This window comes from Rutilus rutilus, assembly GCF_951802725.1.
Source record: "Rutilus rutilus genome assembly, chromosome: 25".
Taxonomy (NCBI): Eukaryota; Metazoa; Chordata; class Actinopteri; order Cypriniformes; family Leuciscidae; genus Rutilus; species Rutilus rutilus.
This window is the reverse complement of record NC_140229.1, coordinates 16,832,936-16,954,831: the sequence shown is the minus strand read 5'-3', so window position 1 is coordinate 16,954,831 and position 121,896 is coordinate 16,832,936. Positions and strand designations below refer to the sequence as shown.

Here is a 121,896-nt window from a genome sequence, read left to right as displayed (position 1 = left end):
GTTTAATCCTGCATAGCCTATATGAGCTATCCTGTTGAATAGGCACGGCAACTATTTAACATAGCATATTCAACATAACATAGTTACAGGCTAACTACAGCGTGCATGACACAGTAATTACTTAGCACTGAGCAGGCTATGCTTGAGAAAACAGTTTGTGAATAGGCTACTACAAATGATGGCTGTGAAAGAGACTGTGAACGCATTGAATAGGATATGTTTAGTTGGTGAATAGCATATTACACAGTGGCGATAACGTTAAGCGCACTAGAATAAAATATAATATTTAGAAGTAAACAGTGTAGCTGACTTACAGATTCAGTTAACATCCACAAATGAATAAGCGCGATGATTCAGGGAGCAGGCTACACAGTGAACTCCGAGAAAATGCTACGCTTGAGCAAATTCAACATCACATAGTTACAGGCTAACTTCAGCGTGCATGACACAGTAATAACTTGGCATTGAGACCAGGCTATGCTTGAGCAAACAGTTTGTGAATAGGCTACTACAAATGATGGCCGTGATGGTGAATAGCATAGACTACTATTAAACAGTAGCGGTAACGTTAAGTGCACCAGAATGAAATATAATATTCAGAAGTAAACAGCATAGCTGACCTACAGATTCAGTTAACATCCACAAAAATGATGGTTGTGAAAGAGATGGTGAACATCTGACTTACAGATTCAGTTAACATCTACAAATGAATAAGCACGACGATTCAGGGAGCAGCCTACACAGTGAACTCCGAAAAAAGGCTACGCTTGAGCAAACAGTTTGTGAATAGGCTACTACAAATGATGGCCATGAATAAAATATAATATTCAGAAGTAAACAGTGTAGCTGACTTAATGTTTAGCTGACAGAGTGTTTATGTCAGAATGTTTATTTTTAAACCACAACCTTCTAAACATCATCAATGTGTGCTTCTTTTACAGATATAATTAACAATATCTTTTGCATTTCCAATCCAAACAATGTCAAACTTGGCACTGCACTTACATGCAAGCAAGACACCTGTCAAGTTTGAAACCCATCGGACTAACGGTTCAAGAGATATGTGAATAACAGACACATACCCACACAGACAGATGTGCCTGAGATGGATAGATGGATAGATGGATAGATGGATAGATGGATAGATGGATAGATGGATAGATGGATAGATGGATAGATGGATAGATGGATAGATGGATAGATGGATAGATGGATAGATGGATAGATGGATAGATGGATAGATATGGATGGATATGGATGGATGACTCCCTAGATGTTACTTGATGCAACAACACTTTTTTTTTCTTTTTTTTTCTGCAAGGGTTTCCTAGGATAAAAGTAATGGATTGATATTCCAGAACAACTTGGCATTCTTACTGGACGTCGGCCATCTTGGTTTGGAGGGAAGAAATTCCTCATACCTAGGTATAGGATGATGCACTAAAGTCCACTATAGAGGTTGATATGCAACTATGACTACACTGTAAAAAATGTTACTGGTATTTACTTAAAAAAATTATGGTAACAATATTACACATAATATTTTTGAGTAGTTAAAGCTTGATTTCATTCATGGAATCTACCTGAATAAATCATGTAAAATGCCCTAATTTATTTAGTCTATGACATAATGAATTACAATTTTTTAGTGAAATGTGCTTTTTTATTTGAAGTATTTTTTATTCTCAAGTGAATGGATATGACCTGTTTATATTTAACTTTGAGATATATTGTTTTATAAAAAGACTGTATGCTGCTAGGACAGTACAGAATCAAACTTGCTACCGCACTATCACTAGCAGAGTTATTGCTACATATATGTAACAATATGCTTCAGAATATTTAAAAAATGCAGTTATTCACAACCTAACCATAAGCCCTACTCTTCTGCACAATGGTAACGATCAAAACTTTAACATAATAGAAACTCTTTCAAATGTCAAACATACCTGAACATTAAACATTAACAGATGTTTCCCTTTACTCAAAAACAAATGAAATAACACTTAATTTCAAGATTTACTCTCCATTTCCAGCCATGTGCAAAGCATGCTGGGAACAAACAATGGCGTCTCTAAATAAAACCGCATAAATGAGCTAATTCTCTTAAAATAAATAGGTAGCCCCTTTTCCTTAATTTTATGAGGTTTATCAGTTCCTCAATTCAAGCCTTAAAATTGTGTATGTTTCCTTAAAAAAAATAGGAAAATGCATCTCTTGGTTTTATTAGTGAAATGTTCTCAATATTTTCTAGTAAACACTGAACCACAATTTTCTTAATGAAATATACATAATATTTTTAATGATCACCTCAATTTTTTTAATGAAAATTACAAGACTCATGATTCATTTTTTACAGTGTACATTTCAGAGCAAGTCCCTAACACACAAACACACCTCTCCAGAGACATGAAATTGAAAGTCCCGGAAAATGATCAATAATTTACTGTATAACACAAGTGAAAGATAAAAAAAGTCCCACAATAATGGCAAATGGGAAAAGCAAACTTGATGGGAAGCGATACACATTTCTTTTCTTATACACATTTATCAAGCCATAACTGAATCCAAGTTGTTGTTCTTTATGTTCTGTTCAGAGTAAAATTAAAAAAGTAAGATTGTCTTAGTTTAAGCTTAAGACAAAAACACAAAAGTTAAAAAAAAATTCTACCAATGATTGTCTCAAATATACAGCAGTATATTTTTTTCCATAAAGATTCCATATAGATGCGTCACCCTTTTTGAGATGATCACACACACAATTGTCATGATATTATGCATATTAGAAACGGACTACCTGACATTAAAGATATGACAATACAGACATTTACAAAATTTATTACATTTCTTTCTGTTTCATCAAATTACATCAGGGATTTACATAAAATCATCATTATTAAAAATAAGCCTCCTATAAAACATATCAATAAATTACCAAATCAATTAATGATATATTATATATTATATAATTATGAAAGAATTTCCTTATGAATTTTTTTTTTTTTTTTTTTTTTGTAGTAGTATATTGGCTACACACACACAGTAGAACTACTTCAAAAGACATTCGTGAGTTCGTTTGCCCAAAAAGCTAAAGTAAAATGATTTGGCTTGCTGTCTGCAGTGGAGGGGCTCGAGGAAGCAGCTTCAACTTGAGATAGGCTAGCTAAACTCGCAATTCAGATTTTTTTTTTTTTCCTCGCAATTGTAAGTTTAGATCCTCGATCACATTTCTTCTCAGAAATGTGAGATATAAACGCGCAATTGCGAGTTATAAAGTCCAATTATTATTATTTTTCTTTTAGGCCTATGCTATATCTCACAATTTTGATTTTAGCCTATAACTCACTATTGCTTATGATCCGGCAGTTATTTAGGAACTTCACTTATAAATTCCTGGCACCAACAAGAGTGATTTGTAGATCTCGTGTCTTCATCTCTCGTGACATTTGACACCAAACGCATGCTCTGCAGAATGTGGCCATCAGGCAGTCATTACACATATCACCCTGCAAATGAACATTTGTAATATAGCCGTTATGTCTTTATAAGTCTACATCACTAGTATTACACTCATTTTTAAATCATTTGTGCATATGGCAAATTGCCACAATTAGAAAAAAATAACATTCTTTGTCCTGATATTTATGGGGAAAAAAAAGAATGAAAAAAAAAGAAAAAAAAAAAGAATGAGAAACATTCAATTTCTCAGTTGAATATAGGCTAGGCCTACTACTAATTGGCACCTGACTGAATGCAGGCTACGTCAGTGTGGTTTTAATATTTTCACTTGTTACACAATAGCTATAGAAAATATATGATGGTATTGAAATTTGAGTTTGGAATTTACAAAAATTGTTCTAGTTAAAGACAAGTTTAAACTAGCCTATATGTGTTTAAACTGCTATAGGAATTAAACATTTGTGTGACTGCACTTTTGGCTGGGATTTAGTATGTGACAACTAGCCTTGGTCTCCCCTAAATGTAACTAAAGTAAATTCGATAGAAAAGTGATTCTCACCTTAATACCATAACGCTGGCGCATTGACACCCTCGTGGACATGGTTATGGGTGGGACGCACCCGCAGAAGTCCAGCAGGGGGAGACATAAGCACTCACCGTATTTCTTGGCTGTTATGCACGTGTAACACGAGAAACACCAGAAAGCAAAGCAGCCTGTTTACAGAAAGGGAGGTCATAACATTTATTAGCCTACAATACATTACATCATGTTGTAGCCTAGGATAAAGATATGAGCAGATAAATCAAAACATAAGTTCATTCTGCAGGATGCTTCAGTGGAACGGTCTCTGTAACTTTAAGATGGTTCTGATCTATGACCACACCGAGTGAAGGAAACTACACTAAGAAAGTCGGTTACACATTTTAAGGTTACGTAGTTACATTGTACTTACTCAAATAAGTACAGAGTAATATTAATTAACTAGACTACACAGCCTACTTACTATAAAGTTACAGTATAGGGTTAGTTACTTGTAATTGTATTACTATAGACTAGTAAGTAGTAGTAATGTGCAACTACGTCACCTTAAAATAAAGTGTTACCAGAATGTGAGTCACATGTTTGGAATCACATGAGGGCGAGTAAATAATGATAGTGTTTTCATTTTGGGGTGAACTTTCCCTTTAATTCCACTACATTACTAACTGTATGTAACTTTGCAACTACTTGTCAACTAACTTTTATTTGAGTTAAACAGTCTGCTTATATCTGCTAACACTTTATTTTGATGGTCCCCCATGTCAACTTAAATCCCAACACCCTAACAGTATACTGATTCTCTAATGAGAGTTAGTTGGCATGTAGTTGCAAAGCTACTTATAGTTAGTAGAATGTCTAAAGTGGACCATAGAATTAAAGTGTAACCTTTGTATTTTATTCCAAACTTTACTTACATTCAGACATGTCATCAAAGCAGTCACAGATTTCTGATCCCCACTGATCAGAATGACTAGAGATCATAACAGGCTGTGGCTGCATGACTACCATGGAGTTGGACATGCTTACAACTACAAATGTACAACAGGTAGAGAAGTATGATATGATTTAGGTATCACACACCAATGAGAGTGAGTGAGTGAGACAGCATTTATAAACCTTTGTTCATGTTAGTTAATAAAAACGCTCATGTTAGTTCACAGTGCATTAACTAATGTTAACAGATACAACTTTTAAACTTAAAAATGTATTAGTAAATCGTCCCCTTGGAATTATAAGGTTCTATCTGCGTTCTGAGCAGTTTTAAGATATTGAGCTTTTTCTAAATAAAAAGTTCCAAAATGTACACAACTTAAAAAACAACATCACATAATGTAAAGAAGTGGTCACAGAATAAGAATATGTGAATAACTAAATTGACAAAAATGTCAGATAGAACCTTATAATCCCAAGGGGACGAAATGTTAACATTAACATTATCTAGGATTTATAAATGCTGTGAACTAATGCAGTCAAATAATGTTAACAAAGGAAACCTTACTGTAAGGCGTTTACATAATATTTTAGTATATTGTTAATTTACTACATAAGTACACCCTTATTTTAATTTTATATTGTATATATCTTAATTTTTTAAACAGATATAAGATATTGTCTTGATATAAAAGATCTAATTAAAAGTGATTACGGTTTTATGTGGCATTCATAAAGGCACTGACACAGTGAAAACTATTCAAATCCTAAAACAAAAGGGTAAATAATCATCGTAAAAATGCAGATGAGAGTAATGAAGAGATTCTCTGAGTCTGCATATCTCTGTAGAAAAACTACACTCACCTGTGTTGGCAGGTCCAGCGTGATGGAAAGTATCTGCTGTTTCTGATCACAATCGTGCCTTTTTACTGAGTGGGTATAAAAAAAAAAAAGGTAAAAAAAAAAAAAAAAAAAGGTCATCACATTGGCTCTAAAGGAAAACCTCCTTAACCTGTTTGACCCGTTCACAGCAGCATCCTTTTAGCATTACACTTAAAAAAATAGGCTACAGAAAACAGGGTGGAGTACAATACTGCATTGCTCCATTGCAAATGAAGAATCCAGACATGCTTAATGCATGAACATATACCATAAGGAATGAAACTTGCAACATCATCATTGAAACCACATAATAAACACAGCTTCAGAGAGTAAGTGTTATGATTCCAACCTGTGTTCCTCTGTCATGTGTGTTTCTAGATTCTTATGTTATTTCCTGTCTTGCTTCATGTTTTGCTGTTCTTTGTAGGTTTAATGTTGATTAGTCTCCCCAGGTGTTTCTTATTAGCCATACCCCCTTGTTATCTTGTTAAGCTTGTCTGCCTGTGTATATATAGCCCTTTGTTTCGCTTATTCTCTGTCAGTCACTGAATGTACATTCTCTGGTTCAGTGTGGTTCCTCCTGTTCCCACAGTTACTTTGTTTTTGCACTTTAATAAATCTAAACCTGCATGTGGATCTGCTTCCCAGCCTGTCTCAAATGTTACAGTAAGATAGAAATATATCCAGACACAAAATAATCATTAAATATTTTCAAATGTTATGACTTTAAATTCAAAGATAGTCACTGGGGAGAAATAGCCAAGCAACATCTCTAACAGGACAAAACCTGAAGACTTCCTCATTGATATTCGTTCTCATTCAGAGTTTTCGTCAGATGACAGGCTTCTGAACTGTCTCTGCTGAAGTAAAGGAATCCTGTTAGCAGTAGCATCCATTAAACATTTCCCATAAGTGCCTCTCGCTCATCAAAAATGCAATATATTAAGATCGGACCTGCTGAAACTCATATCTTGACATCATGCAGAAATGTTCAAATGACGATGAGAGTCATTGCACAACTTTTAACAGAGACTGTCCATCAGCATGATGTGGCTTTTGGAGTTTCTATGGAGTCATAAGGAAATATCTGAAGCATTTGGCAAGTTACATAGTTTATATGGAGGTATGCCAACAAATAATCCTCGCTTATCTTCTTCCTTATAAGTTTTTTTTTATTCAATCCATTTGTCTTTTTCATTCTGGCATTACTGTACCTTTCCCATGATGCAGCATCTTTAGTTGTTTCATATTCACATTTATTTATTTAGCAGACGCTTTTATTCAAAGCAACTTGAATTGAGGAATAAAACAAGCGATTCATCTAATGAGGCAATAAACACGAGAAGTGCTATCACAAAGTTTCAGCCATCGTTCAGGAAAGTAAACTAGAATAGGGAGGGTTAGAATTAAGGAACGGTGAGAGCATAAGTGAAGGAATAGTGAAATGGATTTTTTTATTATTATTCAGCAGGCTGCAGTTAAGTGCTCACGGAAGAGGTGAGTTTTCAGCTGTTTCTTGAAAATTGTCAGGGATTCGGCTGTCCGGATAGGGTTTGGAAGATCATTCCACCAGCAAGGAACATTGAATAAAAACATTCTTGAGAGTGATTTTGTGCCTGATGGTAACGCAAGGTGCGGTACACTTACAGACCGGAGGCTCCTTGAGGGCACGACTCGTAATAGAGAGTGGAGGTAGGAGGGTGTAGCCTGTGGCCGTCCAGTAGGCAAGCACCAATGTCTTGAACTTGTGAGCCAATGCAGAGAGATAAGCAGCGATGAGATGTGGGCTCTTTTGGGTACGTTGAAGTCCAGTTGAGCCGCTGCACTCTGGATCATTTGTAGGGTTTCATTGCACATGATGGAAGTCCAGCGAGAACAGGATTGCACAAGGGCCTGGACAAGAAGTTGCATTGCATGCTCAGTTAGGAAGGTCCTGATCTTCCTGAAGTTATACAGTACAAACTTGCATGATCTTGCTATAGTAATGTGGTCTTTGAAGGTCAGCTGATTATTAAAGATTACCCCAAAATTCCTGGCCAATCCAACTTGATTGGATTATTGTTGATAAACCTAGCTGGATGGTAAAGTTGTACTGGACTGACAGGGTGGCTGTGAAAACGAGAAGCTCAGTCTTTGCTTGGTTGAGTTGTAGTAATATATTTTCATCCATGCCGAGATGTCCGCCAGGTAGTCTGAGAACCGTGCAGATAATGTGAGATAATCTGGTTGAAGTGAAAAGTGTGTCATCAGCATAGCAACGATAAGAGAAATCATGTGCCTGTATAATGGGTCCCAGTATACTATGCACTACATTATAATGTAGTGCATATGGAGAAGAGGAGAGGTCCAAGAACTAATCCCTGGGGTACCCCAGTGACCTGATGATGTGTTTTGAATACCTTCCCTCCCCCAGGGAGTCATTGCACAACTTTTAACAGAGACTGTTCATCTGCAAGATGTGGCTTTTGTTTTCAGTGCTTTTAGAGTTTCTATGGAGTCATAAGGAAATATCTGAAGTGATTGGCAGGTTACATAGTTTATATGTAGATTTTCAAAGGTATGTCAACAAATAATCCTCAAAATCATGTGCCTGTATAATGGGGTCCCAGTGATGCAGTGCATATGGAGAAGAGGAGAGGTCCAAGAACTAATCCCTGGGGTACCCCAGTGACCTGATGATGTGTTTTGAATACCTTCCCTCCCCAGGCAACCGTGAACGACCAACCTGTGAGGTAAGATTCAAACCAGTGGAGTTCCAGTAATGCCCAGAGATGAGTGGGTGGACAGAAGGATCTGATGATTAACAGTGTTGAAAGTTCCAGGTGAATCTAGAACTGATGATTTTGAATGAAAACTAATGATTTGGAATCAGCTCTTGCAATCCGCAGAGCTTTCGTATCCAACAGCAAGGCAGTCTCGATTGAGTGATCGCTTTTACATCTTGACTGGTAATCGTCCAGCAGGTTGTTCTGTTAAAAGAAAAGATGATGGTTGAAAACAGCTTGTTCAAGTGCTTTTGCTATGAATGGGAGGAGAGAGACAGGTCTATAAATTTCTACAAGTGAAGTGTTTAATATAGGAATTTTAAGCAGTGGGGATACCCGAGCATACTTGAATGCAGTGGGGAAAATGCCTGAGTTATGTGTGTTGATGATGTGTGTAAGTGATGGCAGAAGTGTGGGAGAAATGGCTTGTAGGAGGGGTGATGGGATGGGGTCTATTGGGCAGGGGGTTGGGTGGCTGGAGATGAGAAGCTTATAGAATTCTTCTTCTGAGAGAGAAGAGAAGGATTGAGAGGATATTGTTATCTGTGAGTGTGGTTGGTTTGAGTTCCTGGGTGTGTGATGCTGAGAACTGACTGCTGATGGTTGTAGTTTTGAATGTGAAGTAGTAAGCAAAGTTATCAGCTGTTAAAGAGATGGTAAGTAAGAGGTTGCAAAGGGGGGCAGAGGAGGGAATCGAATGTTTTGAAAAATGTGTCAAAAGTACTGTTGATCTTGTGAAAATATTACATTTTTGCAGTGTGAACCTGAAAGCAAAGATTACTTACTGAGGTCGGCTGAATCTTTTGATTTGTGCCATTTTCTTTCAGCTGCCTTGAGCTTGGTCCGGTGCTCACAGAGAACATCGGATAAACATGGGATTTGAAGGAGTAGCACATGCTGGCCTGGAGGAGCCAGGACAGATTTAGTCTAGACAGGAGTGGAAAATAAATTGTTTTTGGTCTTATTAATATCTAGTGATGAGAATTTGGTGGGGGAGGGAAGAGAGGATGACACGACAGAGGAAAGGTGTGAGGGAGAAATGGAGCATAGGTCTGAATTAGACTAGCAGGGGGTTGGTTATACGAAAAAAGGAAGCGTAAATTAAAAGTGATAAGGAAGTGATCAGAAATGTGCAGAGCTTTAAACAAAATGTTTTCTGTGACAGTTGCGTGTATAGATGAGGTCAAACTGGTTGCCTCATTTATGAGTACCTGGTGGTGAGCCATTGAAGATCGAAAGAGGCTAGAGAGGGGAAATCTGCAGTATAAGGCTTCTCCGTGTGGATGTGGAAGTCTCCGAAGACTATTGGCTGCCATCCTCAGGGAATGAGGACAGCAGCACATCCAGCTCTTCTAGAAAGTTGCCCAGCTGACCTGGAGGGCAAAAAAAATGACGAATATGGAGTTTTTCTGGGAGTTTTGAATGTATTTACTGAAAGCATTAATTAAAGATGCAGAGGATGAGCTCTTTCCCCTTCAGTAATCTCAGAGACAGATTGTGATTGAAGATGAGCAGGCCTACAACTTTCTCTACGGATTTATTAGTTTGGTTCCAGGATTAAAGTCGGTACATTGTAAGCTGGAGTACAGCTGGGCAGTATACAAGAGTTATGACATAAGGGGGTGTTGGAATTGGGATATCCTGACTTATCACGAAATGCTCTTCCAAAGACATACATAGTCAAATTGGAATACTGGAATTTAGTCCTGAAGGGTCCTAATGTGCAATTTCTCATAGAATTCCAGCAAGAGGGTTGTGTGTGTGTGTGTGTGTATATATATATATATATATATATATATATATATATGCCTATATATGAATTTGTCTAATAAAATAATATTTTAATATATGTATTTAATATAAACATTTAGAAATAACAGTTTGTATACTATAAGAACATATATGGTGAGAGATATGCTTCTGTTTATATTTTATTTCTTCATAAAGACAGTGAGAGGAGACAGAAAGGTGAGAAGAGTAAGATTCACAACATTCTGTTACTATTTATGTGGTTATGATCCCAATGATAATCTTTGTAGTATCATAAAAAAAAAAACTTGTGATATTTTGTGAGGTTGCAGGGGCAGTCCCTCCGACGTTCTTCAGTGGAACTAAAGAGAAGATATTTTGAAGAACGTTAGTAGCCTAACCAAACAAACCTGATTTCCATATGGTCAAGTAAGGCTATGACTTCCATTGAATGGTCAAACGCACACACACACATACACACACTATAGAGACTAAAAAAGACAATGTAAGAAAATAGTTTTACTCAAGAGGAAGAAAGTCATACATTTTTGGAAAGACATGAAGGCAAATTATAGGGGGGGGGGGGGGGGGGGGGGGGGTGAATTAAGGACTTATTTAAAGTGATGCGTTATTGTAATTGAGGTTTCTTATTAACTCCACTTTAATTTATTGGTATGTGATGTGAATGACTAATGTGACTGTCAGAGAGTACAGCTTTACGCCATCCGGTCCGCTGCATCGTTTGACTGGAGGATCACACAGAACACAAAGACGATCATTACCGAGGGATGCTGGTCAAGAGCAGTTGAATTCTGCAGTTTTCCGCCTGAATAACGAAGTGGAATGAAACACTAGCTCACTGCAGAGACAACGACAAACGTATCCTCGCTAAGTCAGTTTCGTCGTCCTATATACTCTGAATGCTGTACTGTTGCGGTGGAAGGGAGAAGGAGGAGAAGGAGCACACGGGCGCGGAAGAGGCGTTGATGAGCAGCGGGGAAGCGGACACAGTCACCGCTGGAAACCGGGAAGAAACTCCGGATGCAGGGATGTTTGACACAGCGGATATGCCCGAGCTCCTGCCGCCCTTGGAGCAACTTCAACCCAGTCCCATTGACTCGGTGTGTCAGATGAAACATTTGCGGGATGAGTTCAGCAGGGACTGCTTGAGCCCCGAATCCCCCCAGTTTAGGTTAGGCCAGAGGGCCCCCAAACTCGGACAGATTGGACGGTCAAAGAGAGGTGAGTATGTTTCTGTTCCATTTAGTTAGATATGGATACTTTATGATTTATCACCCCATCTTTAGGATGGTCACTCCACGAAATGAGTGCCTTTTCCTTTTGTAAAGGTGATTTTTATATATTGAGATTTATTTTAGGAAGATCTAGGAAGTGTTAAAAGTAGTCAATTGCATTGAGACTGTCAAGCTAAATTATTTTTTTGTTGGGATAATGATGATAGACCTACATAAAAAAAAAAAAAACTGATGACAGTTTTATTGCTTATTTAAGCCTTGTGCTCAAGGTCATGATATTACAATGTGTTTATTGAAAATAAAAATGTAATGCTGATATTTCTACAAACATCCAGTTGTTAATAATCAGCTATTTACTATACAAAATCAAGGTAACAGTTTTATATTGCACTCGTGCTAAAGGTCATGCCACTGACTACAAGATGTTTATAAGGAAGATAATGTTGATATTTCTTCAAATACAATTTGCAAAAGTAATTTAGGCCTATTTCAAATTCAAAGAGATGATAATTCAAAATTGCCACTCCCTGACAAATTATATAAATATATAATAACATGATTTTTTTTTTTTTAAGTGTCAGTTTACACTGGTTCATGAGAGACACAAAAGGCAATTTTTATGAAATGATCTATTTTATGGAATATTTATATATATATTAACTGATTATACACTGTACACACTGTAACTGCGAATTTTCGCCTCTGTTTAAAGTAGGATGTGAATTTTATTTCATAGTGGTTATAGAGGACGAAGACCTGGATGACGTCATCAACAATAACAACAACAACAACAATGGACCACTACCTGTCCCTCTCAGCAATGAGCCATCCTGAGCCTCCCCAGATTCTTAATATTTTGGACCAGCTATTCGTGAAATGCTTCCTTCTGCCACAGGGCAGTCGGGGCGCTTTCAGCAGGAGAAAAGACAGACACCTCTCCCAGTATCAGATTCACACGAGATCCGCATGCGTTTCAGCTGTAGTTTAGTCGCATGGCAGCAGCTGTCAGCATACAACAGGCCAACACAGGTTATTTGTTGCGTAGTAGCTTCTTAGATCAGAGCTCTCTGTGTGACACTTGTGCCTCCCAGAGGGAGAAATGTGTGTATGTAGACTGATCAACATATTTCAGACCAAAGGTAAAGACCAGCCACTGTAGACCACTCTGTCCAGATTTGTGCTGTTAAAAAGATGTTGTCCTTCACTTTATTTATTCAAACAGTTGGCGAGAAGAATAGCACAGTGTTCTTGTATACTCAGTTTGTCTCTTAAAACCAGGAAATGTTGGAAATATATGCTGCTTCCTTGAGTTGTGGTTTTCAACCTTTTATTTATTCAACCTTATTCAAAGCACCCACATGTACACTACAAGATATTTCAAAGCTTGTTTTTCTTATTAACATAAACTATCTACAGGTTATAATAATATGCTTAATTTCCAGTGGTTTCAGAACTAAACTTATTTAAGTTAGATTACTTTTAACTTTTTTTAATTCTTTTAATTAATTTTTTCTTATTTTGTACATAATGTAATTTTGCCCGCCCTGGTTGAGAATCACTTTCCTAAAGGCTTTTGCATCTCTAGCTGCTTTACATGCTTTTATGCCTTATGAAACATTGCATGTTGCATCAGTTATCACTTTAAAAAGCTATGCACTTGCCTGATTAGTACCATGATAAATTATTTTTATGCATTTTTGATCAACTATGTAATAAGTTGATTCGATCAGTTGGCTGAATGATTCTGTGGCACGTATGAAGAATTTATATTGTTTTATGTGTTGCTTGCATTGTATTTCAGCACTGGATAAAGGGACATGCAAAAAAGAATAAATGTGTAAATCAGTTTGACATAATAAACGACAAGTGTATAAAGCTGAGCTCGTTTTTGTGAGTCAGTGTCAAGCTGTTCCATTTTTGGCCACTAGATGGCAACAAACCCTAAGAAATAAACAGCTCTGCGTTTGTCATTTGTTAGCTTTTCCTACTGCTGCTTTTTTCTTAAAACCATTTATTGGCATTAGACTACGACGTATACTTGCAAACTGCCTCAAAATCTACAAGTTTAATGTCTAGAAACTGAACTAGAAGGTGGGTTACGTTTTTAAGAAATTTCAAACCTTTTCTGGATGCAATGAGGTTCCATATCGTTTTAAGTTGGCGCCACTTATCACCCAAACCACGTCTGCTATCAAACTGACTTTTTGATATTTTGTGGTAAATCTTGACAGCATTTCTATTTTTAAATGTTTCATCAAAGACTATATGGTTTCATCCTATAAAAATTAAAATTCAAAAGTGGTAGGCTATGTACGTAGTTTCCTCGGGCAAACGCGATTTGTGTTGTCAAGCGTCTACCAGTGGCTATAATTTTGTTATCTTGTTACTGACTCGTTTATAACTTAAACCACGCGGTATAATAACTATATAGTCCAACTTATGTGTATGAAGAATAAGACTACCAACCTTTTATTTTGACTTTCTTTAGGGACCCGTCGTGTTTTTTTTTCGCGTTTGACCGACGAGGAGATTGTTAGGAGCTTATTAACTTAACTTATCTCTTGAGTGGCAGTATGAGCACAACAACCAAACAAGGAGGAAAAGTACCTTACATTTTGTCCCACATAATTCCCTTTGTAAACAAGTTTTATGTATCATGTTACTTCCTTTATTACAACCAATGATAGGATATTCGTGAAATACAAATGGCTCGATCCAGTAGGCTAATTGTTACCCACAGAACAATGTAACGTTACTGTCCGACTTCACTGATTCCACCGGGTGACCCATTTTCCATTCACTCATATTCTCCCATTACAGGATAATTTACATTAAGACACGTCTGCAGCGATAGCCAGAACATGCAAATAATGCCGAAACAGAAACCAGAGGACCACGTGACTCACCAAGACTCGACTGAGGTATTTGCAAATCACTAATATAGGTTAACTGCCACATATATTATTAGACACATACAAAGAACATGACAATGGACAGGTCTTGTTTAAAAAATTTATTTACATAAAATTTGTAACAAACTTAAAACAGTCAAAAACTTTTTTTAAAGTTAAATATTTGCATAAGTTGGTCACAAATATACACGTGACCTAAATTTACCTTAACTCCTAAACAGACTTGAGGCCAACCCATCTCAAGTGGTCCAAGCACAAAGACCAAAGGAAAGAAATGTGGACAGATAGAAAAACACGTAATTCATGTGACCTCTAGTCTAGTTTGTAACCAGCTGTGATCAAACTGAACTTATCTACAGCCTTTTTGTCCTGACCAGTAAGCGGTGTGAATATACAAGAAAGGAGTATAAAAACATTTTGTAACATTGGCTTTATAAATGTGCACATGCAACAAGGAGGACACTGAGGAGCTAAAGCACAAAAGATTAAGTTTCACTTTGCATATATAAGAGCCATTTCTTTGATAAATAAAAAAAAGATCATGTTGCTCAGTAAAAGAAACCGACCAATCTGCAAACCTGTAAAATATGAAGTTTAGTGCCTTGCCTTCTTTATCTTTACCATTATCTAAACAAAGTCATGCTTATGTTTTTCACCTACAATTTCATGCAAGCACCATCAGTATAACACTACTTTACATAAACGAGTTATCTTATACTTGTTCAGTTACTTCCTTTCTAAAAAATAATAAAAATTCAATAAAAAAAAAAAACCAACTTCCTCAGAGGATGTTGATTTGTATAAAATGAAGTATTATTTGTAAAGGGATAGTCCGATGACACAGGGACAAGCAAAGTGAACTAGAAATTTGTTTATGCCTTAGTTCTTTAAAAAAAAACAAAAAACATTAAATGCAAGTTGTTCTCATGCCCCTCAGTGTCTGGCACAATTCTTTAGATGACGTACACAGCAAGCAAGGTGGATGACGACAAAGCTTTACAGCAGTGATGGAGTGTAACTGAGCGGTACGAGTGATGATTTGTCCCTGAGCATGTCACCCTCTTTCATGTTCACTAAACATGGCAGTCTTATGAATCGAGGAACACACTGGGGAAGAACCCCCCCCCCTTTCCAAACTCACATCAGCAACAGGATTCGTAAATAGAAAGAAAAAAGTCTTGGTGCTTATCAAAAGAAAGGAAAACAGAAGTGACCTTTTTTTCTGAGGTGGGCTGCTGTATCGAGCACGAGTAAAAGTTGCCCGAGAACACTGATCTGAGCGGTTTGTTCTATTCTAAAGTCAACCACAATAAAAGAAATTATAATCATAACAGATCTCAGATCAGCGGACTAGGGAAACTTCTACTCGCGCTCCATGATTCGTTATGGACTTCTTCAGCTTGAGAAAAACTGATGCAGCTCAAACGTACTCCTTGCTGCTGCTGGGGGGTCTGGAGGACTTGGGGTACTTGGGAGAGGGTTTACCCTTTGGGCAGGAGGCAGCCAACATGCCTCCACCCATTATGTCCAGGAACGCACCTGCCCAGGCGATGAAAATGGCTGCACCAAACTCATACCTACAGAAATAGAGGATTATATTATGAGCTGTGAATTCCCTTCTCAGTAGGCTACTGAATAAGAAACTATAAAACAAGGTGAAGCACATGGAAAAATGCCTATACTTTTCTTGTGGTTGGCAGCCACAGTTAAACTTACTTTGTATTGACAGGTGTGAAGGGGTTGTAGAAGTCTCGGACGATTTGACTTGTAAACCAACCACAGGCAACAATGCTACAGAGGGCTGAGGAATGGAAGAGAAGCGATAAATTAGTTACTTATGAAGAAGAAAAATTCCAAACAACACAGTATTTGTTTTTGACACAGTATCTGCCCACTGACTGGGGAATGAACATTTTCTGCATGTCATCTGTCAAAGTCATATTCACAGCAATGCGAAACCAAAACTGTGAAGATAGATATTTCAAACCTGGAAAGAGTTCCTTTAACCTTGACATGTAAAAAATGCATTTTTATTACTTATATTTAACTGCATATTTCAGCAATTCTTTTCGGGCTACATGTACTTTTCTAGTTCACAGAAACTCTGTTTTTGTCACTGTTGTAGTTTAATTACATAACATTAATGTATTTATATTAGAGTGACCGTACCTGCAACAATGAGGATTATCCCGCCTGTCATGGCAATGCGGGACTTTTTGACCCTGTCATCACCACCACAGTTAGTGCACTTCATGCCCATGCTGGCCACACCCAGTCCCGCTACTGTGAATAGGATCGCTACAATCATCAGGGCACGAGTTGCCTGGAGAGCACCTGAAAGAGGGGGAGGGTAGAGGAAGAAAGAGATTATATTTTGGTCTCGACATGTACATTCATGACAGTGACATTCATACTACCCACACCATTAAAAAAAAAAAAAAAAGCTGATTTTAAACATTTACTTTGTTTATCATAGTTAAAGTCAGTTCAGCACACAAGAAGTGGGCCAATAGTGAATCAAAAAGATTATGAACAGACTAAAGGGTTTTGAAATGGCCCGATTGTTTTTTTTCCTCTCTGACTGACGAGAAAAGCCCTTCCCCCACTACACCTGCAGTTAGGTGCAACAAAGACCGGTTCCAACCGGAAGCCTCCTTTGAGAGAAGATTGTACACATATGTGGGCAGCGATTTGCCCTTTAGATACAGAGAAGGAACAGGTTTAACCAGTCATGGGAACTTGGGTTTCACTGCAACAATCCATTTAGTTTTGCTTTATGGGCATGGCTTTCAAAAGCATAACACATCCTTTTAGTATCAAGCCAAATAATTAAGAAAATCTCAAGTTATTAGGAAGAACGGTTTATTAGGAGCTCGTCACCTGAAGTAAAATTCATATTAAAATCTTACAAGATGTACAAAATGGCTGCTGGCCATTACGTCACCTTGCCGGGTTTTTCCTCACTTTGGTTGTGCCCTGTTAAATCTCATGGTTCATCCCTAATAGCAATACTACAATATGTGTTGTAACTTGTACTTATGCGTGCATAAAATGAAACCAACTCACTGATAAGAGTTTTATTTAAGCTACATCAAAATACTGATTTGGTAATTGGCTAAATGACTGAAGTATATACTGTATAGCTATAAACACAAATGGCAGAAGCGAGCCAGATGACTCCTTTAAATCGGTCTCAGATGTGGGGAGTAAGGAGGGGATGAAATAAGGTAAACATCACAGACCCCTCTGTTTTTCTAAAAAGACTCTTTGAGTTTAAATAGCTTCATTGTCGGTTTAGGTGATTGACAAAGGAGAGCTCATTTGGTTGTTTTAATAAGCTGTTGGCAAAATATGTGAGCCATTTAAAGACAATGCCTGACTCCACCACCCAACACAGGAGCACTGTTTCCGCAAGTGGAGGAAGGGTGGGAGTCACACCCGTGTAATCATTACTTTGAGTAAAAGCGTAACCCAACCGTATCACCCAACACTAAACTAGCATTGTCCCAGTCGGAATGTTCACTCAAAAAATGGGGTTATCATTATTTATCCTCAAGTTGCTCCAAAACTGTACTAGTTTCTTTCTTCTGTTGAACACAAAAGAAGATATGTTGAAGAATGTTGGACAGTTGAAGGCACCCATTGACTTCCATAGTATTTTTTTTTCCTACTATGGAAGTCAATGGCTACTGCAACTGTCTGGTTACCAACATTCTTTAAAATATCTTTTGTGTTCAACGGTAGAAAGAAATTCATACAGTTTTGGAACAATTTGAGGGTAAGTAATGACAAAACCCCATTTTTTGGGTGAAGTCATGGGTGAACTATACCTTTAAAACCATATTTTGTTTATTGACCAACTGAATGCAATGCATAATCTCCTGTTTTGACTACTTTGGCTTTAAAACTTTAACTGTTCCAACATTCCTGAAGGACAGCTGCCCTTTTTACGCTTTGAGCTTCCTTTGACCCAAAACGAATGGATAGGCTACATAAAACTCCTTGTATAACAAAAGATAAAATCAAAACAAATATCATTATCTAACACCAAGCTCTGCAAGAATGTGAGAGATACTCATCAAACAGATTTGTATGACATCAAACGCCACTAGCCAAAATGAAATTTCTGAGGGAAGGTATGGCACAACAGGTGAGTGTCCTTGCTGTGGTAACACGAGACGAGTTGCTATAGGGCGTGGCAACGACAAACAATTTGGGTGCTAGCTTTCATGAACGGATAAAGACAAACATCACAACGGTTTTAAATACGACTTGCTCCTTATATTTGACAGATAAAATAATAATAACCAAAAGTTTTGTATGTTATCGACAATGTTTAAAAGTTTTGATTTTATTATTTGCTCTGCTAACATAGCTGTATGACACGAAACAAATAAATTATATCAGTAAGCTGGCACCCTTCGACGCCAGAACACTCGTATCATTATCATCACAGCGTGAAGAAAACATCATTATGCCAGTACGCGCATGCGCTTTCTCAGGTACAGCATTTCAGCAAAGCAAATGCTTAGTTTAAAACCATAACTAGAAGGCTATTCTAAAAATAGACACCCAGTGGTGTTGTTGTCGTCAATAATATAGCTTTTGAAAAAACTTACAGGTGGTTTGCACTTACCATCGAGTTGTAGGATGGAGTCGTACACCTTGCACTGGATTTGTCCGGTGCTCTGAGATGCGCACGACATCCAAAGGCCTTGATACATCGCAATCGCTGTGATTATATTATCTCCAACGTAGGCAGACATCTTCCATTGAGGCAAGATTGTGCCAACAATGAGCCCAATCAAACCCAGAACAGATAGAGCAAATCCCAGGAGCTGCATTCCTTTATTCGCCATCTTCTCACGATGAATTAAAAAAGATTAACTAGTCTGAAACTATATCTCTTTGATATCTGGAAGCAAAAGTTCAGGTGGGTTTCTGTAGTCCTCCTACTTTGAATGGGTTAAATTCACAAAAATGTGTTCGAAATGTTTTTAAAAATCCGCGTAGAGCCGTTGTGGATGCCCTGACTCAGTCACCTGTTGCGTGAAGCAGCACCTGCTTGAATATGAAAGGAGCTGCTGATTTGAGCTTTAAGAGTCCCGTCCTCTTTATGGGCGGAGACATTTTGAGTTTCGTCTAGGTTAGGTTCAGTTTTTTTGCCCATGTTAAATTTGTAGAGGTCGGGGGTTTCGTGAATCATGACGACACCGTATCGAAGTATGACAAATCACAGCTTGTCATACTTTCATCGTTTGTTGATGTAGAATGTTTATATCAGCTCGTCTCTGACCTGAATGTCAAAATGCCTCGTTCAAATCAATGGATATAAGACTTTGTTTAAACCCTTCTCCAAATAATATGGGCTACATTATGCAGTTTATTTATAGGCTATAATTTTAGTAGGCTATACTTGTCAAGTGTTTGGAAACATTAGGCTACGTTTTATTTACTGTTTTTGAAAGTAGTCTCTTAATCTCACCAAGGCTGTATTTATTTGATCAAACATACAGTAAAAACAGTAAAACTGTGAAATATCATTACAATTTAAATTAACTGGTTTCTGTTGTAATATCTTTTAAAATGTAATTTATTCCTGTGATGGCATTGCTCCAGTCTTCAATGTCATGATCCTTCAGATGTCGATAATTTCTTATTATTATCAGTGGGAAATCATGATACACTGCCACTCAAAAGTTTGCGGCAAGTACGATTTTTAAAACCTTTTTTTAAAAGAAAGTCATATTTTTATTTAGCAAAGGCACATTCAAAAAAAAAAAAAAAAAAAAAAGGACAGACATTTATAAAATTAATAAATATTACAAAAAAGTTGTTCTTTTGAACTTTCTATTCATCAAATAATCCCCCAAAAAATAACAGTTTCCACAAGAAGATTAAGCAGCCCAACTGTGTTTAACATTAATAAGTAGAAATGTTTCTTGAGCACCAAATCAGCATATTAGAATGATTTCTGAAGGATAATTGAAGACTGGAGTAATGATGCTGAATATTCAGCTTTGACATCACAGGAATAAATTACATTTTAAATATACATTTTATATATTTATACATATACTAAATAGATTGGGGTCGGTTCGATTTTTGTATGTTTTTAAAATAAATTATAAGATTAATTGGATATTTTGAACGGTAGCTTTGTTGACATTTTTCTGTTTGGGATTCAGTGTTCAAACAAATTATTGTGTTACTGAGTCATACTTCTGAAGGATGACATTGTTACAACCGAAGTGCCAAACACAGTGAAATGTCATGACAATCTTAGACCAGCTAATTGATTGAGGAATTATTTTTAGACTTCAATTGACATAAACGAGTGAGGATTAGGAGCTACATAAAGGAAACTCACAGACTGCATGTCACAATGTTTATAGGAAATGCACCTAAATACCATGTTTGTAAATTAGCATATTGACACAGACACAATATTGTTTGGGAGCATATAGCTGTACCTTGCACTGGGGTTTTAAACGTATTGATTTTTTTTTTTTTTTTTTTTTACTTTAGCAAATATATGTTTGTACTAAGTCAAAGCAAATTATAAAAAATAAAAAAAATCTACAGAAATTAACTACAGAAGTTAACCTACTAACAGAGTAATGTTAATGTATAAACATGAAGAGAAACATTTTTCATATTTCAATTGATTTTAAGCAGATTAAAAAAGAAATAATGTCCCCCAAATTTTTTCTTTTTTATATACATTTGTTTTGCCATGAAACTGTATGTGGGCGTTCTGGTCCCCGTACTCAGGCCTGCCCAAAACACGTTTCAACTTTTCAAACTGTTGTTTCATAAACAGATTCTTTTCAGTGTTGTTCTGACATGTATTATAAAAAGCCAAACTGTTTAGGTTCTTACTAACCACTCTGTATAGTTCCTTAGAAATGTACTCTTCAAATAGTTTTCAGCTGAGTTATTGCGCTTAAGGATATTGTTCCATTGCTGTTTATTTTGCCACATTATCACAAACATACACGGAAAGAGAAAAGGCGTGTCTTTTCTTTAGACATCATACGAATTATGATGTCACAGCAGGTTTCAGTCTGTAAGATAGATATGATTCACACGCGAAGTGTGCATGTGTCACTTCCTAGTTTATGTGAAACTTCACTTAAGTGTTATTTGCCTCTGCTCTCATGGGGGGAAGGGTTTAACGTATCGGTACTGGTCAAACAGGTTCTACCGTTAACCACACAACATCAACCCTGGGCATTTCCTGCAAATATAAGCTGAAGATACATACATATAAAGATCTCTGCTTTGTATTTCCCTCCACACACGCAATCCACAAGAAGATCTAGATCTAGATACTATCTTATGCTCTGGTGAGACATTTCACACACTCTACCAGTCACCGTCTCAGAGAGCATGAGAAACTCGGAAGTTTATTTCTGACATTGTGTGCAAATGCAAACCTCCTATAAATATCATCCTCATGGCAGTATAAGAATCATCTTTTTTTTCCCTCAGCTCTTTTTCCTGAGCAGAGATTTGAATGTCACCTATATGTTTTTGGGTGGTGGGGGAAAGGTGTAAGGGGGGTTTGATTAGACCCACCCCTATAATTGTTTAGAGTTCCAAGTCAAGTAATTCAAACTGTCAACTGATAGTGATTCATAGCCGGGAGTAAATGGGACCGAGAAGCTCGTAATTCTGACAACTACTGTTTTGTTCTCATGGTAATGTTATCATGTATTGCTTTATATAGTTTAATTAGCTCTGGGGTGTTTGTATACATATGTATCTTGTAGCATGTGGTATTATTATCACTTTGATCTTACCCACAGTTCCTATGGAGACGAGTTTCATGGAAACTCTTTCTCTCTGTCTGCTCATATACACGCAGTTTCTACTTTCTACCGCCCCCTGTTGGAAATATCCCGCCATACTAGTGTTCAGTTCAGCCACTAGGAGCAGTCGTGGCCTTTCATTGTAGCTTCAGTCCAGGGTCTGAGAGTTCTGACATTTGTTTTGTTCTTCCCTTTATCGGTGTAATGGATGCTTAACATCACCTGTCTCAGAAGACACTTCCTGTTTCTCTCTTTGTTCTTCCTTATTGGTGATAACAACAATGTCCATTTACATCCTAATGAGAACATGAAGGTGAGATGGAGAGAATGAGGGAATAAAGGACAGGAGGGAATGTGTGGGAATGAGATAAAAGTGAAATCAATGGCGATGTTACCTGGGCCTCACAGGGAAGGATAATGGAGGACATTGGCATAAATAATAAGTGTGTGTTATCTACAAATAGTCAAATCTACATGCACTATTTCATTTCAAATTATGACCACAACCATTTAAATTACATTTAGTTTGTCTCTCTTTTGCTTTATTGACAGCAGCACTTGAGCTGGATATTAATTTCAAAATTATCCTATTATTTCTCGTTCAGATTATTTTAATATGACCTATTCATAACCCAGTAGTTTTTTAACCCAGTGGATATAAATCTCAATTTTACCATAAAGTAGGTATGGATTTTTTTTCAGGAAGGTGATTGTGACCCTGGATAATAATAATAACCATTTTGGAGAAATTACAATAAATACAACAAAACTATAATCAAAATAAGCAATTGCTTGGAACGCATTTCTATGAACACTATTCAGACAGTCTGAGCAAATGAAGTTTTATGTGTATTGATTTATATCTGAGGTAATATAATATTCTTGGTAACACTTGCATTTGTTAACATTAGTTAATATATTAACAAACATGAACTAACCATAAGCAAATACATACTGTATTTTGTAAATAAAATAAAAAATACAGCTGTTCATTGTTTGTTCATGTTTCTTCACAGTGCATTAACTAATGTTAACAGATACAGCTGGTAAATAATGTATTATGTTGAAATTAACATTAACAATGATTAATAAATTCTGTAGAAGTGCAGTTCATTATTAGTTCATGTTAGCTAATGTAGTTAACTAATGAAACCTTATTGTAAAGTGTTGCAATATTTTTCATTGAGGATGTTTGAAGCATGTCATGAAGTTGTACTTTTTGTGGTCATGTCATGTTAATATAACCAAATTAAATATCAACCTTATGTTAACTATTAAAGGAACATAAGGATTAAAGTGACAAGTAGGCTCACATCCTTTCAGAATCAAGGTTGCTGACTCAGGCTTCGTTTGCATTGTGCATGCAGCGTCTCCTTCATCCACTAGAGAGCAGTATAAAACAAGTCTTAAAATGCTGCAGTCTCATACTCCGAAGACCTTGACGATCAGTTTAAGTGGTACAATCAGGAGGGAGTCAGGAGATGTGCTCAGGAGGCCTCAGGGCAGAGCTAAAGGCCTCAGGGAAGAGTTCAAATAGTGTGTACGATGTCAGGTTTGGATGCACGCAGCATACAGAGTGAGAAGCTTTGAGAAGATGCCATGTTGGATCAAAATCATTCAAGAGATCATAGAGGCTTGTAAGGGAACACAAGTATGAAATGTGTCTGTGTGCGTGTATTTGCTTTCTAAGTGTGTATATGTGCATGTAAGACTTGTTTCTGCATGCATTATTCTTGCAGCGTATATATATATATATATGTGTGTGTGTGTGTGTGTGTGTGTAGGGTGAGATAAGGAAGGGAAGCCCCGGTCTAAACGCTCTGCCCAGATGGCAAATGTAATGAGGAGCAGCATGCAGAGGTGCGTTCTCTGACCCTGCCACCCTCGCTATCCTCTTCCCTTCCCCTGGGAGACGTCCATGAATAATGCATGGTTCAATTATTGCTTCTAACATGTTGCTGTATTTCCTCCAGAGCACTGTGAACACAGGCGAGATTGCAGCGGGGTGCCCTGCAATCTGCTTTTATGTGGTCAGTTGAAAGATTTACCATTAGAATTTACCCATTGAAAAAAAAAAAAAAAAAAAAAAAAATCTACCGAACATTTATCACCCTTGACAGATTTGTGCATTACTGTTGTGGTTTACCTTTATCGAGGGTTGCAGAGGTTTGCCGCAGGTGAGGGTCTGATACAACCATGACTCATTGCCTCTCTGATGCTTTCAAATTCAGCCTGGGGACTCAGAAACAGTTCTGGCACGCTTGTGTTATCGGGTGTGTAAAAAAAACGTATTTGTGGCGTGATTTCGTTTATTTTTTTCTGCTGCCAGTATCTTATGGAAGCCCAAGATGGCATCAATAATGTATTTCAGCCTTCTTTTTGTGTTTTCTTGTAAACAAAGTTTTATCGTATTCTCGTTCTGTTTTTCTTGGTCTGGACCCAGACAGCAACATAGTGTCGGCCCAGATCCGGCGCACATCTGGGAAGAGGGCTGGATCTGTGCCGACACTATGTTGCTGTCTTGGTCCAGAGTCAGACCAAGAAAAACAGAACGAGAATACGATAAAACAAAATTGTAAACAATTCCCCCTCTGGGGAGGTAGCAATTTCTAAGTACAGTATTTTATTTCTTTTTTTAGGTTTTTAGGTTGATCATTGACTTACTCAAGTTGAAATAGCTCTATTATGTCTGTTAGTGATGAGTGGCCTTCTCATTCACTAACAATTTCTAACATTTTGCGTAGTTATGAGTGCAGAAAAAACAAGCACAATTTCTAGCGGATTCTACGGAGCCCCGCACATGACATGCAAGAAAAAAAGTAAATCGTGCGAACGATTTACTATTTTGTTCCCTCGATTTACTACTCCGTTCCCTCGATTTACTAATTCGTTCTCTCGATTTATAAATCGTGTGCACTATTTACTATTTCGTTCCTTTGATTTGCTAAATCGTGCGCACGATTTACTAATTCGTTCCCTTGATTTAAAAAAAAAATGATGCGTACGATTTCGAGGAAAATCTCGAAGGAACCAGCGGCGAGTTAGACTTCTGGGTTCTGACGTCATACCTGCACCACTCTATTGATGGATCGGAATGAGGGAGCTGCTCACAGACAGTATTTTGCATAAGGCGTGCCCAAACTATGTCCATGTTAGGGCTTGCTGCTGTACAACATAACCTGTCTCCCCCGCCGCTCCCTCTCTCTCGAGCACACTAGCCTGAGAGCATGTGCAGAAAGACCTTCGGAAAAAGTGTGCCATTCTCAAAACCGGTTAAAACTAGGGGTGTAACGGTTCAAATCACTCACGGTTTGGTTTTTATCTTGGTTTTTGGGTCACGGTTTTTGGTACGGTTCTGTATGTGTAATGTTCAGGGTAAGGACTACCGTCAAATAAAAATAAAGAAAATAAGAACAAATAATCCAAATACAAGCAACAGTAGAAATAAATACAATATAGAGCAAAGAAACAAAAAGTTTTAAGAGCAGTAAGTGATTTGTTTGATTAACTTTAAAAACAGACAGCAGGAATATTAGGCTGCTGTCATTTTAAGACTCTATGCCCAGAACCAAAATACTGATTCTGATCCTCATGCATTGTCTTTCTCGACTGTTTACATTCATTTAAGACATACTGTCTATGTTTACTTGGATACTTACCAAGACAGGCAGGTTGGCATAATTTTTGTGTGAATTTGTCCGTTCAAGCACAATCAATATTTGCGCGCTGTCTGAGAAACAGCTGCCCGTGTGCGCGCTTCAGATGAGTGCACACACAAATCTGCACTTCGCTCGCACTCTATCAACGGCGCAATGACTGGTCATATTAGAGCATACAGCACTCCTATTGAACAAAGTTTACAAAGAGTGACTGTTTTGTCCTTCGTTTTTTGATTCTCGCTGTTGTATAACGTATTGGGAGTGTGAAGGGTGTGAAGTTACATTCAACCTATTTTAAGGCATGAAGAAATTATTTTCACACGTTTAAGTCATTTTGGTGAGCAAAGATGATTAACAAAATGTGCAAACTTACTGATGAATGATTATAGAATGATGTTTAACAAACAGTTTTGAACATTTGATGAGATTGGGACCACAAGAAAACAAGACAAAAAAACTTCAATTGTGTTTTCTAAAACTTTCAACAGTTTTTTGCATCTCCCTTCATCCTGTAGAGAAATGATCACTGTGCAACCATCTTTTATGATGTATGCCATACATTTAAAGTCTTCACTCTTTGATTGTTTAACCCAAATGCTGTCATTATCTCAGATAAGCAATCTGCCTTCGAAATATTTCTGAATATTCACGCAGCAGGAGTCCTGATCTAGAATTAGTTTCTAGGATTACTTTTAGTTAAACAGCAGAGGGATCTGAATTACGTTTCGCCCTCCCACGCTGAAATTCAGACCCTGTTCTGCATGTAATTTCCTCATATTAATCCATCAACTGCCAGCTAATCCTCAAATGAAGAAGCTTGTTTTAAGAGTTTGTTGGGTCTGTAAAGGCGTTCAAGACAATTATCTCAGCTTGCTTGAAGGGTCTGGAAGATGATCTACGATTGTATAACGAGTCTGCATGCAAGAGCGAGAGTGGGCTGTGGTTTATATATCACCCTGCGGTATTAATTCGGTTCTAATTAACAGACTTCCTGTAATGCAGTGACATAATGCAGATGTTCGTAGGTGGCCAGTGAGACGATTAGTCAAGGTCTGGTGACATAGAAAAGGGGAAAGTTTAAAAAAATACTGCGCAGAGCGAGTGTTTCATGTGAGTTTTGTCCGTGTGCAGTGTGCCAATTCTAAGTGAAGGGAGCAGAGGTTGTCTGTCACCTGTCACCTGACTGCTCACCTGTGAGTACCTGCAGCTGTCTGTGCCATCTGTTTCCTACATGCCTGAGATGTTATGCATGGTAATGTTCTAAAACCAGGGGCACATATTTTACACAACATCACAAGTCCATCACACATCTTACAATAATACAAATATAACTGTTTATTCAATAATATGTAGTAATAAGACACACCTCTCCCTCCTCCCAGCCCAGAGATGTATAATTGCTCTAGAAACGTACACAGGATGGCAAGTTGGAGGTCAGGAGAGGGTGCTAAGGAGATCCTGTGCTCTGTAACAGGGAGTCCTTTCCTAGTATTTCCGAAGTGGGATGCATGCAATAGAGTCTTAGTTCTCTCCCAGGTGTGTCGGCTTTCAAGAGCAGCACGTCCGCCATGCTGGTTAGGGACGCAGGGGATGGCCAGCTGACCCCGGCTGTTAGTCTATGGTCAGCTTTCTTCGAGTCTCCGCGTAGGTCTCCATGCTGTTTCATAGGGCAGGTGTGTGTAGCTCCGCCTCCATTGGCTGTCAGCCAATCAGCCTGTTCCTGCATTCACTGCGTAAGATCGAGTGCGGGGCTTATGCAGGAAGCCATGTTCCGTTCGGCAGTTACTGCCACACTCAGGCAAACCCTGGCTAGTGGAAGACTTTGCTTTTTGGAAGACGAGAAGATAGGGGAGAAAAGGATTGGCTTGTTTTCTTCTGCATTTCATTTGGAAGACCTGATTAGAAAAGGTGCGTTGGCTTTCAGGGTTCAGGTTTTTTTTTTATTTTTTTTTTATGTGTGGGTGAAGAGGTCTCGAAAAGTCCAATTAGTTAGTCTGTTAACGACACAGCTTTAAAATGAAAAAGGAGAAAATAATAAATAAAAACAAGTTTGCACAAGGGAAAATATGTCAGAAAAAGCAAAACAAGGTTCATACATATTTTCCACTAAATATAAAAGCAAATTTCAAGGAAGTACCCATCAGTTCTTCAAAATTACATTTTTCACTGTGGGTGAAATGACCTTTAGTTGCTTCAGTCAATATCACAATTTAATAAAAACAAATACAAAAAGAAACTTAAATCTGTACATGTCCACAGTCCATATGGCTCACAGCAATTTTGGCAAGACCAGGCAGTCCATCTTCCCAAAAGCACCCATTTTACAGTACTGTCATCATTTTTTGATTGCATTTAATATTACTTTTTAATCACTCTTTGATTTATATACACATATTTTTCTCCTTTACTCCTCTGAGATAGATAGTATGAAATCAATTATTCGTCACAAAAATACAGCATGAAAACTTTAGAAGTGTTCCCTTGATCGTCTCACTGTCTTTGCATGCTTTAATTGAGGGCAAATGAAACAGAGGGTGGACTCAATGCGTCCTTGAGAACTTGCCCTGATTTAAAAGAGAGAGCGAGAGTCAGGAGAGATCTGAGACCATAATACTAGCCGCTTCACAGCAAAACCAGGTCTGGACAGAAGAACGAGAGCGAGATCAAGCGGGCAAGGCCCATTTGACAAAACCAAAATTGGGTTTACGATCTGAATGTCACTTTATCTCCATGTTGTATCCTCCTCCGCTGCTTTCTCGCCGACTGGAAGTCCCAAACACACGGACAAAAAAACCCCCTCTCAGTTCATCATCTGCTAATGTCCTCGGGTTCCTCGGTTGCACAGGGAAATTATTGCTCACAGCTCTGGGCTATTGCTCTCCAGTTTGGGTTTTATTGAGTCAATCGATCGTTACTTCGCTCTATCTATCTATCTCTCTCTCTCTCTCTCTCTCTCTCTCTCTCTCTCACACACACACACACAGAGCTGGAGGGAAGGTTAATAGCCACTGGACACACAGGAGAGGGTTTGGGGAGATTGCTCAGGAAATGGAGCATGACTTTGGAGCACACATGAGGGGGCGTGTGTGCGCCGCATTCGTCCTTGTGTTCTCAACGTCTCCGTCGGGCCAGGTAACTACATCACAAGCGCGAGCACAAATGTTCCCTTCCCCCAATCCTCAAAGGAATCTGTTCCTCACCTTCCGCTCAATCAGCAAGAGTTCATTCAGTGTCTAATTCACAGAACAGGATCTTGCCCTCATCATTAGCACCAAAGCACAAGCTCTCCTCCAAGAATCCAACTTAATAATCTTCTGGTTTTGCTCCTCATAATCTAATGCCTCTAAAGTGTCTTTCTCTTCCTCTCTAACTTCAATCACTGAGCCGCCCTCAGGACTTTCACTCTCTCGTAGCCAGCGAATCGTCTTCATCCCAAACCTCATCTCGCATAACCAAACTTTCTTCAGACTTTCTCATGCTACACATTACAATTTCTTTTAAAGGAATGTTCCAGGTTCAATACAAGTTAAACTCAATCCACTGCACTTGTGGCATAATGTTGATTAACACTCCTTGGGACAAACTGGGTTACAGTGAGGCACTTACAATGAAAGTGAACGAACGTAAATGCTAACATGCTCACTGATTTAATAGAATGGCCACAAGACATAAAAATGTTCATGTTAACATGATTTCATCATCATAAAAAAATGCCACTTAAATGCTTTTGATATAAAAGTATATGAAAATGAAACAGCTGTAAATCCTTTAAAAATTTGCCCTATTCACTTCCAGTAAGTGCATCATTGTTACCCAATTTTATGCCTTTTTTTTATTTTTAAGAAAATTTGTTTAAATACACTTTGGTTGTAATCAACACAATGTCCAAATGCTGTTAATTAAGCTGAACTTGTATTGAACCTGGAATATTCCTTTAACTTGGCCAACTTTTATTCAGACACATACGCGTACCATGCTTCAACATGCTAAAAACGTTCTGCAACATGCACAAACCCTCACTGACATCCGCTATACATTCTTCTGACTTCCTGTTTCATTTACCTAAATATTTTCTCTTCGATTTAATATTATTACTCATAGTTTCATTCATTGTATTTTAACTACTTTCTTTGCTGGCCAGTTGTTCAGGACACAGCTCATTTGTGTTTGAATGGTCATCTCAATTCAAACACATATACGAATCAACAAATTACCTTTTTTTTTTTTTTTACACGGAACAACAGCAAAACCAAACTTGTGAACCTGTCACATCTGTAGCCACTCAGGTCGCACATTCGCACCAGTTGCTGTTGGCCCACAAATGATTGATGTCATAATCACAGAGCTGGTCTCTTCCCTTCTGAAGGACAAAAGGGCACCATCTGTAAGATGGTTGACCAACTCTTTACTCAAACACACACATTGCAAACAATTTACGGAGTGTGGTGTGTGTGGACTGGGAAGATGCCTGTGGAATTACAAAGAGGTCCTGGATGTCGCAGCACTTCCTCTTGGTTATGTGTCAATTATGAAACCTGGAGAAGGTCATCAGTCAACATCTCCAGGCAGATTAAAAATCCCAGACACGACCGAACCATTAAAATGATCAACTGTGTGAGCCAATGTGTTTACACATGTGTGCCCAGACTGCCACACACACAAATAAACAATGGAAGCAGATGTTCATTTCGCATCATTCTGTCTCTTTCACACTTTAATAGACACGTCTAACCGCACACAATCACTGCGTCATTGATCGGCTCGCCACAATTTAAATTTGCATATTACAATTTCTCATCCGAACTGCTTGAACGAGCCGAACGTTCTCGAGAAAAGGAGTAAATAATTCAAGCAATCATGGCTGGACTCCATGTAATCCCCTGTACGAATCCCATCAAAGAGCTATCAAACAACTGCCCCGAATAATCTGCACTCGTTTGCCAATGATATGGATGCTGATCCGAGCTCACTGGCCATTAAACATTAATAGAGTCCTCACAAGAGAATTTACTTGTTTTTTCCTTTTTTGGATCTTACAAGGTGTAGCCACAATTAAACCAAAAACAGATGCGTTTGGGTTGTGGATTCAATCTTAGCTCATTATCATCGTCATCAGGTTGTGTTTGAGAATATCAGTGGAAGGAATTGGAACTACAGGGTTTTGTTTAATTTTAAAAGCTGCCCGATCACATATTCCGGACGATACCATTGGTTTCCCTGGCAGCGGCCCAGAAGAAATCAATCTACACCTGCAGACCAATAGAACTGGATCCTCCTTGAATGGTCCAATAAAACAAATTTTACTGCACTCCTTCCTATAGTTCTGATTGGCACAGAGCAGCCGTTGGCAAAGTGATGGCAGGAAAAAATTAACCAGCGAGGGTCTCATCTGCTGGAATCATTATGATGATATTACATAATAACCTCTCTCCCTCGCGCTCTCGTTCTCACACCCAAACTCTTCGTTCAAACAAAAAGAAACCGCAGGGAAAGAAGTCATTTGAATTCTTCAGTTAGAATATGTATTGTTAGCATTTTTTGTCAGCATGTGGGGGCACAGAAACATGTTTTTCAGGGGATTATAGAATCATATGGTGGGTCAGGTGTCATGCCGGGTCAGTGGAAATATATACGAGCTGGTTCGACCGAGAGAGGCAAGGATTCTCCTCTCATTGCCAGGGGCTGCTGTCTGATCTCGCCCCATTCAAAATCAAGCAGCCGCTCATATAGCTCTTCCTGCCCCTATTGCATGAAGGAAAATGGAGTTCTCAGTGTCACTGAAGTCCTTCACCCTCCCTGTGTGCACCCCCTGTGCTATGAAGCATCAGCTCTGGGCGCCTCTTTCCTGCCGTTCTTGTGGGAGGGGGAGTCTGAAGTCTTTACGGTTTTGCGAGGAGGACTCTGCTCTGCTACAAGCTGATGCAGTGAAGGTTCCTTGTACATGGCCACTGAGGGAACGAGAAGAACAAAGACACACTGATGTTATTTAAAGCAACAACAGAGGAACTAAAATAACTTTGTCATAAATAGTTGCACTATTCATGAAACTGGAAAATGTATAGCTTCAAGAGTCTGCAACTGAAAAACCCATACTGATTGACCAATAATCTGAATATTGGGAGAGCCGTTAGCTGGTGCAAGCTAGTAATTATCTGGTCTAAACTAGTACAAAATGGATATTAGCTGGTCTATGCTGATGCAAGCTGGTTATTAACTGATTTAAGATGGTTATTGACTGGTTTAATCTGGTGCAAATTGGTTATTAAATGGCGTAAAGTGGATATTATCTGGTCTAAACATGCAAGCTGGTTATTATCTGGTCTAAGCTAGTATAAACTGGATATAAGCTGCTATGCTGGTGTAAACTATTAGATGGTCCAAACAGGTTATTAACTAATCTAAACTGGTTGTTAATCTGGTGCAATATGGCTATTAGCTGATCTAAAATATCCATTGACTGTTGCAAGCTGCTTACTAGTTGGTCTATGCTGGTTATTATCTGGTCTAAGCTAGTGCAAACTGATTATTAGCTGATCTACGATAGTGAAAGCAGGTTATTAGCTGGTCCAAGCAGGTTATTAACTGCTCTAAACTGGTTATTGGCTGGTTTAAGATGGTGCAAGCTGGTTATAAGTTCATCCAAAATGGTCATTAGCTGGTGCATTCTGGGAATGTGGTCTATTTGGTCTAAGCTGGTCTTTAGCTGGTGTATCTGTATTAGCTGGTCGTAGCTGGTTATTAGCTGGTTCAATCAGGTTACTGCTGTAAAATTGTTAGTGGCTGGTTTAATCTGATGCAAGCTGGTTATAACTTGCATTTATGCTAGTGCAAACTTGTCCAAGCAGGTCATTAAGTGCTCTAAGATGTTTACTTGCTGGTTTAATCTGGTGCAAGATGGTTATTAGCTGGTGTAAAGTGTTTTTTAGCTAGTCCAAGGTGGCCATTATATGATAGAGCAAGTTGGATATTAGTCATTAGTCAGTGTAAGCAGGTTATTAGCTTGTCCAGGTTGATTATAAGCTGTTTGAACAGCAACCATGTTTAACCACCTTAGCTGGTTAAGCCACCTTGCTGGTCCAAAATGGTCTAAAATGGTCTACTAGCATATAAACCTGCTTGGACCAAGTTTAAACCCCTAGTAGAATGTTCTAAAGCACAGTTACCACTTTAGGCTAGATTTACCATCATAAAATGTCTCAAGTTTATTTAAAACCTGATCTGACCTTCAATGACTTTAGGTAGGAAGTGCGCAGCCGCTTTGGTCTTCTTCACGCGGTTGCCCTTCATTACTTGGCCGTCCCGGTTGATGCCGATGTACCACGAGCGTCCCGACTGGCTTTGGCGGTACAGCATGGAGGAGTACGTCACATAGTAGTTCTCAAACACACTCTCTTTGAATTTGCACTCTGGGTTGAAATGCTCCTGCCAAAGAATGAAAAACACAAATATGCTAATAAGCACAGAGTTCTGAAATGCATGCACAGATGTGTGTGAACACAAAAAGATGACAAAGTTAGCATGCTGAGAACAGAAATAACAATGCCATATTTTTGATTGGTCAGGCTGCGTCTATATAGGGGTAGGGGAAATCTCATCATGGTGTTTTTCTGAAAGCAATGTTCTCCAGAGAGCAGGATGTAGATTATACTACTCAACAACTGCATTCATTTGCATGACTGATGAACTTTACACTGTCCCCAAAGGTACTCTGAGAGTGGAAAAGCGGTGAGCTCCACTCAACATACGTACCGGAATGCTAATGTAAACATACAAACTTGAAAGCAGAACCCACAAATCTACAGATACTCAAAATGTCACGGCCTGAGATGAAGAAAAACACACTCCGCTTTCAACCTAAAACTTTAATTTAGCACGTTCCGAGCATAACCTCGCTGTTCCCATTCATCTCCCTTTCGCTAAGAGCCCTTCCCACCAATACAAGCTGCTGTAGCCGGGTGACTGTAACTAGGAGCGACATGTATACATCTCTCTTAGTCTTCGTCAGGGTCCTTGCCCTGTCAGAGAGCAGACCCAATCAGCAGGATTGATTTACTGAGGGTAGCCAAGCAGAAACGGCTGACTGAAGACTTTCGGCAAGCCACCGGAGACTGAGAGATTTGGACCGGGTGAGGGAAAGAGAAACAGAGAAGATGCTGGGGTCTGGAAGGGGATGAAAGGGTTACAGGGAGTTTTTCTTCCCCAATATTAAGCAGCTTGAGTGAAAACTAGCGAATACAACCACATTTCTGCCTGTCTGCTTTTAGTCTATGCAACGCTCAGGATTTTTTTTCTTAGACTTGTCTTCATCAGCTCTCTCGTTCTTTTTCTTTCACTCATTTTATCCAACCCACCCTCCCTCCCTTCCTCCTGGCCTATGCATCAAACTAAGCAGCTTTTGCCTCACGTATTTGTTGTCCTCCGAATCTCACAGACGGAGGAGATCAATAGATGATCAGCCTTATGGAATACTAATTACAATCTAATCGTGTGAATCGAGTTACCATGGCCACCGTGAAGGACATCAACACCCCCCACCTCACATTTTCAAGTTCAGGCTTCCAATATATGACCCTGAAAGTTGACCTTTGACCTATTACACAACATGAATCACAGCATAGCTTGTGGTGGAACAATCTAAAGACATTAAGAACTTGATCTCCATCCTCCGACTCCATCTACCAGGAGTTGATCTAAAGTCAACCTAAAGGCCTGTTCACACCGGGACGAATTTCGCGCGCGATATTCGCCGACGTTTAACGCCTCATGACTAAACAAAGGGCGCCAATGTGAGTGTGCACACCGACGCGAAAAACGCCACGCGTAAAAGCGTCATTTTTAAAAAAACGCCTCGGGTTCGTTTTTTTGGTTTGACGCGCCGCGTCAAAAACTATCCGACCAATGAGATTGGCGCTTTTGCTCACGTGTCTGGAGCTTCTGAAGTTACAGTAAAACACAACTTGGGGGCGCTCAAACACAAAACGGTCTTGCCGAGCACACATACAGGCGAAGAAGATAGCGTCTACACTGCTGGGAAGAAATAAGACGAGGAAGATGCAAGGCAAGATGAATGTAGAGCTGCTGGCCTCGTTGGTGTCTGAACATAAAGAACTATATGACAAACGCGACTACAAAAATCTTGATAAAAGAGAACTGTTATGGAGTGGTATTGCAGAGCAAATGGGCCTTGATGGTGAGTTTCATTTTACTTAATTGTCTTTCATGTACATAGGCTTGTAACTTTTTCCCACGAACGTTTGACAATCGCGCCATCTAATGTCAGGGAATGAATTTGCATGTTCACTCGGCTCATCGTCAGCGAAAATCGCTTGGGTGTGAACACAAAAAACGCGTTGAAAAACGCTGGCGAATAACGCGCGCCGATATTCGTCCCGGTGTGTAAGGCCCTTAAGTTAGTGTTTTTTTTTTTTTTTTGATGCCAAAAACCTCCATAGGACGACCCCCTTCCTAAAATATAAATTCAGCTCCACATTTTCACAAATAAACATTCATTAACACAGTATGAGAAATTAATTGTGATATTATAAAGACAACAAATTAAATAAGGGTCAAAACTGGCTTTTATATTTTCATTGATTAAGCAAAATGTTATTATTAATTTTCTCTAAAAATAATTACTTTTTATTTAGCATATCTGAGATGAACATTATACATACAGTATATAAATATAATAATTCTATAATCAAAAATAATTCTAAAATCTATATGAAATCTAAATGATTACAAATATGACTAAAATCTAAAAACTACTAAAAACTAGTGCTGTCAATGCAATTATCATCACGACTAATCTCATGATTTCTGAGCAGTCTTTGGAAAGGATTGGCATTAAATCGTAATATTATCAGATTTAGAAAATAAATTATTTATTCAATGTTTCATTGATATCTTAAGTGCACATTTAGATCCATTTTGTAAAATCGTATTTTCTCAAACTTTTCAGAGTTTCCCTAGCACCCCTTGCGCCCCCTGGACCCCAGGTTTAAATCCCCTGACCTAGATGACCAGCTCCTATCTGTGCGTGGGAGAGTTTGCATTGCCATGATTACGGGCTCAATAAATAAAAAGCTAATCCTTTCGCTCTGACTCTTGAACGAGTTAGACATGCTCCTTCAGCTTGCGTGTCCTGCTGGAATGGGTTGGAATGACATGTGGAGAAAAAGGTAATCTCCAGCGTGCGTGTGGAGAATCCTGATGACGATGCCGAGATCTTTATTATGCAGAGCAGCACTCTGACCTTCCCCTCGCCCCACCCTCTCTCCTCCCCTTCTCCTCCTCCTTCGCTGCCTCCCCCCATTTCTCTCCTTTTGTATGCAAGTGTCTGATTGAATCTGTTCTACTTGGTCATAAAAAAAAAAGATTCAAAATCTGAAAGTATGCCTCCCCTCTGTAAATTCTCTGATGCCGTCAGTTTGACAGCTTGGGCGGAACATCCTTAACCACTTAAAGCTAGAGATTGTGAGGCGGTGCCCTAAAAATCAAGCTCCACCCTTAATTTTTTCCTCATTTTACTATTCTATTTTACAATAAGTCACAATACTAAAGTAAAGTCGGTCGCAAATTCCAGTTCACGCGGACTTTAACAATGAGAAGTTTGTACCACTCTTGGCTACAAAGAAATGAATATGATATGGAATTTTCGAAGCATACACAGACACTGTCACATGTTGTGACAATTTATTCTATTATAAAAATATGAAATCGCATTTATAATCTCTGAAGAATTTCTTAACTTTTCAAATACGTGTACTTTAAGCTTATGACAAAGCAAACTATAAAAAATTAAATGATGATGGTGACAGATTTGTAATACAAATATGTAATTTACATTTTTTTTGTCCAAAATATATTTAAATAATATTATAAATTATTATGAATGTCAAACAAAAGGATTTTGCATCACACCATTGGATCATAATAAAACCAATAGCATCCTTGATATATGTGTTAAATGCCTAATATCTAAAATGACAAATATATTAAAGTCCTCGTGAACCGAAAGTTGCAAACGACTTTACATTGTGACGTATTTCCAAGTGAAACAGAATACTGAACAGAGGGCAGGGTTTTACTTTAGCACTCCTCCTCTCCATCTCTGCTCATAGCAGACTAACGGTTTGAGGGGAGTGGTTAGCGTTTTCAACCCAAGCCGTCAAACTGACGTCATCAGAAAACGAACGCCATTCCAGACCTAAAGTAACTTTTCGAATTAAAATTGGTAAGTCTATGGACTAATTTATGCTGACACATGGCAAAGTATTTGTGTATGAATGACAATTAAACGGGCTTAAATCAAGAAGGCTTTGTATGACTTACACCATATGACATCAAAATTGACCATGAACTTGTAAATAAATAAAAAAATTCACCTTATAATGTCCTTCAGACTCAGCAATATTGTGTGTGTGTGTGTGTAATGCACCAATATGAAGCATTTGATACCGATACCGATAATTATTTATGTTTGGAAGCCAATAACCGATATAATGGCTGATAAATCTAAATCCAATAATTTTTGAGAGCCTGGTTACAAAAACAAAAAAAGTTTCACCATTTAAAGCTGTCCCAAGCACACAATTATAATGTTCTCATGACAGACTTGCGCTGCACATGTTGCACTTATCTGTATTTTTCTATTTGAAGTGATTCCAATCATATTTCAAAGAATTCAAAGGCATGGTGAACGGCATCTGTGTCTCAGCTGAAGGAAATAATCTATTATTTATCGGATTTAATATATCGGCCAAATTTTCTTATCGGGCCGATAACATTAAAAATGAACATATATCGGCTGATACGTGCATATATTTGACTACAGATTGCTATGGTACTGACTTAGAAATGTACTGTAGGCCTATAATGTTGCTTGACATTTTTAAGCTTAAAAATTATGAATAATTACAATTTTAAAGTGTGAACTACCCATACTAGCAAACATGCAGACTCAGCAAAACATGCACCCACACACTCCGCCACACAGCCACCACGGGACCTGAGCTATGACGTCCCAATCCAAGACGTTCTGCAAGCTTCTTCTCACAGCTCTTGGTTCAGAGAGCATGAAATTGACAGACGGAGGATGTGGGATCCGACTGCTGTGCTGTTTCTATCTCTCATCGAAGTGGAGTTAATGACCTTGTTACTGCCACATGGCAAACTCAGAAACGCTTTACTCGAGGGCAGTTTACAGCGCCCGCTCAAGTGCTACAAAGAGCAATCTGCAATGTTCCACAAGGCCTGTTGCACCTTTAACGCCAAACACAACAATAACTAAAAGAGGATGAAAAATTTAACAGTGACGTAAAACTGCCAATGACAAGAAACACATACATGACAGCACTTTTTAAAATCACTTTAATGCCCGTAAGAGACAATCTTACAAGCTTTAAAAGTTTTGCAACAGAGCAGCCTTGAAATTTTCTTGGATTTTTGAGACCAACGTGACGTGACCTCTGTGTCCATTAGATTCTCGGCAGGAAGTTCTGGAAACGTAACACAATGCTGGAGACACGGTTGAATAATTGATATCAATTATGCTATTTCAAAGACACATGCATTATTCAGTGAAACTTTGTATTAGTCCCAAATCCATGACTACAGCTAAAGGCGTTACACTGAGACAGGAAGTAGACAGAGAAATATGCCCTTCATCTCAAGATCATGCGAAACACACAAAACAAGCGTCTCGGCCACAAAGGAACACTGGGAAACCAAAGTTACAACTCAAGCTATAAATGAGTGCTATACTTCCTGAGAGTGGAGAAGGCCTATGGCACTGGCAGAACGGAAAAAGAAAGAGAGGAACTGGATGAATTATATGCACGCTGTAAAAAAAAAAAAGTGTTGTATTTGCAAAATATTTGCTTTTAGTGTCTTATTTAGTCTGAAAATACAGGAACTCTTAAATGGCCTTCAATAGAGTGCTGCAGTGATGATGTAATTTTGTAGGCCAACCCGTAAGTTAGCATCACCCCGATTCCCTTGAGAAAAAGCCAATAGGATTTTTCCATCGGCTTTTGGAATATTGCATAAAATAAGCTCTCTAACCAACAAAAAGTGAATGATCCTTACACATTTTGTTCACTTTTATGAACAAAAGTAAAAAAGCTAATTGTAGGCTATAAACTACACCACTGTCGCAACGTTTTATTTTAAAACATTTTCCCTGAAAGTTGTAGTTATGATAGCTTGCTAGAGCATGATTATAAACACAACGAGGCTGTGAAAGCGGACTAGTGAGTAGATGAGTTTACCTGTTCAGCTGATGACGTTTAATGTCCACGACAATCTCTGTAGTCCCATTTAGCCACTTGTTAGCAACCGCCTTTTACAAGACGAGTAAACGCTTTAAAAAACAAAATCACAATTAAGGGGGGTATTACTCTGTATATTATGTTGTAGAATATAACACGAAAATATCTTGAGCTTGTGTTAACAACGGACCTAATTTCAAGCATTTAACCAAAAACCCATTGACTGGGATGGTGGAACCGGAAGTGCTCAAATGAAAGCCCATTTCCAGGTTTTGGTTAACAAAACTACATCATCCCTGCAGCACTCTATAGAGAAAGATTGTAGGCTGCGTCTCAATCAGCACCCTAATTCAGTAGACTGATCAGGGAGTCGGCCATTTTAAGGGCTGTCGCAAAATCCTTCCAGTTCACCGAAACGTTCATTCCCTAAAAGTCCCACAATGCACCGTGGAAACCAGGGAGCATCGATGTGCACTATGTTCTCTTAACGGAAGTTGTTCTTAAAAAATTAGTACAAAACTAATGTAAAAAATAATGAAATAAAGATATCAGTTCTGTTGTTATTCATAAATACCCTTAGGAATGTTGGGTTAGGGTGGGTGAGCCAGGGTCCTTATGTCTCTGTGTCTGACTATACCAGTGTCTGAGTTCATATACACGATTTACTGGTTCATGGCCTAGGAAGTGTGGGAGTTGATTGAGACGCACCCGTAGATAGGTGTAGTAACAGTATTCACCAGTAGGGGCTCACTGGATCATGCTAACCAAGCTAAACCCAGACACTTTAGTTTCCACACCGGATATGATGCTGTCTGACCGAAAGTGGCCCCTACAGTGCAGTAATCTCTGTCTGTATGTCATTTGGGGCCAGTCTCGTCCGTGATCATCTCTCAACATAAAGCTCCTTAATGGGGCTTACATTTCATGAGCGAGTGTGTGTTTTTTCTTCTTCTACCCAATATGTTTATGCATCAGTTAATCCTTGCGCTTGAATGCATGTGTGTACATATGTGTAATGTGTCTTCCCACAGCATTCACTGTAGTTAGTTTGTGTGTTCGGCAGATGTTCAGTGACATACAACATTACATAAGTCTATAAAGCATGCAGAGCTACATTAGGAAACATCAATGGATGGATGAAACGAATGCAGGCGAGGCCACAATCAATTTACGCTCTTGGCATTTATCTTTGTTTTGTGTGATGAATTGAGGGTCCCTGTCAATAAGAATTATGTTATGGAATGCAAGATGGCATCTCCTGTTTTAATGAACGATCTGGAACAGGGCTGTCGTTGGGGGGACAACCAGGAAGTATTACTAATGAGCATGTGGCAAAGAAAATGGATCTCTTTTTTTATTCATATGCAAAGTGTGGAGCACACGTACATTTACAATATCAAAGTACAGACAGCATCTAAAATATAAACACTTCAAATGTTTACAAATCTATTAAGGTTCAACGATTAATCGAATAGGTTGTTTATATTGTATTTGTGATAAATTAGGTTAATTAAATATGTTTAACACCACCACATTGACTTGTTAACCCATTTACCTACTTTGACTTAGTGTTTTCATTTTGTTGTGTGATGTCGAAAGATCTATCGGAACTGTTGTGACACCAATGACTCGTCTGTACTGAGTGAAACGCATTCGCTTTCCTGAATATTTAGAATAGAAATACTATTCTTTCTGCAGTATATAGTATGCAATTTGCATGCACATATTGCTAGGATGAACTAGATTTTCCAAAATGTGCAGTATAAAACACAGCATGAGATTGCAGTGCACTCGACTTGACCCTTTAATTTCCAGTGTGATGAATGAACTGTTAAACAAATCAGCTGTTAGTGACTCGTTATTTGACTGCCACTGAGTACAGGCTGAGTAAAAATACAAAATATCCATTTTAACACAGGACATCTTTTGAACTACAGTTGATTACCATGGATTGAAAGTGTTCATGCTCAGCATTTTGAAGTCTTTAAGTGGCCTCCTCAGTCCCCTGACCTTAAAGCCATTGAAACCCTTTGGGAAATTATAAACCTGATTTGTGATAAGTCAAGCAGGTCTTCCAATGAAGCTCAACTTTTAAGGATGATTTTAAATAAGTTTAGCATGGCTCATACGCAATGTTTAGTGAGTCCATACCCAGAAGAATGTCTGCTGTAACTGTAATAAAAATAAATAAAGGGAGAACCAACAAAATATTAATAAGGGATTACATTGTAGTCAATGTATGCTTTAATTCCACATTCACTCAGGAATTTCAGCTCCAACCAGTTGTCAGAGGACATGGAAAGCTTAGTGTGTCTAATATGTACATACATGAAATATAGTATATTAGTGTCTATCAACACATTCTAATATACCTACGAATACTGAGATCACCTTGTGCAAAGACAAAGGCCACAGAGTAATAAGATACTCAATTGAAGCTAGGGTTCATAAGGGGGCTTATGGGAAATGGAGGCAGCTTAAAATGCCGCAGAGGGTTTATGGGGATGAACAGCTACAATCTGCAGTTCATTACCTGCAAGGGGGAAGGAGAAGATTACTGAATCACTTACACTTCTGTCTCTCTCTCTCTTTCTCCGTCCCTCGTCGACTTGTGAGGGAACGCTGGGAATGAGGTGTGTTTGAAAGCAATTGCATGTGTTCTAGTTTGGATTCATATCGGTATGTCTCTGGCTTTTCATTTACCTTTACAAACCACATGTCTCTCTTTTGAGTCTGCGGTGTGATGGGTGTGATTGCATCTCAGTGACAGAAGCATTCGGAATCTCAATACCATCTGTAGAGGAGAGAGTCTATAGAAACCATTTGTCAAACCTGAGATGAAGGCACCACAACAGACACTATACACATCTTGTCTGCGGTCACACAAATCACACACCCACCCACACATGCACCTATTGTGCTCAGACAATGCCATTATACTGCAAGTTATCTGGTAGAAACTTAGTTTGAAGCAAGTAGTTTTAAATCGAAGCCCGTGTCGTCTGAATAATGGCTGATCGTGGCAACAGGCCCATAACTATTTCTGTCAGGAACCTTACAACTGTGTCAGCGCCTCCCACTCCTCATATCTTTCTCATGTTCTCTTTCTCACCCTCTCTCGCTCAGCCCAGGAGGGTTTTTCCAGAGCATACTGTCTATAAAATGGGTCAGGACGGGACAAGGCTCTATTTTTATCAGAAAATCATTTTCATAACTCCACAACAGGTATCTCACAGACCTTGATGCCCATATAACCGTAGACCAATAGCGAGGAGGTTCCCTCAGTAGTCCGTTCCCCATCGCTCTCCAGGGCTACACAGCTGCTGCCTGGATAGTTCAAGACGCAGAACAATGAAGGCTGCTGGAAAGCTTTCAGCTCAGTGTTGGAAGTTGATGAAATAGTAGAAATGCAAGCTCAGTCATATTTTACTCATCCTCATGTTATTCCAATATAGATTAATATATCATCATATGGGTTAGATTGTGCTTCTTTTTCTTTTTGGAGATTGACAGTTACCATCCGCATTAGTCTATAAGAGAAGCTCACATTCTGTAAAATATCCTCTTTTGTGTTCAGTGGAAGAAAGAAAATATAATATGTATAATGATGATGACAGAATATTGGCCCTGTTCTTGACCAATGAATTTCCACTCTTAAAAAGAAAGGTTATTTATTGGGATCTATGGTTCCAGAAAAAAACCTTTATCATCCATGGAAACTTTTCATTGCACAAGTTCTTTAACATGGAAAAAGACTGTTTAGATAATTTATTGAAATGTTCTTCACACTAAGAACTTTTGAAAGGTTCTTTGGGGAATGCAAAATGGTTCTTTATTCAACCTTTATTTCAATTTTTGTAGGATTCTAAAAAGAATTTTTATTTAGACTGTTATGGCTAATTAATTATTAATACTATTTTTTGAACCGTTTAATTTTTGCTCAGCACAAAGCCGGAATGTTTCTTTTTCATTAAACAGAACAAATTGAACAAATTAAAGTTAAATCTATTCTAATTACATTAGGGGAAGAAAATAACCATCATAGACAATTTTCATCAGTCTTCCAAAATGTTATTTTGCCAGTTAAGAGTATAATTAATTTAAAGTAAGGTTACATTATTCACCATAAAACATCTGTTCCTTACATATGGCGTCAAAAGACAAAACTGTAAAAGGAGAGTACTTTGATATAGCCATGAAAAATCGAACTCACAGCATTTTTATTTGATGGATGTGCCATATTCAAAAGTAAATGACAATGGAATGTTGTCATAAATGCACATTTGGTGAATTTTAACCTTTTAAATCATTCAGCTGAATTGCCTCTTCCAGATTTGACGGTGCATTTTAAACCTTAATGGTCATTACAGGCTTTGCACCAAATGCTGCATGAGTACATGAAGAATGTCTGCCCAAATGGATGTATGAAATCCATTATGTGGCAGAAGAGCACAATCCCTGAGGCAGCTCGTCTAATTTACGTGGGCTTATTACAATGAGATACTTATAGAGCTTGACAATATAGTGGCATATTATGAATGACCTTCTCTTTAGCTGCAGTGAGGAGGGGAGGGGAGGGGAGGGGAGAGGAGGGGAGGGGAATGGGAGCATGCGGAAGAGAAAAATGCTCCGGGGACTGAGGTGTTTCCCCATTGGCTGTGTCCTCCGAGTTTCTGAGCCTCTCTCACACATTTGTCAGTTCCGTTACACACGCTTTCTCCAAGTCGATGGTTATCAAACACACACTTGCACTCGCATTTAAACCCTCACATATGCTTAAAAAAAAAAAATCTTATGCACACACAGACGCAATGGTGATATCACAAAACCCAGTATGATTTCCTGCATCTAGATGCCAGTTAAGCAGCATGCATTGTAAACATTCCCAAATTAATCTGCTTACGTAACCCCTTTGACATTGATTAAAATACACAGAATTCAATGTAATGATCTCTGATTCGACTGCAAGCAAAAATAAGGTTTGTTTGACTGCCAAAGACTGAAATAGGGCAACTACAGGACAAATTCAGATGGTTACAGTAGCACGGAAAGGACAAATCTGTTAAGGATGAGTCCAAATGAAAGGAGTCGGTGAAAAGGACAGTGACAGGATAGACGGACCAGACCTAAGACATAAAAAAGGGGAGGAGGGACAGTCTTAGGATAGCAACACAGGGCAGAATGTCCCAAGGCTTGCAGCGCATCGGTAAGCTACACAGGCTCTGAATTAGAGTCAGTTGCCTTTGAACCAAATGCAGCTCTCCACTTCTGAGAAGAAAATCCCCTCATTTCTCAGTTCACAGAGAGGCAGGAGACAAAAGCTCTCTCATCCCCGCATTCTAATCGGCAGCTCTGGGATGCACACTCACACACTCATATACTCAGCTTAACAAACACACACTCAATGTCTCTCTCTCTCTGAGAGCCGTCTCATCACGCTCTCTGTTCTCTTTATCCTGCTCTGGCCGTGACAGTCTAAATATCTGCTCCACCTTGCCTGCTAATGCTGCTGCTTTCCATTCTACTCCACCTCAAGCACAATTTGGGTAATTGGACACACTGCATGGGCTAATCCTTTGTTATTGTTTTTATTTTTATGGGAAAGATTGACCTTTGAGAGCAGTGACAGCACATATCCAATCTGACTATAGTGTATCTAGTACATTTAAAACAGGATTTGAAATGTTTCCAGAACCACAAGAGATTTCAGATATCCTGTTGTTGCTTTTCAAGTGAGATTAATCTTTTTAAAGTGTATTGTGGCTAAATGCACTACCATTAAAAAAAAATTTGGGCAAAGTAATTTATTATTTATTATTTTTTTAATGCAAATTAACCATTTAATTCAGCAAAGATGCGTTAATAAACATTTAAAAAGTGACGGTAAAGACATTTATAACGTTACAAAAGATTTCCATTATAAATAAATGCTGTTCTTTTTATTTACCTTCTAATTTATGAATTTTAGATTTATCAAAGAACCCTGAAATATTTTATTTTATATTGATATCATTTAAAATGTATTTTATATTACATTTAATATAAAAATATTTATATTTTTATCATGTTTTCCACAAAAATACTTAGCAGCAGCTGTTTTTTCAACATTGATAATAATAAGAAATATTTCTTGAGCCCCAAATCAGCATATTATAATGATTTCTGAAGGATCATGTGACACTGAAGTAATGATGCTGAAAATTCAGCTTTGCCATCACAACAATTAATTATAAAATATATAAAATATTAATATATATTATTAATATATTCCACAATATTTTTGTTTTTACTGTTGGTGTGCATTAGACTTCTTTAAAAAAAATTTTTTTTTTTAAATACAGACCTTAGGCTTTTGAACGGTAGTCTATCTATACAGAACTGCATATTGAACCATTTTATTTGGTGTTGTGATATTAGAGCTCCTAAATCCCCCAAAAATAAACCATAAAATAATAATTGGATCAGTCATGAAGATTCTGGTGCCCTGGGGTGCCCAATTCGGCCACTGGAAGGCTGCCTCAAACCTAATCCAACACACCAACCTGACCCTTCTAGTCTTCCTGAAGACCTTGATTACCTTAGGTGTGTTTCATTAGTATTAGATGTATACTCTGTAGGATGGTGGTCCCGGAGGAACAGAAGTTCAGCACCACGGATAGCAACCTGGGAATTCAGCACCATGGAGAGAGTCCAAAATCTTCAACGCAAGGCCCAGAATTTATACTTTCACGCCATAAACTAAGCCTGACGTTTTCAGCACCAAGAAAAGTGTCCACATCATCCTAATTACGCCATCTTTCACATCAGTTTATTTGGCCAAACTCTTTTATATGAGGAGAGTAATTAAAATGTCTGCATAATTATTTACCTCTCTAAAAGCTGCATGTCGTCAATTATCTGTGAATCATTATTGTGGAGACACATGGAGGGCACCTGCATAATTATTCTAATTATGATAATCATCAATCCTTAAAAGAGCATTCAGTCACTTACAGAGGTGTAGAGATATCCCTCGCTGTTCATGCCCAGGTAGAAACCAGTCTTCGCTCCCTGAATCGCCACTATCCGCAGACCCACAGGAATCAAGTTGAACTGTGCTGTGGGACGAAATAAAGAAGAATTCATACTCCGAAAAATAGATACAATACTTGATGAAGAATAGCAAACAGTGTCAGAGAGAATGGAATACTCAGGTTGAAAACTGTATGGTTGTCAATCAAACTGTCTTTTCCTGTCTAAGTGGGCTGTTCTTGGGAAGAATAAGCTGCAATGACAACCAGACCTTTTCCTTGAGTCAAATGTCTGGCTTTACAAGACTAGAGACAACGTAACATAGGATGAAACAGGATAGCAGAGATGAAGACGAGAAAGACACAGAAGAGAGGATGTAAAACTGTCAGGGATGGCAAAGATAATGGCATGAGGAGGGGGAAGGTATCCAGTAGGGACTATCTGTCCTACGTCTGTTGTCCTTGATAGAAAGATGGATTGTATTTGATATGGATGATTCAAGGAACATCACTGCTTCTGAGAGATAGCAGAAGATAAAAAACATGCTAAATACATGGCAATGAGAGGGAGGGAAAGACAGAGAGATATTCCCTCACAGACTAAGGTCAATATTTCTGCAATTAGTCTTCAGTGAGATTTTCCTGCCAGAGTTTGACAGATGTATGACAGTATGTAATTGCTGTCGGACATTATTGTAACGATTTAGCACCATCAAATTCACCTCATAGGGCGTGAAGTGTTTAGGATTCATGTCAGACCACCCTGTCACAACGTTCATGGGACGCTGCAGTAGTAAGGTTATTTAATATGTGCGACAGTCATTTCAATAGACAAGCGTGGCATGTAAGCTAGTCCTTGACAACCCAGACAGGAATGTGCTACACTAGCGCACCCTGACAACTGCCATCCCAATAAAATACTTCTCAATCCGTTACACACATACACACACACACACAAAACTCACATAGAGCTACATAAGGCACAAGAGCTCATGACACATCGCATTCTCTCTCCTTACTGTCTATTTCCCTTCTAGAACAGCATGTTATGGTGACTCAACATAAAAAAAAGATTGTGCCATTGAGACCTCAGGTTGAACCTGTACAGAAGAATTAAAGGGATAGTTTACCAAAAACCAGAAAATTCTGTCATTTATTACTCACCCTCATGCCGTTCCAAACCCGTAAGACTTTCGTTCTTCTTCGGAACACAAAGGAAGTTCTTTTTGATGAAATCTGAGAGCTTTCTTTCCCTCCGTTGACAGCTACGCAACTACCACTTTGACGCTCCAAAAAGTTCATAAAGAGATCGTAAAAATAATCCATATAAATTGAGCAGTTTAGTCCAATTTTTTTTGAAGAGACATGATCACTTTATATGATAAACAGACTTAATTTAGGCTTTTATTCACATTTAAACTAACATCTGCATCCGCCATCCATTCCTCCAACCGCCAGAGGGAGCCATCGCCTGAGTACTGACTACTGCCTGTTCTTCTTGCATCACTTCCTTTTCTTATCTGTTATAAGCCATGATGTTTGTTCATCATGTTGTGAAGTATTGCCAGGTTACCCTGGCGTTACTGAGCATTTCTGTTTTTGTCACTTGTATGTTTCTCTGCCTGTTCTTGACTACGGTTTTTGGATTACGGACTTTGATCCGTTTGCTGTTTGGACTAATGCTACTGTTAATCGAACCTGTGCATGCTCACTGACCATGCTTCCGGTCTTGAACCTTATATTGTTTGTGTCACAGTGTTTAATAACTGACTCAACCGAGTCAGACATCGTAACACATTGATCAGTGGACATAAACAGAAGCTCAACCGAACCTTATTGACGCACAAGAACAAACCTTTTTGGTTCTTGCTGAAGCTCAAACATGATGTGTAGGACACGAGAATAAACCTCATTAGTACTTGCGAAAGCTCAAACGTGCAGCGTAACACGAGAATGAACCTCATTGGTTCTTGCTGAAGCTCAAACATGCAGCGTAACACGAGAATGAACCTCATTGGTTCTTGCTGAAGCTCAAACGTGCTGCGTAACACGAGAATGAACCTCATTGGTTCTTGCTGAAGCTCAAACGTGCTGCGTAACACGAGAATGAACCTCATTGGATCTTGCTGAAGCTCAAACGTGCTGCGTAACACGAGAATGAACCTCATTGGTTCTTGCTGAAGCTCAAACGTGCTGCGTAACACGAGAATGAACCTCATTGGATCTTGCTGAAGCTCAAACGTGCTGCGTAACACGAGAATGAACCTCATTGGTTCTTGCTGAAGCTCAAACGTGCTGCGTAACACGAGAATGAACCTCATTGGATCTTGCTGAAGCTCAAACGTGCTGCGTAACACGAGAATGAAACTCATTAGTTCTTGCTGAAGCTCAAACTTGCTGCGTAACACGACAATGAACCTCATTGGTCCTTGCTGAAGCTCAAACGTGCTGCGTAACACGAGAATGAAACTCATTTCTTGCTGAAGCTCAAACGTGCTGCGTAACACGAGAATGAACCTCAGGTTCTCGCACATCAAGCGAACATGCTTGAGTTTCCGTTTACCATAACTGATGTATGAGTTGATGAATGTTTATATGTCAATAAAAGCCTAAATTCAATCTGTTCATCATATAAAGTGACAGTGTCTCCTCAGAAAATTTAGACTAAACCTCTCAATTCATATGGATGAGGTTTCGATCTCTTTATGAACTTTTTTCAGCATCAAAGTGGTAGTTGCGTAGCTGTCTATGGAGAGTACAGAGAGCTCTCAGATTTCATCAAAAGGATTCATTTGTGTTTTGAAGATGAACAAAAGACTTAAGGGTATGGAACGACATGAGGGTGAGTACTTAATTACAGAATTTTTGGGTGAACTATCCCTTTAACTTCCAGAAATGGAATACTAAGATCTCAGGTTAATAAATATTCTTCAGTGGTTCTATGCAAAAAACTTAATGTGTGTCCGCGTCCATACTGAATTAATTGCTGAATTAATCACCTTCAGTTTGCTGTTTGGACTGCTGCTACTGTTAATCGAACCTGTGCATGCTCACTGACCACACTTCCTGTCTTGAATCTTTTATTGTTTGTGTCACGTGTTTAATAAACACAGCATATGGATTCAGCTACTCAACAGAGTCAGACATTGTAACATAAACATTGATCAGTGGACATAAACAGATGCTCAACCGAACCTTCTTGATGCGCAAGAACAAACCTCTTTGGTTCTTGCTGAAGATCAAACATGATGTGTAAGACACGAGAATGAACCTCAATGGTAGTTGTGGAAGCTCAAACTTGCTGCGTAACTCTCGGGAATGAGCCTTATTGTTCTTGCGGAAGCTCAAACGTGCAGCGTAACACGAGAATGAACCTCATTGGTTCTTGCTGAAGCTCAAACGTGCTGCGTAACACGAGAATGAAACACTTTGGTTCTTGCAGAAGCTCAAACATGCAGCGTAACTCGAGACTGAACCTCATTGGTTCTTGCTGAAGCTCAAACGTGCTGCGTAACACGAGAATGAACCTCTGATGTATGAGTTGATGAATGTTTATACGTCAATAAAAGCCTAAATTCAAACTGTTCATCATATAAAGCGACCGTGTCTCTTCAGAAAATTTGGACTAAACCACTCAATTCATATGGATGAGTTTTCGATCTCTTTAACTTTTTTGCAGCATCATCAAAGTGGTAGTTGCGTAGCTGTCTATGGAGAGTACAGAGAGCTCTCAGATTTCATCAAAAGTATTCATTTGTGTTTTGAAGATGGACAAAAGACTTAAGGGTATGGAACGACATGAGGGTGAGTACTTAATTACAGAATTTTTGGGTGAACTATCCCTTTAACTTCCAGAAATGGAATACTAAGATCTCAGGTTAATAAATATTCTTCAGTGGTTCTATGCAAAAAACTTAAGGTGTGTCCGCGTCCATACTGAATTCATTTCTGGAGTTGCTGAACTACAGGGCAAATCACCTGACTTCCTCTGTCTGCACTCCCACTGGTAGCCATTGCATTGCATAACTGCTCATTTACATAAAATAAAACTCAGCTCAACTTGCATTGCCAATATTTGCTTGTGAGCCTCAAAAAGGCAACACTAATTAAAAATGAATGACTTCTGAGCAACCATTTAACCATTAATTTAAACCAAAATTAAAATTCTATTTTACTTTATTCTAAATTAATGACAAATAAAACATTAAAAACTAAATCAAATTTTTAAAATGCTACAAGTAAATGTGGGCATCCCAACGTGTACAGTATGAAAAATAGGTATTCATTCTGAAATTTTCGAAGGTACTATACGGTTATCCGGACCACACGTGACCACAACCGCTCTTGGTTGGTCGTAACCCCAGTGACGGGTAGGTTTAGGGGCGGGGTTGGGGTAGGTCATCACATGTGGTCCGGATAACCGTGTAGTACCTTTTCTAAAGATTATACACGCTTGGGAAAAATAGGTTCTAGAACAGGGGTGTCCAAATGGGCCACTGTCCTGCATAGCTCCAACTTGCCTCAACACACCAACCTGGAAGTTTCTAGTATGCCTAGTAAGACCTTGATTAGCTGGTTCAGGTGTGTTTAATCGGGGTTAGAGCTCAACTCTGCAGGACAGTGGCCCTCCAGGAGGAGGATTGGACACCCCTGTTCTAGAACCTTAGAGGGTTCTGTCAGGCCCTTCATATATAGAACCTTTCCCATCATGGGATCATTTTAAGACTATGAATTAAACAGCTCGTAAACATACTGTATCGCTAGAAAATATGGAAATAACCTGTTAAAAATTGAAGTGTAGTGTAATCATTTATGGAAATAACCTGTTAAAAGTTTAAGTATTGTGTAATCATTTAAGGCATTTCTTTATATGATTATATTAGCTGATAATCAATATGAGAAATATATATTGTACATCCCTAGACAGAACATATACACTGTTATGTTTAAGGTGTGTGATATTGACAACAATTATAAATTGTTTTATTTTTATTTAGTTAATAATCATAATTTTAATCATAATTGTGTTTTTGTGAAGTTGCATCTGATGGTATTTAGATGTATTTACACAGACTATTTAATGCAGAGGTGGCATAAGCCTATTTACACTGAAATTACAAGTGCATTAATAGTACTGATATTTTTTTAATATTGAATATTACATATTGAAATATGGAATTATAAAAAAAAAAAGAAGCTTTTTCCCTGGCATTGATGGAAATGTCCATAATTTGTGAGAAAATGCTTACATACCATTGATGGAATTTTCTGGCTTTCCGTGTTTTCACTGTTAAATGGTAGGGGGTGCTATTACACATCTTCTGATAGAGTACTGAATCTCCTGATCAAAAGATTTGCGAAGAAGATGCAGAAACGAGCGATATATGTAATCATATGCATATGTAAAATAACGCAATCACCAGCATTCAACAGCAAATAAATTAAAACTGCCTAATGTTACCGAATAAAATGTCGACCCAGGATGAGCTATAGGAATGTGCAAGCATTAGGGGTATTGATGGACTCGATCTGCTCCATACATTTTTTTATCATTGTTCTGAATCCAATCTGGATGTAGTCTTTGACAAAAACGTGATTTTCTCAGCTTTTTGTTCAAAATGTTGCTTTTTTTATGAAACCTACCCACATTCAAGTGTTGGGGAAAAAAGAATGCATGAAGCTAGAATAAAATGCTTTTGTTGTTGTTGTTTAAAAGCAGAGCGTTTCTTTTGATATATTGCATGTTCAGATATTCATACAACAAAACAGTGGCGTAACGAGCCAACACCGGGCCCTTAAGCAGGATTATCAAGGCAGGCCCCCCTACTACAACACGTGATGACGCTACGCGCACAAAAAAAAAAAAAAAAAAAACTGCTGGTGACGGCGCACCATAATAACACATTGTTACTGTTACTGCTATATACACATAGGCCTAGGTCCAAATACATAAAAAAAGATGCTCGCTTACATTATAGCTGCATTTTTCAGGCTTTCCTCTGTGCGAAGTTGTCGATCATATTCTTAACATATCATATCCTACCAACGGTCGCTTCAGATGCTTTACCCTTCTTATACTGTCTATGTGCTTTACTCGCTTCACTCTCTTGCTCCACCTCAATCTCGATCTCCCCCTGTGTCATCTTTTTAAAGAAGCTTCCTATTTTCCTATTGCTATTTTTGTTAATTTATTAATTAATTTATCAAATTCCTCTTTTCGTTTGCGCTTTTGAAAGCCACTTTTGTGTTTAAAATTTGACGACTCCATATCTGTCTCAAGTTCAACGTTTTTTACTGTTTTGCACGCAATCACCCGGGGATTCCCCAGTCCCAATTCGAAACAAATTACACCAAATTCTTCATTGTTCGTTTCAAACATTTATTTAATGATCAGTCAAATATGTTGTTGTCATTATTTATTCAAATCAATTCGCAAAAATTTAAAATGCGATCAGACTAAGTAGTAAAATGCGATAGGGGGACCCGGCTGTCAATCAATATCTTCCAGAAACGCGGGCGGGCCCCTGATTGGTCCAGGCCCGTAAGCAACCGCTTACCCTGCTTACCGATAGTTACGCCTGTGCAACAAAATATTCTGGGGGCCATGACATTTTTGTGAAAATGATCAACAACAAAAAAAAAAACCCCGCTGGCAGTGGCTGGCAATTACCTGTCTTAATGACTGAGTCATTGAATAATTTATTCAAACGATTAGTTCAAAACAGCTTATTCATTCAGAAAGGAAGTAAGTGACTTGCTGCATCCAAATTCGAATACTTCAGTAAGGAAAAAGAGTAGCATTCTTAATACATAATATTTGAAAACCAGTAGGCGAAAAAAATGGATGACCTACTTGAGATTCTGAATTTGATGTAAACTACTTTACTATCCTGTGAGGCCATGGGAGAGGATTTATAGCGGTGTCCTAATTCAGAGGCTGCATCCTTCAAAGGCCGAATGCATCACAGCGGTGCGAAGAAGGCTCCTTCGAACGTGACCAACAAATGCGTCCTTTTCCTGTGCCGCGAAGGATAGAACGAGTGGATCCTTCGCACCCAAGCCTATCCCAAGATTCATAGTGGCCAATGACTGGATTTTTCTTTTAGAGAAAATGCCAGATTACACTTTTAAATGTAAGTATTGCTGGGATTCAACTTGAATATTCAAAACACACTTTAAATCTGTTCAAATATTGACATATCTTACCAATTATGTGATTTTATAGATAGTTTATACTCTTTATTATGTACATAAATGGACTATAAATGGAAAATATTTAGACAGGTTGTGAATTGGGACATTCAGTTCTGAATTGGGACATAGCTTATGAATGGCAGTGAAGCGACGCAACTGACACTGGTAGGTCACGTGACAGTAACAACATGGCGATGTAGTACGTGCAAATTTCGGGCGGGGCGCTTGTCGGAAGTTTAAAATCATTGGTTCCCGTAAGCCAATCACATAACGTTTGGTTATGGCGTGTGTTATGCGCATGCTCAGCCGCATCTAACTTCCACTGTAAACACATGTAGTATGATGCGAAAACAAAACCATCAAGCAAAATACCGGAGTGAACATGGCTGTGAACAACTTTTGCAGATTATGTGAAGTAAATCTACGCATCCACGGTACAATCAGTGTCTACGTCACGGCTCTCAGCCCGCCCTCTGTTCGTTGATTGGCCGGCTGTTTTCAGGCCGGAGAAAACGGAAAGCTATTACGCTGTCTCAGACTGAATACAGAAGCGAAATGAAATTGAGCGGAAGTAGGAAGTCTGACGTAGTCAGGCTAAGAAGCAGGGCAGTGGAACGGAAAAAAATGGCGAAGTATAGAAATGTGTTTTCCAAAAGTTTAACTTATTTTAACTTAAGCGCTGTGTCGATCATGACACGCTTCAAATGATGCAAGCACAACGGTCAAACATGTCCGTCTAATGCATAGAAAAACAATGGAAAAGTAGCACAGTGGAATTTTGCAATGTGAGTGACATACTAACTAATTAATGTCAGCTCAGACATCGTTAAAACAACAATTACCATATTATCATAAAAACTGAATCAATTCCAGACATCTGATTAAAATACACAACAAGGCCAAGAATATCTGAAAATCCTCTTCTAATTATGGGGTTTGGCCTTAATTCCAGACAAGACTAATATTCATACCACGGCATGTGATCTTCAATTCAGCTGAGTGTGAATCCCCAGAGTTGTACCAGTGACCATGGGTTATACACCTTAGGCCTAACATAAGGGACATATGCCAACACAGGCTTTCAAATTAATTACAACAGACAGAACATGTACGTGAGGAGACTGTAAGACAGAGGAAATGAATGACATGAACAACAAAAGTTCATTTTATGTCCGTCTAGAAGTCACAGGAACGGACACACACAGACACAACTCAGTAGTTTCCACAACTGACCAACCAAAGTCACACTGCGCTTGTCAGGTGTGAATTACAAGTGTGAAAGAACACGCGCTTACAGAAGCAGCTGTTCTCGTCCCTTGTGCCGTCCATGGTGCCATCCGGCAGCATCTGCAGGTAGTAGCCGTGCTGGCTGTACAGACGGGTGACGATGCCTTTTAGCTGTGGCTCTGCAGAGAAAAAAACACAATCACAGACACACAATATTAGTCCGGGGAGAAAACATCACAGTTTGCGGATTGTGACTTCATTAACGCTTCATTAAAGCTTACACAGAGTATATTCATTAACAGTGCCTCAAGATTTAGTTATACTGCAATGCTGTGCACATATTTAGTATGACACTCTCTCAGAAAAAAAAGGTACAAAAACCGTCACTGGGGCGGTACTGTCACGTTGTGTTTCAGGCAGGAAGACGAAGACAGATCCAGTTAAGTACACTCAAAGTTTAATCTTAATACCTCAGGCAGGCAGAGAGACGGCGATAGCAAACACAACTTAGCGTAACGGGGATCGGACAGGGAATGAAGGCAAGGGCACAACTTAAGTAAGGGTACAAATTAAAAACATTTCACAAAATAAGGTGAAATGGGTTTATAATTATACAATATAATATAAAATACAAAAATTATTGCAAAACTTTCTGGTAGTTAAACTTTTTGGAACATGTAGTTCATCAAATTAACTGTTAACCCCTGTGGATACTCTGCTAAGACTCCTTGAGGGGAACATGGTTTTCAAAGTTGAAGAGTTGTGTCAAGCAACCTGTGAATTTCTGCCAAAATCCTTAAGAATTTGATTTGATGCTTATGCTCCCTTTTTAAAAGGTTACATGTCTATTTATTTTGCTATGCTAATCATTAAGCACTGATGATACAGTTAGGGTTTTTGCATGTGGCATTGTTTCTCCCACTGCTGTCCACGATACCAGCAGACCTGCAACCCATTTTTGGGCCACAACCCAACAGTTAAGAACCACTGGCCTAATTTAGCAGCAATATCTAGAGCACAGCTGTTTCTTATGCACATGAAGATGCCTCCAAATGACCTGTAGGGTCAGATCAGAATAGGCCACCCTTCGCAGGCCTCACAAATAGTGCAGATAATGCATTAGTCATGAACATTTAGTATGCATAACTCACTTGACATTTTCTCATGTATAACTGCTTGAAGACAATGTTTGCTCCCTCATTCCCTGTGGCCATTTTACCATGAACGCTTCACAGTCCATCCTATAGCATTGTATTCACGTTAGCACCATCTTTATTTTTAGACAAGCTTTGGTCACTTCAGGACTTTTGGAAATAAAATGCGTATGCAACTCTATTAAAGATTCATACGCATTGCACGTTTATTTATGAGACTTGAGGAGAAGAACAGAAGCTGAATGTTTTATTAGTACAGTCCCTCCGGCCAGGTTTGTTCATTTTAGAAACAAGCAAAAGGAAAGCTAAATGGAAAATTGCTAGTAAACAGACTACCAATAGTTTCAAAAAAAGGTGTAGTTGTAGTAAATGTAGTGACCACGTTAAGCACAGTTTCTTAGGACCAGCTGATTCATTCCCCACAGTGAAATTCAAATGAAAGAAATCTCTCAAGGAAGAAAAGCGATTATCTGGAGGGATAGGCTGGCTAGTTTCTACTGCGAAGGACATTAAAGGTTTGTATTGTATAAATGTCAAGCCGGTGGGTTAAAAAGACAATAAGTCTCAAATTCATCATGCTTCATCATGTCAAACTTGAAATGAACTGAAAACTGCTTTGTTGTAATTAATGGTTAATCGGGCGATCCAATCACAAGTTAATGAAGATCTTTTTCCGCTACACGTCCTGAACAGTGAGTGTGTGTGTTCTTGAGTGTGCCCTTCCACTTTTCTTTGCTGTCACGACACCTTTAGCAATGCAGAGAACTGAGGTGGAATCTGCTGAACTTTTCCCAAGACCCGGTAAAAGCCCGTATTGATTTCACCCACGCAAATCCTGATAAAAATTCCACTGACACAAAGAGGTTGCAAAGCTCAGGTTTGTGTGTGTCTGATTGTGTGTATGTGTTAGTTTCGCTGCTACAGTTTTATCTCTAGCCTGAGGTCAGCAAGACGTGAGTGTTGGTAGGAATAGGACATTTTTCTGCTTTCAAGTAACACATGAGAAGCTCCTGCTTCCGAGGCGAGCAGTCGGGTGTATTGGGTGTTTCTTCAACTAGAAGCACTTTGGACCCTGTGGACTACAACATAAACTCTCTTAAAACACACTTTTAACCTTTTCACTGTTTTAACTGTCAAGTAAAATGTCCAATACTCTAAATACATGAGAAATTCTGTCATGCATGTTATAAACATTTCCACCAGAGTGTCATTGAGACAACATTTTGTGGTAGAAATGGCCTTTTAAACATTTCATATTTTTTGCATGACTTGATTGTAATGGCACACAATATAAATACTCTGCTAAGTGATATTTACCTCGATTTTACTTCATCATGTGTCATATTGCATCTCAAGGTGCTCTTCACTGACACTGTCCGAGAGTACACAGCTCCGTATGTTTTCGAATTGCTCTCGTGGCACTTTGATGTCATACACCGATCGCTCTGCGTAGCGCCGCTTCAAGTCGAATACACCTTTTCTGTTGTACCAGTGGATAAGCATAAGGGAATACACCTGCATCACTTTTACACAATCTAAGTTATTTATGCATGTTACCTAGCAGATAATTCCTTTGTATAAAGCAAGTCGTTAACTTTACATTATCAGACAATAAGCTCAGTCACAACAAATATTCCTGAAATACACTGCAATGAAATTACTTTGCAATTTGCAAAACCATTTGCTACAAAATACTGCAGAGCTGCTTTCCACCCTCTTTCAGCATCACAATTCTGAGTTAGCTTGGTCATTTACATGGACAAAATGACTACAATATTTCCAACTCATTTCTTTTACCCTTTCCCCCTCCTTCACTTTCTAATAATTACCTATGTGGTGTAATAATATGATGCATTATGCAACCAAAAAAAGAGGAAGCATGTGATTATTTGCCAGGCGAGGTGGGGGAAGGGATGCATTTGACATAATTTCATTAGAGAAAATGGCTCGATGTATTGGACAGGCATAAAGTGTAAACTTACAGCCTCATTTGACAGCTGAAGCATGACAGGGCTAATCAGAATCTCAGCTGCCCTCCACTGGAACGGTGACACTGATGATTCACTTTAGAGTATCAGCATAAACCGATGGGTTGCGAACAGCATCCCACGCTACTGTTAAACAGCAGGAAACTGCGGCTATCATGGCTCTTCATCATCACATCCAAAAATTTCAGCAGCCATATCACCTTGTAGCCCAAGACTGGTTGCCCACTGAAGCTAAGCAGGGTTTAGCCTGGTTAGTACCTGGATGGGAGACTCCTGGGAAAACCAGGTTGCTGCTGGAAGAGGTGTTAGTGAGGTCAGTAGGGGATGCTCACCCTGTGGTCTGTGTGGGTCCTAACACCCCAGTATAGTGATGGGGACACTATACTGTCAAAAGAGCACCGTCCTTCGGATGAGACGTTAAACCGAGGTCCTGACTCTCTGTGGTCATTAAAAATCCGAAACGAGTAGGGGTGTAACCCCGGCATCCTGGCCAAATTTGCCCAGTGGCCTATGTCCATTATGGCCTCATCACTCTGTCTCCTCTCCACCAATAAGCTGGTGTGTGGTGGGCGTTCTGGCGCAATATGGCTGCTGTCGCATCATCCAGGTGGATGCTTCACATTGGTGGTGGTTGAGGAGATTCCCCCTACCATGTAAAGCGCTTTGAGTGCTATATAATTATTTATTATTATTAAAAACCAGCATGACACAGTAGTGACAGAACAGAGACACACACAAACACATATGGTGTTTAACAGCATTTAATGAAGCATGCCATTTTTTACTAATTTAGTTCTGCAAAGGAACATGAGTAAGTGGTGGGTTGGTCTCAGTATATTTAGTAATACTAGTGTTTGGACTTGTGCAGTCATATCCCGGCTAACAAGAATGTTCTCAGAACTTTGGCTAACGAATGAACAGACATTATTCCAGTAACGTTAATAGAACATTCATTCAAAGTTATCTGGTCTTTAATAATGTTCTAAAAACATTAGCACAAAAACATTATTTATACACTGTTCATGGAAGTTGTTTTCTGAAACATTTTCCCTCGGGTCATTTTGACCCGGTAAATATATATATTTTTTAATTGATTGTTCATCGGAGGGGTCCAAGACCACAGGACTTTTGTTGCACTTGAACCATGAATACACAAAAATAATAAAAATAAAAATGGATTCGAGGAATTTTGTGGTTGAAATTTAAAACTGAAACAAATCCTTCACTTGCGGGTCAATTTGACCCCCATAAGAATGAATGGAATGTGAGGAATGCTTCAGTACACATAGAAAAATCTAAAAATGCTATGAATGTCTTCATGTGTATCTGAATGCATACTGAAGTTAACTGACTTTAGGACAAAGCGGAACAGCTCAGCTATAAGGCCATCTAGTGGATATTTATTTAAAAAAATTTCCACAAGAGGTCAGCAAAGACACCCAATGTAAGATATTTTGAGCTGAATTAAAAGGTTTATGCATGAAATTTTTAGTTATTTTTTATTGTGAGTTGAAATTGTATTATTTATTGATCAAATGTAGTAATGTAGTAAGGTAAATAAAAGAAAAGAAAAACAAAAAAAATATCCAAAAAAAAAAACTGCATTAAAAAATAGATACATTTTTATAAAAAATAAAAATAAAATAAGCTTTCTGGACAATGTTTTTTTTGTAATTAAGTATCATCTTAGGGCTTCGGGTCATTATGACCCGTGAGGGAAGGATTTGTTACAAAACGCGAGGGAAGGATGAGGGTTAACATTTTCAATTTGTTTCAGAATGTTCAAAGAACATTCAAAAGTAACGTTCACATAATGTTTGCAAAATGATAAAATGGAATGTCCCCTAATGTTCATATAATCAAGAGTTTCCTGTATTTATTAGAACATATTTTTTTTTAGCTGGGATGGCATTTACGGCTCATATGATTGGCTAACAAGGTAGACCTCCTTTGTGTATACAGAGAATCGTTTGTGTGAATTTTTTTTTTAAACGAGGTTGAAAATGAGTGATACTAATAACAAATGGAAAAAAGAAGAGAAAGAGAATTGAAAGATGTTATTCTGGGAGCTGGATTATAGAGAACTGTATGAAAAAGATCCATCTCTGTGTAAAAATCTTAAAAGAGAGAGAAAATGAGGAAAGAAAGAAAGTGACCGCTCTGGTTTCCCCCCTGGGTGCTGTTTATCCGGCGGAGGTGAGGTGTGTGTGGGGAGTGGTAGTGTGCAGTGTCCATTTCCAGGCTGTTACAGATGGTAATTTTGTCAGAAATCACTGAGCTGCTGCCAACTCCAGGCTGGAGATACAGCAAGTGACGGTTGGTGTGCTGTGCCGAATCCTGCCTGTGAGGACCAGCTTTTATTCTCTCTCACTCATTCAGACTCACATGCACTGGATCAAAAACTGTTTGCAAGGATTTAGCAAACCAACTGTAAGCTGCTATTGGAGAAATAAATGCTTGAATTCTGTTTATGTTGGATTTATTTTATCTGTCATTATTTGTCTTTCAGCTTCTAATCTCTACAGTTATTTCACAGTTCCAAAACCATTTCCTTTTTTTCCGTGGAACAAAAAGAAGAAATTTGGAAGAACTGTTCTGGCAGCTCTTTTCCATTACAATCGAAGTGTGTTGATGCTGCCAGGGATGCAAAAAAAATCCTAAAGGGGGGCCATAAGTCTTTCATTTTCCAAGTCTTCTGAAACTAGTCGTTCTGAAGCTATGATTCGTTGAAATATTGCAATAGGACTGATCCAAATTGCAACAGTTAACAGATCACTTAAGGGGAAAAGTATCAGTGAATAAAATACTTCAATTGTGGTCTAATCCTCACAAAACTGTTTATTGAATTTATCAAAGGAGGTCAGAAGTATTGGAATATAGCACACAAGTCACATGTTTTATACATGATTAATGGTGTCTTTTTTGAAGCTTGAAATTCGGATTTGGAACAACATGAAGGTGAGTAAATGATGACAACATTTTTATTTTTAAGTAAACCATTCCATTAAGTAGAAGCAGGCAGTAAGTTTAAGTGTGTGTTCCATATGCCAGGCATTATATTGTAAAATGATGCACTTTATCCTGTTACACAACGCTGTGGTAATCTATTGCATTAGTGCATACATGTTCCCTATCAGGGGCAGGGCTCTATCTCTGTTTATCCCTCAGTGGAATATATGTTACACATTATACTGCTTTTAAACTTTAGTTCAAACTACCTCTTAGCTTAGTGTTTGTTAGGTAACATACTAAAGTCTTTGGCGTAACTGGCCAATCCCACTTTAGCAACTGTTGTCATTTACCAAACTTTTGCTCTTTTTAATGTGATCTTTTGTACTGTATGGCCAATGTTTTGGATAGATAAACAGTATTTTAAACGGTAAGAAACTTTTGAGTATAGCTCCTGTGCCCAAAAACATGCACGCAAACACTGTTCGACTTGACTCGGCGCTGCGAACAGCCATCACTGTGTGCCATCAAAGTATCGCGATAGCGATTATTAGAGAGCAGATGGTGAGGTATGCTTGCGAATCGCTCTCGCGGTACTTTGATGGCATAACGTTACATACACCGATCGGTTACACCTCTTAAGAGCCAGTTCTTTTAGGGTAACGTTACGTTTACGTTTACGGAGTAGTTTTTCATTTAAATTTTCCGCGTACAGACATTTTTATATTGTCCAAACTATCCCAATTCACACGGATCCGCGAAATCGACTAAAAACCCTGTATTCTACTGCCAGACCATTAGATGGCGATAAAACACTATAGACTGAAGCACGTAAGACGCATGTGCGTGACGTCATCGTCTTCAGAGATTCACGTTTTTGTTATTTACACAGAGACCGGTTTCAAAAACTTGCACTTTGAACCTCATTTTCAAAAGTTTGCATTTCCAGCCACCCAAAATTCCGTTTTCATGTAAACGAACGACCAAAACCATACAAAGTTTTACGTTTTTAGTTGAAAACGGTGTCGTCACTGTCGTGTAAACAGCCCCTTGTGAATTGTTCAAAGAGCCCTCTGAATCATTCAGAGCGGTTACTGGATCAACACCTGCACTGAACTGCTACAGAATCATCACTAATGTATGTGGAAATGAAGTAAGTTCCGTGTACTTACAGTTCTGTGTTTCCGAAGTTCAGTAGTTTAACGTTTTAAAATTAAGAACCGAATCAAATTAATCAACATTATAGAGTGTCAAGTGTTGGTGTCATTTTCGAGAATCAAACCACGCCTCCACGTAGGCTAAGTTACGTCACTAGACTACACCAGTTACACGATTGTTTTTATGTAAGGAATTAAGAAATTGTCTGAAAATTGAATGAAATATAACATTTTGGTATAATACATCAACATATGTATGCGCTCCCGTATCATTTAGCTATAATATATTTTAAAGTTTTTTGTTGTTTTTTAAAGAACCAGTCAGGAAAATAGGCGGGATTGTATCTCAGGCAACGAGTTCATTTGACACCGTGCAATATCATATTTCTAATTAACGTCCCAGTTTTGTACAAACCTTGTTTTTACTTGTCAAAGAACAGATTCATTTTGGTTGTCTTTGCATTCAATTTTTCTTTGCATTCAAACAAACACTTCTAGAACATTCAGGTGAGTAATCCATAGTTCATTAACCTCATTAAAATCACGTCACTAACAACAAACCTTTAACGCGATATTTGCTCTGAAGAGTCCAGAGACATTCCTACATTTTATGTGAATAATGAATGATCATTAATGTTATTGAGCTGTAAAATAAAACTTGCCGAAGCAACCACAGATGTCCATGACATTAAAGTCTACTTTTGACTGTTTCAAACTGCATCTGCAGCTTACAAGCTACACATCTTTCAGGTCATTTGTAATTTTTTAATTTTTTTATCAATGGTTTTGTCTGGCTAATTCCTCTCACTTTCTGCAATTTTAGAAATATTTGGTTTGCCACCTGACACAGAAGTTGCCTACAAGGAATCTTTGGTGACCTGCTGCAGCTCTGTCCCTAAGCTTTTTTTTTAAAGACTAATTTCCCAATCCTGGTCTTGGAGCACCCTAACACTGCACATTTTTCATAAGCTTATGATTAGAGATTATTTATTTATAAAGGTATCATAACTTCATATGTAACCTATAGATTTTACACTTGTATTATGTATTGATTCAGTACTTTATCCTATATGCAAGATTGAACAGAATATATTGATGCTGGAAACATCAATGTTTTGTGTCCTGGAAACCTCCAAAGACTCTTTGGAGGTTTCCAGGACACTTGTGCAAAATCAACTTGAGACTGCAAGGTACCAAGGATATGACTACTATTGATGAGGTTTTTAGGTGTGTGTGAGTTCACACATTGATTGTGGCAAGGTAAACTTTTTCATGGTTTTTTTTTTTTTTTACTTTCATGTTCATTTTATCTGTTTAGGTTGAAACTTATCTTGCTACCATTTCTTCCTCCAATCACAAAAGGTCACAATAGGACAGCAAAAATTGGTTCTCCTCAGGCATTTTTTGACGTTTCTGAAGGTATTTTTCAATTGTGCAATGTGCCTTTTTTATTGTAAATGAAAGTGCAGATTGAGTCTTGCTTTATTTGTTCATCTTGCAAGAATGTTTTTTTTGACAATGCTGTTTTACCTTTCATTTCAGGTTGGCACAAACATGCAGATCTTTGTGTCTAGTGTTAACACTTTCCAGCCTTTCCTACTCCGCATTAGGGAACACAGATCGAGTGTCCAGAAACTCTACATCATCGTGGACAAGAAGGCAATTAAAAAGAATATGCAAGTGTCTTTGACATTGATGAACTCCTCAAAGCTCACTTTGTATTCAGCACATCATACAGTGAGAAACTTCATAGTTGCACCGCAGCAGACATCAAGAATAAAGGAACTGAGGTACGTTTATGATGGTTATTGATTGGTCGGGAATGATCGTTAAATGTTAAACGGTTTAAAACGTAAACATTTTCATCTAGTCCTCTTTGAAAACATGAGGAGAGTTTTTTACTCTCCAGTATTGGCAATTTAAATAGCTTTTTTTGCTTGTTAAAACATGTGTTTTTTTTTTCTTTTTCTTTTTTTTTCTTGGAACTTAAATTTTGAGGTTACCATACAGGCTGTGTGGAATATGACTATAGTTTTACTTCTAGCTCATTATACTACATTGAGTAGCTATTCCCTCTTATGTACATTTTGATCATGAAGACATCGTTTTTTTTCATTTTTTATAACATGCAGATTGTGCACAGGACTAAGAATGTGTATTTAAAAAGTAAATGGTTACATTTGATTTTGTTTGATTTCTTTAAGCAAGTTTTCCACTTAATTAATATCCAACCAGAGCAGTGTTGCAGATGTCACATTGTCAATATTGTTTGTGCCATTTTTCTGACCTGCAAAAAAACAACAGTACAATTTTTCTCATTCTCTCTCTTTCTATCTCGACACCCAGCTTACAGTGATGCCCCTTTCACCCCTAGCTCTGTCTAATTTAATCTCACGCATCGATGACTTTTAATTAATATGATTGGCTGAGGTATTCTCGTACTGTTACATGGTATTTTTCTGACTTTCTGAGGGTCACAGACGCTAGGGAAATAACCAGCAAACGTACAAACCAACAATCCTCTCTAAACCAGCAATCCTCTCTATACAACCAACCCCTACTGGGAGAAGAATGAAGCAATGTTGGCATCATTAGTGAAGCATTGATATTCCCTCCACTAGCTACAGTGATACAAATGCAGCAATGCTAATCATGTTCCTGCTGGTGCTTTCCGGCTTTGTCTCTTGCTTATCTTCTGCCCACTTGCGATATCACACACACTATAGATGTCCTCTTCAGCCTGCTTGCTATATTGATATTGCTGTTTACTTCAAATGTGGCAGCTCCTCAAGTCAGACAGAAATTACAATAACCAAGATGAAGCCTCCATGTGTTCATTCAGTTGTGTGTGTGGTTTGATCAGTCACACAGTAGCAGAGCCAGAAGTCGCACCCTATTTTCCTTCTGGTGTTCAGTGGATCGATAGAGGTTAACTGTCAAGCAACCTTTCGTGTATGTGCATGGAACGTGTATTTGTGTGTGTTTATTGTGTGTATGTGGAAAAGAGTGTCTGGTACACTGTGGTGTGCTGCCTTATAGCTGTGAGATGCCGACTTACCCCGTAATGATAAGAGAGTGCAGAGTAATTACAGGCGCTGCTTCAGTGAGCAGCCAAGGGCATCTGTGACTCCCCTCCCTGACTAAGGCCAAACTACCAGGGCTTCCCTCAACCTTTATTAGGACTCCCCACCAGTCCCCTCTCTCTCTCTCTCTCTCTCTCTCTCTCTCTCTCTCTCTCTCTCTCTCTCTCTCTCTCTCTCTCTCTCTCTCTCTCTCTCTCTCTCTCTCTCTCTCTCTCTCTCTCTCTCTCTCTCTCTCTCTCTCTCTCTCTCTCTCTCTCTCTCTCTCTCTCTCTCTCTCTCTCTCTCTCTCTCTCTCTCTCTCTCTCTCTCTCTGCTGTCTCTCAGCTGTCTCTCAGTCTGCATCTCTCAGCAGTTTTTCCCCTCTTATCTTTCTCACGTTACTCATTCCTCTTTTCTCTCTCTCTCTATTTATTCCTCCTTCATCAGATCTTCCCTCTTGGTTTGTTCTCTTTCTTATCTTACCCTATTTCTTATACTTTCTATCTTCTACTGCAGGGGTTTTCAATGTCTTAAACAGTAGGCTCCCCCACAAACACCCGTTCAGTTTCCACAATGCTTCATATACCTATGAGGATGGAAAACAATTGCAGTAGACCAAATTTACTTAGTATTTAGTTTAACTGTAATAAAAAAAAAGTTAGCTCTTAGGGGCTTCTAATCATGTTATTTGAAATGCTTGTATGCACTGCAGTTTTCTATTTGCTTCTTTAATTCCAGTTGGCTGCTTTATTTTTAAGTGCACAAAACCTAACAACTTTTTGGCATGTTTTTCTTTCCAAAAATACCCACATTTATTAGATATTAATTTATTTTTCTCCATAGAAATGAAAGCTTTATTAGTTTTTCCCTTTTGTATGGGTTAAAGATGACTGAAAAAAGTTAATTTAGCTGAAAACCAAAAATAAAGGTTACATATTGCTATTCTAGCATTATTTGGTCATGGTGAAGCGTGTCCACTTTGCTGACATGTTTTTCTGTTGTAGCTTGTCCATGTTGTTTGCACAAAATAGATACTGACACAGTCAAAACGTGTCATTGGAGAAGCGCTAATTAAACATCGCTGCTTTTTTTTTTTGCTTTGCTTTTTTTCGGTGCATTAGTAATTTTAAGTTCTCTTTAAAAACATTTTAGAATCCTTATACTCAACCCTAAACATTAACTACCCATCGAATCAGATTGAAATGATAATTCCCAAACCTTAATAGTAAAATCTGATTGGTTGATCATAATGTTGTTCTAGGTCCATCAAGATTGTTGATCTACGAACATATTTTACTTTTTGAAATCTATGTGAAAATATATCCTTATGTTCTTCCCATCTTCATCATCTCTTTACTTTCTTTAGTTCTTAACCATTGCTCTCTACTGAATCAGGTCTTTTTATTTCCATCTGTATGTTAGATTAACTGTGTGAAGTATCAGCGAAAGTAGAAAATGGAAGGAATAAGTAAACTAGGCACCAATGTGACTTGCTCTAGCACACATCCTCTAAGGATGCAGTATTTCTAATGCCATGTCTCACAAGAACCAACTGGATGAACATTACTGAGTGTTTATGGGTATTAATCTTTTGCAGGTCAATAATCCAGTCAGACTTTTCAATATTTCTGTCTTGTATGTTTGACATGACCTTGTCAGCATCATTGTGTGACCTCAAGGGGCCATCCCCTGAGATGACAGCTGTGTCAGATTCAATCATCGTTTATTTTGAATTGACAAAATGAGAGATTGAAAGTATAGGTAAATGCTGACCAGCGAGCTGTAGAGCAAGCTGCTGAATGCTAAAAATCTGAATGAAAGGTGGTTTTACATGCTGGTTTGGTTCTGGTACTTGTGGTGGATGTTAAAGCAATCTGACTCTCTGGGATGACAGCCCAAGAGTAATGGAGCCTTGCCTGATCATGACGTCAACACCAGGCACTTAAGTGCTCAGAAATTACTGAGGTAAATGTCTAACTTTTCTGTCTGCTCCTCCTTATCCTCTGCCCCTTCTAACTAACACACACACACACACACACACACACACACACACACACACACACACACACACACACACACACACTTCTTTTGTGTGTCTCCCTCTTGTTAGAGGTCAAACTCAATCTGTCCTTGTCAGGTTTAATCAAAGTATCCACAAATTCAATTTCAGCTGCTGTGTGAGAGAGGCTATTAAGGCATTCTTTGTCATTCGCAATGTCATTAGGCTGTGAGAAGAGAGGGCATGGGGGTGTTTCCGATTCTGATGCATTTACTCATCGTTTTAGGGTAAATAAAGCCCAAGTGCTCTCTGTCAGTACCTAAAGGTGACAGAATTCCATTACTCTCTGAGATACGATATGTGAGACATGAATGGTAACATTAAGAAGACTCTAACAAATAGTGTTCAACAGTCAGGTTCCGGAAGTAAAACATTTTTAAAGATAACTTACAAACCTTTAAAGCTTTATTGTGAGCTACAACGTTGTTAATCAATAGTATTTGCTCCTATTGAAGCCGTCAACAATGCATTATTTCAACTTTGCTTTAAAATAATCATGTTTAACAGTGGAATTTGTGGTGAAAAACCAGAAAATACCGAAAATTCCACCAATCAGAGAGTCGAAACAAGCAAAACGCAGAAAAAGATTTCTTTAGGTCCACCCACTCCCATGAAGCATAGCGAATGACGTAATCAAGTTAGTCTCCCTACACTCAAAATAATTAAATATTTGGACATGTGCATATTCTGCAATACACTTATATTTTTTATATATAATCAACATTTTTAAATGAGTAGTTTTAAATTTCTCGATTGTTTTTTAATTCAGTTATGCTGTTGGCAATGCTTCATAAGATTGTGTTTTTTTCCCTCACTAAAGCCATTAAAGAGAGAGTTCACCCACAAATTTTCATTTACTCACCCTCACCCAAAAATGTTCATTTACTCACCCTCAAGTTGTTCCAAACCTGTATAAATTTCTCTCTTCTGCTGAACACAAAATAATATATTTTGAAGAATATGGGTAACCAAACAGTTAATGGGCCCCATTGACTTTCATAGTATAGAAAAAATACTATGGAAGTCAATGGGGCCCATCAACTGTTTGGTTATTGACTTTCTTCAAAACATCTTCAGCAGAAGATATAAATTCAGTTTTGGAACAACTTGAGGGTGAGTAAATGATGACAAAATGTTTATTTTTGGGTGAACTATCTCTTTAAGGACACAGTCTTGTACCTTTAGTGTTTTTGTCTGATTTTCATATACTTTTTGCTTCAAATGAAAGTTTGTGATGTTATGATTCACCTCGTAGCTGGTTGGCTTGGTCCATGGCTTAAAACGCTTTAACAAAGACTTTTCTTAGAATCCCTATGGGAGAAATGAATGGAAAAAATACTTCTAGAACCAACTGCTGAAAAAGTGGGCGGGCACTATTGCATAGTGATGGGGAGTCGATTCCAAAAAAAGGTTAGAAAATGTATCATGCTTTAAGGATGTTTAGTTATTTTTACTGGAACACAAGAGATAAGTACTTATTTAAAGTCCCCCTGTGGTTAAAGCCAAGCTATTTATGTTGTTTATGTCCATGTGGTGTTTGTAATCTGCTTTAAGACAAACCATGTGCAAATTCATAAGTCAACACCATTGCTGAGTATTTTCTCCTTAAAACTGAACCAAAGACAGTCTAAAAATCGCGGTTTGAAATCGTTGGTCTTTCTGAGGTCACAAACTACCTTGTAACTAATCACTTTAACTAGTGGATCTCTGAGCTGGTGTGAGTGAGTGGAGGTGGGGCTAATTTGTAGATTGATAGAACTGTGTATACTAAATGAGGCAAGGGTGTAGAGTTACATTCAAGCTATTTTAAGGCTTGGCGAAATTTTGGTTTTGTTTTTGAGAAAAAAAAAATTTAAATGTAATTTTGGTGATGAGTTTTAAGGGATACAATCATGGACTACAGGGGTGTTCTTGTTCCTCAATTTGGAGGATTTTCTTAGTTTCTCTTATCTCCAGGCCTTCATATCATATCACAAATGTACCAACTTTTGTTTTCTGCATCACTCAAACAAATAGAACCTGAAGACTGTAGAGACTTCATAAAATCCTCTGAAATGAGGAAAAACATAGCTTACATTTTGTTCGTATGCACATAATGCTTCTACAGTGTTGTTTCCTTCTTGAAACAGCTACATATACACTTGCATTGTCTGACTTGAAAAGTTACTTTTCCCCCACAAAGCTCAGCAGGCTTTACCGTAACCAAAAATCTCCATGAAGATTAAGCATTTTTTATTCTTGTATACTACTAAGCTCTGCTGCCCCCACAAATTGTAGGTTTTTGCCCCAAATACCAAATTCAGCTTTGCAAAGATTCTTTGCATTAGAATCTTTTAGCCTCGTTTCCATTTATAGTACTTTTTTTAAAAAAAATTTAGCAATGATGTTTAATGAACATGATATGTGAATTTGCTCCAGCATGAATTCACTCATACTAATTACAGGCTAGTGGCATTTATCTCAGTGCTGCCTTCTCTCAGATCTCTTTCAGGCAAATTTAGTCCTAATCTGATCTCTTCCAGACTGATGGAACTTTTCTTCAATCTGTTAAGTCCAGCACTCCAACCCAGAGGCGGCACATCCGCAGCACTGAAATAAACCTTCAAAACAAAAGCATCAATCCCCTCAGCTTTAATTATCTTTTCATCTGGAATTACATTTTTGATAGATTATGAAACCCTTCCCAATCTTTGGTTGTGTAACGGCATAAGCTGATGTTTGTATGTTTGGCGTCCTCAATATCAACAAAAGAGTCTGGGAAACTCTCTTGGCTGCTGTTGCAGCCGCAAAACTAATCGGATATTCATTTCATACAGATGGTAGTGAGCAGTGATTGCTGCAGCTGAGATTTGTCAGGATTGGTGCTCTCAGGACAGCCAAATAGGAAGACGTTTTGGAGTTCCTGTGTTAGTGGTCGGTCGTTGTATATCTTACACTCTACAAAAAGTCAGTAAAAATAAAGCACAATGTAAATGTTAATGTAAATTAAATTTCCGTATTGATTTTTTCACAGATGTGTTAACCATGTTTTGAATTACACATTGCATTGTGTTGTGTTGTAGGGTTAAAGGATATGTCTGTAAACTTTAAAATGACCAGTGCCTTCTATTTTTCTATGGATTATTTTCTTACATGTCAAGTATTTGTTTGTTTTTTTACAGTGCATCCACTCAGAAACTAAAATATGAGTTACTATGTGACCCATCTGAAACCTGTCACACACAGAATGTGCTAATTATTCAGTTAATAGAGCTTGTAAGGGAAACCCAGACCTTTTAATTCACTTTGGAAGGCCACTAGCTGAGAATAGAATAGATCAATGCTGTTAGAATGGAGAATGCCTCAGTTAATATTAGCACCAATAAAATGTGTGCAGTAGAGGCCATTAGTTACATTTGGGTTCTCTTTCCTGACACATTATTAGACTCTTTCAAATGGTCAATCACACGTCGTCCCACCGGCCCTGACACGTGGATCGATAGTGTTAACCGTCTAGTATTATGACTTGATGTCTTTCATTTCTGTCATATTTACTTTTCCAACATCTTTATTCACTTTTGCCTCTAGGATCGTCTAGAGGGAGCAGCCACCACACGCTCACAGTAGATCTTTTTTTCATTTGTTGACTAACAAACTCAATAGAGAACTACATCTTAATTCATTAATTATTTGAACAAGTGCTGTGTGTGAGCTCAGAGCGAGAACAAGCAAAATTCTGTTTAATCGACTGTACCAGCAGTTTAATAATCAATACTGTTTCTACTGGTTACATCCCTTATTAGGTTACTTTACTTTATTTCTAAGAATATCATTTCAAATTTACACAGAATACAATTAAAACTTGAATGATGTTAATATATTATGTAAAAAAAAAAAAAAGATTATGAAGCAAGACATTTCAGATTTAAATGTAGAAATGTGCTACATTTTAAAGAAATGTTACAGCGCTTATATATATTTTTTCTATACAAAAGTGTGTTGCTAAAAAGTTTAAAATGTTACATTTAGCTGCTGGTCTGAACTAGCGAAATTACAGTGGGTGAATTTTTTTTTTTTTTTTTTTGGTATAAACAGTCTTTGTCAAGTAATGTTGCATCCATTCTGCAAACATTTCTGAGTTTACCCTCTTCTTGATCATGACAGAAGTTAGATAAATTTAATATAGCTTAGAAAAGTTTAGTATGCAATTTTGTTACATAACGTGTAAGTCTTGTGGCTGTACGTTGTGTTTATCCCTATGCAATGTCTTGCCCCATAGACTTTTATTGTAAGTGTGTTAGTGTAAACACAATATTTGTTGTGACAAACTGAGGAATGAAAAATTGTTTTCTGCAGTAATCAAAAGCATGTTCATAGAGCATATGTGAACTTGAACTCTGAATGTTCTTTTAAGTTAGTTAATATACCTTATTTATTATATAGTGTATTTGTATGAGTGTTTTATTTTATTTTAACAAACAAAAATGAACACAACCTTCATGCAGTGAACGTACATGCTGCCCATTTTAATTGAACAAACTCTCTGTCAGAACTTTTGCTTAATCATCAGTGATTTTTTTTTTCTGAATTCCCTCTGCATGCCCTTCTGTCATTTGCAGTGACTCACTTTTTGTCTTTCCAACTATCTCTCCTCTTTCTTCTTCCCTCCCTCTCCTCATCCTCTTCCATCTCTACTTCCTTCCTCTCCGCATTACTATCTCTTCCCCTCTCTCTTCCTCCCTCTCTCCCTCTTTCTTTCTGACCCCTGGCACTCTCAGTACTCGGATGAGAGGCTACCTAACACTGTGCAGTGTGATCAGGTGTTGTTGAGTAAGCAAGATTGACAGCCCATCTTCAGCGGTCAGCTTAATGCTGTCCTCCTCCAGTGCCACGTCCTCGTGCCCTGAGCGACTCCTTTAGACTGAACCCTGCTGCATTCTCCTTACTACACATCTGCAGACCTCATCTCTCTTCTTTTTCTTTTGTAATTTTGAAGGTGAAAGGTGAACTTTTCTTTCAGCTACAATAGCCTGTTACTAGCCACTCTAATACTTTACCATCTCATTTTAATTCTAATAAGGCATCCAGTATTTAGCACAAATCACTAAATCCTGGCAGCTGAAAGCTTACATTAGCACCATGAACATTTCCTTAATCAGAATGTATACATAAACAAGTGAACTATATTACGACAGCTTTTTTTTTTTTTTTTTTTAAGCCAAATGTTTCTCAAGCTCTGGGTTGACAAGCTAAAATCACCCACTACTGTGGAAGTAGTACAGTACTACCCCCCCACCCCCAAAAAAACATCTCAGTTGGCTGGTTGCAGGTGTTAATTTCCCACCTTAATGTTCTGTGAGCGCTGGAACTGTACGGCAATGTTTACACAACAGCAGAAAATGGCTATCTGTCATTTGTCACTTTTAGAATGATTAAATACGGTTACATTCACAGTTTGTTTATTAATGCCAGTGACAGCCACATTCTGTCTAGCATTCAGAACTCGCAACTGAATTTTGAGAGTGAGTTTGATTTAGTCTGCGCTGTGATCTGAACCGTATTGGGCATCTAGTTGGCCGTCACGCCATAGACTGCGATAGTCACTCTGCAGTGCACATATGCTTGCTATGTGAGGTTCTGGTAACTCACAGTGACGGAGATATGAGCAAAATCTCATCCAAAGGTTTTGCTCCAGGCGCTGTTTTTCACCATTGTCTTATTAAAAATAAAGCATTGTAAGCTGCTGTCAGATAATTAGTATTTGTGCCTTTTTTTTTTTTTACTTATTAATTTATTAAATAAAGTCATGAAAATAATTTCTGTTGTTAGGGAAGTTGCCATCTTTGATATTTTCTTTAGACACTGCAGTATCACCATGATTTCAGGTGTTACTCACAGCTATCGAGAATAGAAAATTGGCTTGACTGATGTTATTCATTCAAATACCATATTCAATCCACTCCTGTAAGGTGTTTTATCTTAAAGGAAAATTGTGTACCCTTTGTGAGGGGTTTTCTCGCTCCTTTACTGATAATAATTGGTTCTCTCATGCTGTCTCTCTCCTCCTCTATAGGAGATTTGTTGTTGAATAAAGCCAAACACTCCGCAGAAGCCAAGTGCTCCATAAAACTGTAAAGGTGTAAAACAGCCACTGCTATTAAGAGAATGGTTTTTGTGTCTGTGTGTGTGTGTGTGTGTGTGTGTGTGTGGGGTTTACGTTTCTATACCATCTCCACTTTGCGTGAAATTGGGCACTGGGCAAACGGAGAGGGTGATCATTGATTAATCAGTATACGTTAATGAGCTGCATCGATCGAGAGACCAGTAGACTCAGCGCCGACCTCAGATGGTGTGAGACCGCGACGCCATTTTAGAGCAGCAAGGGAACCCATCCAAAGCAAGTGACTCAGAGAGACAGGTGTGCGTGAGACAGATGTGTGAAGGGTGTTGCGGGTACAGCAGAGGCGTGACACTGTTATGATGGATGCATATGGATCACTGATCTGACAATGCAGCAGTGATCCAATGATCCCACACTGCTGTGACTAGGTGATGCCCACTAATTTGTCAATTGTTGGCTGCTTCAGTTCACCCAAAGTGCTATGGGTTGAATTTTGAAGCACAACTCTTTGTGTTTTGGATGTTGATGTGCTGCTTAGTAAGCTAATTAATTAGCTTAACCAACAGGATATCATTTGTTAATCAGATTCACCAGCTAGTTGCTTTTTTCTGCTAGCTGGTTTTAGATTCAACATTTACCAGCAGGGGCTAACAAGGCCATATTAACCGTCCAAACCTTGACCTCTGGGGGTAGACCAGCACTAAATCTGCACTAACAATAATAAACTTGTCTAGACCAACAGGGTTAGACAAGGAAAGACCTGCAGTAGTAATTTCACCTATCCTAGCAATGCAATATTATATGTAGTTCCCTGAGCCAGTTTTTGTGTGTTTGCATGTGTGAAAATATATTTGCACTTCAGTATGTCCCTAAACCACATTATGCTAACGGTGCTGGACCGTAATGTGATAATGTGTTCAGTAGATATCAAAGGAATGTAAATATTACAGAACGCAGTCCCAGGAGTAGGACTGGATATCAGCGTTAATTCAGTATTATAGAAGTACACGCGCATGCACTCTTTCACACTCATTTCTGTTCATACCCATATTTTTTCTGATGATTGCAGTGTGGAGCATTTCATGCTCATTGGTGAGAGAGGCGGATAAAGAGGCAGATTAATATCCCTGACTATAATCATTTTCATTTATGTACAAAACACCCACTATCTCTCACACACTCACTCACTGTCTTATCTCTTTATCCTTTCTCTCTTTTATCTTGTTTTTACATTGACAGTTCTTTTATTCAGTATTTAGTTATTCAGTCTTGGGCTATGGCATCAATTTCAAAATGTCATAAGCATTGGTCCCCATTATTATCCAAAGACATTACAAAACTCACAACCAATGGCAGGGATTCAGAACGGAGATGTTTCTGTTTCAATAAAACTGCTAGTCAGAGTTGTGGACATTGGTTGTTTTTATTTTTTGCCCTGTAGGTTGACATAACAATCGCAGAGATTCTGTCTCAGTATCAGTGCTGTAATCAGAGAGCGTGCTGTTTTTTTCTTTTTGGCCAGTGGCAAGGTTACTGGAACTAAAACATGGCCGGAGTCCAACTTCCAATCTCATAGCCCTACTGAGAAACAATATTTTATGGAACACAATTGAAATTAGGTATTAATATGCAGACATGCTTGCCCATGTGTGAACATAGAAGATATGAGGTAATAATTAGCATCCTAAGGGCAGGTCTTAATGCAACCCAGAATAGCCTGTGCATGTGGGACGCTTTGAAAGACTGTAAATCACACCTTATAAAGGGCTTGCCTCTTCCAGCTCTGTTTATGTCATAAAATAGTAGTCAATCCCCTTCTTCCTTTATAAAAGTCTGAATAAATTCCATGATGCTACAACTTCATGAGCTTAGTGATTTCTCCTTTATGTGACCTGTGAAACATTACTTCACAGAGACGACTGTATTTCAGACCAGACTGTATTTCAGCGTTGTATCCCTACATTTGTACCACAGCCAGTTTGAACTTGAGCGTGATTCTGAAGTGGCATTAGAGAAGCCAAGAAGAATGACATCAGTTTGCAACTTTAGTTCAAAACTTTTTTCATTCTGCTCTTTTGGTATTTCAAGAAAGCAGTTACCTTTCTTTTTTTTTTAGATGGTAGATTTGGTTCCAGAAGTGAAAAGTGGTTAAAATAGAAAGTTACAGATAAACCTACCTGGTCTTTTCTCTGTTCTTCCTCTTCGACCGCCACATAACCGTACTTTTGATATGAGAACGAGAATTTGTTTCTGGCAAAGAGACTTGTTGCTCTTGGGGCACGGCTTGCGTTTGTTGGCTATCGGCCGGTTGGCCTGGTCTTCCTTGACTGCCCGTTTTTGTCTGATGAGAGAACTGGCAAGTGCTGCCATCTTCCCCCCCCCTCTCACCTATAGGAGGGGGGTCTCTGTTTGCTTAAGAGACCCTCTCTGGATGCACTCGTCTTTTTACCAGCAGCACAAAAAGATAAAAGTCAGGGGTCAAACCTTGCGTGGAGAGCCAAGAATTCAGGTAGGTTCCTCACGTGGCCGTGTGTTTCCCTCCAGTAAGGGAAGAGGTTAAGTTCTGGTCCACTCACAACCTGTCCATGGTTTGTCCTTCATTATGTTTGTTTCTCTAAATACATATTGACACCACAACAAATCCTTAAAACGTAAATCGACGTCGTCACATTTCCACAAAAAGATACAGAAAGCGGCTGACAAAGTCATTGTTGCGACATTGCCGACATATTTGCCCCCCCTCTTTCACTCCTCTCCCTTCCCCTCCCCTTGTGTCTTGTTCCTGAAGACGAAAACACTGACAAAGCTAAAGTTTAGCACACAGGAACGATGAGCTTTCTCACCCACACACGGTTGGTCCTTGCAAAAAAGTTCTTTGCTCACCAGCAGCAAAATTATTCGACTCAAATCAGGAACAGATCCGGTCAGAAACTGCCAGATGGTCAGCCTGCAGTCCCTATGGCTAACTTTAGTTGTGCTGGCAAAAAAAAAGAGAATAATCTCAAGCGGTAATCCAGTGCTCCCACGTCCAGAGGCACTTCTGCTTCAGCTGCTGGGACGGACAAAGCCCTGAGTCGCAGGACGGTAGCCGGCAAAAGAAGAATGGACTCTGAGAAATTTCCCTTCTGCCTCTTCTGGCACGCGCTATCTCTCCCCACACCCCTACATTACCCCCACCCCCCCCCCCCACCCCAAAGCCAGCGAGCGTGTGGGTGTGTGTGTGCAAATCCAGCGGCTACCACCAGTAAAGGTGACATTCATAAGAGAACAAGTGAGGGAGGGTGAGCGGGAGCGAGAGCGATCGAGTGAGGGGAAAGAGAGCGAGTGAATGTAAAAGAGAGTGAGAGAAGAACAAGAATGATGAATGAGAACAATGGAGGATAGAAAACAGAAAGATGAAGGGAGAGAAAAAGAGGAGGGTGAGAGAGAGTTAACACTACTGTTCTTTCTTCAGTCTGCCGTGTCTGTCCTTGATGGGTTGAGTGGAGGAGAGAGAGAGAGAGAGAGAGAGCTTCAGGTGCCAATGGTGACAGTTTTCAGTCACCTCAGGAAAAACATCGCAGTCGTGCGTTCCGAGTCAGTTATCACTGCCAAATTCACACACTCGCACACACATTTATCCCCCTCACGCATCTCTCTCTCTCTCTCTCTCTCTCTCTCTCTCTCTCTCTCTCTCTCTCTCTCTCTCTCTCTCTCTCTCTCTCTCTCTCTCTCTCTCTCTCTCTCTCTCTCTCTCTCTCTCTCTCTCTCTCTCTCTCTCTCTCTCTCTCTAATACACACATCCTCGTGTACACAATCACTTTTAGGGGATTAGGATTGTACCACTTTTATTGGTTTAGCGTTCAGTTTCTTGCCGTCCTTGTGCTGGGAGTGCTTCACGTCTGCTGAAGGTGTAAAACTAACGCAAACAGAAAGACTTTCACGGTCTTATCTTTTTCTCTTATCCTCTTTTTTTCTCATTTACTTTATTGCTCTGGATCATCTAAAAGCTCTTTTCCCTTCCCTCAGTGTCCCCCCTCCTCCTTCTCATTCTTCTTTCTGACATCACTGCAGTTTCGCTTTTATCTCAGTGTATTTTCCAGTCTCTTGGCACTCTGCAAATACAGCATGTGAAATGAGCGGGACCTGAGGGGCGGTTTGCTTAAAGATACAGACAGGCACTGAGCGTGTGTGTCAGGATGGGTGGCTATCTCTCATTAATAGTGACACAGACAGGTAGATACAAAAATAGTCTCTGCTCTACCGTGCCTTCATCCACAAACAAACATGCTAGATTCCTGTGTACATTCACTACAAATTCACTAAACAAACAGTTTCACCACTTAAGTGTGTGGTACATCAGCGCAAAAAAATTTAACCTTCTTATTCATTAACCATTCACACTCACTTTTAACCTGGTGCTACATGTGCAAATAACACCATGCCATGACTATTTAAATATTTAAAAAGTCTATATTGACCTATTATCTCTTGCGTAAAAGCCTGCCTTTTTTACTCTGTCCTGTCTGTGGGTGGTAAAAAATAAAAAGACTTTTTGTTAGATTTTTTTTTTGATTTTTTGTTGATAATGGTGAATGATGAAGAAGAGCAATAAAAAAGTGCATAAAAACCTGCTTCAGGTGTTTGGTTTGCAATGGGGGAGTGATGCCATTCAGTCCCTCTGCATGCAAAAATGTGTACGCTTACAGACTAGTAAATATACGGTGATGTGATTTTGGAGTGGGATCATCTTTGCTGGTCCAGGAACAAGGATTCCTATTAATCATTCTGTGGTTATTATGGCTATGGCTGGGGTTAGGGACTTGTATAAGATTCTAATCAACCTTTCTTCAACCAATCTTTTCTATTTGATTTTAGCGATAGTTTGTGCAAGGATGTAACCAAATGTTTTGAGATTTGGCATGTCAAATGTTAATGTTTAAGAATCTGCCTGTAAAAACCCAATCTTGATAACCATTAATCTAAAAATATCTGTCTCAATCCAGGAATGTTGTCCCAACACTAAAGGTGTTGATCTGCCTTCAAAGATTTGTTTCTTGCACTCTCACAAAAATAAGTTTGCACACAAAAACATATGAATAAGAAGAAACAAGAAAAATATGAATAATTAATTATAAATATTTGGATCAGTTAAAACACTCAGTATTGATCGTCTATCAACTCTCAAAAAGAATATTTTTTTTGTGGCCACAGAAAAATAACACTTTCTTTGCATGTAGCTGTGATCATTGTTAAAGGGATCATTGTTATTCACACATACATGGGTAAAATGGAAATAAAGCTATGGAAAAGAGTAATTTAACCATCTGAATAGAACCATCAGTTTCTTATTTCAAAGCACCTTGTTAACAAGGGGTCTACAGCTTATACTTATCCTCTGTTTAGCTAGTTAAATGTACAATACTTGCAATGCCTTAGCCGTTGAACGAGTGTCCAGATGCAGTCTCAGGAGAAAGTCTTGATGATTCAGTAAGTTGATGGTGTTGAAGTTGCAATCAATTTCTTCCGTGTTGAACAAAATAAATGATGAAGAACTTGTGAGGTTAGCCTGACTCAGTCATTTTCGGGAAAGTTACAATAGTTGTAACTTGAGGCCACTTCGGCTGTGCACCGGAGGAAAGGTCTGGTGGTCAGACTCACTGGCGTGCCTTTGCTGCCATTATAACCAGGGTTTCTGATCTTTTTGTGGGGTTGTCACAGGCACCTTGTTTTTGTGGTTGGGTGAGGGGGTTTCCTGGATAATTCATTAAATAAATTAATAATTGTGTGTCTGATTGGTTCAGTCGCTGCAATCATAAAGAACTCTCTATAGATTATTCATGAGGGACCACCCATGACCATGATCTCTGTGCCAAACTGCTCTGTGATTATCATTGATTGTATGGATATGCAGTGCTAAGAAGTTTAAAATGTGCCTAGTGTAATTGAATCTGTCTTGGCTGTTTACCGTGTAGTGATAGCAAGATCCTTCCACGACATTAAAAAAAAGCTTTTCAGTGCAACCTCAATAAATCAGCTATTCAAGGGGCCAGTCAATCAATCAAATTTTATTTGGCAACCACACAGAAATCTGCTGTGGAGGCATCTAGAAAGTACCGGCTTGATTTACCTTTGGTTCAGAAATGACGTTGCCTCAACAGACAAGGTCACAATCCGTCTACTGCTGATTGTCAGATGACAACCAAAGTTCCTGGCCCTTAAGGAAAGGGGGTAAAATGGGGATAATTTAATTAGTATTTTCCAAAAAGCCTTGTAACCACATCTCCCTCTCAGTAGCTCTCTAAAACAGTCAGGACAGAGAAATGTCAACTATTTTAAATTCCTATTTTACAAAGAGTTGGCCACAAGCCAGCTGCCAATTTGATTTGTCAGTGCAGATACATAAGAATAGCAGCCAAGTCAGATAGTTTTGCTGAAAAGTCAATGTTTTATGGAAATTTCTAGAGTTGTGTTCCTCTGTTGTACATAGATAATTCACAGAATATTTGTGTTCCCATTACCACTGATATAACAGGATATTAAATAAATGCCTGGGAGAGCAGGTTAGTTTAAAAAAGTATCCTATTAAAGTGAGTGATTTTTCACTACATTTTCACTACATGATCACCACATAATTTTCTAAGCAATTCACCATGAAATAATTGTGATTTTTATATCTTGCTTGAAAGAATGTATTTTGTTGGAATACTATTTACAATAAGTTTTAGTCTCTGTCCCTGTTCACTTATATCATATGGACAAGCCAGGGCTGCATTTCACAAAAGCATTGTTAGCTAAATTGATAGTAGAGAGCATTGGTGGCAGTGCTCTTCACGATCAACTTGGGCTCATGATGCTTTTGGGAAACGCAGCCTAGAACATTCTCCCCCTTTTTTCTTCTTTTGTATATTTTTTCTCCGGAATGGATAAAGATACTAATATTGTACAGTTTTTCATTAGTCTACGCATATCCTAGGCATCCAGTTAATGTTTTTAGGTTTATTTAGCTGATTTAAGAGTAGTTTCTGTCATGGCAGTGGGTGTGTTTAACCTTCCCCTCCTTTCCCAAGCAATTACTTTCCACAAAGGTCTTCCTGACCTCCCTGACATGGACAACCCTCCTCTGTGTCTGCATGGCTAAACCCGACCTAGCTGGCCCAGTTCTGTCTTAATGTCTCTCCCAGTACCTTTTCTCTTTTTCCGTCTGCCTCATCTCCTCTCTCGTTCTGTCTCTCTACTCTATTCATCATTGCCCAAACAGATGACAGGAGGTATTCTTCCGTAATCCTAACTTCCATTATGTAAGCATGCTAAATATCTCTTCCAATGGTTTTTTTTTCAGTTTCAGAAATGATATTTATAATTTGCATGACCTCTTGGTCAGGATCTCATTAGAGAAGGGGGTGGAGGAGGATATGCTTTTAATTTCCATTTGCTATTACTATTTACCCAGACAAGCTTGTAATTAGGCCTGAGTCCTAAATGTGCTTCACTGGCTTAAATATTAGTGGTGTTTGTGTGGATTTTTGTGAGCATGTTTGAGCAATTCCATTCAATTGAATGTTTTCATGCGTGTCCATGTGTGATTTGTTAATCATTCTCGTTCCATGACTCTTTAGTTGATGGTGGTTTAAGACTCAGTTAGGAATATGTGAACATAAATTTGAAATTCATCCATCACATTTGACTGCACTCTTTCAAAAGGACTTGACTATAAGAAGCACTTTACTATTTTTTAATCAGTAAAGATCTGTCATGACAACATATCTCTCTCACTTCTTGCGTCCATTGGCCGCCAGACCCCTAATAAGAGACTGATGATGAATTAGTCATTCAGTCACTGAAGGTGATGAATCACCAAAATGCTGTTGCATGCTGATTAACTTTAACAATCATGCTGGACTTGCATTATTTCAAAAGTGTTCCTCAATTGAACTGCAGAGAGGCCATGTACGAGAGAATTGTCCATTTTGATTTCATAGTGACTGTAATTTAGACATTACAACATGAAGCATGTTTTTTAAGGCATTGTATTTTGGTGATAATACGATTCATTTTTGTATTATGGCAAGCAAACAGTATGACTGTACATTCTTTATCCCTCTATAAAGGTTTCTACGCAGAGAGATTCACAACTTAAATTGCAATTTCAACCGATGGACCCGTGCCCAAGAACTGCTATCTGTGGCTGCCCTGACTATTTCACTGCTACTTTATATTTCTGTTATTATTATTATGTTATTGTTTAAATTCAACTGTCAGAGGATAACCACAGGGGAACACCTAAACTATGTCTGGTATTCTAACACCGTGTCCTAACCAGATGCGAAGTTTCCAGCTACAAATAATTTGTCTGCCCACACTAGACGCGACTGCAAGATGCGTAAAAATCAATCAAAACCCACAGCCAATGAGAACAGCGGAGTCTCGCAGCAAGTGCATAGCACCAGAGAGTAATCTTGACGGCATTCGCAAGAAAATGGATAAGTAGGCTACGTAATCAAATTCACAAATATTACACCATTTACACAATATTAAAAAATACATAGGCTACTGAGTTACTAAAACAATCGTTGTCAAAGAATACACTTGTTTGTTCACAGTTTGAACGTTCTTGATTCCATTTGTTTAGTTTCAAGATCTGAGGTGAATTATCCATTGTTGCTTTTACAGCTACAAAGCTGGGAGCTCTAAATGATATTCAAAGCCACATTGCATGCTTTTAACATTAAAAAAAGCACATAAACAGTACCTGAGATTATAATTGCCACACTTTGTGTTCCAGCCGCGACGTCGCAGAAAAATAGAAACCGTTTCTAAAATAGAATCATCGCCGTCGCGGCTGGTTAGGACAAAAACTCTGATTAACATGGAAAATATACCTTTTATTGCGCGGCGCGGCGCAGTTAGGACACGGTGTAAGGGGATGAAATTGTATTAGATGCTTCAATTCTAAAGCCTCTTGTAGTGAGAGAGCTCAAATAACATTGGGCAAGGAAGTTGGCAGTTTGGGCTTTTTTTGTGTGTGTGCGACAATGCTACACCCTGTGTGTGTATCAGCATCTGCATACCCTAATCCTTCAATCACTTAAGAATCTTTAGATTCCAATTTTTTGTCCATTAAAATTTTCTGTGAAGAATTTAAAAGAAAATGAAAAAAGTTAATATTAAAGATCAATTTGCTCAGCCCTTCGCCTTTAAAGTGTGTGATATCTCTGTTATCAGGGTAAATCTTGAGAGAGAACTCTTTTATCCCCTCCAAACAACCTCAGCAAAATACTGATGGAGATAGAAGAGAGGAAGAACCAGTTAAGTCCCGTGGGTGGAGATGTGTGTGTTTTGAATGTGAGAGAGAGAGAGAGAGAGAGAGAGAGAGAGAGAGAGAGAGAGAGAAATGGGGAGAAGGTGGTGTGATAACACAGTGCTGTGTTGTAACTCAACATTTCTGTGATGTTTCGGTATCTAAGGTACCCAAATAAAGTAGCACACCTGAGACAGGCAAACAGATCAAGAGATATCATACAGCTCTGAGACAAAAAAGTAGAAAGAAAGGAACAAAGTGAGACTCTGAGACAGATATGTTGGATGTGTTACTGTGTACTTTAAAGCAAGTCTCTCAAACTACCAGCTCAAGGGCTACTTTCAACCATACCTCTGTGAGAGGTTCATACACCCAGCATGAAATCAAAATTGACAATTCTTATATTTTATGTAATATTGCAGTGCTTAAAAATGATTTATCTTAGCAAATAATTTTATTTTTTTTAATTTTTTATTCATGTACCCTTGTAAACTTTAATCAAAAACATTAATTTCCCATCCCCCTCGCAACGACATCTCTTCTCTTATCACCTAAGAGAATGCAGTAACAACAGTTTTTTTGAGTTTGGGTGAATTTGAGTTATGAGCTAATCAGGTCTCTTAGACTATGCATCCTGTGACATACTGGTTTGGCTCAATGATGCTTAAATTCTTAGAAAATAATGTGTGAAAATTAATATAAAAATTCAGTTGAATAACTTTTTTTTTTTTTTTTTTTTTATTCTTAAGTCTTAATTCACCCTTGGACAAATTAAGGCCTTTAAAATGTCTTAAATCAGAGCATAAAGTCTTACATTCTTGAAGTGATGGCATGGATTGCAAACAATGAATGTCCTCCTCTGTATCTGTGTTCTGTTTTCCAATACAAGTATCTAAACATCTTTAAATCAAGATACATTTACATTTATGTAAAATTAAGTCTTTAAAAACTGAACAAAATTCAGTGAAGTTTAAAACAAGAACAAATATATGAATCTGTCAGTGAGTTATGAGAACTTTCCTTTGAATTAAGCAGATTTTTCTGAGCCTGCTGGCAGATACTGTATTTGTTTGTTTTAATCATAGTCACTTCATTTTGATCAATTTCACATAAAACAAGACTTCATATTTTATGTCATTTTGCTTCTCCAGTAAATGCATCTTGTTTTAAAAAAAAAACTGGAAAACAAAACAAAAACATATTGACGTATTGTTCCCGTTCAATTAATTCCTTACGGTTTCTTTGCTTGGTCTTAAAAAGGACTTAAAAAGTCTTAAAATTGCCTTCATAAAACCTGCAGAAACCTTGATAAAAGCATTTTGTTTTTTAGTTTCTGTCTTTTGACTTGTATGGCTGAGTAGTTTATTCTGCCTTGTTTTTAGTTTTGACAGGCAACACATATACTCTAATCACTTTATTTTCCCTGTCCATCTCAAATAAAATGCTTTATTTGCAAATACCATTTGTGAATTGTTTGCTGTGTAATTATTATCCACCTGCAAGGAGTAAATTGCAGTTCTCAAGGAATACAATCTCTGGCGTCATTACTAAACATACTGAGTAGAGATGGACCGATATGAAATTTCTCAGCCGATACCAATAGCCGATTATTCAGAATGATATCGGCCGATGCCGATACTGATACCGATAGTTTGTTTTTTCTTATGAATAAAAAATCTCTCCCAAATACTGCTGCAAACTATACAGAGAACCCTCTCATTTGGTACACTATAATATTAGAGGTTAAAATGAACAACAGAGCTATTATAATCAACTACTATTTATTTCCAGATATAATAATTACACTCAACTAAAAGCTGAAATGTTTGTATACAACTCAGTTACACATAAGGTAGTTTTCATAAGCACTTGTCTTCATGGCAAATTTATTCAAATATACATATATAATTAACAGTAAATATTTTTTTATTTTTTTTTAGCTACCTTACAAACGGATGACTTTCCTGAGGTAAATGCAACATTAAGTGATATTGTTCACAAGCAAGTTTTATTGATATCTTTCCACGGTTGAAACACTGATTGAGTGATTACATGAGACATGATACGGATTTCGGTAAGTTGTACTGTAACTTTCAATTTACCTTCTGATATTCATGCATGTTTTTCTAGATATAATTTTTATTAAAGTGGAAGAATAGACTCACGCTCCACACTGCTGCTTGAACTGAGGCGCTACAGCGATCTGTCACGTTACATTTAAGAGCGTCAAAACGCCATTTATTGTTTGAATTTCGTGATAAAATTGACAGAATTTGAAAGATGACACTTTGTTTCTATTTGCGATTATTGGGAGAAAGGAGCGCTACAAAAAAAAAAAAAAAAAAAATTTAGTATAGGGAAAAACTGCAGATCTGGCAACCCTGGCTTGAACTACGGGTGATTCATAGGGTCAGACAGAGCCTACTTTTATGTAGCTGTTAATGCGTTATTATTATTATTATTATTATTATTAATAATAATAATAATAATAATGCATTTTATTTAATGGCGCCTTATCATAACACCCAAGGTCACCTCACAAGCAATATACAGGTCACTGCATAAGACAATACACACAACAAACAAGCCGCATATACAAATAAAGTGCATTAAAAAGACTCAATACAACATGTTATAAAAAAGCTTGTATAAAAAGATATGTCTTAAGACGCGTTTTAAAAGTCAACAAGCAATCGCTATTGCGAACATCAAGGGGAAGAGAGTTCCATAGGTGGGCGGCAGCATAACTAAAAGATCTGGCACCCATGGTAGTTAGTCAAATCCGAGGTACCACAAGAGAAATTGAAGATGAAGATCTGAGAGTACGTGAAGGAGTGTAAACATGGAGAAGTTGTGTAAGGTATTGGGGTGCAAGATTATGAAGTGCCTTATAAGTAGGTAGCAAGATCTTGAATTCAACTCTATACTTTACTGGAAGCCAGTGCAATTGCTGAAGAACTGGAGAAATGTGCTCAGTAGAAGGTGTTCTAGATAGAACACGAGCTGCAGAATTCTGAACCAATTGAAGCTTATGTAGCAATTTGGAGGGAACACCTGTGAGAAGAGTGAGAAGACTGTAGTCTATACGTGAAGTGACTAGTGCGTGAATGAGAACGGCATTATTATTATTTGAAAGAAAGGGACGGAGGCGGTTAATATTACGCAAGTGGAAGTATGCAATCTGCGTGATATTATTAATTTGAGCTTCAAAGGATAGTGTGCTATCCATGATGACACCCAAACTTTTAACCTGTGAAGAAGGACAGATTGCAGTATTGTCAATGTACAAAGAAAGACAATTAGATTTAGACAAAACAGATCTAGTGCCAACAAGCAAAGCCTCAGTTTTGTTGCCATTTACCTTCAAGAAGTTAGCTGAAAGCCAATCTTTAATTTCAGCTAAACAGCTGGACAAAGATGGTGGTGGAAAAGAACCAGTGGGTTTGGCAGACAGGTAAAGTTGGGTGTCATCCGCATAACAGTGGAAATTAACACTATATTTCCTCAAAATACAACCAAGAGGGAGCATATAAATAATGAAAAGAAGCGGGCCCAAGACAGAACCCTGGGGAACACCAGTGGTGACTGTAGATGTTCTTGATCGAAAACCCTTTAATTGAATACGCTGACTGCGTCCAGATAGATATGACCTAAACCAAGACAGAGCAGTGCCAGTAATACCAATAGAAGCTAACCTGTCAAGAAGTATCTTATGTGAGACAGTATCAAAGGCAGCATTCAAGTCTAGAAGGACAAGTATGGTTAAAAGCCCAGAGTCAGCTGCCAACAGTAGATCATTGGTTATTCTGACAATAGCAGTCTCAGTGCTATGGTGGGGACGAAAGCCAGATTGAAATTGTTCATAAAAGTTATTATTGGAAAGATGTTCATGAATTTGAATTGCAATACACTTTTCCACTACCTTAGAGATAAATGGTAAATTTGAAATTGGACGAAAATTATCAAAATTAAATGGATCCACCCCCTGGTTTCTTAAGTATGGGAGTAATAATAGCAGATTTGAGATATGGAGATACAGAACCAGAAACAAGTGAAGCATGAACAATTTTAGTAATCAATGGTGACAGGGCTGGTAAACAAGCTTTCACTAAAGGAGTTGGTAGAAGGTCTAACTGACAAGTCGAAGATTTAGATTTACCTATCAGACCCACTATCTCTGAAGTAGTTGGTAGTGTAAAGTTAGAGAAAACAGAGTGGGGAGGTGTGTGAGTGATAGACTGACAGGAGTCATTGTGAAGAGTACCAGTACGTAATTGCTGATGTACATTTTCAACCTTAGATGCAAAAGTCAAAAAGCGATCACATAAGTCAGTGGAATACATATCAGATGGCAAAGAATCAGGTGGTTGCAGAATATTGTTTACCACCAAGAAAAGGGACCTGGAGTTCCCATTGCTAACTCCAATTATGTTGTAGTAGTAATCAGATTTAGCCTTGGACAGTGCACTCTTATAATTTTGAATATGTTCAGCATACATTTCTTTATGAACAGTAAGGCCAGACCTGACGTACAACCACTCTAACCTACGGCCTTTAGTTTTAAGTTCACGCGGTTCAGGCGTAAACCAAGGAGCTGAATGTACAAATGAAACAGTTCGAGTTTTCACAGGTGCGAATTCATCTAAAATCATGTTCAGTCCATCATTGTAATATGTAACCAGTTCATCAACAGTAGAGAAATCAGATTTACTGGAGAAGATGGCAAGTTCCTCAGCAAGAGTAGGCACATCAATGTTCTTAATATTCCGAAATGTGATCGGACGACACGGGTTTACCTTAAAAAAAGGTAATTGTCACATTAACTTGCCTTAACTAACTCAACGAGAGATTTTCTTCACGCACAGTGTGAGTTGCAGTAGGTCATGTTTTACCGCACCCTTTTGATTGACAGGATATAATCGCCATACCGATTGTTGGCCGATACATCGGTGCATCTCTAATACTGAGCAGTTGTTAGGTTTGAAAGAATGGTAAGTCACTCAACTCCTGTCCATGCATCATCAGCTGTAGATAGCTGCAAACAATATATATTGTTGTGACAGACCCAGATCATTTGAGTTTGTAATGCTTGGCTTAAAGTGTAGGCATGCAGGCTGCATAGTGTTTTAGAAACCTTTAGTCATCGCAGAACAATTTACAATTGTAACAGCAATTGAAAGTTTTGGTGCATCTTGGTTGTCCAATAATTCATCATCAGTATCAAAGTGTCTTTGAAAAATATCTGTACTTTGTCATCAGAGATCATCAGATGACAAAAACAGACACTTGCTATATTGGGCATTATGACACAGCTGTTATGTTTATGATACGTTTATTGCTTGTCTGTAGAAATGGTTCAATCAGACGTCCAATAAATCAGTTTCCTCCTCAGCAGAAAGAGCTGAGGTTTCTCTAGTCATTCTACTCTCTCTTCTGTTTGCTTAGAGTCTGCTATAATGAATACTGCGTTGCTTCAATTGTAACATAAAGACTTATAATGGAAAACAGTGAGAATTTCTGTTGTTCCAACAATATAGGCTTAGATCTTTCTTCATGACACGATCATGACATTGCACTTAGTTGCATGTAAGGTATCTCCTAAAAAAAGTAAACTGTTTGGTTGCATTACATATCGGTCAGGCAGTCTCTTCCTGTTTGGCATTTCTTGGCCAAAGTCAGTTGCAAGGTGAAATTTGCTTAATTGATTCTAGCCAACAAAACATTCATTCTCTGTCACTTGTCAATCTCTTCAGGTTGCTTTCACATCAACATTAATTTATTATAGTGATTTCTTAGCATTTTAATTAACCATTAAGAGTGAAAGGGTATGGGTGTTCTTGTTGTTGTGAAATGTGTTCCTGTAGCTCAACGGGCAGAGCATGAGGCTAGCAATGCCAAGGTCACGGTTTCGATTCCCAGTGAACACTCGTATTGATAAAATGTATACCTTGAATGCACTGTAAGTCACTTTCTTGGCACGTCTGCCAAATGCTTGAATGTAAATTAAGGTGAATAGAGACAGGCAGTTATAGAAACATGTTTTTTAGATTCCCCTCCCCCTAGAACAGGGGTAAAGCTAGGGATAAAAAATGTGACAGAACACCTTTGTTTAAAAGCATTAACAACGCACACTCAGGCATGACACTAGCTGGACTGAAGAATGTGAAAGTGGCGGGAAATCCAGACCATTTCAAGTCTGGTCAGCATTACCGAAGGAGATTAATCTTCACAATAGCGCGGCGCATCAGATTGTTCATGGGAGTGCAGATGTAATTTGTCGTGATTGTGCAGGGCCTTAGCTTTAATGTGGGTTTAGACGAGAAGTTCACATCTGTCTAATCGAGTACAAGCATGACTAAATGCCACTTGTAAACACCGCCATGGTGCTCAGCTATTAATAGATGTAGGATGTTCTCAAACAGTCTAAAACTATCCGCCATTTGCTGAATGTCAACCACCCCCAATTTATGCTTTATTTTTCATTTAATTAAAACATGAAGGGTGTTATGTAAAGGCATTAGCCTGGCATGACGCAAAGCCATTTTTAAGTGAGATTTTTCAGAAGCAAATTTTGTAATACCGATATAAGGTCTAAACAAACAGTAAAAAAGAAAGTTATAATGGAAATGATAAAGGACAAAGCATTATGATAGTGACAGTGTAAGGAAAAATTATTATGTACAGACTGTGATAGTACTGTGCTTGTGCGGTTATTTTTAAGGCTGATTCCAGTGAAAAAGCAGAATTTAAACTCTTTATAGTTGCACTCTCATTATGGTTGACCGATGATTCATTTTTTCTGTTGCCAAAAAGTGAAAATTTTTAATGGGTTTCTAAAATCACTTGTTTGTGTTTGTATCATTTTATCATTTTTAAATGCTTGTTATAAACAGTCCTGTTATATTCGTATTTGCTCATACAGTATTGTGCATTCTTTGTATACATTTTGGTAACACTTTATTTCACTTATTAATTATGCATAATTGTATGCAACTAACCCTAAACCAAACCAAACCCTAATCCTAACCCTGTAGTAAGTGCATGTAGTTACTTAACATTACTCAGCACTTTAAATGTATAATTACAGTGTAACAAAGACACCTTAAAATAAAGTGTAACCTATTTTTTTTTTTACATTATTATTTATTCCAGTATTACTAGAGTCTTTACTGTTGTGAATAGTGATAAAGTTGTCATAAAGTTTCATTAATTTCTCATGGTACAGGGAGACTTTCTCTGCTGGAGTGTCTATTAGCCTCAAGCTTAGTTAAGTAGTTGGACCCTGAATTCTTTGTTTTGTGTTTGCTATAAAGTGGGTGTTTTGAGATTATGTGCTCTGGAGCATCTCTGAAAGCACTTAAGGATGACTTTTAGATTTCTCATAATAAAGAAGCTTTGCATCATCACACTCTGTTTGAAAATTGAACATTAATACAGAGGAAATACAAGGTTTTTTTCCATGACAACAGACTAAAAGTTAAAAGAAGAGCCGTAATGAGGAAAGGATTTTTATACCCAGTGTTGTGTAAATTCATAGGAAACTCAGGCCTGAATCCCCAGAGTGAGGTTAGACAACCTGAAACTCATTTATTCTCTCTGGCATTCATTTATTTGCTCTTTTTCTTTGATTCTGCAGTCTCTCTCTCCATCTCTGTCTCTCTCACTCCTGGCGGGGTTTTTTTTTTTTTTTTTTTAACTCTGACTCAGGCATGAATAATTCAAAATGACTGGGCAAATTCACCTGGCATCTCAATTATCACTAATGTTTTTCCTCTGGTGTCTTTTCTCCTTAACCACTGCTCTTGCTTTCTCTACCACTGCTTCTTTCAGGTGATTCAGCCATCATTGTTCCCTGACCCCCTCATATCGTCCCAAGCTACCTCAGTCATCTGTGAGTCAGTACAAGATGAGCAGTACTTCACTTTCTCGTCTATTTAAACTCTGACAGCTTCAGCGTCTGGTCTCATCTCCCCAGTCGTCCCACGCATCTCTGGACGCCCACACAAGCACTCTGCAGACACTCTGAAACTCAAAGGTGAAAAATAAACAGGCACAACACAGTATAAGCTACAGACGTACAGTACCTGTTCAGAACAACGAAACAACAAAAACACTGCTTGATGTCTGAAAACAAGAGTTTGTCAAAGTAGAACTTTAATGCTTTTAAATAATTTAAAAGCTCTTCTGAAGCTTTTTTTTATTATTATTTACTTAAGGTTAAACACCAGGGAAAAAGTCAATTACTGGTAATTAGCCTTTGTGCAGAGTAAGAGTTTTTCAAACAGTTGCTACAGTGCCTGCGAAAATGTCACATTCAGTATTTATTGGTGCTGGGAAAGCTTCTTTAAAAATGCAGCCTTCCAATCTGATACTTATAATTTAACAAAAAAGTTAAGCTTCAAGCATCTAAGTCTAATACAGTACAGCTGACTGCAGTGCAGCTATTTAAGGGAGCAATATAATTTTGAAAATATAACTTTCAGATTATGTAATTTACCTGGCACAAACACAATGAGGATCTCATTTTAGTCAAAATGATGCAAAAGCTGTAACAGTTGCAAAAGCTGTAGTTAATTGCAAAAACAATGCATGTTGTAAATGAAACCAGAGTTTTGAATTTTGTTTTGTTTCCAACAGATTTCATGTTGCAATTCTTTTGCAACATTTTCTTTAAGTTTTACTTTGTGATGAGTTTTGGTTGCACTTTGTGATAAAGTGACATTGTTACTGTGTAATTACACAAAAAAGTACTTGTATTAATTAACTACATGTACTTATTATAGGGTTATGGTTTAGGGTTAGTTCCTTGTATTTATGCATAATTTACTTTTATTACCATAGTAAGTATGTAACATAAATATGTCACCTTAAAGGGATAATTCACCCAAAAATGAAAATTCTTTTATTAATTACTCACCCTCATGTCATTCCAAACCCGTAAGACTTTTGTTCATCTTCCGAACACAAATGAAGATCTTTTTAATAAAATCTCAGTGATTTCTGTCCCTCCATTGACAGCTACACAACTACCACTTTGACGCTTCAGTCAAAGTTCATAAAGATATTGTAAAACTAATCCATATGAATTGAGCTGTTTAGTCAAAATTTTCTGAAGAGACAGATTTAATTTAGGCTTTTATCCACATATAAACATTCATCAACTCACACATCAGTTATCATAAACGGAAGCTCAAGCATGTTCGCTTGACGTGTGAGAATCAATGAGGTTCGTTCTTGTGTGTTACGCAGCACGTTTGAGCTTCAGCAAGAACCAATGAGGTTTGTTCTTGTGCGTCAAGCAGGTTCAGTTGAGCTTCTGTTTGTTTGCTGATCAGTGTTTATATGTGAAGAAAAGCCCACATTCAATCTGTTCATCATATAAAGCGATCAAGTCTCTTCAGAAAATTTTGACTAAACCACTCAATTCATATGGATTCGTTTTACGATCTCTTTATGAACTTTTTGAACCGTCAAAGTGGTAGTTGCATAGCTGTCAATTGAGACTACAGAACTGGCTCAGATTTTATTAAAAGTTTCTTCATTTGTGTTCTGAAGATGAACGAAAGTCTTATGAGTTTGGAACGACATGAGGGTGAGTAAATGAGGACAGAATTTCCATTTTCTGGGGTTAACTAACCCTTTAAAATAAAGTGTTACCAACTTTTTTTTTTTTATAATGCTTCTTTTAATTAGTTTCCCTTTAGCTCTTCACTTTTCATTGTTTAATTCTCTATGTGGCATTTCTTTAATGTGGAGGTTGAGGAATGTGGAGTTCCCACCTGGGTCAGCTTTAGACTTGAAATAACCTGAAAATAACTCACAGTTGTAACTAGAAGCAGGGTTTCCACAGTTTTTTCCCAAGGTTATGAAACCTTGCTCCAGAGCATGGTTAGCGATGCTTTAGCGGTGCTTTGGAGGGTCACAGAAACACAGCGTGTTGTATAAACAGTAGGCTATGTTAGAGAGTTTGAGGGAAAGAAATGTCAAATGGTGACAGAAAACGTGACAGTCGGAGTAAAGAAGACACCGTTTCATTCTTATTTTGGAGTCTGAAAAGTCCATTCAGGACAAACTTGATAGTACAGGCGGCAATATATAATATGAGGATGCGCAATGCTAGAGCCTTTATGTACACGGGTCACGTGCAGCGTTCGTCCAATCAATGACAATGACACTTAGCCCAGGGTTTAGGAATGTACAGTGTAAAATGTCAGCATATGAATACCCAGGTTTAATTGTTACCCCCAGATAAATGATGAGCAATGTGAAATGTGAATCAAGATGACGCAATAATCCGTTTACCCTGGGTTTTTAATGACTCAGGGTTAACTATTTCAAGTGTGAAAAGCCCTAATGTAATATTTTTCATTTCTTTGTAATTCTTTCTGAAATTTACTAGCAATTTCTGAGTGGAGACAGTTTCAAAGTAAATCTTGTACCAATGTTTTTTTTCCGTTGAGTTTTTATGGTTACGTTTGTAAGGATAGCATGGCAGAAAAATAAAACACCAGGTTTAATAGGGTTCAAATTAAACCCAATGCCTGGCAAGCTGGGTCAAACAGATGGCACCCAACATCAGATGGGTACATCATCCTATAATCTCTCATTCAGCTTCAGTGGGATTCTGGGATGCACGGTGCCTGGATTATGAGGCTTTCAAGTGTTGTAATAATTCACCTTTGATCCTGGGTGCAGAGGTGAAATTAATTCCAGACAGACTAACAGTCAGTTTGCAGACTTTGTGTGAGTGTAATCTGTGTGAGTGTCTAGGCTGATATGAGCTGTCTATTAAACTGTTTGCAGAAAACCCTGCGTTTCATAAACAATATCCCTTCCATCTCCTTGTTAGCAGAACTATTACATAACCTGCCACAAACATAATGTGAATAGAGTGTCCAAGGGAGTCACAAAACGGGAACAGCGAGTATCCTGCAGGGTCGCCATGACAGTACAGAGCCAGTGTAGAAACAGCTGCCAAGACCCTGAAATTTAATACTGTCATTTACTCTGCAAGCGTAAAGTCTATTAAATGATTTCAAGTTTGAGAAATTAATCTTATATTGCACAACATTTGATAGCTGCCTCATCTTTTTGCTTCTTTTGGCTCAGATTTCCATTTTAGAAGGCAATTTACTTGCGAAAATGGAAATCAAGGTATTTTACATGATACGGTCCAATGCTTAAGTTCAAAGATTGGTATACAACCAATTGCTGAATTTGTGGAGAAAGAAATATACCATTTTTTTGTCAAAAGATCACTCAAGATTACAGAACAAAGGCAGAATGTCCATTTTCAGCTGGAGTTTCTCTTTAAGGCTAGATGCTTTCCTTAATTGTGCTCCTTTTGCCCTTCACGTGTTGTGCCTGATATCTGATCACCTCTCAGATCCATTAGAGAGCACCCACCCCCCTCTGTCACAGTCTATGAAAGAAAGAACACCCCTCATACACACCAGGAAAGCCATTGCCGAGCAGATATACCAGCAGGGCCTGTGAATATAGATTCTAATACGAGATATTCAGATTCGATTGAAAAAATGCAAATAAGTCTCCAGATACTTAGAGCTCCACAAGAGTGCGTGGGTGAGAGATAGCTGCCATACTGCGGTAACCGAAAGAGAGAGAGAGAGAGAGAGAGAGATTTTCTCAAGGGCTTTTACAGGATGATTCTCCATCCTCCCCCTGTCTAAGTCACTTCCTGTTACCTGTGTATGAAGCCCTTACAGACATGATGAGGTGATTCAGGCTGTCAACCCCCCGCAATCTCCTGTCTCATCTGCTCACCACCAGCCAAAGTGTGTACAAATCATTACATCACTTCACATCCAAAGCTAGACATGGACACGCACTAAGGATACATTTCTGTATGTGTCCTCGGAGTACCCTTTGGTACATGTCAGACTTTAAAACTGGTTATTTTTGGTTACTGATTACTTTAAAGACCTATTCGGACAGGACTAGTCTTCTTGGAGGATGTTAGAGAAAATAGTTTTTCACAGATGTACTTTGCGACTTCTATAAAATTATGTTAAGTTTACTCAAGGTTTTAATTATAACTTAAAATATCAACACGGAGATGATATTTACATCCGAATAAGTGATAACAATTGTAACTTAGGCCTTTAAAAGAATACTTCTTCCCAAACTGAAAATTGTCCTTTTTTTTAAATATGATGTGTTGCCTACCCTGGAACACAAAATTGATTTTCAGTATAATTTCCAAAATCCTCTGTCATACAATGAAAGTGGAAGTTGAACACAGCTGTCAAGCATGATTTTCAGTGAATTAGTGTTAATTTTGTCTTAGTCCTGTGTCCAATATACTTTTTACTTTTTATCTTAATTAGTCAACCTTGTTTTTGTTTAGTCTATTTTTCAGTTACAGTCATGCTGCATAATGGTTAAGGGGTTAGTTCACCCAAAAATTAAAATTCTGTCATTAATTACTCGCCCTCATGTTGTTCCACACCCGTAAGACCTTCATTAGTCTTTGGAACACAAATTATGATACTTTTGATGAAATCTGAGAGGTTTCTGACCCCACATAGGCAGCAACGTCATTGCAGCTTTCAAGACCTAGAAAGGTCACATAGACATAGATAAACAACATTAAACAATTGATTTTCACCACAGGGGGACTTTAACAAACACTGAATGAATAATAAATCCAAGTTCCAATACAATTTCTAAATATTTGAATGCACGTTCACTTTTTTTTTTAGACGTACTATGAATCATGGTATTTTTAAAGGGTCATGACAACCTAAACCAAAATTTCTGAGATTTTAACAGAGGTACAGTGAGGAAAATAAGTATTCGAACACCCTGCTATTTTGCAAGTTCTCCCACTTAGAAATCATGGAGGGGTCTGAAATTGTCATCGTAGGTGCATGTCCACTGTGAGAGACATAATCTAAAAAAAAAAATCCAGAAATCACAATGTATGATTTTTTAACTATTTATTTGTGTGATACAGCTGCAAATAAGTATTTGAACACCTGAGAAAATCAATGTTAATATTTGGTACAGTAGCCTTTGTTTGCAATTACAGAGGTCAAACGTTTCCTGTAGTTTTTCACCAGGTTTGCACACACTGCAGGAGGGATTTTGGCCCACTCCTCCACACAGATCTTCTCTAGATCAGTCAGGTTTCTGGGCTGTCGCTGAGAAACACAGAGTTTGAGCTCCCTCCAAAGATTCTCTATTGGGTTTAGGTCTGGAGACTGGCTAGGCCACGCCAGAACCTTGATATGCTTCTTACAGAGCCACTCCTTGGTTATCCTGGCTGTGTGCTTCGGGTCATTAAGACCCAGCCTCGACCCATCTTCAATGCTCTAACTGAGGGAAGGAGGTTGTTCCCCAAAATCTCGCAATACATGGCCCCGGTCATCCTCTCCTTAATACAGTGCAGTCGCCCTGTCCCATGTGCAGAAAAACACCCCCAAAGCATGATGCTACCACCCCCATGCTTCACAGTAGGGATGGTGTTCTTGGGATGGTTCTCATCATTCTTCTTCCTCTAAACACGTTTAGTGGAATTATGACCAAAAAGTTCTATTTTGGTCTCATCTGACCACATGACTTTCTCCCATGATCATCCAAATGGTCATTGGCAAACTTAAGACAGGCCTTGACATGTGCTGTTAAGCAGGGGAACCTTCCGTGCCATGCATGATTTCAAACCATGACGTCTTAGTGTATTACCAACAGTAACCTTGGAAACGGTGGTCCCAGCTCTTTTCAGGTCATTGACCAGCTCCTCCCGTGTAGTTCTGGGCTGATTTCTCACCTTTCTTAGGATCATTGAGACGAGGTGAGATCTTGCATGGAGCCCCAGTCCGAGGGAGACTGACAGCTTCTTCCATTTTCTAATGATTGCTCCAACAGTGGACCTTTTTTCACCAAGCTGCTTGGCAATTTCCCCGTAGCCCTTTCCAGCCTTGTGGAGGTGTACAATTTTGTCTCTAGTGTCTTTGGACAGCTCTTTGGTCTTGGCCATGTTAGTAGTTGGATTCTTACTGATTGTATGGGGTGGACAGGTGTCTTTATGCAGCTAACGACCTCAAACAGGTGCATCTAATTTAGGATAATAAATGGAGTGGAGGTGGACATTTTAAAGGCAGACTAACAGGTCTTTGAGGGTCAGAATTCTAGCTGATAGACAGGTGTTCAAATACTTATTTGCAGCTGTATCATACAAATAAATAGTTAAAAAATCATATATTGTGATTTCTGGATTTTTTTTTTTAGATTATGTCTCTCACAGTGGACATGCACCTACGATGACAATTTCAGACCCCTCCATGATTTCCAAGTGGGAGAACTTGCAAAATAGCAGGGTGTTCAAATACTTATTTTCCTCACTGTATGTGTGTTGAACACCATTGAAGACAATGTTAGCATCTGTTAGATTTAATAGTAGGGGGAAAATGGTTAAATTTTAGTTTTTATACACTATTTTCGTCTTCCGGGTTTAAAATCTTCATCGTGTCCACGTCACAGGCTGTGATGTGGCAGAGCACGATAGTACTTTGATGACTCATCGGTGTCTCATAATTATTAATGAGACTGAGTTTTTTATCCAATGAGAAGACACTTTCTCTTAATTATTCATGACACCACGTGGATCTTTCCAATGACAGACATGTCAAACTATGATATCGCGTAGTAGATGAGAGAGGCAATGATGGGACGCGCGTTTGTTTATATAGTGTGTATATAAACAAATATATATTTTATAATGACATAATTATACATATTCATGTGCATTTATATGTTTTAAATACAATTATAAGGTGTCAGTGTATTTCATTAGACTATAACTTTGCCAGCTATAAAAAAATCTAGCATTTCCTCACGTTTTACCAATGATTTTTAGTGACAGTCGATATGCATGCATGGGCCACTGGCGATGACAGTTTCCACCCTCCCCTCTCCCCTGCCGTGCCATACCACACCCACTCCCCTCCCTTCTTCTCACAACCACCACGCCCAATTAAGTTGCATTTTTCAAAAAGATTGTGAGCTAGACTTGAGCTGAAAGAGGGGGGTGTCATGACCCTTTAAGTTGCTTTGGATTATCATGTAAAAACCATAGTAGAATCTGGTAATCAATGGTATTCCCAAAGTATTATGAAATTATCACCTGGTACCATGACCATGGTGGCACCATTTTTGGTAGTGTTAACTAATGAAGTATTAATGTTTACTATAGTGAGACTTGTAATGCTATTACCAATTTTGGAAATGTTAATGCTTTATAGAGCCATATAGGTGTAACAAAAGGCTTTCTATCATATCAAAGAAAGAAAATATTTTCTTATAGTGTTTTGGTACTACTTTTGCAGTTGTTGGCTAAATATTTTCTACTTCCTTCCACACAATCTCACACAGCATACTCTAACGCCTATATATAAGCTCTGCTGCCAACATTTATCTGTACCCAGTGGCACAGCTGTGTGAGTTCTCACACCAGTGTGGCAAGTGTACCCTCCAAGGGGAACACATCATGCCAAACTCAGTTTCTCAGAGCCGTAGAGGAGAGACGACTGAACTAGAGTGATGGAAAATAGATTTTTCTGCTTCTACCAGAATGGTGAATTCTTCATCTCAAGCTGTGAGGCACTAAGGAGAAGTAGAGAAAAAGAGAAAGTATGGTTGAGGGACAAGTGCCGTCTTAAAGAGATCAAGTGGAAGAATGGAAAAAAAGAAATAGACAGGAATATCCTGACAAATCATAATCCAGTTTCATCCAACGTTGCCCAAGCAATTTTACTTCAAAGCTTTAGAGGGCTGGCCAATTACTGCATATCCCTGCATTTCCTTTGGATGTGAGAGAAATATATAATTTAAGAAATTTTAATTAACATCTCTCATCTGCTTATGAAGGCAAGTAGGAGAATAAATGCCAGTCACTTCTGCCCAGCTTTAAGACACAGTATATCTCTCACACACACAAGTGCTCCTTCATTTTTTAGGCCAATTACAGAGGGGCTGAAGTCTCTGAATTCAAGCCAAACCCTTTCAGAAAAACGAGTATAAGGCTGAAGGAACAGAAAAGGCAACACTGGCAGAGTCCTAAATGAAATATGAGGTGAGACAGAGAAAACGAGAGAAGGAAAGAGAGAGTAGGGAGTGTTGTAACATCATTGCTTAGACGAATTATAAATTTACTACAGGGGTGAAATCACCTACATGCTAAATTAAAATGTTTAAAATGACTTAAGGGTTGGTGTGGTGATGGAAATAGTTATGAACCAGGAAATTTAATCCCCAAAAAATTAATGAACAAATTTGAATATCCAACGCTTTGTGTGTTACAACAAATTCCAATTTTGGAGGAATACACTTTGTACTTGACATTAAAACCATTTAAAAAGTGTAGTGGTGAGTTGTCTAAATGACTTTATCAGTCATAGTCAAATCAGTTACAGACATTGAAACAATGTCACAACATTCCCTGGTCTCCCCTACACCGCTCCGTTATTTGCTCGGTAAATCCCCGTCACCCTTCTTCCCTCCAATATGTACAGTAGATGCAACATCCTTCATATGTTGCCCTAGAATCTATTAATACTTTTACTCTGTAAATGAAGATAAATGCACAAGACTAACAATGCTCCATAGAGAGAGGGAGAGAGACAGCATGATACTTGCAAAAAAGAGAGGAGAGAAAGAGAGGGGCAAATTAGGGTGGATAAAAAACAAGGACAGAGTGAAAGATGGATGGATTACATTAGAAGCAGAGGGGGGAACACTGGCTGGCTCTGTGAAAAACACCTTGATAAACAGGCTGCGAACACCCCCACCCCCCAGCAAGGTGTCCTCCTAATGATTCCCATCCTGCACCTGCTGAGAGAACCTGAGTCATACTTACACACCACTGCAGCTGGTGCATGGAGAGAAAACCGCACAGCACAGGGTTTTGCCTTGCTGAAAAACACCCACTATACCTATTCAATGAAAACATTTTATTGTAATATTTAAAAAAAAAAAATTAGAGGGTAGAATAATTTTGAAGGTGCATATTTCATGAGAAGGTTCTGAACAGGTTACACTGCAAGTTCTTTATTTATTTAAAGGATAATTATCGATTAACGGTTTTAGAAAACAATAGCTATGGTTCTTTTGAGGGCATCAAATGTTTTTTACATTTTCTGAAGCAAATGTGGGCAGTGTTTGCCACAAGCCTACAATGATGTGGGAGGTTATTTTGTCCATACAATGAAAGTCAAAAGACTCCAGTGTGGTTTTGGACCCAATTGACTTTCACTGTATGGACAAAAACAGTTGAATCATTATTCAAATCGTTGTTTTCTGCAAAGAGGGAAGACAGACAAGTTTGGAACTATCATTTTTGGAGGAACTATCCTTTCAAATCTGATTACTTAGAAAAGTAATTGAACGCCTCTTCTCAACAAGTCGCATGATTTGAGGTATCATTTACGGGAGTTGTGCACCAAACTGCTAACCCTAAGTATGAGCAATTGTAGTACTTGCTTCAATAGTTTGCTTATAAACATGGTTTATATAGAGAGTGACAGAAAAACTTATCTTGCATTACATCTGTGTATCTTGAGAGAAACTCACATATATCAAGTGAGCGACTGAGAGACTATCTGTTTTGACTGTTTATTCCATCCTGTCTCTGAGGATTGATGGCCGCTCTGAATTCCCTTTGGGAATTTTTATCACTCTGTAAATGTGTGGAGGCCATTTTTAACATCAGGCATGGTGCGTTTGTAAAGAGAGAGGGGTGAAAGCAATTCCCCACACTGGAGACAAGAAGCACCCAAAACAGCATAGTGAGAGTGAGTTACATTTTTTTGAGTTGTGTTAATTCTAGTTTAGCTGAATATATTTAACTTTTAAAGCTAATGGAAATCTTAATGATTTAATGAAATCTAAATTATTGTAATATGTGGTAATTTGTGATTAGTATTATTGCCGTAATTACACTGCATAACTAAAATTATGAAACCAGACTTAAGTTGAGGCAGAATTAGAAACTCTGTTTTGGGACTGTGGTGACACTTAATGTTTTGACAGCATGGTAACTGAAACATTGGCTGGTTACATAACTAGGACAGGCTGGTGGATCTGGGATGTCAGTGGGGACCACTCCCATCACATTCCAGGAAACCCTGTGTATTTAATCTGCTTATCCTCAGCAGCTTTGTGCCATGTGTTTGTGTGTGAGTGCATCATGTTTGTCCCAGCCATTCCTCCAAACTCAAACATCCTTCCTTTATCCTGTCAGTTATTTCATCTCTTTATTATTAAATCTCTATAAAAATCCACTCATGGATCATCAATTCATAAACTCTTGGCCCTTCTATTTTCTTTGTTTTGCATCGTTAAATATTTCCATTATGCTCTGTGTACAGATTTAGCCCTGCTGTTAAATATTTTTATAATTTGACGTCCATTTGTGTTTAAACCAGGGCTCCGAACTGGTTCAAGGAATGAAAACAAAAACAAAAATGGAAACTAAGGGAATTTTAACAGGAACACAAACAAAAGTGAAACCGAAATCAAGTTTAATTTTTCGGAACAGAAACGCTTATTTGAAATTACCATTAACCGGTTAATAATGTTATTTCATCGTTCTGTTTAATATTTTAATTTGGCAGTAAACCAATCGTGAATTCAAATAATACGGTCTATGCAAATGTTACATTGACATGTGACATCACTCAATGTGAGTAAAATCCCAGCGCTCATCTTTCAAGTCCTCATAGGCAAGTTGCTGGCATTAGATTTTGGATCTCAGGAGTTTTTCCAAGGATATGTCTCCAACCGTTAAAGTATTCAAAAAATTTATGACAGGTAATATCCAGTGTGGTCTGTGTTTTGAAACAAGAGAAAAACGTCTCTGGTTACTGCTGTAACCACAGTTCCCTGAGAGGCGGGAACGAGACATTGCATCAGCTTTGACGCTGTGGGACCTCTGCAAATACTTTCAAGTCTACGGTCAGTATAAAATGTGGAGGAGCGACAATTGCGTCAGAATCTAGACTGAACGCTTGCACAGCTGATCGAGTGGCGAACACTGCGGCTTACGCAATGTCTCGTTCCCGCCTGAATTAATGAATGAGGCATTTATATAGCGCTTTCATATGTATTACTGTATACCCAAAGCGCTTTACAACGACCACCAGTGTGCAGCATCCACTTGGATGATGCGACGGCAGCCACAGTACAACGGTGCCAGTACGCTCAACACACACCAGCTATAGGTGGAGAGGAGAGAGAGTGATAAAGCCAATTCAAAGGATGAGATTATTAGGAGGCCAAGATTGGCAAGGGTCAATGGATGGAATTTGGCCAGGACACCAGGGTTACACCCCTACTCCTTACGAGACGTGCCATGGGATTTTTAATGACCACAGAGAGTCAGGACCTCGGTTTTTAATGTCTCATCCGAAGTACAGTAACCGGAGATGTTACCTTTCGAGAGTGATCACTTCAACATTGCGTCAGCTTTGACACTGCAGGAACTGTATACAATCCTGCCGTATGGGTGTGCGAAGATCAGCAATTCAACCAATAGCAACACCTCTAGGAGTGCTCTCAGCTGATAGGTGCCAGCTCAGGTACACCAAAATTAGCATATCAGCTCAAGCGAGCGGGCTGCACTGAATACAGGGCAGAACACCAACAGTTAGCACATATGAATGTACATGGGCATACACAGTGTCAACAGCCGAAGCTGTAACAAACTGTGACCAGAAGCAGTCTTAGCAAGAAAACCCAAGCAATAAGTGTGGTTATTCACTTACCGAAAGCACTTGAGACATCAAGGACGGCACATCCAACTTGTAAAACCTGGCGAAAGTGTTCTTTGAAGACCAGCCAGCCCTGAAACATATATCCCAAACAGACATGCCTTTAGACCAGGCCCTTGAAGAGGCGATAGCCCTCGTCGAGTGAGCTCTGATGCTGAGAGGACATAACCTGTCCCTGGCTCGCATAAGCCAAAGCGATAGCCTCAGCTATCCTGAGAGAAAGCTTCTGCTTCCTTTAGTACAGCCAATGTAGCACACAAAGAGCTGGTCCGACTGTCGAAAAGCGGCAGAGCGGTCTATGTAACTCCACAAAGCAGCGTCCTGAGAAGTTGACTGCTAAGAAGACAAGGCGGGTAGAGAAATGACCTGTGTTTTAAAAGAAGTAGAACGAGACTTAGGCACTTAACCCTGTCTCGGCCGGAGAGTGACACTGCAGTCACCGGGTCCGAAGCGAATTCAATTGCTGTCCACCGAGAACTAGCTCTCTGAGCATCAGCGTCCTGCGAGGTGGGTAGAGAAATTACCTGTTCTTTAAAGTGCCCCTATTATGGATTTTTGAAAATTACCTTTCATGTAGTGTATAACATAGCTCTAAGTGAATGAAAACATCCTGCAAAGTTTTAAATCTGAAAGTGCACCATATATAAAGTTATTGTCTTTCAAAAGTAAGAGTCGACTCTGAGTCAATGAAATGAATAATTTTTCGAACGAATCCTAAGCCGCTTCGTTGTGACGTCAAGACGAAACATTAGTATATTGCCCGCCCACTTATTGCATACGCAGACACCAGGGCAAACTTGAACCCCCTCAAACACTGCAGCTGATAGCATCATGTCGAGAAAACGCTGTGCTCTACAATGTGAAGGTAAAACGCTGTGCTCTACAATGTGAAGGTAAAACGCTGTGCTCTACAATGTGAAGGTAAAACGCTGTGCTCTACAATGTGAAGGTAAAGCCAGTTTTTTTTTTTTTTTCACTGCCCAAGGACGAACATGTGAAGAATCAGTGGTTAAAATTCATCTTTACCACGATATCACAGCAGTATAATCCTAAACTTTTGCTGTGTTCCCTTCATTTTACTGACGACTGGTTCTCAAATCTTGGAGTTCAATGCAGGATTTGCAAAACACTTACTCTTGAAAGACAGGTCAGTTCATTTGGACTAGCTTGCTTCTCAGAATTACAACCTGTAAGTATGACTAATTATTGATTTATGTATTTTCTACCAGTGTTCAAAATACTTCGTTTTGAGTTTTATATTGTGTAGGTGTCCTGCTGACTGGCTAACTCACCTTATTACTGGCTTACTGAAATACTTCTGCTAATCAGTCATGGGCCACTATTACCTAAAACTGTCTATTAATACAGATTGTATTTCGTTCTTACTAATTTGAGTAAAGATAAAGGATGGAGCAAGATTTGTTTTACCAACGTTTATGTTACAGTCATTCACGGTAGAGCTTGGCTAATGTATACACTGTTATTGATTCAGTTCCCACATGTTCACCACAATAAATTAGAAAAATACTCTGTAAATAAATAAGTAAAATAATCGGCTTGTTGATGGACATACACTTGTTAATGCTGATGGTGAGGAATTACAGTTGCAACATCTCATAATGTACCTCAAACGGAGTAGTGTATCATGGAGAAACGTCCTGCTCGAGTCGTCCTTGCGATGGAGATTCGGGTTGAATGACTAGTTTTTCCAGTGTTTCATCATCGGACTTGTGCTTGGATTGATATGGTAAAATTTACGTAATTGTTCGTTACTGTCTTTAGTTTGCGGTGTACAATCGTTGAGCTGTAATAAAGCTTCAGGACAGAGTTGACGTTCAGTTCAGTTATGTGTTTTTGTTTTCGACGCGCGCTGTACGCGGTAGACCAATCACAACAGACTGGGCTGCCTGGCCAATCAGAGCAGAGTAGCTCGCAGAAAGGAGGGATTTAGAGAGACTGATTCATTTGACGAGTCATTTGAGAATCATTGAAAAATATGGTGATGTGCAAATGTATATTATGAGAAAGTGAAACAGTTTTTTGACCTTTGAAGCATGTAAACCTGTTATAGGAGACTCCAAAACAACATTAGGAAACTTCAAAATAGCATAATAGGGGCACTTTAAAGGAAGTAGAAAGAGACTTAGGCACGTAACCCTGTCTCGGCCAGAGAGTGACACTGTAGTCACCGGGTCCGAAGCGAATTCAATCGCTGTCCTCCGAGAACGCATGTAAATCTCCTATGCGCTTAGCCGAAGCAAGGGCGAGAAGCAAAGCAGTTTTGAGAGAAAGCTCCCTAACAGCTAGTTGCCAAGGGCGAGAACGGGGGTATATCAAGCATATCAAGCACATGGGAAGGCAGGGTGCCTAGGCCCTCTAAGACCCCTGAAGCAGCCAAGCATGAAGGCTCCACAACTCCGGGCTGGGGAGTTGGCATCTTGCCGTTCACTTGAGATAGCAGGTCTCTCCTGAGGGGAAGAATAGAGGAGCATCTTACGGGTCCTTCAGGTCAGCTAGGGTTAACCAGATGTGCCGGTGAAGGACCACCATGAATCCCATATATCGGCCAATGGCTTGAGAGGAGCGCTTTGTTACCATCAGCGCGACGTCCATCGCCGAGCACGTCTTTCACAGCTTCCGCATCTATATAGCCACTGTCCAGGGACTAAGGAGCTTAGGTGTAGTCCCACCCAAGTCAAAAAGCACTAAGAGTAGATGTATTTTTTTATTTTTTTATTTATTATTATTTGTTGTGTTGAATTTGTTTATAAAAAAAGATGCAGCAGAGTGTGAGGTCATATAACAACTGTGGCAGGGTCTGTAGTGAGTCTAGTGCAGGGGTCTACAACATGTTGCTTGCAATCTACTAGTTGCTCATGGCCTGATTGGAGGTAGCTCGCCAAGACGTACTTTATATCCAATCAGAGTGAGCTACAGGTGTCAAGTCAAGTCACCTTTATTTACATAGCGCTTAATACAATACAGCTTGTTTCAAAGCAGCTTTACAGTGATAACAGGAAAATTATGCATTTTGGCTGTTGTTCAGCTGAAGTTCAGTATTGATTCAGTTCCGTTGTAAAGATCATCAATTATTAAATTAGTTATAAATAATAATACATTTAAAGCTACAGTGTGTAAGATTTTTGTAATAAAATATCCAAAAATCATTTGCACAGTGTGATATATTTCCTGCAGTTGTGTACTTACAATATCCCAAAAGTTCAGCACAGTCAGATCAGTAATATTGTTGAATATTAAGTGTCCCTAAACTAAGCAAGCCAGAGGTGACAGTGGCAAGGAACCCAAACTCCATCAGGTGACAGATTGGAGAAAAAAAAACCTTAGGAGAAACCAGGCTCAGTCAGGGGGTCAGTTCTCCTCTGGCCAACGAACGAACACAGTGTGATTTATGATTCATGCTGGATAACAATTCAGATCGGGATCAGTAGCATTCAAATTTTTATCCAGTTCCTTTTGCTTGAAGATCGGATTCATTACGCCAGTATGGAGCCGAAGCTGGCCATAGGATCTGTACGGAGGACCTGTTTGGTTCTTGTGGTCTTTGCTGAGGATCTGTGCCAATGACAGTCAGGTCGACGAGGCCTTCACAGGATTTTCTAGTAGAGCTGACATTCAGGGCTACGTTTCGGTCATGTCTAGGTGCAGGTGTCCCACCACTCTAGTGCAAACCAAACACAAAAGTGTTTATTTGACATATTGGCTGTGAGGTTAATTTTATATATTTATGAACATGCAGATGTAATTATATTATAACAGAATAACAACCAACAATAGAAAAAATCCATCGGGAAGTCAAAGTTTCAATCAAGCACGTCATCACGCTTATACAGCTACAAGGCAGTATTAGCTAAAATACCATGTTTGCATCAGGATGAGTAAAGATATCTTTCAGGCAAAGAAAAAAAAAACCCGTTATTTTCATGATGAATGGGAGAGGAAGTTTTTCTTTACAAATATAGGCGAAAGATGTGTGTGCATTATTTGCGGTGCTAGCAACAGTAGAGGCTAGCAACAGTAAACAGTAAAATATAATTCAAGATGGCGCCGCGGATGGCCGCTTCTGTGTGGAACATTCTGCAGTACACACCATTCAATCTTCTACCGGTTTTTGATTATTCAGATGTTTTGCTGGACATTGTAGTTAGAGTAGTGGCAATGCTCAAGCTTTCCAAGATGCGCAAGCGTTGGAAGAGAGCCGGCGCGTTAGTCAAGCTCCGACGCTTTGGAACTTCGCTGCCTAGTATTCATCTAGCGAGTCTCCGCTCCCTCCCCAACAAAATGGACGAACTTCTTCTCCTCTCCCGAACACATAAAGAAGTCTGTCCCAATCTAGAAGTGATCTTTATTAACTGTAAACCCATCTACTTGCCGCGGGAGTTTTCATCGTTCATTCTCGTAAGTTTTTACATTCTTGCGCAAGCATGTGTGAGTTCAGCGCTGCAACAGCTGACTGATCAGATCACAGACACAGAGCAACAACACTCAGACACTCTTAGTACTATTCTTGTGGACTTAAATCAAGCAAACCTCACCCGCAAACTGCCAAAATACAGACAACACACTACATACCCCACCAAAATCAGAAATATTTTGGACCACTGCTACACCACAATAAAAGATGCGTATCGCTCTGTCCCTAGAGCAGCTTGAGGACTCCATGATCACTGTCTTGTTCATATTCATCCGACTTACTGGCATAAACTTAAATCTGCCAAGACTGTAGTAAAGACTGTAAAGAGATAGACCAATGAAGCAGAACGGGAATTACAAGCCTGTTTCGAGTGCACTGATTGGAGTCCGCCACCAGTCTGGACGAACTCATAGATTCTGTCCCATCATACATCAGTTTCTGTGAGGATATGTGCATTCCTACCATGACTTATTTAACATACAGCAACAACAAATCATGGTTCACAGCAAAACTGAGACGCTTGGACGGCTGAGTAAGGCCTGAAAGACATTACAAACTACAAGACACCATCCCCCAACTCTGCAGGGAATCAACAACTGGCTTTTTTTAAACTGGAGAGTTTTACCTCAGATTTGAAGATCTCAGTCTTACATCTCACACCCACTCTGATGATCTCTCTACACCAGGGGTTCCCAAACTTTTTCATTCGAGGACCCACCTAGACAAGTATAATCAATCTCAAGACCCACTTGCACTGGTGCTACCAACTTTCTCAGTTAGTCGCACCAGCATGATTTGGTCGCACATTTTTTTTTTTTTTTTTTTTTTTTTGCTACATGCCATGGGATTAATCAATGCATGCTGATGATCTTAATCTGTATACCCTAGTTTTGCACTGATGTAAAAAGACTGACAGTGACAAGACCTCATGTTAGCAAAATATTTTAAACTTTTAATTCTTAAAAAAACAACAACAACAAAAAAACATGAATGTTCTTTAATGTTTGATTATAATTTTACCGTCTTCACATAGGGATGGGAAATGATCAGATTTTATCAATAAAAATAATGCCACTGACAATTCTGATTGTCGATCCGATTCTTTAACGATTCTCTTATCGATTCTTGATAGCACTGTGTGGAAAAATTTCATATGCTTTTCAAAAAAAACAAGGGGTTTTATTTATTTTAAAGCTTAAGCTTGAGTAAGCAAACTGTACTTTTTATGTAATGTAATAAATAGAACCTTATTGTAAAGTGTTACTGATTATACACCGATTCATACGTCTCCTGAGTTCACTGTTGGAAAGATCAGTTGTTTTAACCATTCATTAAAATGAATCGGTTCAAAGGAGTCATTAGTTCGCGAATTGGACGTGTGCATGTGCGCGTTGTGTGATTATCCCAGCAGTTAGGACATGGACATCCAAGATTTCTGTCAACACAGAAAACATTTCATCACTGGATTTTTTTTTTTCGTTTAATTAAAGTGTTGTTTTATGTCAGCTGAATGTCTGGGACGCTTTTCAGAGAAGATAAGGCAACTTATTTAGCACAATTCACACCCAGCAGTAATTCAGGAAAAAAAAAATCTCCGAATGCTCCACATGAAACTTATTTGGTCTTCCGACCTTTTACCACCATGTTGATTTATTTTGATTAATATGTGCGAGGGAGAGAGAGAGAGCAAGACAGCGCTTAGTTTGAAGACGGTGAAGTCTTGTTATGTTTACACTTTCGCCTGGCTCCGAAGAGAGAGAGAGAGAGCGCGCGCGCGACCGAGTCTCTCTCTCTCTGCTCGACGTTCTTTCAGTTAAACATGCGCTGTGACAAGCGCAGCAGTTCATCTAATTACTCACCGATCAAATAAGATTTTGGCGGGACAAAAATTCACTTTGGCGGGCGCTAAAACTCACTTAAGAGTCGTTTGGTCATTAATCGGACTGGTTTTGTTTCACTCATCGTAACGTAAATTTAGCTGCAGCTAAGTGCCTTTGTGCGACCCACCTTTTCTCACTGTGCGACCCACAAGTGGGTCGCGACCCACAGTTTGAAAACCACTGCTCTACACAACCATCAACACCTCCAGCAAACCCACTCTTCCCCTCCGGCACTTCGGGTCTGTGAAGAGAATGTGTCAGAAGACAAGGAAAGCAGACGGTCCAGACAGTGTTTCACCAGCCTGTCTAAAAAAACGTAAGCTTTCCAGCTGGCTTTCATTTTCTCACAGATCCTTTAACAAATCATTGGAGCTGTGTGAAGTCCCTTCCTGCTTGAAACGCCATCAACCCCACCCCCCCCAAAGAAAAACAAAATCACAAGACCTAATGACTACAGACCTGTTGCAAAACTGTAGAGATACTTGTGGACTTTAGGAGAAACCCCCCAGCACTCTCCCAACTCGCCATCAAGAGCAGCACTTTGGCAGCAGTGGAGTCATTCAGGTTCCTGGGCTATATTCCATTTCTCAGGACCTGAAGTTGGACAATTACATAGACTCCATTGTGAAAAAGTCCAGCAGTGGTTGTACTTCCCTTGCCAGCTGAGGAAGTTCAACTTGTCACAGGCACTGCTGATGCAGTTCTACTCAGCTGTCATTGAGTCTGTTCTTTGCACTTCAGTACCTGTCTGGTTTGGCTCAGCTACTAAATCAGGCATCGGAAGACTACAGAGGACGGTTCGGACTGCTGAGAGGATTATTAGTGCTCCCCTGCCCACCCTCCAAGAACTATATACATCCAGAGTGAGAAAAGGGACTCTGCACATCTCCCATTCAAGCCACTTTCTCTTTGAACTTTGCTGTCTGGCCAACCCTACAGAGCACTAAGCACCAGAACAGCCAAGCACAAGAAAAGTTTCTTCCCCCTGCAGGCAATCTACCTCATGAACAGTTAAATGTTCTCCCCTTTGTGCAATGATAAATATGTGCAATATCACTTATATTTATTTGACAATACCCTACCTCTCTTCTATTCCATTCTATTTGTATATAACACATGTATATACACATCTGTCTATTGCGTGTGTATATATATATATATATATATATATATACACACACACACACACAAAATATATCACCAAAACGAATTCCTTTTGTGTGCAAACATACTTGGCAATAAATCTCTTTCTGATTGTGATTGTTATAACCTATGAACCTTCTGGAGGTAAATAAGGTACAAAGATGTTTCTTTGAGGATACTGCCCCAGTGACAAGATGTACCCTTACAGGTACAATATTTGTACATAATGAGGGTATTGAAAACAAGAGATGAGTGAAAGCCCCTATAGCATACATTTTGCATTTCACTTTTATCATGTGCTGTTGTCAAGGACAATTAGTTGACTAATGCATATAACTGCTAAAAAATATTTAATAAATGGCAAGAGTATGCTTCTCCAGTATTTCCACAAGAGAATAGCAGTAGAAAAGTTTATTTTGGATACTCTGAATACATGTATACAAGGATGTTTCAATGGCTGTGGAACATGTAAATCTCTTTTTTTTTTGGAATTGAGGCTTTACCAAAATATGGATAATCACAAAAATGATGTGCATGTAAGCATGGTCAATAAGAGAAGCAAGAGAGGGAGCGTTAGGGGAGATGGAAGAATGGAATACAGGAGGTGCCGAATGGTATGTATCTGGCCCCGAGGTGGAGTGAGCAGGGCCTGGTTTGTGCTGATAGTGTGAAATAACATCCCACATCCACACGTATTAGAACGAGAGAGAGAGGATGGGATGGAAAAGCCAGTCCAGACCAGATCAAAGCTTCCAGAGCCAGCAGGACCAGAGCGCAGACACATAGTCTCAACCATGTCCTTAAGGAGAGCAACTCCATCCCCAATCTTTCTCACTCGCTCTCTACTTCCTTACTCTCCCTTCTCTCAGCCTCACTCCTGATAGTTTTACTCAAAGCGTGACTATCTCCAGCAAACAGAGCTTCCAATGGATTAGGACAGAGTGAGAGAGAGGGACAGAATAAGAGAGAAAGTAAACGAGAGGTATAGATGTACAGGGCGCTATGAAATGCATCATGCTGCTGCTGCCCTCTGGTGACTCTTGTTACAGCATCACAGCTGAGCGGCACCTGCATAAATCAATGAGATGGATGACTCAACGTGTCGTTCATTTGATTTAGATTATTCTTTTTTTTTAATGATTCATCAGTGACTCTAATCATCAGGACTCTTGAGGCCGACAGATTCTCTGATGGGTTCCGAATTGGTTTATTTGGCAAGTGTGACGGGCATCTGGTGCACTAAGGAAATGGCACTGATGTGCAGTAATTAGAAAGCCTGTGATTTCTCCTGCGAGTTCCATCAGCGTTTGTATTCCCTCACTTTATGCTGCTGCCACTAAGGAGAGAGAGAATGACAAGCCTCTGGGAAACTAATCAAGAAACTAGGGAAAGAGACTTACTGGAATTTGAGAAAATCTGGATGTATGTGTGTGCGTGTTACCAACTGTCATAACAAAGTTGCACCTGTATGTAAAGGAAATTTGCTGTAAGGAGTTTTCTCTAATCAAACTGAATGTGATAATTAATTGCCGAACGAAAATGTTGTGAAACTGCAGTTCATTCCACACTCAGTCCTTCCTTACAAGAGCCCGAGGCTCCTAATTAAAACCTTGTTAAAAAAAGACATTCTGTCTCCTGCCAGCCCATTAGAAAGACCCTGCTGTCTGTCCAAACTCAGATTAAGGTCACATGTACTCCCTTAGTTCACAACAAACTAATTCTGTTTTCAAAAATCTTGACTAGGGTTCCCAGCAGAGACTCCTAAATTAAGATACAGCTGTTGTAGGTGTGCTTGTCAGTACCAAAATGATTGACTCAAGGAAAGACCAGAGTATCATAATTTTCCTTTAATATTTCCAGCGTGGTCTGCATTTGGATTGTTTAGCTCTGCAGTTAATCGTTTTAAAGCTTGACCCTATTTGTGCCTACTGTTTAATCTATATCACATACTAAGACATATAGTTAGTGCCCTCAGCTGCAAAGCCATCAGTTCCCCTCCAGAGTTGCTTAAGGGATTCTCACTGATTGCATTTACATGCTCAAGAATATACCATTTATTATCAGACTGTGCACGTATTCTGCTTATGTACAGTATGTCATGTAAACCCATTAAACTAATTGGCATAACCGGACTATGCACAAAATTTAGCTTCTATTATTGTGAATAAGACTGTATTAACCTGAACTTTCTTAATATCTTCTGTAACAGAATGTTTATTCTGTAGATGTAACAGTAATTGCACGAAAATTTACACGAAGAGGAGTATCAATTTTTTTTTTTTTTTTTTTTTTTAATCTCAGATCTGATAAACAGTGTGTTAGCATCAAATTGACAGTTACCATTTTCAATCCAAAAATGTAGCAGACCAAGAGCAACTCAACTGTTGTTGGAGAGTTTTTGTGGCATTTGATTGCTTTTGCCATTACATAGTTTCTGGCATTGACTGAATTTTCATGTCTAGAGGGACATGAATATCTTAAACTGATACAGAATCAGAGTTTCAGTACAGTTAACAAGACCAGTGAATGATGAATGAGAAGAGAAAGTGTAAGCTCTACAGAGTTTCTCAGCTTAGATTTAAATCCTTTAACAAGATTTCTCTTATCTGATAACTGTCTTGGTTATGGAAAAAATTTCATCGAATGTGTGTGTGTGTGGCTATAAGTATGTGTGCTTGTGCATTAGGATTCATAATGCATTACTGTTTTGATACCAGGATGTATGTGCAGCATACATTCCTCTGATTTAGATTTATAGTTGAATTTATTTTCATTCTCTCGTGTTTTATTTGACTTAATATACTTTAATTATGCTTTACACAAATTGTTACAAATTGTTTTATTTTTACATTTTATTTACATGTAAGAACCTTATTTATATCCAACAAATAATCATCAGGACATGACAGTCCTGCATGTTGTGGTCCTTGGCCCCCCTTTATTTGGTAATGCATACTCTGTTGCAATTCAATCCAGATTCTGCTAGACTCTAGAGAATCCACTGACCTGGGTTCTCACAGCCTCTGATAAATCCTCTCTCATATTTGTTATGGCAATTAAATTGCAAAGTGATAGGAGAGAGGGAGGGTGAAAGTGAGTGAGAAAATGAAAGGAAAGACAGAATGGGAAATGAGGTGAATGTCCCCACTGAGTGAATCTCCTTTTTCTCTCCTTTGAGAAAAAAGCCCCAACATTCGTAGGAAAAGATCCTAAGAGGCTTACAGCTGTCATTCAAGTGATATTGAGAGAAAAAGAGAATTAGACACGGAGAGGGGGATGACAGTGGGGAAAAAAAGGGGGAAGAGAATTTGCGTTGGAGGGAAAGATCTGAGAAGTGGAGCACTCGGCATGATCTGCGAATCGGCGCCACCCTCAGGGGAAATGCTCCAGGCATAGTTCAGCTAAAATTAAATTGTTTACTCTCATATTGTTTCAAACATATATTGTTTGCCTCTAATGTGTAACACAAAAGAAGGTATTTATCAAAATGTTCACATTGCTCTTTTTAATACAATGAGACCATGGCTTCTGGAGACCTCAAATATATTTATTGGATTGCATGGACTTTTTTGTAATGATTTAATAATGTTTTTGCTTTTTGGAGCTTCACAGCCCCTGGCCATTGTCCACGTTCGCTATATGGAAAAGAGCAAGGGAAAAAACAACAACTTTGGAATGACATGCTGGTGAGTAACGATATTTTGTAGTGTACTGCTCCTTTAAATAATATCAAGGTTGTTTGATGTTTGTTGCTTGTTGCTTGACTCACTCTCCTCTAATAACCCGGAGCTCCGGAGAACACAGACAGACTGAGACCCCTATGGTGTGATGTGGAGCAAGACCTTCAATTGACTAAAAAAAATCAATCTAGCACATATATTAAATGTAATGAGCGAGGGAGGGCAGATAAACAACTTTCTCATTCATTATAAATGATTATCTTTTTCATTTGCTGGGTCATTGTTAAGCTAGCATGTTTTGCCATCATTATACCCCTCTTAAGTCTGTTTGAACTTTTTTTTTGGGGGGGGGGGGGGGGGGGGGGGTATGAGGTCATAAACTCTTTGAACAAGATAGCAGTGCTTTTCTCTTATCTGTCACGCATATGTATAAGTATATCTCACACCCTGTCTGGTGTCACATTCAAACTCATGAAGAGCTCTGGGTTCATTATTGAAATTCTAGTGATCTTGAGACTTTGTGTGTAGATAGGGAGTGGACAATATGGGATCTATGTCTGGGGAAAAAGGATCTGTGTCTTTGTTTGTATCTTGTGTAAACAAGCTGTAGGCCTGACTATGGTGGTTTAAGCAGCTAACAAATGCTTGTATGGGTGTAGAATTGATTTTAAATGGTAAAAGCATTGTATCTGTTTTGTGATGATGAGTAATACAAAATCAATTAAACTATGTTCTTCCCTCTGGCTATAAGAATAGTTAAAGGCAAGAGATAAACTGGCTATTTTACAATAATGACCGGCTGTCTACATTATTTGCCTTTTACTAATTAAATAAATACATGGACATTGCTAAGAAAGAATAGTCCATCAGTATAGCAAATGATTAGCCTAGCAACAAGACAATACTTCACTTATAGTATGTATACTTTTTTTTTTTTGTATGGATTAGTTTGATAATATATGTAGATAGTATAGCATGTAATCTACTCTTTTAAATGTTCTCTCTTGTCTCTTGCCCATTTGTTGTTCTTCCGATAATTTAATTTCATTGCTTTAATTAGGACTGCTAAGGTTCAAGCATCTAGGTGCCATATGGTCTATTTTCTTCTACAGGCAGTAGTCATAACAACTGCTGCGAATCACAAGATGGCGACAATGAGTTATTCTAACATGCACTCATCAGTGAAAGAGGTGAAAATAGTGGTAAAGTATTCTGCTCAGCTAGTCTGTATACAAAAAAATATTTGACTGGTCAATGACCCAATTGTCTAATAGTCCACAATTGTATTCCAGACAGCAATAACTATATTATTTTCTGGAACAACTGGTAATTCATTGTTTGTTTATTAACAACTGATTATTATTATTATTTATATTATTATATTTTATATTATGTTATATTATAATTTTTTTGTTCCACAGGCCAAAGAAAGCAATACAGGTTTAAAACGAGGGTGAGTAAATATTGCTGTTCCTTCCATTTGATATTTGAGACCATGTTTTTAAATATTATTTTATTAATATATAGTTAAATTCCTATCAATTTTATTTGACTAACAACACATCAGTATTATGAATGATAGCCTGTCATATTCACTAGAGGGCGACATTTAACTATATATGTTCTAGTTTTGTTGTCCAAATGGGTTTCAGTTCACCTCTGTTTAGACTAGTTTGTAATCCAAGCTAATAAGAACTGTTACAAGTGCTGCATTTCAACCTTCATCTGCAAAAAATTTAATAATAAAAATAAAACTCATGCACACAGGTGAATTTCTTACAGATATTTTTTAAATATTCTATCAGTTGTGTGTATAAGATCAAGCATGTGTATATATATGTAGGGGTGAGGAATGAAAGGAACAGAAATAATTAGTTATTCTGGGTATTTATTATTGCTTTCAACATTAGAGTCTGTAAGTTGATGATTTTGTGTGTGTGTGTGTGTGTCATGTTTTTTCTCATGAAAGACAGAATTTAATTATAGCCTAATTAATAAAGAATAAATCATTTCTAGGCTATATGATAAAGTAAATTTCTACTCTACAGTAAGTTCTGTCATTTAAAATGTCAATATGAAAAATAAGATATAACCATGCTTGTTGGTTAAGTGCAGCATAGTAATACCACAGACATGTATCATGGTTTCTATCAGGATATTTGCTAGTGTTTAGTGCACATACCATGGTGCATGAATTTGGTTATAATTTATTCCCAAAGTATAGCCTAAACTACATTACTATGGTATACTACAATACATTGTGGCACCACCTTTCTCTCACACAGACCTAGATACAATTTGATCGAATCCTGACCAGTAGTTTACATGTAGCATCAGTGCGTCTGCCACGTCACAGTGAGCTCATGATGCAAGATGAAAAGAGGACTGTTTCACTTTGACGTTATTCCTGACGTCATGCCGATGCAGATCCTCAAGGCAGGAGAAATGTTTCCCCGTAGAGGCGCATGTCCCAATCATGTTGATTAATTAATTAGAGCTGGATGAGAGTACTTAAAGCAGCAGCACGGAATGTAAATTCAGTACAGACAAAGCGTCAGTATGTGAAAACGTGAACATAAGGGATGCAACAGCCACCGGAGGTAGTGCTAAGAATTGCAATCAATCTGCAGTAGCTGTTAAATGTGAGTGTGGCAAGCTGTTTTTACATTTATTTCTTAAAACACGTGTCAAACTGTGCTCCTGGAGGGCCACTGTAGCTCTAGCCAGCTCCAAAACACCTGCCTGGAAGTTTCTAGTAATTCTGAAGACCTTGATTATCTGGTTCAGGTGTATTTAATTACATTTAGAGCTAAACTCTTATTATTTATTGCTTAATTACTAGTAAATAAACTAATAATGCCTTGTATCTTTCTTTTTCAGTTTAATCTATTAATTAGATACTAGTATTTTTGTTCATTTGCTACTAGTCACAATCCCAAAAGTTACAAGTAACAGCTAGCAACCATTGGTATGTTTTCTGTGTTTTAATTGAAAAGAGGTACCAGTTTTATCTGTGCTCTCAAATCACCCTGAAAACATAACGTCAAAGCAAACACAAAGCCTGTGTCCCAATTGGCCTACTTATACTTAGGGGTGCACCGATCCGACTTTTTCAGTCCCGATACCGATACCGATGCCTGGGCTTTGTGTATCTGTCGATACCCGATACCGATCCGATACTATAGTTGAATTAATAATAAACTGTATACCTTCCACCTTATACCTTCCTTGAAGAGACTAAAGGCACCAGACTTTACTAACTAAACATAACTAAGACAAAATAACAGATGTATGTAATGTGTTGTATTCTTATTTATTTAAAATACAATTGTGCATTCAAATCGAAAATAGAATATAATCAAACTTCTTTAAATAAATGTAAAAAAAATCAAATTAAAATGTAGCGGTGGAAACAAAAAAAACTGTGTTTCCAAAAATTGTAAACATGTAAAAATATAAAGTGCAAAGTCCTGCAACAGGAATTTAAAATGCAACATAGCAGCTGAACCTGAGATTAAAAAAATAAAAAGTTGGTCGAACAACAACTTGATCACACATACAAATAATAATAACCAAACATTGTAATGTGTGTCACACCACCATCACAAACATGACCTGTGAATGCTCACTTAATCAGCAATGGCAAATTTAAATGTCAGTTTTAATGATCATTATGTTTCATATTTTAAAAAATGAAAACAAAAAGAAGCAGGGTTGTGTTTTATATTTCGTGTTGTTAATATGCAGTAAAGATAATCAATGTACGCGTTTGCCTGAACCACATTTATGTGGCCATTAATATGTTTAAGATTTTTTTTTTTTAAATGAAAAGAGGCAGAGTGGTGTTGTATAACATACTTCGTTTTATTTTTGGCTAAAATATACATAAAGAGATTACCGGAGTAGCCAGAGCGAGCTGAGTGACGCGATCAAGAACGCATGCTGTTCCATTTGCAGAATAACCGGACTCGCGTCCTCTCGTCCTCGGGAGTTCGTTCTCCTGAGTCGAACTTGGCAAGTCCGAACTACCAAGGAGGACGCAAGTCCGAAGTTTGCGTACTTGGTATTGAGAAACGGCCTCTGGCTCGCTCCATGTTGCTTCTAGCATGCGACACGCGTGAAGCTGACGAATGACGTAGGTTCTGTTGCGACGACGAAAAAAAAACAAAAAAAAAACCTGGATCTGAAACTCCGGCCCGTGGATCTGTTATTTTTTCCGATCCCCGATCCAGCTATTTTATCAGTATCGCGGCCGATATCCGATCCTAATATCGGATCGGTGCACCCCTACTTATACTATGCTCTAATGGTATGTACTGTTTTTTTGAAGAAAAAGTACATACTTTTGAGTGTGTAGCTGAAGAGTAGGCAAGCTTTGGGACATATACTACTTTGTATAATTACATCTTTAATGGACAGCTCTGTAGCCTAGTTACGTGCATCCTGTCACTGTTTAAACTGCCCTGTCAATCATCTCATCACAGTTAAAAAAATCCACATTCAGTTCAATTTAATTTCCTGTTGTTTCGGAGAGAAATGTAGCTTGTTTATCGGCCAGTCGTTGGTCTTTTCCTCTCTACATCTCTACATAACCGTCGGACTCGCACATCCACCATATTTGTAGTTTTTGAACACTTTTTATTTGTGTTTGTAGTTCTAATCGAATCCTCGTCCAACACGCAATGGGTTGTGGGCAATATTAGCCGTTAGAGTGTGCACAGATCTGTACTTCGGATTCTAACCAGAAAAAATTTATAATCCGGAATACTCTTTTCAACACACTACCATTTGGGACACCTATTCTAATTTCAAATTCTATTTAGGACGGATGCGAATTGCGACACAGCGCAAGTCTCAATGTTAAACAGAAACTAGGCATTCTTAGCTGGTTAATGAAGCAACCTCCAAGCAGCAAATACTGACTGTGCAAGTAATCATTTAATGTTTTTTCAACATTTTCTTACGACCGTAAATTATTTTGACAACAAACATCATGAAATATAATCATATCTGGGTAACAGGTGAATTGTAGCTACAATTAGCATCAGGCTAGACATGACAATACTTAGATTTTACTCAAAACCACCATCAAGTGTTTGTAATAACTTCTGATTGCAATCTAATGTGGTTTTTGGTGATATGATGTATGCTGAGGCAGAAATATGTTCTTTGTAGCATTTTAGAATAAGCAAATAGCTACACCTGCTTTAAATTTCTAATGTAAACATCCTTTATTCTCATAAAAATAGCCTGAATCACATATGTGGCGTGTAACACGAGGGCAGTAAGAGGGGTTTCTCAAAGAATTAGAATTAACAAGATGATACCATTTGCACACCGACTACGCCACTCTGGGAAATTTGCCCAAAGAATTAGAATAAGCCCCAACTAAAGGCATACACAGGTTCGTATCACCAAATAGAGTCAGAGGCATAGGTCATCATACAAAAATATATTTTATTAACAATTTTTTAAAAAAGAGCATAAAGGATATAAGGCACTGTTCAAATTTGGGCAACCCTTATAGGGTTAGGACCCGGTCAAGGCAGGAACGAAAAGCGCAGAGGCAGAGGGTCGTAGCAAGCCACCCGCAGATGCAGGACCACTGCAATTCACTGTGCGCACACACTCACACACGCACTCACACAGGTGTAAATACCAAACACTGCACACTGTGAGGAAGATACCATCACCCAATAGGAATCCTCTGCCCCTGGTGCTCAGGCCCTGACAACACACAAGAGATACAATAAATAAATCAAATATGAAAAATAATAGAATATGAAAATAAACAAATATGAAAAATAAACCAATATGAATGTGATCAGCTATGAAAATAAATCGAATATGGAAAATAACCTTGATGGCTGGGAAGATTATTAATGCCCAAAAGAGACCAGATATAATAAATAAACAATTGGCTAAACCTCAATGTCAATGGCGGCCAAATATACAAAGATATCAATAAAGGAACAAAACTTCAGTTTGTTGAACAATTTGGCAGAAAATAAAGCAAGATAAAGAAAGAAACTATTCCAGAAAATAATAAGAAAATAAACAATTCAATCTTTAGAAACAAAATCAAATACAAGTGAAAAGAAAACAAAGGAATCAAATGGATGAGAGTCCTGATAGTTAATATCGGTTAGGCAACCAGCTACGAAAAAAACAAATCAAAATAAACAATCAGCCGCAATTCCGAGTTGTAGTTGAATCGGTTGATTGTTGTGAACAGGATTGAAACAGGTTCGAAACAGGTTCGAAACAGGACAGCACTGCGGCCGTGAAGGAACACGGAGCACCCCGACTGGAATGCAGTTATAGCTCTTTACGGGTCTATAACCAGGGCCCTATAAACAACATAGACTGTTACTCTACTAGATAAGTTCTCTAACTTAATGCATGCACGTACAATGAATATACATACCGATCGTCGAGGACAATTTAAGCGTAGCTTTCTCTGGAGGGAAACTCAGGTTTTTATAACTGAGGATATGGATTAAAACACGTTTTTAACTACAGACTAACACATCAAAACACACATTTTATACAGAGCACGATTAGCGAGGGTATCAAACTCTCCCTACCTTTTCCAGTGTCCATATCCAGCACACGCATCCAATGCATGCAAACAATAACAATCTCATGTCACGGAAGACAATAGCACACGCTCTCCAAGCAAAGCGGTGTCTCTAAAAGATACATTAAAAGAACGCACTCCTTAAACTGAATACATTTCGTGAGCTAAAAACAACTAGCAGCACATTCATCTTACCGCCTCAAGTGATCGCATCCGGGTTCCCAGCAGCAGCGACGGAGCGCGTTAATGACGCAACGAGTCAAAACGTAACGCCTGATGAATGGCAGATGCGTTGCTGTTTTAAAGCCCAAGGGCACCAATGATAGGCTAAAATGGCCATCAATCTCAATGATGAAAACAGAAACGCCCTTCCTGCCACACATACAAATCATATGCTGTCATATTTGTATGTTTATTAGATTCATGTTTCATGTCTAGAAATAATTAACTAACTGAATAATTTAAATATCCCCAAACATTCACAAAGTGACACACATGCTAAGTCAAAATTTTAAGGAGAAAATACGCAATTGACCGTTCGCAAAGACCTGCCCCTTTTAGTTACTGTTGCTATGTCCGACAAGCCACGCCGCTCTCACGCCGCACCATGCTCTCACACAGTGAAAAATACATCGCGGAGCAGAGAGGACACTGACAACGCACTGACAACGCGCTAACAGACAGGACAGACCACGTTACTTTTAATATGAAACAAAGTCTCAACTTTCAAATTTGGTAATTTTTTTTAAGAAATTTTAACAATAATACCGTTTTGTGGCTCTTTAATGTGTCTCGCTGTAGAGTCTCATTAAAGCTGCTCGTGAACCGATCATCTCTTCCTTCTAGTTAATTTATAGCATCAAATAAACATCAATGAACGTGCTTTGTCGGACAAAAATGGCGGATGGCGGATTATGATTGGTCAGATCGCCTGTCAATCAAACTCCCTGCGAAGGGTCAATTGACCTATCGGTAAGCCCCGCCCCCCTTTAGATACTGTTGCTATCTCGGACAAACAAACAGAGTTGCTAACTGTCTTACAATGACAGCTGTCAGTGTGAAAACCTTGTCCCAAAAACCCAAGATGTTTTTGATACATTTTGGACACCTCTCGTAGAGGAGCATTCAAGTGGGAATTAAATATGCCTTGAAGATTAAATTAATTTACATTTAACCAGTTCTCATGACGTGAGAACAGTTAACTATTTAGGTTTGTACGTTAGCATGGGCTCACTAACTTTAATTGTAAGAGTATGATAACCAGAAAATGAAAGTTTTCGTCTTCATTGGGATTGGGGTTAAATCCTAAAGGAACCAGGTTAGTGCGCCCACATCATTGATATTATAAATAAAGCAGGCTTCAGTCGTATTGCGCAGATAATTGGTCCGTTCGCGCAAATCTTATCACACTTTTGAAACCGATTCAAAACATGAATACCCATGCCCATCCTCTCAAGATACCTGGAATCAGTTTTACAAGTACCCCAGGCACATCGTTTTACCATTTTTGTAGCATAAACACCATCAAAACGATGAGAGCATCGGATCTTGCAATGTTTCTCTATGGCGCTGAAACCTAAAGATGTCCGAGTTCCAGTCCCCATGCAACTGATTCTCTACTGTCATTGGCTCATCTGCGTTCGAGGGGAGGGGCTTACCGATAGGTCAATTACCAATTCTGTGGGCTGTAACGGAAAAGAAATATAACTCGTATTGTAGCAAATTACTGTTGCCAGGAAGTAATAAGAAAAGTAATAATATTACTTTTGAAAAAAGTATCGATTAATAAGTAATAAATTAAGTTTTTTTTTTAGTAATGATCCCAACACTGGTTACTAGTAGAATAAAAAAGTAATAAGAATAAATACCAACGACTGCTGAAATACATGCAATTAAGAATGAACTGATAACCACAAATACCCATACAATTTAATTTAATGAATTTGCTGTTTGTTTATAGTAGTAGTTGGGATCAG

The 121,896-nt window shown here is 38.5% G+C and overlaps 4 protein-coding genes and 1 long non-coding RNA gene across 6 annotated transcripts; 1 reads left to right on the top strand and 4 right to left on the bottom strand.

The window, feature by feature from the left end:
• Window positions 1-2,822: 2,822 nt before the first annotated feature.
• On the bottom strand, window positions 2,823-6,197 carry LOC311285213 (cornifelin homolog B-like). 2 transcript variants are annotated; one of them, XM_084400768.1, is made up of 5 exons: window positions 6,162-6,197; window positions 5,795-5,859; window positions 4,915-5,028; window positions 4,019-4,173; window positions 2,823-3,506 (listed from the first exon to the last, which is right to left on the bottom strand). In XM_084400768.1, the coding sequence occupies exons 3-5, from the start codon at window positions 5,018-5,020 to the stop codon at window positions 3,384-3,386; spliced, it is 384 nt and encodes a 127-aa protein (XP_084256894.1). In that variant the 5' UTR covers window positions 5,021-5,028; window positions 5,795-5,859; window positions 6,162-6,197; the 3' UTR covers window positions 2,823-3,383. The 2 variants fall into 2 exon arrangements, with proteins under 2 accessions (XP_084256894.1, XP_084256893.1); XM_084400767.1 differs by lacking the exon at window positions 6,162-6,197 and having other exon boundaries at window positions 5,795-5,866.
• Window positions 6,198-11,122: 4,925 nt separating this feature from the next.
• On the top strand, window positions 11,123-12,890 carry LOC311284921 (uncharacterized protein). Its single transcript, XM_084400213.1, has 2 exons — window positions 11,123-11,568; window positions 12,319-12,890. Exons 1-2 carry the CDS (start codon window positions 11,247-11,249, stop codon window positions 12,414-12,416), a joined length of 420 nt encoding a protein of 139 aa, XP_084256339.1. The 5' UTR covers window positions 11,123-11,246; the 3' UTR covers window positions 12,417-12,890.
• Window positions 12,891-14,750: 1,860 nt separating this feature from the next.
• cldn7b (claudin 7b) lies at window positions 14,751-19,580 on the bottom strand. Its single transcript, XM_084400212.1, has 4 exons — window positions 19,131-19,580; window positions 16,664-16,828; window positions 16,211-16,295; window positions 14,751-16,071 (listed from the first exon to the last, which is right to left on the bottom strand). Exons 1-4 carry the CDS (start codon window positions 19,351-19,353, stop codon window positions 15,915-15,917), a joined length of 630 nt encoding a protein of 209 aa, XP_084256338.1. The 5' UTR covers window positions 19,354-19,580; the 3' UTR covers window positions 14,751-15,914.
• A 10,617-nt stretch (window positions 19,581-30,197) lies between these two features.
• fgf11b (fibroblast growth factor 11b) lies at window positions 30,198-76,727 on the bottom strand. Its single transcript, XM_084401436.1, has 5 exons — window positions 75,316-76,727; window positions 54,738-54,848; window positions 46,232-46,335; window positions 33,191-33,389; window positions 30,198-31,915 (listed from the first exon to the last, which is right to left on the bottom strand). The coding sequence occupies exons 1-5, from the start codon at window positions 75,506-75,508 to the stop codon at window positions 31,782-31,784; spliced, it is 741 nt and encodes a 246-aa protein (XP_084257562.1). The 5' UTR covers window positions 75,509-76,727; the 3' UTR covers window positions 30,198-31,781.
• Window positions 76,728-118,777: 42,050 nt separating this feature from the next.
• LOC311285565 lies at window positions 118,778-120,112 on the bottom strand. Its single transcript, XR_014626378.1, has 2 exons — window positions 119,768-120,112; window positions 118,778-119,690 (listed from the first exon to the last, which is right to left on the bottom strand). It is a non-coding gene; the product is annotated as an uncharacterized lncRNA (long non-coding RNA).
• Between the last annotated feature and the right edge of the window lie 1,784 nt (window positions 120,113-121,896).

Excerpts from the sequence above, each read along its gene's own strand:
- LOC311285213 (XM_084400768.1), bottom strand. The coding sequence starts at position 5,020 with ATGTCCAACTCCATGGTAGTCATGCAGCCACAGCCTGTTATGATCTCT. Across the intron at positions 4,174-4,914 it reads CTTTGATGACATGTCTGAAT|GCTGCTTTGCTTTCTGGTGT; the intron begins GTAAGTAAAGTT and ends TTCTGTAAACAG. Across the intron at positions 3,507-4,018 it reads GCCAGCGTTATGGTATTAAG|GGTGATATGTGTAATGACTG; the intron begins GTGAGAATCACT and ends GTTCATTTGCAG.
- LOC311284921 (XM_084400213.1), top strand. The coding sequence starts at position 11,247 with ATGCTGTACTGTTGCGGTGGAAGGGAGAAGGAGGAGAAGGAGCACACG. Across the intron at positions 11,569-12,318 it reads GATTGGACGGTCAAAGAGAG|TGGTTATAGAGGACGAAGAC; the intron begins GTGAGTATGTTT and ends TTTATTTCATAG.
- cldn7b (XM_084400212.1), bottom strand. The coding sequence starts at position 19,353 with ATGGCGAATAAAGGAATGCAGCTCCTGGGATTTGCTCTATCTGTTCTG. Across the intron at positions 16,296-16,663 it reads GATAATCCTCATTGTTGCAG|CCCTCTGTAGCATTGTTGCC; the intron begins GTACGGTCACTC and ends TCCATTCCTCAG. Across the intron at positions 16,072-16,210 it reads TTCACACCTGTCAATACAAA|GTATGAGTTTGGTGCAGCCA; the intron begins GTAAGTTTAACT and ends CTATTTCTGTAG.
- fgf11b (XM_084401436.1), bottom strand. The coding sequence starts at position 75,508 with ATGGCAGCACTTGCCAGTTCTCTCATCAGACAAAAACGGGCAGTCAAG. Across the intron at positions 33,390-46,231 it reads AGGGATATCTCTACACCTCT|GAGCATTTCAACCCAGAGTG; the intron begins GTAAGTGACTGA and ends ATTCTTTGGCAG. Across the intron at positions 31,916-33,190 it reads CCTACCTAAAGTCATTGAAG|TGGCCATGTACAAGGAACCT; the intron begins GTCAGATCAGGT and ends TCGTTCCCTCAG.